Raw genomic sequence first — 121,992 nt, forward strand, 5'->3', positions numbered from 1 at the left:
TAGATATTTTACGTTGAGGGTTTGGGATTTGTGGAACAGGTCGACTTAATTGGTTAGACCTGGACAGAGAGGGAAAGTTAGAGAGAAAAGGACAGATTTATAGAATCCTACTGTTAGTAAACACTATTATAGATTATTCAAACGCCTATATATATCCATATCTAACATCATCAAACCTCCCCCCTTGATTATACCTTCCTATTACATAATTTTTTTTTACACAGTAGTCACCACTTATCAAGGCCCGGAAACCACTCAGGGATAAGTGTTATTGCAAGTACATTACGTTAGTGTGGAGATTTGATGAAGTGTTTACTTAAGGGGGCGGTTCATTAGGAATTAGGAATTGAACACATCCAAGTTGTAGTCAGGTGGGAAGCAGGCAGACGGAACAGAGTTCCACAATATGTTTCGTTTCGTCTCCTGTAATTAGGTTTCAACCTCTGGAAGGTTGGAACGTAGACTCCTGATGTTGGATAAGGATACCTGGTAGTAGGGGTCTACGTTGGAAGATGGGGTTCTAGGTTTATTCGAGTTTTTTTTTTTCTGGAGATATTTCATGTTGAGCTTTTGGTATTTGTGGAACAGGTCGGCATATTTGGTTAGAGCAGTACAGAGGGGGAAAATAAGAGAGAAAAAGACATGATTTTTTTGTAGCACATGAAAAGGTAAAGTCGTAACAATTACCCACTAGTATGGCATCGAGAGACCCTAACAGAAACTACTGCATGGTCCAGAATCCATTCACCAAATGGCAATACAGCAGCCCCAGTACTTTGCACCTGCTTATAGGACAGCCTCCTTAGTGGTTAATCCGAGGTTCGTGTCTCCGATTATCAGGCGAATAACATCAGCCCAGATTAAACGTTTACTTCCAGCACCCTTACTAGTGAAATGCCCACAAGGATAGACATAGAAACCGAAAATTCCCGACATCACAGGCTACTTTTCACGAAGTACTACCGACCTGGAAAGCAGTTTTTTCTTCACCCTTTGTCAGAAAAATCACTCATTGGAAATGAGAACTGAAGGACAAAAAAGATTACACGAGAGTTGCTAGAGCTGCTGATAACACATCCACAGTTCATTATCTACTCTCCATTAAAATAGTTAAGAGAGTTTTATTAATATCTACTTATATAAGTCCGTTGCTCCATTCCCAGTTTAGGACGATATTTAAAACTTGTCTCCCCTCCCATATTAATGCGTGGAAATCTACCTCAATAGAGAATTTTCGAGCATTCTAGCTTTACCTTTTAAGTAAAATACTATAATGGAGCTTTTATCAATTTCTTTTATCCAATTCTTTTCTGTCTGTGTTCTTGTTCCTCTTAAGTAACCATTAATCTATATATATAAAATTTAACATCTGATTTGTTCGGCTTAACTAAACTAGAAAACTATAGGCCCGTTTGCGGTTATATTTTGTAACAATGATTGTATCAAATCTAACTGTGTTTTTAAATATTAAAAAGTAAAAAAATATTACCATATAAAAAAACTTTTTTCGACATCGTTACTTTCCGTTCCGATTCAGGCCGATGTTACTTACTGGAAATACTTCCGGTTTAAATTGAATCCGCTTTCATTATTCCGATTATTCAGTGACTTTTCATATCAATGAGTATACCATTTTTCCTGTTTTGGTTTTTATATGAAAAAAAAAGCATTAATTTGTTTTTTTTCCTTCTCGCTTTTTCTTTTCTGGCATAACAAAATAATAATAAAAAACTACTCGCCGAGATTCGGCAATATATATACACCAGTTTTGTTTGTTTTTTTAAATATTTGCAAAAACAAAACAACAAAAAATACACAAAAAAGTTTGTTTCAATTTTTCTGTAAAAAACACTTTAACAAGAAAGTTGCTGGTTAATTTTTACGACTTGCCCCAGCTTATTATAAACATCATAATCTCCCCATGTTAAACACGACTTTCGGATTAAACACCCCACAAACCTCGAAAGTCGTTCTTTACATGGGGAGGTTGGGGGTATTCCGAAAAGTCGTTTTTAACATGGGAAGGTTGTATAATACGTTGGGGAAAGTCGTAAAAGTTTTCGTACAATTTATTTATTTGACAAACAAAATGGCATTTTCTACAAATATTTTATAAGAAATCCAAACGAACGGTAGGTTTTTTGGGGGGTTTCTGTTGATGTTTTGTTCCTACAATTAAAATTTTACTTTATAATTTCTTTCACATAGCTTTGTTATTATTACATCGGCAAAGCTCGGCTTTATCCGGCTTTATCCGGATGTCAACGTCATGTTTATTCAAACAATTCTTTTGGAAAATAAATATTCAAAATAAAGTGGCGCTTATGAACTATTGGTACCGTACTATTTTTAAAATAGTATTTTCATGTGAAATTCAAGTTTTACAGTATCTTTTTGTTTATTCAATTTTTAGGTGAAAGTAAAGATCACCCTGTCGGTTTCTAATGTGTGAAAAATCTAGCTTCTGAAAAAAGGGTACTCTGTATATTAACAAAAATAAAAATTGCCTCAGTCTCGAAAGATTTCTCCTCTACTGATCGAGGAAATAAACGGTTAAGTGTAGTTCACCCTCTGTTTCTTTCCCTCTCTCCATCCATCTCTCCCAATCTATCTTTCTCTCTATATCACCCTCTCCATCTCTCTTTGAACCCCTTTCCCGCTCTAACTCCCTCTCTCCCCTTCTCTTTTTCTCTGTCTCGCTCCCTCTTTGCTTATTACTCTCCCCTGTATCTGTCTATCTCTCAATCCCTCTATCTCTCTCTATCTCTTTCCCTCTCACTTTCTTTTTTCTATCTTTATATCTTTCTCTCTATCTGCCCATCTCTAATCCCTCATCCTATTTTAGTCTACTAAATTAATTACTGTGAATAAGGCATTGTCAAAACATGGATAAATCCTTATTAATTGTCTGTATTTTTTAGATGAGGTGTTTTCATTTATTGAGATTGTCGGACTGACTTCCTCATTTTGGTTGTTATAGTCACAACGTTTCGGCTGTTTTGCCCTCCGGCCTTCATTAGGTGTTTTTATCGAACTGGGGAACCGTTTGTTAGGAGTCTCGAACCCAACCTTTATTATTTTTTTACACGGTGGTAACCACTTATCAAGGCCCGGAAGCCACTCAGGGATAAGAGTTATTATTACGGGGGTACCGTGTTCGGACTCCAGCTAGGCTCTGGGACATAGTTGCTTATTCTCTGTTTTGAATGTTACTTTTCACTGCCTTCCTTCAGATTTGGGTAACTGCAAACTTTGATACAACGTCTAGGACCACTCGGCCATATGTCACTAGGACAATTCTTAGTTGGTTTTTGTTAATGTTAAACCTATGTTGTTATTCAAGGTTTTCTCTCTCTATTAGAGGTGTCCAAATTGCATTCAGCTCTACGCTTGGTTTATTCAGTAGGTTGTTATGTCCGAGCATGTTAGCTGTTTCTTTAAGTTTTCTCGCTTTCCAGTGGGTCTCTCTGTTTATTATTTTTACTTCATCCCATACGGGGCGATGGTCCCCCCTCTCCATCCAGATATGGTTGGCTATACCCGATTTTTCCGTCTCCCCTTTTGTTCATCCACCCTTACTTTGAGGGGGCGGCATGTTTCACCCTTGTAAACCTTTCTACAACTGCATGAGATGGAGTATATGCAGTTTTTGGTCATGTTCTCTTCCATGCGAGGCTTCACTCGTACCAGGTGTCGTCTGAGTGTTGACTCGCTCTTGAATACCGTCCTGATGTCGTAGGGGGCATATATTCTCGGAATCTTTTCGGAGATGCCTTGTATGCATGGTAGGCAGACCGTTGGTGGGTTTTTGGTTTTCATTCTCCTCTCTTATACTATTAACACGTCTGGTGGATAGTATGCTATCGGGATAGTTACGATAAATCCTATTTTCGTCACCTAATTTACTTATTGTGAGATTAGAAGATATTTGGAAATTACTGCTATCTTTAACAGCACCAGGAGTAACTGATAAAACCTGTCTAATTAAATTGGTTTTGGCAGCCATACGGTGAAAAAATGATATAGCCTTAAAACTTGCTGCATGTAGATTACCTGCGATTTTACTACCAAGTAGAAGAACTACTTATTCTTTTTTTTTTTTTACATAGGCATCACCACATTATCAAGGCCCAGAGGCCACTCAAGGATAAGGGTTAAAGAGTGTACAGTAGAAATTGGACAATATAGTAATCATTAGTAATGAAAATTTGGTAAATTTGATAACTTATATGGAACGGCTCATCAAGAACTTATTTACTTTAGACTTGAACACAACCATATTGTAGTCAGCCGGAAAGCAGGAAAACGGAAGACAATTCCACAGGCGTGCAGTTCTAAGAAAGAAGCTTTGTTCATGGAATCTACGTTTAGGTTTAGGCACAGATAAAGAGTGGGGGAAATTATTGATAGTGTTTACAGCTAGACGAGTGTTTCTTGTGAAAGTTTGGCGAGGGGGGACCATAGATTGAAGCTCAGTTGAACACTTTCCCTGAAAATAACGATACATCAGAGACAAACTCGCAACATCTCTTCTGTGAGATAGAGGTTGCAGGGAGGAGAAAATGACATCTCCTACGAGGTTACGAAGTCTATTTTGAACTCTATCAAGGCAGGCCAAGTCCTTTCTAGCAGCTCCTGCCCAGATGTGGCAACAGTATTCCATCCTTGGACGTACCTGGCTCTTATATAGATAGAGAATAGCATCAGCAGTGAGGTATCTACCGGATCGATAGAAAGATCCCACCATTTTTCCAGCGGCCTTGGCAACAGATTTGATGTACGTGTTCCATTTAAGATCAGGAGTAATGGTCAAGCCCAGAAGCTTGTCAAAACTTGAGGCCTCCTGAAGACGAGAGCCATTCATTTCAATTGATGACAAATGTGGATTAGAATGTTGATGATGTAAAGAGAGAAGCTTGGTTTTAGATGCATGAAAAGTAACCATTCTAATCCGAATTCCGTTTGACTGAGTGAACGAGCAATTCTTGCAGCTCAATACAAAGACATCCATGAACTTAATGCTATTATTCAATGTAAAAGTTCAAGTGAGGTAGTTGAATACAAATCGATCGATGATGTTGCGGAAGCAGATAAAGTGGTTAATTGTCTAACAGCTAGATTTGCCAGGGATGCCGCAGCATGTACTGACACTGAAAATTGGCATACTAATTATCATGTAAAATATAAATCAATCCAAACTTTGCAATTACACATGACTTGCAGTAAAAAATGAATAAACAATCTAATAGAAACAACATTCTTAACAGGACCTTTCACAGGGGAAGATATCTTTATTTCATGCATTCCTATGATTCCACCGGATACAGCATTACACTTTAGGAAATTTCACTTTCCAATTTTATTGTAATTTGCAATAACCATCAACAAAGCTCAGGGAACAATCTTTACAATTGTGTGGCTTACAGCTACACACATTGTTTTTCACATGGAAAATTTATGTTACGTGTTCAAGAGTCACCAAGCCCCAAAAATGTCTGTATCAGCTAAGAAAATGGAACAATAAAAACTGTGTAGTCATACGAAATAGGAAATTAAACCTATAAGAAACATGCATTTTCTCAGTTTAGAACATTTTCCATTGCGCCAATTTAAGCCACAGCAACTTGTGGCGGGGTCCAGCTCGTATATATATATATATATATATATATATATATATATATATATATATATATATATATATATATATATATATAAATGAGAAAGGTAACCAACAATTGATATGTATTTCTTAACATTATTTTATTATTCCGTGTTTTGAGTTTTCATTTAAAAAGTATCATATTTAGATCATTCTTATACTGTTTTTAAATCATTGAAATAGTTTTTTACGCGTTTCAGTTGTTCTGTGATCCGCCCTCTTCAGAAAGTATTCAAAATATAAAATATTTAAAATGTATTTAAAATGTATTCAGAATGTATAAAAGCATTTTCGCAGTCCATTTTGATTACATGTTCCCGAGCGGCGGCAATGTCTGTAAATGATTCTAAAGGTCTTCACGGGTGTGTTTCACCCTTACCCTTGCTTATTTGGGGTCAGACTATGCTCATTGCTGTCTTTTGCGTTTCCTTCTTTTTCTTGTTTCTCCTTTTACTATATTTTTATTAGTTTTTTTATTTATTTTTTATTACCTGGGTGGAAGTAAGGGCACGTTGGTACTAGGTCAAATGAGTTCGTAGGGGAGTGTGTGTGTGTGTGTGTGTGTGTTTCCTTTATTGGTTTGTAGTATGTGTGTTACATGTCTAATAGTTTTATTACATTATAAATGTATTCTAATTTTAATTTTTTAGAATTATTTCAGCCATGAAAGATTTCTCATCCTCCTATATATATATATATATATATATATATATATATATATATATATATATATATATATATATATATATATATATATAATTTGTAGTTGCTATTTTTCAAAAATAGGGTAACTAATAAAATATAATGAGGTTAATACAAGAGTGCTCAATACGGAAGTAGTGCAAGTTACATTTTCAATTTGTCTTTACATAAACAGTAATTTGTAGCTACACAGTCATGAGCATGTTCTGGTCTTCTAGTGTTTTGTAACTAGAGACCTCTTCAGGAAACAAATGCTTAATTACGAAAGCGGAATTCAAAATGAAAACCGAAAATAAACTTTCAGCTGAAATATATATATATATATATATATATATATATATCTATATATATATTGTTGTTGTTGTTACATACAGTCTTTAATGGTAGATCAGAATTGTGATATACTCACTCCCTTGCTCCTCGAATTATTGCGTAATTGAGGCTTAAAAGCACTTTTACTCTTGCCGAGGTCTTGTATATAACTTTTAGCTGATGAAGTGACACGTTATATTAATATATGCCCATTTTATCTCGGAAAGAATCGTCATAAATATGTTTATCTTAGATCTATAATATGAACTTTCTTCTTTTCGCTTTATCTATCTATCTATCTATCTATCTATCAAACTGTATATATATATATATATATATATATATATATAGATACGTTTTATTTTTTATTACCGTTTTTTTTTGTTCAGTTAAATTTTTGTTTCAGCTACACGACCGTTTTTTGGCCGTTATGTAGCCTCCTAAGACTTTACAGAATAGTTCGTTCATGGTGGAATGAAGGAATAAATGATGTCAGGGGAGGGTGCGAGAAAAGCGGAAAGAGAAAAAGGGGGAGGGAGATATGTAGGGATAAGGAGAGGGGATTACTTTAAATTTCGGGTTCTAAGGTTTAGGTTGTTGGGGTCTCGTTAGTGAGGTGATTTCTTGGTAAGTATGTCTTGACCTGTTGCGTGTTCGCTTAGGCTGGGAGGCGGGGCTGGGGCTACGATTCGGTTTATCTATTAGGTTTTTATTTTTTTATTTTTTATATTTTTTATTTATTTGTTGTTAAGTGCTTTGATAAGGTTAGCCTTGGGCTGCACGCGCGAGCACACACATGCGAGCATACCCACACACATACACATAAAGAAACGCGCACATGTACACATACATCTCCGCCTCAACATGTAAACTCATGCACATATGCATACATGCATGCATATACACCTGCATTGCTCCTGTTGACCTTAGTTGGCCTTAAAGTGTTAAGTTGAGTACGTGTGCGTTAGCATGGATGCGCACATATACACACATACACACACAGACACCTATACATCCATGCGAGCGTATACATGAGCCTACCTGCGTATATCGACTCAGACATACATGCATACCCGCGCATATATGCAAGCATACGCACACATACAGATACTTATACTCGTGAACGCATACATCGACCTACACACAGCTGCACGCTCATAATACATATGTGGACAGCAGGTAGCAGGCACATATACTCTCACATATACAAGAACATACCAACGACAAGCAAAAAAACTACCTGTTAAATCTCACCCTAAGAATGGAAGAATCAATCAGAAGGATGCGATGGAAAGCATATTTCTTTCTAAAGGGAAAAGATGAAAGGAACAACCACAAGGACTACCACGGATTCATCAATAAGGATACAGCTTCAATTGTTGACCTACTCAACAACTTCGAAACAGATCTCATGGAACTTACCAACAAAGTATCTTTTCACCACAGAAAAAAACCCATTGCAACACCACCTAGACAAACTAGTCAAAAACATTAACTCCTCCAAATTGCTGTACGTCAAAGCCGACAAGACACATAACTTCTACAAAATCCAAAAACAAAAATACCTAAAACTGCTTAAAGAAGACATCATCACCAACTATAAAAAATCTGATATAGATCTAATCAAATACATCAATCTAGATAGCAAATACCTAACTGACACACTCAACATCAGCAACAGAGTCTGAAAACTAGTGAACAAAGAAGTCTACATCATGCTTAACGACCACAAACCCAACTTCGAGGTAAAACCTCAAACTAGACTCACAAACCCCACTAAGCCCGAAATAGGAAAATTAGCAAAAGAATACTGAAAGAATTAACTTACAAATTCAAACCAAATACGAACTAAACCAATGGATTAATACTAAGGACACCATAGAATAGTTCAACAACATCCAAAATAAAAAGAAGGCCGCCTTCATCCAGTTCGATATTGAAAGCTATTATCCTTCCATATCAAAAGAACTGTTTGACGAAGCCTTTGAATTTGCCTCTCTACTCTCCGACCTACAACCATCTGAAATGGACATTATAAACAAGTCTAGAAAAAAATGGACTAAGAAGAACCAATCCGGATCATTTGACCTTTCAATGGGAGCGTCAGACTCAGCAGAAGCATTCTATACAATGTAACTAACACCATAAATAACAAAAACGTAGGACTATATAGAGATGATGGCCTTATAATAGTTGAAAACACAAATGGCCCCAAATGTCAAAAAATAAAGATAACGCTAACTTAAGAAATGAACAGAATAGGCCTAAAACTAGACATCAAATCCAACATAAAAACCGTCAACTTTCTCGATATAACTCTCAATCTCTCAAATAACACATACGAACCCTACACCAAAGACAATACTTAACCACTCTATATACACCCACTATCAAACAACCCAAAACACATTATTAAACACATCACCACGTCTATCGAAAAAAGACTGACCACCAATTCGCCCAAACTCGAAATTTTTAACACACACAAACCCTTCTACGAAAATGCACTTAAGGAAAGTGGTCACCCTGACACCACCTTTAATTACATTAAACCTAATCAACCCAATACCCCAAATAAGAGAAATAGAACTAGAAAAATAATTTGGTTCAACCTTCCCTTCTTCAATACAATGGTACAATGATCAAAACAAAACTTGGCACTAAATTCTTCCAACTAATAGACAACCACTTCCCGTCCAACCACGTACTACAAAAAATCTTCAACAAAAACACAATTAAACTCAGCTACAGTTGCACGGACAACCTAGAACAAATAATCAAGAAACACAACAGAAAAATACTTAACAAAGATGAAAATACAAACAACACCAACAAGAACAAGTGCAACTGCACCAACAAATCGGAATGCCCACTTAATCAACAATGCCTACAAACAGAAATAGTATATAAAGCTGCAATCGCACCTACAGAAAACCCAAACGACAAAAAATACTATATTGGCCCGGCCGGCACCACGTTTAAGGATAGATTTAGAGTGCATAAATGCTCCTTCACAAACCCTAGCCACCCTAACAAAACCTTATTAACTACCCACTAGTTACATCTAATCAAAAATAATCTTACTCCAACCATTAAATGGGAAATCTTTAGAAAATCCAGCACATATAAATCCCTAAACTTCCCATGTCTCCTCTTCCTTAACGAGAAACACTTATCTCCAATTTTAAAGACAAAGACAAATTACTAAACAAAAAACAGGAAACTACCATAAACTGTAGGCATTACAAATCCCACCTCCTTAGCAACTATACACCTTTTTAAAACATCCCTTAGACAACACCACCTTAAATCACCTAAACTATACACCTAATACACCTACCATATACACCAAATTGCCATAACATATACTCAACTAAACCCCTTAACGAATTCTCCCTACACCCTACATCACCTCATCCCTCACCCAAGAATCCCCCTAAATCCAACAAAATAACACATACCGTCAATCACCACAACCCTAAACACCCCATAACCTTATCCCACATAACCACCCAATAATCGGCGTCAATTCTCCTCCCCCTAGCCAAACTCACCCACCCAACCCAAGCACACCCTACATACAACCTCCACGATTATATCTGTAAGTGTGTATGTATATCATTGTGTCTGCATTTGTGCTCACGTGTGCACTCACATCAAATCATTAAAAACCTCCACTAATGAAAATATTGCGTCGATGCACCTAGAAATGAGTTTATGTTTACATCTATGTATACTCATGTCTACGTTCAACGAAGGTAGTACGTCTATATATTCACGAAGGAATTTAGATTGACATCTATGTAGACGAATATGTCTATACCAATAACTGTCTGTATATCTGGGTGTGTATGTGTATATATGCATGTATGGGTCTATGTGTGTGTCCGTGTGTACATGAGGGTATCGATATATGCACGTACCTATGTATATGTATGTGTATGTGAGAGTATATGTGCCCACTACCTGCTGTCCAAATATGTATGTATTAGCGTGCAGCTTTGTGTAGGTCGATGTATGTGTTCACGAGTATAAGTATCTGTATGTGTGCGTATGCTTGCATATATGCGCGGGAATGCATGTATGTCTGAGTCGATATACGCAGGTAGGCTCATGTGTACGCTCGCATGGATGTATTGGTGTGTGTGTGTATGTGTGTATATGTGCCTATCCATGCTTACGCACACGTACTCAACTTAACATTTTAAGGCCAACTGAGGTCAGCGGGAGCAATGCGGGTGTATATGCATGCATGTATGCATATGCGCATGAGTTTACATGTTGAGGCGGAGATGTATGTGTACATGTGCGCGTTTCTTTATGTGTATGTGTGTGGGTATGCTCGCATGTGTGTGCTCGCGCGTGCGGCCCAAGGCTAACCTTATCAAAGCACAACAACAAATAAATAAAAAATATAAAAAATAAAAAATAAAAAAAAAACAAATAGATAAACCGAATTGTAGCTCCCCCGCCTCCCAGCCTAAGCGAACACCCAACAGGTCAAGACATACTTACCAAGTAATCATCTCACTAACGAGACGCCAACAACCTAAACCTTAGAACCCGAAATTTAAAGTAAGCCCCTCTCCTTATCCCTACATATCTCCCTCCCCCTTCATATATCCCTATGTCCTTAGTCACACTAGAGAGGAACTTCCCAGACTCCCCACAACCACCTAATGTTCTTGAACTCCAAAACTAAAGCATTACCAACCGACCAAGCACCCCGCCTCTCACCTTCCCCCTTTTCACTTTCCGCTTTTCTAGCACCCTCCCCTGACATCATTTATTCCTTCATTCCACCATAAACGAACTTTTCTGTAAAGTCTGAGGAGGCTACATGACGGCCAAAAAACGGTCGTGTAGCTGAAACAAAAATATAACTAAACAGAAAAAAAACGGTAATAAAAATGAAATGCATATTTGCTCTACAACGGTATTGAGCATTTTTTTCAGGTTTTTATTAATTACCATTTCTACTATATATATATATATATATATATATATATTAAAATGGATGTTAGGGCACATGTACAGGCACTTTGTATATATATATATATGTGTATATATATATATATATATATACACGGTGTCTCTGTGTGTGCCCTTCCATCCATTTAAAATATATATATATATATATATATATATATATATATATAGAGAGAGAGAGAGAGAGAGAGAGAGAGAGAGAGGGAGAGGGAGAGATAGAGAGAGAGAGTATTTTTTCAGGTTTTTATTAATTACCATTTCTACTATATATATATTAAAATGGATGTTAGGGCACACATACAGGCACTTTATATATATATATATATATATATATATATATATATATATATATATATATATATATATATATATATATATATATATATATATATATATATATATATATACACGGTGCCTCTGTGTGTGCCCTAACATCCATTTAAATATATATATATATGTATATATATATATATATATATATATATATAGAGAGAGAGAGAGAGAGAGAGAGAGAGAGAGTTAGTTAGATAAACCTATTAAAAGTTTGATCCACTAGCAGAGTTAATGACATTTATAATCAACAAGTTACTCATAATGTTTTAGACATAATTTGGATATACTTTGGTTGTATTTTTATTATTCTAAACGTATATGTTCATATAATTATGAAGCCTATAATCAGTATGAGAAAATATTGATTAGTATGAAACTTGAACTGAACCAGTGAAGCATTTTTTAATACGTGAGAACTAGAAATATCAATTTTATTGTTTTCTCTATTCCTATTAAAATTATTCAAGCGAACTCAGAATTCGTGTTATTAATTTAATATATTCAATAGCACTTATACTTTCAGCTGTCGCCGATACTGAAGTAGAACTGTTGTGTAATGTAAATGCTGACTGCACTGCATCGAGAAATACGGCAAATTCGCACAGGAAGGATTTTTGGGGATTATAGTGAACATCTACAGTGCACATATATGAGATACAGTCGCAACTTTACTTGCTGCAGCTCTTGAAAAATAATGAATTTAATATACTTAAGAATGTATTAATTTTCATAAAGTACTTGCTATTTCTGCTCATTCAATGTATAAAAAATTTAGCAATAGTACATTTTTTTTTTATTTTTTTATTACATTTTCACCCCAAACAAGGCACATTGCCACTTTGGTGTAGGGGGCTACTATCAGGGGAAACATCTACTGGGGTACTATGTAGGGATTAGGGCAGCGAGATGTTGGTTCACGTTGCACTTGAACTTATGCATGTCAGTACAGTTGGGGAAGCAGTGACCCGGAATGGAATTCCAAAGTCTAGCAGTTCTGGGGAAGAAACTACTGGAGTAGAAGGATCTTTTACATCTAGGGATCTCTACAGTGTGGGGGTGGGATTTTGCAGCTTGTCGGGTCTGTCGAGGGTGTTCACGTCGTGGGGGCACAAGTGCTTGCAGTTCTTCAGAGCATTTACCATTATAATACTTGTAGAACAGGCAGAGGGATGCAACGTTTCAACGATGGGACAGAGGCTGAAGTTTTGATGCCAGTTTAGGGCCTATCAGATTTGCAACTCTCTTTTGAACCTTGTCAAAGAGCGAGAGACTAGTAGCCGATGCACCGGCCCAAATATGACAGCAATACTCCATACATGGGCGAATAGTGGCCTTATAGAGGTACAGGATACTTTCGGGTGTTAAAAGTTTTCTAGCACGGTAGAGAGAGCCCACCTTCCTTGCAGCGGCCCTGGCAATGCCCTCGATGTAACTGTTCCAACTCATGTTTCCAGTGAACGTTAGGCCAAGGAGCTTGAGAGACGTACTCTCAGATAAAGAGTCGTTGGCCATTGCTATAGGTGGTAGAGAAGGTTTCTTGTAATTATTGAATGAAACCAGTTTTGTCTTGGTGGCATTGAACGTGACCATCCATTTTTGTCCCCATTCCACTACTGATTGGAGGTCATCCTCTAGTGTTTCTGCCATTACTTTAGATATATGTTCGTTGGTTTTCCTGTCGTGCCTGCTATAGAGTGTGGTGTCATCAGCATATATCCCCATCTCAGAGGCAATCTTGTCGGGGAGGTCATTTATGAATATCAGGAACAGCAGAGGTCCCAGGATAGATCCCTGGGGCACTCCCGCATTTATATCATATTGTTTAGATGTACAACCGTCGAGGACAACCTGGATTTTTCTCTTATCTAAGAAGGATTTAATTACGTTAAGTATTCTACCAGTGATACCGTAAGATCTAATCTTCCTGAGGAGACCCTCATGCCATACCCTGTCAAAAGCCTTAGATATATCTAGGCTACCGCTCTTCCCTCTCCCGCTTTGTCCAGTGAATGGTATATGCGTTCAGAGATTACAGTGAGGATGTCTGCCGTGGAACGGGCTTGTCTAAATCCATATTGACGATCGGTCAGAAGTTTAGCATCTGTAAGGTGCTGGACTAGAGCATGGTTAATTAAGGTCTCAAATATTTTGGCAAAAAGTGGGAGGAGGCTAATAGGGCGATAATTTAATGGGTCAGTTCTTTCGCCAGAATTCTTGAATACTGGTACTACAGAAGCAGTTTTCCAACAGCTCGGAAAGCAAGATTCATTAAGGCATTTGTTGTAGAGTTTGGAGAGAACTGGAGCTACTTCGGCTGAGCACTTTTTTAATAGCACAGCTGGGATGAGGTCGGGTCCACATGCTTTGGAAGTGTCAAGGTTTTTTATGATAGCATGCACCTGAGAAGGGGTGATTTTCAGGTCGTCTAGCGTGGCATCTGTCCGCATAGGAAATTGAGGTAGGGGGTGGTTTAGAGGGTCCAGTGTGGAGTTTGAGGCAAACCGACTGGCAAGCATGTTAGCCTTCTCGGTTGCTGAGCAAAGAACCTCGTGATTGTTGGTTAGTGGGGGAATTGTTGATTGCCCATTATTTACTACCCTGTTGTAGATTTTCCAGAAGTCACGAGTTCCTAGTTTTTGTGCTTCGATGCGTTTTTTCGTGGTTTCCGTAAATTCCCTCTTAGCTGTCGCTATTTCTTTCTTAACGTTACTTCTAGCTTCTATGTACTTCTGTCTGTTTGAACTGGACTTATGTCGATTAAACCTGCGGAATGCATGCTGCCTTTGAGCAATGGCAGTTGCGCAAGTCGAAGTAAACCATTGGGGAGAGTGGGGCTTGCTATAGAATTTCCGCATGGGAACATGCGCTTCTATTGCAGTTTTGAACCATTCAGTGGTCTCGGTTGCACACTGTTCAGCAGGAAGAGAAAAAATATTTCCCCATGGGGCGTCTCTGATAAGATCTCTGATAGCTTCCCAGTCAGCCTTTTTATAATATCTTGTAGTTTTGAGCACTGGCTCTTCAGTTTTGGGTCTAGAGTTTAGGGCGATTTCAACCATTATCACCGCATGATCAGCGTTCCCAAGTGGGCTGTCGGCTTTCGTTACACAATCATCAGGAACTGTGGTCAAAAACAGATCTAATAGTGATGCGTGTTGTTCTTCCTGATCAGGGAAGCGGGTTGGAAAAGTAACAATTTGCGCTAGGGAGTGAGATACAGAGAAGCTATGAGTTGCGCTGCCTGCTGTAGCCACATAATATTTTATGAGATATTTTTTTATGTATCAATTTCCAATATTTACTTGAACAGTGCTAAATAAATTAGCATAGCTTATTAGTACGTTATGAAAATATATTTGTGACAGTTACGCACAGCAATCTGCATTTCATTGCTGTAAGGAATCCTCAGGTCAAAATGCATGGTATTTGTGCTACCAGATGCTTTAGATGTATATCCACATGGTGTTTAATTTAGTTAGGTAACCAAAAATATTATTTGTTATTTGCTTCCACGGGTTAATGTTTCAATGTACTAATATTATACTTCTCTGTTAGAGATTTGCGGCTGATTTTTATTTGTATTTGTTTTACCCCATCGTTTAGCAAAAATATCGAAACTAATATTTCCAAAAAATCTTTTAAATTATTGAAGCAAACATAAAAAATGTCAATCAAATATAGTAAGCTCTTTAATATAAACACGATTAGAATTACTTTCTTAATTTTACCTAACTCTAAACAACGTATAATAGGATCCAACTCAGGTAATACAATGTAACTCATAAAAATAATATTTTTGCTTCGACGGATATTGCTTACAATTGTTTTGGTGAGAAATATGCCCTATTTAGGGCTTTTGCAAACAAGAGCGTTGTTTACACATATACTGTAATATAAAGCCCTTACCATGACGTTACATTTAATGATAATTATAATTATATTGATGGAAATTGTACAAGAAATAATGGTAGCACAGATAGAAACAAACTTAATAACAATAATAGACCCAATATAATAAACTCTCCTGCTAAAGTAGGGATTTATATAGACTCAATGATAGGTAAAAAAATAAAATCCCAATATATTTTTATACTTTTAATATTAAAATCTGACTAAATATCAGGCTACTTATTTTTAGGATCAAAGATATAATAACATTTTATTTCCCTATGAAAAATAAAGGATTAAAAAGATAAGGTCTTATAAAATTTTAGACAGGCATTGTACATTATGAAAAGACGGGGTTATTTTCTTCATTAAAATACAAGGATCCGTTGTTAAATAAAAAGTAGGACACATTGTTTATTTGAGAGCATACGATTAAGTACACATATAATCACTTTAAAGTATCCTAATGTGCAGTTAGTCTCCTTTCTCGACAAACTTTTAGTTCTACACTATAGATAAGTTTAGTTCTTCGTATAATGTATCTATTACTTCTTACTGAATACATTTATCATTTCTCTGTAATGTCTACCTAGAGACACTTAACTTGCTCGCGTTGTATTTTCCTGACCTTTTTTTTAAACAGTGATCACTACTTATCAAGGCCCGGAAGCCACTCAGGGATAAGGGTTATTGCAAGTACATTACGTTAGTGTGGAGATTTGATGAAGTGTTTACTTAAGGGGGCGGTTCATTAGGAATTTGTTAACGTTGGACTTGAACACATCCAAGTTGTAGTCCGGAGGGAAGCAGGCAGTCGGAACAGAGTTCCACAGGCGTGCAGTTCTAAGAAAGAAGCTTTGTTCATGGAATCCGCGTTTTGATTTAGGCACAGATATAGAGTGGGGGAAATTTTTCACAGTGGATTCAGCTAGACGGGTGTTTTTCGTGAAAGATTGGCGAGGGGGGACCAGAGATTGGAGTTCAGACGAGCACCTGCCATGGAAATAACGATAAAACAAGGATAGGCTTGCAACGTCTCTTCTGTGGGAGAGAGGTTGCAGGGTAGAGAAAAGCCACGAAGTCTATTTTGTACTCTGTCAAGGCAGGATAGGCTGTTTTTAGCAGCTCCTGCCCAGATATGGCAACAGTATTCCATCCTTGGACGTACTTGGCTTTTATATAGATAGAGAATTGCATCAGTAGTGAGATATCTTCTGGAGCGGTAGAAGGATCCCACCATCTTTCCAGCGACCTTGGCAACAGACTTGATGTACGTGTTCCATTTCAGATCAGGAGTAAAGGTCAAACATGTAATCAGAGTTTTTTTTTCTGTCTGTTTCGATTTACTCAAAACCGCACACACCTCGTCTTCTCATGTATCGTTCTCTTCTTCCTCTTCTACTTCTTGCTCTTTTTCTTCTTTTTTCTTCTCAGTCGTCAGAAGCGTCGTCTTTTCTTGACTACGTTTTTCCTTGTCGCTTCTTGCTCATAGTGACCCGTTTTTATGCTAAGCTGAACTCTCGTGTGTGCGAGAGAACACGAGATTTTGCGTGATTACTTGGCAATATTAACCGGCCGCCGCCATCTTGCCATTTTTCTTTGGACGTGCCCGCTATGCAGAATGCACACCTCGAGCGTTTGTCAGGTAATCCCGTCTGTTCGCAATTTATTACACACTCCCCCCTGATCTCATTATCACAGAAAGAGCAGGGAGGCGGTGGCCTTTTTCTTCGAGTGCTTCTTCGGAGAGGGGGATTCGGGGCTTCATCATCGTCTGCGCTGTCTTCCGTGACACGAAGGTCGGCGAACCTAAAGCTGAGCATCGCAGTATCACTGTCCGGGTCTTCATCATCAGCAGGAGGGTCAGTACTTTGAAGGCTACCACTCTCAGTGTCGCTGTGCGTTGAAGCCGTCATGAACCAGAATGATGGGTCGCTGGCCACGGATTCAATTTCACTATCTTCGTCAAGCGGCAGCTGAGTTTGGAATACTGATCTTAAGTATTTAATATGACGAGGTACTCCATCAACTCGCACCGCCTGCGGGCTGATCACTTCAGTGACATGACCGGTTCCGTAGCGAGTCGTGCACTGGCCTCGGGTTTTTTTTTAACCCAGACGACATCTCCTTCTTTTATGTTCTTTTGTGGTGGCTCCGGTTCGGGTAGTGAGCTGCTCTCCAAACCTCTCACCCTGACACGGTATGTATGTAGCGCGTTGGCTGGCGCGGTGGAGGGTGAAACATCGTCCTTAGGGGTGACGTTGTACCAATAGACTGCTTCAGGTACCGTACACCCCTTCCGCGCTGCGATTGTCTTAACCGTTCTGTGATTGCGCTCAATAATCCCGTTTCCACTGGGAACATGGGCACACCGAAAACGCAGATGGACACCGCAGCCATCTGTAAACTGTTTAAACGGCTCACTAACAAAAGCGGGGCCATTGTCGGTGAGTATCTCAGAAGGAGGGCCACGCTCGAGGAACACACCTTCCAACTCATGGATAATGGCAGCCGCGTCCTGCCGGCGAAGGGGCCGCCACAATGAAAACCTAGATGGTCCACAGTCGATAAGCGTCAAAATATGCCTCCCGTTGTAGTGCGTTATGTCCATCGCAATCCTATCCCAATTACGCTTCACACTGAGTATTCCCTTCTTCCACCGGACAGGTGCTGGGTCGATCGATCGGCAGGTGTCGCAGCTTCCCACAACAGATTTCAGAGCCCTCCGAGACACAGAGGGGTCAACCAATCTGGCGAAGTAAAGCGTTCGGTTTACACCGGGGTGCCCGCTTTGGCAATGGACATCATTAATATGCTCCGGGCTGAGTCTATGTCCCACTGCAGCGCAATTTACAGGTGCTGACACGTTCACTTCTTTTGGCAGGTCTAGCCAACGGCGTGGCACTCTGGTCAGACGATCCGCCTGATTCAAACAGGACTGCACCAGTGTCACATCTATGACCAAGTCGTATTCCTTAGTGGTTTCGGTTAGGGTAGCAAGCCGCCTCCGGATCAACATTTCGGCCGACGCCTTCGTTGTCAGACGTGCTTTTCCGTTCAAGGCATTGGTCATCCACCGATGCACACGCGTGGAATCCGTAATGATGTGAAGGATTCTAGCCTGCCACTGAAGCGCTAGATTGACTCCTTTCAGTGTAGCATCGAGTTCAGCTAGGTTTATATGTTTGGCGTCATTCTCCGGCCGAAGCCAGCAGGCATCTTCTATTATCCTTCCGTCGACCGCCAGAGCAACGCCAAGGGCAAGTGAGCTGGCGTCTACCCAAACTGCAAATTCACTCCCATCGACGCACCAGCTCCCCCGTACAGGGTCATCATTGGTCACTCTGGCCACAACTTCCACCAGCATGCTTCGCAGGGCAGGATCATGCACCTCATCGTCCCATCCAGTTGACATAGAAATTGCCCGTCGCTTTATGACTGCGACAGCCACTCGGAGCCACCCACACACAGGGAAGTAACCAACCAATTTTCCGCAAATGGAAAACGTGCTCCGACGTGTGATGGTAGATGGGATTTCCGGGATTTCACCACTCCTTCCCCATTGAAGGTCATCTGCACTTCCGCTCACCTGCAGTCCGAGCACTTTCGCCCCGTCCTGTAGCCGCTCCGGCTCCTTGCACGACAATCCGAAGTGCTCGAAGTGTTCTTTGACCGCCTGGGCAGGCAGGAGGTTCTCATTGACAAAAATGTCGTCTATATACGACGATGTCGCATGTTGCACCGCTTCATCTTGACGCCGGATCGCCTGCATGATTGCTGTCATGATGTTAGGGGCTACATTCAGGCCGAATCCTAGCCTGGTCAAGCAATAGCGAGTTCCTTTGATCACCACCGTCTGGAACGGCCACAGCGATTTCTCAACACGTATTTGCAAGTATGCTCTTCGCAAGTCCAGTATGCCCCCGCAGTGTGTGGGTCAACGTATTCATTAAGTTCCCGGTAATCAAGAACAGGTCGAACTTTCTGCTTGTTCTCTTGTCTGACAGCCATCAGGGGAATTAGCCCCCGCGGGGGCCCGACTCATCCTCTGAGTATGGAACTAACCAGCCATTATCCATCCACACTTGAAGTTCTGCCTCGTACTGCCCCCTAAGCCACGCAGGAGGAGGATACTCTGTAAGTCAATTCCGCAATGACACTGTCCAATTTCCAGGACGCTGTCCAAGTGTTTGTGCCCTTATCGTATTCTGCATGGAAGTCGGGCTCATCGAGAGTGATTGCTGCACACATTTGTTTGTTTGGTCGAGAGAAGCTCACATCACCGGCGCCGTTCACAGTAATTCCGCCTAGCTGTGTGATAGCGTCCATTCCAAGGAGAAGGCCATATCCGAGCAGCTCCCCATCGACCACTAACACCGTCACAGCAACCGGAGAGCCATTGCCAATGCTGATATGAACAACGCTGACCCCACAACACACCAATGAGCCTTGGCCGACAGTAAGTACAGGGATCCTTCGTTTCTTCCATGTGGCGCAGTATTCCTTTCGAAGAAGGGTTTGGGTACAGCCGGTGTCAACCAGCGCTGAACGTTCACATCCATCAACTTGAACTGTTACTGCAGGCAGCGCTTTGTTCAATGCCGCGTTGGGGAGGGTGCTAGCGCTGCGGCGTCCTCCCCTTGCCCGTTTCCCGGACAATTCCGCGCTATGTGGCCTGGCTTATTGCATTGGTGACACCGTATTACTTGTCGTGCTCCATAATTAGGGGTGCGCCTTGTACCGCTTTTGCAGTCTCTGGAAAAGTGGCTGGGGCCACCACAGGTATAGCATCGTAGACCCTTCGTTGGCGAGTCCAGAGTGTCAACAGCTGCGGAGACTAGTTCTCGATCGTCTTTCAAGATGTTTTGTGCTCTCGCCAATAACTCCTCCAATCCAATCTCAGTGAGTCTTGACGATGCTCGCAGCAGTCGACTTGCCTCATCCGGAAGTCCCGACAAAAAGGCGCATGCCAATATGCGATCACTTGCACCGCCGAAGGGAGTGGCAAGCTTTTTCAAGTCGGCCATGTAAACATCCACTGTCTCCCCCGGCCCAAGTCGGCGTTCGGAAAACTGCCTCCAGACGACAAAAGGGTCTGAACCAAAAGCCCCGTATAGCGCTTGTGTAATCTGCTCCATGGTCGGATCTGCGAGAGAACACGAGATTTCGCGTGATTACTTGGCAATATTAACCGGCCGCCGCCATCTTGCCATTTTTCTTTGGACGTGCCCGCTGTGCAGAATGCACACCTCGAGCGTTTGTCAGGTAAGCCCGTCTGTTCGCAATTTATTACACAAAACCCAGAAGCTTGTCCAAACACGGGGCCTCACCCAGACGAGAGCCATCCATCACAATTGATGCCAGATGGGGATCAGAGCGTTGATGCTGTAAGGATAGGAGTTTGGTTTTGGATACATTAAAGGTAACTAGCCACATCTTCCCCCACTGAACCACGCGCTCGAGATCAGAGGAGAGAGAATCAGAGAGAGCTTTGTCATTTACAGCCTTTGATGTGTTGCCGTAGATGGTCGTGTCATCAGCATAGATGTCAACGAATGATTTAAGTATGTGTTTAGGGAGATCATTGATGTAGATCAGGAAGAGAGTTGGGCCCAGGATTGACCCCTGAGGGACTCCAGCATTTATATTGAAGGCCTCCGATTTTTGTCCATCTACCACTACTCTTATGAGCCTATCGGAGAGAAATGATTTAATGATTGAGAAAACATTTCCAGTTATACCGTAGCTGGAAATCTTGTGAAGTAGACCCTTATGCCATACCTTGTCGAAGGCCTTTGATATGTCAAGAGCACTTGCCCTAGAAAGGAAGCCTTTGTCAAGAGATTCACTAATCCTAGAAAGGAAGCCTTTGTCAAGAGATTCACTAATCACTTTTCTACAAAAAGATCATCCGATTATATCGCACAGGTAGGCATTTTACACCATAACTTTGTCCAAAGTGACTATCGACTCAAAATAATAAAACAAGCCATCAATAGAGCATTGAACATTAGCAGACGTAATTTACTAAAGTACAAAAAGAACAAGTCATCAACACGCATAGGAATGGTATTTGACTTTAACAATAACACTAAACATCTACACAACCCCATAAAACGGATGTTAAACAATTCCAACGGGACCCCACAGTCAACACACTAAATAATCAACCGCCAATTTGTGCCAAACAACAGCTCCCCAACTTACATTCTTTGCTAAAATCTATTCAGATTAACCGCACCCCCACATCTCAAGGAAACAAAACATGCAACAGGCCTAGATATCTAATATGTTAACAAATTAACACCAACAGCACATTCACACCCCCAGTCATCAACCTTCAATTCAAACACCCCTTCTAAACTGCAATAGCTCTAATGTATTATATTTATTATACCGCACCGAATGCACAAAAGGCAATTACGTGGAGAAACAGGCTTGGAGTTGCACCTACACTTTTACAACCACAAACATACCTTTACAGACAAATCCACACAGCACCCAGTAGCTATGCACTACAATTTACAAAACTACACAATAGACAACATGAGATACATCCTCATACCATGCAATTTTTATACACAACATCAGAGACGAAAATATGAAAAAAAAACTTATTCTAAAACTCAACACGCACACTACAGGCCTTAATAAAAACCTGGGACTACTCAATGACTACAATTTCTACATCACCAAAGGTTTACTATAAACATTTTCTTTAGGACGGATATGCACGGTGGTGTGGGGACAGCTTTTTGTTTTTCCTCTCCAGCTAACTCTTTCGTAAATCGCCACATTTTTCTTAGTTTTTACTTTTTCATATTGCCATATATGTGTGCGTATTATGTACGTATGTATGTATTTATGTGGGTGTATGTGCATGTGTACATGAAAGTGTATGCATCTATGTATATTTATAGATATATGCATATGTGTGTATGTATATGTGTGTATGTTTTTTTTTTCAAAACACATTTTCCTTCAAGTGTTAGAAACATAATATATATATATATACTTTACTTTACTTTATTTACTTGGTATAAATATATACATGCTTGTATATATATATATATGTATATATATATATACATATATATATATATATATATATATATATATATATATGCCCAAAGCACCATGTTAGAAGCCCAGCCATGTATATATAAACTTAGCGATGCGTCTACCTAACCTCGCTCTATTAATTACACTCATGTATTTACTTATTAATTATTATCTATTTATCCTAACTTTACTTTATTTACTTGATATAAATATATGCATGTCTGTGTATATGTATATATGTATATATATATGTCTATGTATGTCTGTATATTTATATTTTTATAAATATGTATATTTATGCAATTGTATATACGTGTATATGGTTACATGTGTATGTCTATGTATGTATATATATACGTCTACTTCTTACTGTAGATCTATATCTCCACCTATATGTGTATAGAGGAAAATATATATGTATCTATATGTGTCTATGTATATATGTATGTATATGTCTATAAGAGTTGTGTGTATGTGTGTGTATGTCTGCATATAGATCCATATATGTCTGCATATACCTTGTTTATATATAGGTGTGTGTGCGTATGTGTCTGTATATGGATGTGTAGAAATGTACATATGTGTGTATATGTATGTATGCGTACTTGTGCGTGCGTTGGCGTATGTATTAATTCTTTAAAAAAACACAACCTATTGTAAACTGAAATGAACAAGTCGACCTATAGCGACTACGAACATTTTAAATGGAACCCTGTACTTGTAAAAAACATGACATCTACACTAACCGTTTCCCTCTCTCTCCCTCTCTTTCCCTCTCTCCCTCTCTTTCTCTCTCTCTCCCATTCTCTCTCTCATCTACTTAATATACCAAGCAAAAAGCAGTCAAAATTTAAAACCTAAAAATTGAAACTCCTCCCCTCGTTCTTTCCTTAGCCCCTCTCTTTTTCGTTACCATCTTCTCTCCACCTCCACCTCCCTATATCCATATATCTCCACCACCGCCTACCTGAGTCTGCTACCCCCCACACACAATACAATCTAATGTATTTTAATCTTCAAAACTTAAATATTGCTAATACTCATCTCCCTCCCACTTATTATCGCCTACCCCCACCCCACCCCACCCCTTTTTTTCTCGTTTCTCTTCTAAAACACTTCGTAATACTAGCAACCATTTCTGTAAGGTCTGACGAGGCTGTTGGATCGTAAACATGGTCCAACATCCGATAAATATGTACCTATTTACTATGCCTCCCTACGGGACAGAGTTAGACACCAGGGTAACAGATGAAATGGTAATAAAAAATAAAACACACACACACAAACACACACACACGTATATATATATATATATATATATATATATATATATATATATATATATATATATATATATATATATATATTTCCCGTACACCTATATCTCTCTTTTCCTGTCCCCCTCCCTTTCCCTCTCTCTTTATATTTGCTTATGTATTTTTATAGGCTTGTGTATATACGTAAAGCTGTTTATACGTGTATGTATATGCGCACATGTATATGCATGTGCATATGTGTATCTGTTTGTATATGAATGTACACGTATGTATGTGGTTATGTGTACATTTATATATATGTATATATATATTATATATATATATATGTATGTAAATATGACCATTTGTTTGTTTACGCATGTGTATGTACATATTATTGTATAAAATAAATAACAATGAGCGTTTCGTATCTGTATTAAAATACAGTTGGATTTGGAAGCGACGTTTTTTTTGTTTTTTTTTCGGACGAAAAACGTCCGTTTACTTTTTATATCCTTTGAATTTAGGTTCTCTATTGAAATAAATACTATCGTTGGAATTCAAAATAATAGGCAGTAAATGCGCTTTTCTTCACATTTATTTACTGTTTATGTTTTTTTATTATTCTTTTATATGTGTTTATGTATTTTGTACATGTGTTTATGTTCGGTCTTATATGTATAGTTAAGATTGACGTTGAACCTTCCCATTGGCTATACTTTCTTCTCCTTTCTTTCTTTCTCCTCCTCCCTCGTGCATGCACTTCACTTTCACTACAAGACTGAAGCATCCGTCGAAAATATGTACATGCAATTCCTTTATTATAATATTTTGTATTTCTGCACGTCATCAATAAAAACGAATAAAGAAAAATTATAAACTTTATATTGTTCATATTCTTTTCTTATGCATCTTCATATGCATACTTATATATATATATATATATAGATATATGTGTGTGTGTGTGTGTGTATGTGTGTGTGTATATATATGTATATGTCAGATCATGTCATATGCTACTGGTACCATGTAACCCAGTACTACCTGCTTCATGGTCGGGTCACTAGCGACTAGACTGGTTCCCCCACCAGACTTGCTTGGCGAGAAGGGTGGCTAGTCTTCCTGAAGGATTAAAAACTAGGCCTCCCAAAGGGCGAATAAACACCTTTTCGGGATCAACTAGCACCGTGTGTGTTTGTGTGTATGTATGTGTGTGTTGGGGTGGAGAGGGCTCCCGTAAGCCGTAGTGAAGGCTACCTTTCTAGAAGAAGCACATCTCTTATTTAAAAAAAACATAATGCGGGAGACTAGTACCCGCATTAAGTTGGTCTGTAGTTTAACTTGTTGCTGGCTATCTTTCTCTTGCTTGTTGCTGGATCTCAAAATTTTGAACCGAGAGAGAGACTTAGCTGTCGTACAAAATTAAGACTCTGTAACATCATCTGTGTATAGATACTCCCTCATGCATTTGTCTATTAAAATGGTCCTGTGGCGATGGAAGTCATTTTTGGGCTCATGGACTTTTAAATGTCTGAGGGAGTGGCACTCGTCTGACAAGACGTTACAATCATCATATATGCATATATTTATATACACATAATCACCATTTAGACTAGTACACACGTAGACTGACACATAGATATATTGATCGAGAGAATGAGAGAGACAAGAGAGAGGGGATGAGGGGTGTGAGAGAGCAGGAGGTAAGAGAGCTTTGAATTAGTTGATGATAAGTGGGAGGTAAGCGGGAGCGTAAAGTTGACAGGTAAGATTCTCAAATATGAGCTCATCTTGTCACTTTTATTTTGCTTTACACATAACAGGATTTAAAACAAGGTAAGTATTAGATTTTATTAATGTTTTCTTATCTATCGAGTATACACCCACATCTTTGCTTTGAATTTTTATAATTTTTTAAACATCGAATGCCAGTGAAAATGTCAGGTTATATTATTTTAATCGCTTCATTTTGAGAGCGCACTTTATTAATTGTCTTCTCTACTAATCAAAGAAATATTTTGTTTCGTATTTATTTTTTATAGATGCATTCTGTAGATTCTGTTTTAGTCATGTAAAATAATTCACACTTCAAAACCAATGTAACTTGTATAATTTTAACAGTTTATGATTGAGATTTACCGCAAAAAGAACCCCTATCCGAGCTTTAAAAGAACCATAGAAGAGAAGTACAAGTAACTTGGACAGGATTATAATTTTGGGTAAATAAATGAAGTTGACTGAAGTGGCTGGGAGTAGAATGTTATATTCTATGATACCATTAATAAACAACACTACTAAGTCACTTCAATTCAATTTATTATACCAAAAAATAACTTGTACTTGAATGTAACGAACGGAAAGTGTAGTAAAAAATTACAGAGAAGAAAACTCCGTAGGCACCACCTGTTCAAACTTACTTTTAATTGTTGCATTATTCATGCATTTATTATTCCAATTTTCAGGGCTTCTGATTGAGAAATTAGCTCTTCTTCCGTTCAATAGAAATCGGCCATGAAAACAAGATCATGTAGTGTCTGTGTAGTTTATTTTCTGGTACAGGAGTGAATAATTGGTTCTGACATATATCATAATACCCATTGCAGGGATTGTAGGCCCAAACTAAGTCACCGCTTAATCGTCGGCGCTCAAGGGAGAAAAAAAGTTAAGTTTTTTAATTCGACTATCATAAGGCAGAACCGATAGATACCGCAACATTCGAGTAGTCAGGCTTTGAAACCTCTCTAAATGCTAGATATAACGTATTAGATATAGGGAAGATACCTGTATACCATGCTTTAATGAGGTTTGACGTGGAAGTCATAAAGAGGGAGACATATTTCATAGGTGAGATTGCAGAAAGAACCTCATGTGATAAATACGATACCCTTGACTTTGATAGCAGCTTAAATGTAATGTTTAGATGGCTTGAAGAAGGAACCGGCCAGACGGTAAAGATTTAATTTCTGTATCACTTCCTAGAGCAGAACAGTGTCATCACTGAAAGTAAAAACTGACTTAGAAGAAGAAACTACTATCATATGGCAGCATTTATCTACATTAAGGTTTGATTACTATTCAATCACGTTGAAGGCCAATCTTACATTTTTTTAATAACATGACTATAAAAATGTGTTTATATTTAAAATAATTCATTTGCTAAAATTTTGAATACTCTGCTGTTAATTAGTGGCGCGTTTTATCAAATATTGGTGGGATTCTGCTTCAGAAATGTTTTATTCATTATTTTAACATTGTGTAAAAGGTGAACAAGCATATAAAAATTAAACATAATTGATACATATGCCGATACAAGAAAAGTGCATAAACCCCATCATTCCTACTTTAATTTGAAAAAAAAAAGATTATTTTTCCCAGAACTCTTAATGATTAATCGAGAATGCACAATGACGATTGTCCTTTAAATAATAGATAAATGGTTATATTAAAACATCAAACTTAGCCATGGAGTCCGAATCGTACGTCAACTTTACAATGGCAACTGGAGATCGACATTATAAAAAAAATAGTCGAGCTAATTAATAACTCCAAAAAATTAAATAGTACCTGAAATAATTCATAACTCAAAAAAATTAATTAAAACAGAGTTTATTAAGTTAATTTAATTTCGAGAGGGACTTGCAAAGATTTTTGTAGCACGGTCGTATATAAACAATATTTTCTACAATATATTACATGTAATCCGGCATTCATATGAGGTGTAAATTTATTTAAAAAAATAAATAGTTGCTTGAAAATTTAAAGAAACAGTTCGTTAAATTATAAATCTGTTCTAGCAAACGCTACAAAAATTTGATTTTAACATTTAAAAAGTGCCAAAATCGAGAGTATTTATTGTTAAATTAAAAATTTCAATCTTAAAAATGACAAAAAATACTGTTTGTTGCATTTCAAATCTACTTATTAATTCCACTGAATTTATTTTTACAATAAAAATGAGAAAAATAACTGCCGTAATATAATATTTCAAAATAACTGAAAATCAATCGTTAATATATCTAATGTAATGTTTTATCTAATAACGTCCTAATATATTGACATGATATGCTGTGGCATGATAAATAAGTAAATATCATTGCTTGTAGTTTAAATTAACATCAAAATTAAATAGATATCATTAGTTTTTAATTGAAATTTAATTTTGCGATTTTTTATCGACTGAAGCGCTGCAAAAACGGTAACATTTGCGTTTGGATAATGTGTGAAGTTATTCGGAGTTTTTATTAAAAGTCAATTATATTTCATTTTCAAAATCCCAAGATGTAATTTATCAAATTATTTGAAGTAAATTAATTTAAACTTTTCTATTTCATTTTATGATCATCTTCTCACGGTTACGATCAATTCAGTTTTTAAATTTAAAAATTAGATTAATGAAGCAACCGTCAGATTAATGCTTTTTTCGAATTAGTTTAAAAAATGTCCATTATAAAATGTAATTTCAAACTGCAAATGGATATAAACGATGCTCACAATCAGAGGAATAACACAAATGTATGGGACAGGAAATTGTTTTAAACGCAATGTGACTCTTGCACGTGTTTCAAAATAACGAGCACATATCAGCCACATGTTACCATTGGCTATTCGGTCGTAAAAGCTGTATGTATTGCCCTAAATTTTCAGTATTGCAAAAAATAATAACGAATAACAAACAAACTTTATGTTTAAAAACATATTTATTAGATCTATTCTAAAAATAAAATAAAAACAAAAACTGTTCGGATTTAATAAACAAGATGGTGGATTAAAGAAATCTGTAATTCCTTGTTTTCGATTCTTGGATTTTATACTGATCCAGTGATTTAAAAACAACTTATCTTGCTGCCCTTCCATAGGACTTTTACTAACTTCAAAACACACTACACCAGTAAATTTCACTTACACCTCTGTTCACCCAGAGGACTTTGCAAAATCAGATTTCCGAAACTAATGTAATATTCGGTATGAATTCAGAGAATGAATACTTTACATCGAAATAACCCAATAACTTTCAAACCGAGAATCAACGCTAACAATAACATATTCAAATATTTGGGAAAATGAGATAACACGTCGCGAGATGAAAGAGTTCAGTACTCACTGTAAAATCAAATTGTGGATCATTGATAAACAAACACCGTATGGACCTTCTTTCAGGAATTGCCCACTATGCACTACAGAAAAATAAGCGTTTTAACCGACGGTGACAAACCCTTCAGTAAAATGTATGAAAATCTAAACTATCTCCACAAAGAAAATTTTTTTTTTGGACTCATAACATGATAAACAGCAGAGAGAAATGCCTCAAATCTAAAAAAAATTACCATCGTATGAAAAAATACAAAACCTATTTATCCTCCTAGGATCTTTCCAATTCTACCTCTGTTCTTATTTTGTACATTGTTATGAACTATGTGTTAGTCCATTCCTTTTTATCAGCTATATCAGAAATATGCGTTTGCATTTCTCTTACAACTTTTTAAATTACATTTTCACCCCAAACAAGGCACATTGCCACTTTGATGTAGGGGGCTACTATTAGGGACACAGGCTACAGTGGTACTAGGTGGGGAGTTGGGCAGCAAGATGTCGGTTCACATTACACTTGAACTTCTGCATGTCAGTACAATTGGGGAAGCAAAAACCTGGAAGGGAATTCCAAAGTCTAGCTGTTCTGGGGAAGAAACTACTGGAGTAGAAGGCTCTCTTACATCTAGGGATCTCTACTGTGAAGGGGGGATTTTACTGCTTGTCGGGTTTGTCGGGGGTATTTACGTAGACGGGGTACAAGTGCTTACAGTTCGTCGGAACATTCACCGTTAAAGTACTTGTAGAACATGCAGAGGGATGCTACATTTCGTCTATGCGACAGAAGCTGAAGCTTGGATGACAGTTCAGGACCTATAAGGTTGGGGACTCTCTTTTGAACCTTGTCTAGGAGTGAGAGACTAGTATCAGATGCACCGGTCCAAATATGACAACAATACTCCATACATGGACGAATGGTGGCCTTATAGAGGTAAGGATACTTTCGGGCGTTAGTAGCTTTCTAGCACGGTAGAGAGAACCTACCTTTTTCGCAGCGATCCTGGCAATGCTCTCAATGTAATTGTTCCAACTCTAAAATATACCAAACGGTAATGTAGGGAAAATAGTGACTTAATAATAAAGAAAGACAACTAAAATGACGTCACCGCTTTTGTATTTGACGATCACGTGTGAGTAAGCAAACTCTATGCAAATTAGATTATGCAAGATGTATAAAAGAAGTGGATAAAGGAACAACCACCGAGTTGAAAGACGGCGTATTATGCGAACGGACGTGTGTCTTAATAGGATTCTTGAAGCTGACTCAAAAGATTTTAGGCGGGAAAGGACACAACTTTAAAACTCCACTGAAATTAATTTTCAAATTAGAAGCTATTTCGGCTTCATAGTACCTTTCGAGGATGGAGGGCAAGGTTTTTGATGTCCGGTTGATTCCGGAGTTTTATGGTACTGCAGCTGATATACTCATTATCGAGTGGATCGAAAATGTGCTACTTGCGTGTGAGCTTTACTCTATGAAAAATGTCGAGCGCGTCCTGCCATTGAGATTGCGAGGTGGTGCTCTGGCCATATACAGACAACTTATTACGGAGCAGAAAGCAGACGAAGACCAGATCAAAGCGGCCCTTATAACCGCATATGCTACCGTTATATCTAATCCATATGGCTTTTTGTGATTCAATAACTTCGCCCTGATGAGACAGTGGACGAGTTTTTTTTTTGCTGAGCTGCGGCGCCTGGCCTGTTGGTTGGGGACCCGTTGCCCGAATGTTGGTTAATGTGCGCATTCATTTCTGGACTACCACAACATGATTCACATGCTTCATATAGGATGAAAACGATGAGTGCGGAACAACTGTTGACCCGAACCAGAACTATTATGACAGATAACGAAGGCACTGCAGAATAGGCTGCCGCCACCTTCTCAGACCAGCACCTTTAGAATCAAAAGTGCGCAATAAATTTACTTGCTAAAGGTATGGCGGTCTCAACCACTTCGCAAAGGACTGCGTACAGAATCGCTAAGAGAGTCCGGACAGTCGGATGCGCAAAGTCTATCGTGAGATATATTGCTTCGGATGCAAAGGCCTTGGACATATAGCATCGCAGTGCCAGGGAAACGTCGAAAGGGAGGAAGCATTAGCATTACTCACTGACCACTAAGAAGCTCCATTCCATGAAAGCGCGTGTATATAGGCAGGAGTGCACGACGCTGCTCGATTACGCGTGTTCGCAGACTATAGTGACTAAAGTCGTGTGTCGCTTTTGGAAGGGGAAGTCAGCAGGACTACTAAAAGCTGATGGAAGGACATTGAATTACTGAGAATACTGCAGGATAAATGTAAAGGTTGGTCAAGTTTCAGCTGTTGACATTGAGGCGTTGGTCGTGGATAAACAGCTGTTGAGCTTTTATTTACTGTTGGGAATTGATGCAATCAACAGACTAGGTGGAGTTTATTTCACAGAATTAGGCGAAGCATTTTTAGAAGGTTTAAATAGATGTACAACCATCTTGATCGACGAGCCGGTCTTTAGCGTGACTTATGATCACAGTAACAAAGAATGAACTGCATCGTGGAAATGAGCAAACGGTCACTCCTCCAGTGAACTGAGTAACAGTGTGCAAGAATACACAGTGCCTTGTCATGCCAGGGATGCCTATGAAAACAGACCCAACAGTGGCAGCGGTTATTTTCAGGGGCCAGCACTTCTGTTTTACCCTTTTGAAATTTAGGCGGAATGTGACGCTACTTATTATAAAATCTGTTAAAGATGATATCGTATCTCAAGACCATGCGATCAAAGCGCCACATCAGCATCGTTAACCACTAGACATCATCCCAACACAATGACGGTTGACAGAAATTTATTTATGCCTTACTTAAAATTTTCAAAGAAGTTTATGATCACATGTATAAAATCTCAAGTTCTTTTTCATTAGAATTAATGAATTTATAACTACGCTGTAGATCTTTATAGAAATTTATTAAACACTGTTGAGTATTTGACATAAATAACTTCTTTTCTTACAAAAAGTAACACTTATAATTTCATGTAACTATATATCGAGTAATTAAGACGAAAAGTAATACTTGACGCAGCTTACTGTTTCTGAGTACAATTTATCCTAAATTAACATTTATTTATTTACTAGTATTACAGGTCTTTGGTATTCACCTATGACCGGTTGACACTGCAGATAAAGAGATTTTCAAGCGCAGTCATTCGTGGGAAGAAATTTGTGAATTAATCACTGATAGACATCACTAATAATGAATAATGAATACATAAATCCTTACACATAGTAACACTTAAATCCAGAGTATCGTTTTATGTAAAAAAAGATTAGTAAATTAATAAAGACCCAAAATATCTATCTGTACATTCATGTGGCATAAAGTTTTCTAGCGTTTTATTACATTTTACCTTTTTTAAAGTAAATATCTATTTATAAAACTCTTTTCTCTAAATATAACTATTTTAATCAAGAAAAATCTACGAAGCAAATGTGCGTGTCGTTTTGTTTATAAGTCAAATTGAATTAAGAGAAACTTATGTTAAGTCACCATTGATTCATAGTTTATATTATGTACATTAGTCGGAATATGCTAAAACGTACAAATGATTCTGAAACATCATATCAAATCAGTATGAGATCGAAACAAAGCAACAGTGAAAACAAATTGAAAAACCATCAAAAAACAGGCAAACATAGAAAAGCACCTCCCATTTCTATGCATGTGTTGTGAAACTAGTTTCATTAAGTGTACCTTAAAACTATTAGTTAATTCCAAGAGAAAATAAATGGTCAAAAGATTAGAATCCGCACGACATCGAGACAGAATTTGCAAAAATAGATGGAAGAGAAATTAATCATAAACCAAAATCTAAATTACTCTCGGTTCTTTCTAGAATATATATCATTGATTAATTACAGCAGCAGTATGTAACACTATGAGCTGAATATCCCATGCCATGATGAGATAAGCAGTCCAAGTAATAAAAAATACACAATATTTCTTTAATATATTATTCTATTATATTGTGGAAAACATATTTAATAAAATTATATCATTTTTGCTTGATTCTAGAGTATTTCAAAGTAAAAATGAAATTTGATGTCCTCCTAGAAAAAATCGGAGACTTTGGTCTTTATCAAAAACGGGTAATTTTTTGCCTTTATTTGGATTCAATTCTGGATGCCTGTCATGCTGGTCTCACTGTCTTTATCTTTCCACATTTGGACTTTCGGTAAGTTGATCTACTTCAATTTTTTTTTATTCTTTAACGTTTTAAGGGTGATGTTAAGTAAATTTTAAGAAAATTCAAAAATATTACCTTCAGAAAAAAAAAATTAAAAAATACATTTCCCATGAGTAAAACTTGAGATAGAAAAGTGATCATTGGTATTCTTCAATTAGTTCCACTTCTAATTGTAACATAGGATGATATTTTCATGTTTCGACTGATGCAATTCTCAACCTTTTCTAGAAAGAAGTTAATACATAAAATCAAAATTTTAAAGAATTTATTCGAAATTCCGTTAAAATTTGCGAGTTTGTCAAAGATTTCGGAGTTTGATAATGTGCAACTGACAAAGTTTGAGTTTACATCGGATTAAATTTTCGAAAATAACACCCGAGCTGAGTATAGTAATCCGGCTAATCTCAAATCTATATATGTAAATGTATATATTGTAAAAGTATATATTTGTAAAAGTATATATTGTAAAAGTATATATATTATAAAAGTATATATTGTAAAAGTATATATTTTAAAGTATACATTGTAAAAGTATATGTTTGTAAAAGTATATATTTGTAAAAAATATATATTGCAAAAGCATATATTGTAAATTACATATTGTAAAAGTATATATTTAAAAGTTTATATTGTAAAAGTATATATTCGTACAAGTATATATTGTAAAAATTTATATTGTAAAAGTATATATTGTAAAAGTATATATTGTAAAAGTATATATAGTGTACAAGTATATATTGTAAAAGTATATATTGTAAAAGTATATATTTTTACAGAATATATTGTAAAAGTATATATTGTAAAAGTATATATTGTAAAAGTATATATAGTGTACAAGTATATATTGTAAAAGTATATATTCTAAACATATATATAATAAAAGTATACATTGTAAAAGTATATATTTGTAAAATTATATATTGTAAAAATTATATTTTAAAAGTATATATTATAAAAATATCTATTGTAAAAGTATATAGTGTAAAGGTATATATATTTTAAAAGTATATATTGAAAAGTATATATTGTAAAAGTATTTATTGTAAAAGTATACGTTGTAAAAATATATATTGTAAAAGTATGTTTTGAAAAAGTATATATTGTAAAAGTATATATTGTAAAGGTATATATTGTAAAAGAACATATTATAAAAGAATATATTGTACAAGTATATATATTGTAAAGGTGTATATTGTAATACTATATATATATATATTGTAAAAGTATATATATTATAAAAGTATATATTGTAAATGCATATATTGCAAAACTTTATATTGTAAAAGCATATATTGTAAAATAATTTTTATGAAACCTATCTTCTGTACATGTATATATTGTAAAAGTATATATTGTAAAAGAATATATTGTGAAAGTATATATTGTAAAAGTATATATTTGTAAAAGTATAGATTTGTAAAATTATATATTGTAAAAGTATATATTGTAAATGTATATATTGTCAAAATTATATTGTAAAAGAACATATTGTAAAAGTATATCTTGTAAATGTACATATTGTAGAAGTATATATTGAAAAGTATATATTGTAAGAATATATATTGTAACAGTATATATATTTTACAATAATAGATTGTTAAAGTATAGATTGTAAACGTATATATTGTAAAAGTATATATTGTAAAATATTTATTGTTAAAGTATATATTGTAAAAGTATATATTGTAAAAGTATATATTGTAAAAGTATATATTCTTAAAGTATACATTGTAAAAGTATATATTGTAAAAGTATATATTGTAAAAGTATATATTTCTAAAAGTATATATTGTAAAAGGTAATATTGTAAAAGTATATATTGTAAAATATATATTGTAAAAATATATATTGTAAAAGTATATATTGTAAAAGTATATATGGTAAAAATATTTATTGTAAAAGTATATGTTTTCAAAATATATATTGTAAAAATATTGTTTTAAAAAGTACATATTGTAAAAGTATATATTGTATAAGTATATATTTAAAAGTATATATATTTTTCAATTAAATATTGTAAAAGTATATATTGTAAACGTATATCTTGTAAAAGTATATATTGTAAAAGTATATATTGTAAAAGTATATTTTGTAAATGTATAAATTGTAAAAGTATATATTTGTAAAAGTATATATTCTTAGTATATCTTGTAAAATTATATATTGTCAAAGTATATATTGCAAAAGTATATATTTGTAAAAGTATATATTTGTAAAAGTATATATTGTAAAACATTATATTCTAAAAGTATATATTGTAAAAATATATATTGTTAAAATATATATTGGTTAATTATATAGTGTATATATATTTTGTAAGTGTATATTGTAAAAGGATATATTGTAAAAGTATTTATTGCAAAAGTATATGTTGTAAAAATATATATTGTGAAGGTTTATATTGTATAAGTATATATTGTAAAAGTGTATATATTGTAAAAGTATATATATATTATAAAAGTGTATATTGTAAAAGTATATATTGCACAAGTTTATACTGTAAAAGTATATATTATAAAAGAATAAATTGCAAAAGTATCTTCTATAAATGTATATATTGTAAAAGTATATAGTGTAAAAGTATATATTGTAAAATTATGTATAGTAAAAGTATATATTGTAAAAGAATATCTTGTGAAAAGATATATTGTAAAGGTATATATTTGTAAAGGTATATATTTTTAAAAATATATATTGTAAATGTATATATTGTAAATGTATATATTGTAAAAGAATATGTTGTAAAAGAATTTATTATAAAAGTATATATTGTAAAGGTACATATTGTAGAAGTATCTATTGTAAAAGTATATATTGTAAAAGTATATATTGTAAAATATTTATTCGTAAAGTATACATTGTAAAAGTATATATTTTAAAGGTACGTCTTGTAAAAGTATATATTTTAAAAGTTTATATTTAAAGGTATATATTGTAAAAGTATATATTGTACATGAATATATGGTAAAAGTATATATTGTATAAGTATATATTGTAAAATTATATATTGTAAACGTATATAGTGTAAAAGTATATATATATATTGTAGAATGTATATTGTAAAGTTATATATTGTAAAAGTATTTATTGTAAAAGTATATATTTTAATATTATATATTGTAAATATATATTCAAAGTATATATTGTAAAAGAATATATTGTAAAAGAATATATTGTAAAAGTATATATATTGTAAAAGTATATATTGTAAAAGCATATATATTTTAAAAGTATATATTTCAAAAGTATATATTGTAAAAGTATATATATTGCAAAAGTATCATTTGAAAAAGTATATATTGTAAAAGTATATACTGTAAGAGTATATAGTGTAAGAATATATATTGTAGAAGTATATATTGTAAAAGAATATATTATAAAATATATATTGTGAAAGTATATATTTCTAAAATATATATTCGTAAAAGTATATATTTTTAAAAGTATATATTGTAAAATTATATATTTTTAAAAGTATTTATTGCGACTATATATTGCTTACAAATGTATTAAAATCTTTTAAAATATATTTGTGAGATTTTTACAGAGAGAGGAAATATATACCCCGTTTCTCATTTTTAAAATTTCCCTTTTTATCACAAACAAGGCACAGTGCCACCTTGATGTAGAAGGCTTATATCTGGACTATAAGTTGCAGGTATAGTGTTACATAGTGTTCTCATTGAAGTTATCACTAGGGTTATCATAGAGGGGCGCAAAATTGACGTTTGGTGTATAACATAAAAGGGGTGGACCATAATTGTATTTGTTGTCATGGAATGATTATTATTAGAATGAAAGGAGATTATGCGTGTCATAAAAGAATTCCGTGTGCGTATGATCGTCTAGTTTCATATGCGGTTGTGTGTGTTCATATCTAATTGTTCATATGCTTTGTGTGTGTGTGTGTTACATGCATTTTCTTCGATATACCTTACTTCATGTGTCGTCGATGTTGATCCATCTGGAATTCATCTTCTCTTGGAGGGAGACTGGTACCTGTTAGACGAAGATTTATCACTCAAAGACGATGAATTGGTTTTATAGTTTTTTATTTACCTTCCAGATGTCGACACAGAATATGGAAGTGAATCTTGCTTGCTTTGAACACATCAGCGTCCCCCACCCCCAGTAAAGGGGAGGGAACAGCTATTAAGCCGTCCGTCTTCTTCAAAGCCCAAATCCAGTCTCACAGATCTAGCCAACCTGACCACGTCACTCATACGTAATCTGGTCAGCTGACCCTCGGTTCTGGTAAACGTGTCTACACTCCACGTTTACTCACCTCTCTCTCTCTCAATCCATTCTGTAACATTCCTTCCCCCCTTTTTATCAAAATGTATGGCGAAGGCATACATTTTCTACTTCCCACATTTACTAAGAATGGGATATATATGCTCACCAAACTGGCAAAGAAAATATCTTTATTCAATAATTAATAACATATACTAAGTAAAATAATATCAACAAATAATACCATGTGGCGCTAATCCTTGCGCCCTCGAAGGTCAACAACTCCCTGTGACCCCATGGTCTCTTCATAATTTAAATAAGAATTTCAGGAGCATCCTTTACTCCCGTCGACACTACGCGTGATCGATAAATTCTCGGCAATCAACCGAATAATAAAATCGAGGTCCATCTGCCTCTTCAAAACGGACTATCATCGTCCTTGGCTTTACAGATCAGCTTTTCTTCCCATAGGTAGCACATAAAAAAAAATTTCCCATCCCAAGCCTTGTCCTATTCATCATAAGCCTACTCTTATTACTAGTATTTTGTGGGAAACAAAAAACCTCTTAACATTCCTTATGTTGCGTAGCCTTCTATTTTCCCAAGTACCTGCATACATATTTCATTCATCTTCTCTTGAGCGATTCGTAACATAATGGCCACGTCAGCCATTGCACGCCCTCTGCCCCTTACGCCATGTCAGAGGGCATTTCATTTGCTCCCTGAAGTTGATTACAACTAGATCCGCTCACGCTGGACAGAATACATTCCGTTTACTGCTATGTCAGAAAAAACTTTTTTTTTTTTTTCCAAAGTCGGTAAGCGCAACCTGCCTTGAAGACACATAGCTTCACGGAAAACATCGGATTTCCACACATGAAGTACTCAAAGTTGTTCCATGTTGATTCTACTCGAAATCAATAGAAATCACGATAAAAAAATAAAATTCGAATCACTTCTCGAGAATAATGAAATTGATAACTACCCATGTAATTCAACACCTCTCCAAAATTCTAACATGCTTGCCACAGAAATTAAATTCCATTCACGCCCCACTTTTTTCTTTCATTTCTTCATCTAGTTTATTTAACCCTATATTTATCCTTTTTTGTACCTTACTTATGTGGTCAAAACGTCACTCATGTCGAATAGAACATTTATTCTACATTTCGAAAATTAAAATTAATACCGACTGAACCTTTGACTCTTCCGAAACTTAAGAACTAGTTGATCCCTTATACATAACCCAGTAGTGTTTTTTATTATTATTTATTACACTGTTTAAATCTTATTTCTTTCTCTTTTTCCCAATTTTATTATTACTATTATGATTATTAATTAATTAATTAACAACACGTTCTTTCTTTTATTAATCATTCTTTCAATAGACCCCACAAGCAAAGATTCCACCTCCCCATTCTGCGAAAAAAAATACATGTCAAAGAACAAGAAAATTCTGCACAATACCGTTTGACAACACATCAATTACATAAAAATAATAAATTTAAAAAAATACAAAAATATCCTATAAGCAACCACAAAGTCCCATCTAACTGATAACAAAATTCCAAATAACAAAACACAGATTCATGGAAACCCAAAATTGACCACGTCATCAACTCCTGAGGACGGCTGCATAGTGCATTACCTTTACCATTCCACAGAATTAAAAATTAAAGAAAAATCACAGTCGTTTACAAAAAAATACCTAGACATTTACAAAAAAATACCTAGACATTTACAATTAAAATACATAGTCGTTTCTAAAATAAAATAAAACGACTCACTTATAAAGTCTCAGACAATCCTAACACATCGATGGAACTAAAATTGTCCACGTCAGAAAAAAATTCCTAAGAAAAAAAAATCGTACAATTAGTGAAAAAGGGAAAAAAATCACCTTGGAAGAACCTATCCATTGTTTTTCATCAAAAGTACATATTGTTTTTCATTAAAAGTTACACTTAGTTTCACAGTTTAAAAATGCAACAAAAATATTCATAACACATATTTGTGATTGACGTGTTTATCTTTTGGTAAGTTGAAAGGCTCATTCCTGACCCACGCTGTTACTAAAGTCATATGTTCTATTTCTTTTTTTTTCTTTCTGGTTTACTCACTGGCTGTTCATTAAAAATTTACAATTTATTATCTGTATGTCTATCGTGTATGTTTTTTTTCAATTTCTTCTATTGTTTTTTCTACACAGAAACGTTCTTTTTTTCCTTTTTAACGTACCGTTCTACCCTTAATTCTTCTTATTAATTTATCATATAAATCTATCTATATATAATGTTAATGTGTCTTTTTTTTCTTCAGAACCATTTCTTTCTTTCTTTATAAGAGGTTCTTCATGTGTAAATGTGTATTTCTTTTCTTTTTTTCTTTATTATTTTTCTAATTCGCCTAGTGTTTTAATGGACCCTACGTTGTGTGTGTGTTGATTTGTATTTTTTCTACTGTTCTTTCTTTTTTTATTTTTTTTATTTTTTTTGCAGACATTTTATTGTGTTGTATTGTTGTTTTTCCGTGGTATTATTTCTGATAATTTCCCCAACTCCTGCAGCAGAAAAGGTCCCCCATACCATTATTCCTCCGTTTCCATGTTTTACTGTGGTTTTTATGCAATTCGGTGAAAATCTTTCTCCGGATCTTCGGATGCAACATTCAGGGGCATCACTGGCAAGGCAAAATCTTGATTCGTCCGACCAGAAACCATTTCTAAACCAATCTGCATCTTTTGTACCATAACATGATGCAAATGTCTTTCTGTCGCTGATGTTCTTTGTAGTTAACAAAGGTTTTTTTTGCACATCTTTTTGATGAAAATCCCATTTCCTTCATCCTTCTGGATATTGTCACTCTAGAAAAAGAATTTCCTTTTGCTGTTTCGAATTGTTTGCTATGGTCAACATAAGTTTTTTTTGCGATCCTTCAAAACGGTCCTTTTAAGCCTGTGATCGTCCTTCATTGTGGATGCTCTGGGGAGACCAGAACCAACTTTCCTGCTCACTGTGCGATCAATTTCGAACCTTTGCCCAATTCTCTTCACAGCTGAAAGAGATGTTGCCACCTTTTCTTCTTTCAAAATGTCGAAAATCTGCTTGTAAGTCAAATTTGCCTGTCGTAATCCTGCAATTCGGGTTTCAATTTTTTCTTGGACTCATATTTAATACTAATAATCTGAAAAGTACTAAATAACAGCTAATTATTAGCAAACAAGCGATAAAAAATTTTTAAATTGTTTTCTTTTCAATTTCAATCATTGCCCATTTTTTTTGTTCCAATTTTAATCATGGCCCATTTTTTTGTTCCCGTGTATATATATATATATATATATATATATATATATATATATATATATATATTGATACATATAAAAATTGTGAAACACAACAATATTCCACAGTGTAATTGTGTCTATTTTTTTTTGCAGTTTTTTTAAATAATCATTTAATTTTAAAAGCAAAAAAGATAATACATATTCTATCTGTATGACGAATACTTTTCAGTCTTGCTTTAATCATCCATAGGTCATAGAGCAATGAATAAAAAGCCAATACAATCATGAATGCTTAAGAGCTTTACAATGTATGTTTTTGGAGAGCGCGAGATATAATTTCCCGAAATAAATTGTATTAATGTTAGACATTTTGTAATCATTTAACTAGTTTTGTATGCAATGTTGTATCTTGCTGAGTTTTTATATAGATTATTTCAAGTATATTAATTTAAAAAATTGTTTCAGAATGTAATATTTTTTATATTTTAACCAAAATAAATGCTTTTAAATTAAACTAGAAATTTCGAGATGCCTAACAAATCTACATTAAAACATAGGAGTCGTAATAACAATCTAGCGAGTAGCGATTATTATTATTATTATTATTATTATTAGTAGTAGTAGTAGTAGTAGTATAAACTTATCATCTGCGAAAACATTAACTTCATATCTCTTATTTACGTAATCCAACTACATTAAAACAACTCTAACATCAAATGCAATACAAACACTTTCAACATCAATAGCAACTCTACCAGTAGAAATGTCAAAACACGTAACAATATAAATATTACAAACATAACATATCCACACCGCTAAAAACATCAACACTATACCAAGGATAAATGTAGTATCAACGAAAATATAATAGAATCAATAATATAAACGCCAGCTCCATTAACAATAACAGTAGCCCCAGCAATAATAACAATAATCATCAGCAACATAACACGAGCTCAACATCCAACACAACGTATCTACACAAATAATTACAACAGCGCAAACAACTACACTAATTTTATATAGTGGGTTGTCATTGATCTGTTATGTTTTTTTTTAAATTTCGAATTAACTCGTATTTGTTTATTTTATTATTTTGACCGCCTTTGATCATCTAGTCATGACATCACATTTTAAATAGATTTTTTTCGCTTTTAATAAAACGCATAAATGCAAAGGTTTTGCGGTTTAAGAGATGTTCTGTATTTATGTGTCACAATCTAAGTTAGGCTGCAAAAATATGAGTGAGAAGATTTTTTTGTAAATTTGTTGTCTATATGTTAAACAGATTTTGTTAATGCATCTGTTATGTGTCAAAAAGAATGGAAGCACCTTCCTTTGGGGCGTGGTCTCGAACCGAACTTGGAGTTAGTAAAGGATAATACACTTTACTAAAGAAAAGAACCAGTAAACCTTGTGCTGAAAAGAGAAGGTGCTTGTTAATTAAATTTCTCAGCATGCTTGTCGTCAGATTTGTGCAAATCACGCATGCTGTTGTCTGCCGAAGGATCAAAGCTTAAATCACTCCAAGCTGACTGGAAACGATAGTAGCAACATGTGTTAACGAGCATCTCCCACCTCTCTGGCTTTCTTACTCTTTCTATTTTCTCTCTCTGTGTCTCTATAAGAGAATAGAGAGGGAGAGAGGGAGAGAGGGGGAGAGAGAGGGAAAGAGAGAGAGGTGAGTAAACGTGGAGGTAGACACGTTTACCAGAACCAAAGGTCAGCTGACCAAATTACGTATGTGTGACGTGGTTGGCTAGATCTGTGAGATTTGATTTGAGCTTTGAAGAAGACGGACGTTCTTCCATGGTCTCCCCCTGGGGAGGGGGGAGACGAACGCTGACGTGTGTGAAGAAGAACTAACACAAGCCGATTTCACTTCCACTTCTGCAGAACCTCTGGGGAAAGTGAAATAAAAAACTATAAAACCATTTCATCGTCTTGGAGTGATAAATCTTCGTCAAACAGGTATCAAATCTCCCTCCAGGATGAGAAATTGCCAGATGGTTCAACAGCGAGAAGAAACAGAGGTAGGTTCAGAAATTACATGTCACACACACGATTCCCTTTATGATAAACAAACACACAACCATTTATATTAGAGACAATCACACGGAATCTTTCTTATGTTATATAGAAAACGTAAAATGTGCCCCTAAATGAAGAACTGTATATAACATATTCAAATGTAACGAAAGCTCAATTTGGTACCCCTCAGGATAACCTCCATGAAGAACGAATATATAACATATTCGTTTTGGTGCTCGTGACTAAGTCGCATCACCGATGCGATAATCGAACCTGTGTTTAAGAAAATACAACGTGGAAGCATGGAGATTTAGTGTCAAGAAAAAAGAAATAGACTAAAAAAAAAAGAAAAAAAAGGACAAGAAAAAACAATAAAATGTATGGAAAAAAAAAGAAAAAGAAAGAACAGTAAAAAAAAAAAATAGAAATCAACACACACATAACGTAGGGTCCATTAAAACACTAGGCGAATTAGAAAAATAATTAAGAAAAAAAAAAGAAAAAAAAAGAAAAGCAATACACACGTACAACCTTTTCACGAAGAAAGAAAAGGAAGACATACAGACACACAGATGTAAAACTTTATATATAGAAAATAGTTAAAAAAAATATTTATCGTATTGGGAATTAACTCGTTATGAACGAAGAAAAATATCACTTAATGTCAAAATTAGAAGGGAAAACGAAAAATGACCTTATTTTGTAAATTTTTAACAACGGCCAGTGAGAAAACCAAAAAGAAACGAGCCTTACCACAAAGATAAACATGTCAATCAAAAATATGTGTTATGAATATTTCGTGTCATTTTAAAATTGTGAACTAAATGTAACTTTTAATGAAAAACAATATGTACTTTTGATGAAAAACAATGGATAGGTTCTGAAATGTGATTTTTTTTCCTTTTTTCACTAATTGAACGATTTTATTTCTTAGGAATTTTTTTTTTTCTTACATGGACAATTTTAGTTCCATCGAGTTGTCTGAGACTTTATAAGTGAGTCGTTTTATTTTATTTTAGAAACGACTGTATTTTAATTGTAAATGTCTAGGTATTTTTTTGTAAACGACTGTGGTTTTTCTTTAATTTTGAATTCTGTGGAATGGTAAAAGATGATGCACTATGCAGCCGACCTACTTGCTGACGTGGACAAAATTTTGTTGTTTGGATTTTTGTTATTGCTAAGATGGGACTTTGTGATTGCTTATAGGATATTTTTGTATTTTTTTAATTTATTATTTTTATGTAATTGATGTGTTGTCAAACGGTATTGGCAGAATTTTCTTGTTCTTTGACATGTATTTTTTTTCGCAGAATGGTGAGGTGAAATCTTAGCTTGTGGGGTCTATTGAAAGAATGATTAATAAAAGAAAGAACGTGCTGTTAATTAATAATCATAACAGTAATAATAAAATAGGGAAAAAGAGAAAGAAATAAGATTTAAACAGTGTAATAAATAATAATAATAAAAAAAAAAGTTTCGGAAGAGTCAAAGGTTCAGTCGGTATTAATTTCAATTTTCGAAAAGTAGAATAAATGTTCTATTCGACATGAGTGACGTTTTGACCACATAAGTAAGGTAGAAAAAAAGGATAAATATAGGGTTAAATAAACTATATAAAGAAATGAAAGAAAAAAAGTGGGGCGTGAATGGAATTTAATTTCTGTGGCAAGCATGTTAGAATTTTGGAGAGGTGTTGAATTACATGGGTAGTTATTAATTTCATTATTCTCGAGAAATGATTCGAATTTTATTTTTTTTATCGTGATTTCTATTGATTTCGAGTAGAATCAACATGGAGCAAGTTTGAGTACTTCATGTGTGGAAATCCGATGTTTTCCGTGAAGCTATGTGTCTTCAAGGCAGGTTGCGCTTACCGACTTTGGAAAAAAAAAAGAAAGTTTTTTCTGACATAGCAGTAAACGGAATGTATTCTGTCCAGCGTGAGCGGATCTAGTTGTAATCAACTTCAGAGAGCAAATGAAATGCCCTCTGACATGGCGTAAGGGGCAGAGGGGGTGCAATGACTGACGTGGCCATTATGTTACGAATCGCTCAAGAGAAAATGAATGAAATATGTATGCAAGTACTTAGGAAAATAAAATGTTACCCTATTGTGAATTAAAGGTACCAAATTTAAAAAAAAAAACATGCTGGGTGAATTTAATTGGTATTATTAAATTAAATTATTTTGGAATAGATTTGGTTGGTTTAGTTATATTTTAGGGACGTTTAGCGCGTAGTTGCATTTTTTTTCATGAGAATTACAAGGCGATTAGGCTGTAGAAAGCAGTTTTTTCTGTTGTTTTATTTTTTTTATAAGCCACGGTATTGTCACAAATTAGAAAATTTGGCAGGGTATACTATTTTAGAGTAATGAGTACCCTGTTAAAACAATACTAGTGGTTTCAGTGAGTTGGAAGATGCCACGTAGGCCCAAGCAACGGCAATAAGTCTTGTCCAACAAAAGTCTGGCGTGCGAGGTCGCGATAATTCCTCAGGGTACGGAGCGACTGGACAGTCGGTACCAAGCCTAATCACGGGGAGATAGAAGAAAGGGAAAGATGCAGATTACGTAAGGGACAAGATAGAGCCTTATTATTTTTTTATTGTTTTAGAGGAATGTGTGAGGGATATCTGGGTTGGAATCTTGGGACTTGCTGGGAATGCGGAAAAATCACAAAGGGAAAGCTACTTAGTTAGAAATCGATGGCGCATTAGTTAGGGAGTGATGATTCCGTATCTTGTCGGGTTTCAGGAACTCAAACAGGCTCCGAGTGAATCAGTGTGAAGGCGTATCTTGGCTTAGACAAACCAAGGGAGTTAGTAGAAGAGCTTTGTGAAGTCCCGAAGAAGTAGATAGAATAGAACAAAGCTCCAGTAATAGGACCACTCAGAGAAAGACGTCAGGGCATTACAGTAAAGGAAAAAAACTGGGACTTAGGCCTATGCTGAAAGTCGAGAACGCGAGTGGGATGGTTGGGTCGGTAGAGCATCAGACTTTTAATCTGAGGGTCTGGGGTTCGAGTCCCCATGCGATAAAGCTACCGCCAACATGGAGCATCCGACGTTCTGGTCGTAATTGCGATATGTTGGCCCCATTTCGAAAAAGTGATCGAAAATGGAGTCTCCATTTGTTTGGCCAAGTGGTCCAAGTAAAGAGCAGAGTCAGTGGAAAATATCCAACAATGCGACCACCTAGACAAGATGTATATCTGCAAAGCTGTATCTTTGTCTAACTTGGAAGCAAGTTAATGTCGAGGAGAGACTTTCGAGAAGCAGCAGAAGGGTTGATAGTGTAGTAGAAGAGTACTGGTGCCTGATCTTTCTTGGAAAAGGGGTGAGTCCGGAAAGTGAAAAAATAAAGATGTACTTCGGACATAATTATTTTTTTTTAGTTAGTTAGTTATTAAAAATGTATGGCTTGCCATACATTTTGATAAAAAAGGGGTGGAGGAATGTTAACGAGCATCTCCCCCCCTCTCTGGCTTTCTTACTCTTTCTATTTTCTCTCTCTGTGTCTCTATAAGAGAATAGAGAGGGAGAGAGGGAGAGAGGGGGAGAGGGATGGAAAGAGAGAGAGGTGAGTAAACGTGGAGGTAGACACGTTTACCAGAACCAAAGGTCAGCTGACCAAATTACGTATGTGTGACGTGGTTGGCTAGATCTGTGAGATTTGATTTGAGCTTTGAAGAAGACGGACGTTCTTCCATGGTCTCCCCCTGGAGAGGGGGGAGACGAACGCTGACGTGTGTGAAGAAGAACTAACACAAGCCGATTTCACTTCCACTTCTGCAGAACCTCTGGGGAAAGTGAAATAAAAAACTATAAAACCATTTCATCGTCTTGGAGTGATAAATCTTCGTCAAACAGGTATCAAGTCTCCCTCCAGGATGAGAAATTTCCAGACGGTTCAACAGCGAGAAGAAACAGAGGTAGGTTCAGAAATTACATGTCACACACACGATTCCCTTTATGATAAACAAACACACAACCATTTATATTAGAGACAATCACACGGAATCTTTCTTATGTTATATAGAAAACGTAAAATGTGCCCCTAAATGAAGAACTGTATATAACATATTCAAATGTAACGAAAGCTCAATTTGGTACCCCTCAAGGATAACTCGATGATTGAATATATAACACATGCACATCCAACCAGTGATTTTTTTTCTTTTTGTGGCTTTTTTTATTTAAATCTTTTTTATCTGTTTATATTTGCTGAACTCCTTTTCTCTCTTTGGTTTCACTAGAGGGCAGTCTTTTAAAGCTATCGTACAGACAAGAGGCGTTTTTCACAGCGAATCAAGCTTTGAGCTTATTAAAAACCACTGATAAAATGAATGCTATTTTCATATAAAATGATTTGTCAATTTGTTTATCAAGTGTTCAGTTTCCAGCTAATATGATCTTTTTCTTTTTTCCAAAATCAAAATAATTTTCTGCGGAGAAGTAATAACTTTCCTTCAGCGACTCGTTCGGCCCCAACACTTTTGTTGATATAAAGACAATATTAGCTGAAGACAATGGTCAACCATGTATCTGAAAGATGGTCTGACTATAGAACAATCATTTCAACTCTGAATATCATTTCGACGCGTATATAACGAGATACGCTTCCCGAGCCACAATAGTTATATATGTTAATCTTGACATTGACAAAACATTAATCGATTATCAAAACCAGTTGCATTGCTTACATTACGTTACTTCACCATGAGCAACAATAACACCAGTTTACCTTTACCATCCTATAAAAATAGTGCCAGCAATAACATCATTATAGCTACATTTTTAATGTTGATGTTCGATTTTTTACATTAAAAACTCTTACTTGACTTAATGCTATGTCTTTACAAAACTCAAATTACTCTTTTGTGACGCGTCGATGTTGATATTCTGATCATCTTTAACTTAATCAAAAATCGAATCTAAACATGCATATTTTTCATTCTAGCTGTTCCCTGGAAGGAATGGAAAATGATACGTTTGCTATCCAAGGTCCACACCACCAACGCATGATAAACGAAACCATTCCATATCACATGAAAAATGGTAAAATAGTTTATAATTCTTGTGAGCGATTTCAGGATTGGAATGGAACAAGTTTTCATTTAGAAAAATGCAATTCTTGGGTGTTCGACAAATCAGTTTATGAAACAACGATTATTGAAGAGGTAAGGATATTATTTAATTTTATTCTTTTGGGGGTTTCATTCAATTGGATTTATAATTTTAAAAATGTATGGAATGAGAAATTAACATTACGGATGCAGTAAAATAGTACAGAAAACTTTAGAAAACGAAGCGAAAATAATAATGTAAAGTGGATATTTTCAGTGTGAATTAAGACATAATTGCGAAACATCCAAATGCTTATTTGTTCTGCTATGCAAGTAAGCTTAGCTCTAAAGCGAGCTGCCAGAAAGTATGTATTTATGTTTTTTATATTTATTGTATTGTTTACGGATTATCGGCCTTTACAAAATAAATCTTTGAAAAAGAAGATCCATTTTAACATGCTTCTCACTATCTACTCCTCCATTAACATGATATACCAAGCCCTTTCTCGATATTTTTAGTTTGAATATTGCTTGTGTTTCATCAGATTAGGCTTACAATCTTACAAACATATCCGAAGATAGATGACCGTGACAATGGAAACAATAGATACAGCAAACTTTTAAACTGCAGGACTTCCAAATAACATGCTGGCTGAAATATAGGAGAAAGAATTGTACTGTTTTGAAAATTACTGCTATCTGCTGAAATGATATCACAATTTATGATTTCGTCTAAATAGCTGTATTAAAGTTATTTGGTATTTTCCTAGCAAGGAAAATGTTTTCAAAGATCGCCATACTGTTGTATTCGCATCTGTACGGCTTCCCCCACATGTGTTGAATGTTTATTCATTGTAGTCGAATGCGCTGGAATGCTTATTTCTATATATGAATGCTAGAGTATGAGTTAATTTTTTTCAAACACACACAGGCTCTTTCTCCAATCTAGTTTTGCTAGTTGGTACATGATTGATGCTTTCCTGTCGCACCACAGCCATCGTTACAAATAAGGACTGCTTAAAGGGAGGTGACACTAAATATATTAACTTTATACTATAGAGCAAATTGCAATAATGACTGCCAATCATATACCACAACTTGCTTAATTCGGAATAAAACATTATAATTAAGACAGAATTTAAAAAAAAAGGTAAAAATATGCGAATTTACCAACTAAAAATGAATAAAAATCTTTTCCATTCCCTTTTCGATTTTGGGTCGATAAAATGTTTTAGATGGTAGTACGCATAAAATACAATATGAGAGTAGTGATTGCTTATCTTAGAGTCGAAATGTCAATACGAACGATATATTAGAGACAGTTGATTAAGAGAACGCATGAAATTCTCCGATGACTAAAAATTACAGAAGGATGACAACATTGTTAAAGCAGTGTGGGATGTGCAAAAAAGATATTTTGCGTAAGTATTTTTATGTATAATTTCTAAGGAAAGGGGAATGTATGATACTATCGTTTTCCGGGAAGAGTTACTTGGTTGAGGAACCTCGTGAGAACGCAACCAGCTCCCCCTGATGTTAGACACGATATCCAGCGATAAGCAGATGGAAACATGAACGGGTGAGTATTTCCTCGGCTATAACCGGCTGGCATGGGTTACTTGTTAAGTATTCATTGCGTGCAGGCAGCGTTTTCATCGTCTGCATTATATGGCAGGGGCCGCATGCTGAAATTAAACGCTTGTACAAAAAAAAAACGAACAAATGCATTTTTATTAAAATATATAATTAATTTTACGTTTAACTCTGTTGGAGCATATTTCAATTAAGATCCGTTGAAACCCGACGCGTGCAGCCAAACTGCTATGTCGGGTCCGTCATGTAGAAGATACAAGCTTCAACAGTTTAAAACGATACAATCATATTCAATTCTCTCTTTCAATGAGTAAAGAGAGAGAAAGGGAGTGAAACAGAGCAATAGAGAAAGGGAGTAAAAGATATAAATTTGAAAAATATTCATACATAATGTGTGAATATTTTTTTGTTTTTAAATTCACTGCCCGCATGCAAAGCTGACCTTTCTCGGGCGATTTTTACACCGAATTTTCATAAACATTGTCAATCAAACCAAGTTGATATATTCTAACATTTTCAAAATCACGAAGAACTTGCATAACACTTTTACCTTCATCACAAGTATAGTAAAAGTTAGGCACAAGTTCTATTAATGTAGAAGCCCTCAGCTCCCCCAAAATGGGACCCACGTCATTGTGCCACAAGTGTATTATATAATTATGGGATTGGTGCTAAAGAAAAAGAGTGTTCATTGAAGAAATATTGCAAGCTTTCTTTTGAAAGATATCGAATGAACGTGTATTCACCTCGGATGTTGGCGTGAAATAGCATTAAAGATCAAGTTACTTTAGTTGTGGTTATTGTATCAGCGAGAGAGATAAACGACTTGTGCGCCAATCTCGTTTGTTAATATCGTATATAGGCCTCATAAAAAAATGAATGGCATTATAACGAAACTATCCCGTTCAAATATTTTCCATCAAAAAAGCCGAATTCACATTTTTTATGCACATAATATATTCACTTCCGTTTACTCTCTGCGTTCACACTTGAATCATAATTAAAGAATAGTTCTGCACATCTAAATCATGGCTTTCGTTTTATGTACTATTATAATACAGGTGACAAAATAAACTTGGTTCTATTATTCACGTTTAATTCTTTTGTTGTTATTTACTTGTATCCTTGGTATAAGTATGCATCCACTGAGTGTTATGCTATTATTATTTAATTTGTTTAATGTTTTTCTGTAATTTTATATGTTTGTTTATAATATTTAGAATTGTGTTTTATTTCCTTAGCTTAGTCTTGTCTGCGATCAGAAGATAATGCTTTCACACAGTGTCACGGCATTATTTCTGGGTGTTTTCAGTGGAGCAGCTTTGGTAGGAGTTCTGTCAGATTGGTAAGAATCTTAATCCACTTTAATTAACCTATTTCGTCATTCAACGACATTTTAACAGAAATATAACGACTTACACCAAACACACAATCCACCCGTATGCATGCAGGACTAGTAAACTATTCAAATGTTTACAGAATTTTTCTCTCGCTGTCATTTTAAACATTTGCATGCAAACTGGTTAAATATAATAAAAGAAAGGAAAAGCGTCCCAAAATACATCAGATTATTTTTTGACTTAGTTTCAGGAAGAATGAAGTCCACACTGAACGTAAGCGAACAAATGTTTAGGTATTTCTTTTTTTTTTTTACATAGGCATCACCACATTATCAAGGCCCAAAGGCCACTCAAGGATAAGGGTTAAAGAGTGTACAGTAGAAATTGGACAATATAGTTATCATTAATAATGAAAATTTGGTAAATTTGATAACTTATATGGAACGGCTCATCAAGAACTTATTTACTTTAGACTTGAACACAACCATATTGTAGTCAGCCGGAAAGCAGGAAAACGGAAGACAATTCCACAGGCGTACAGTTCTAAGAAAGAAGCTTTGTTCATGGAATCTACGTTTAGGTTTAGGCACAGATAAAGAGTGGGGGAAATTATTGATAGTGTTTACAGCTAGACGAGTGTTTCTTGTGAAAGTTTGGCGAGGGGGGACCATAGATTGAAGCTCAGTCGAACACTTTCCATGAAAATAACGATACATCAGAGACAAACTCGCAACATCTCTTCTGTGAGATAGAGGTTGCAAGGAGGAGAAAAGGACATCTCCTACGAGGCTACGAAGTCTATTTTGAACTCTATCAAGGCAGGACAAGTCCTTTCTAGCAGCTCCTGCCCAGATGTGGCAACAGTATTCCATCCTTGGACGTACCTGGCTCATATATAGATAGAGAATAGCATCAGCAGTAAGATATCTACCGGATCGATAGAAAGATCCCACCATTTTTCCAGCGGCCTTGGCAACAGATTTGATGTACGTGTTCCATTTAAGATCAGGAGTAATGATCAAGCCTAGAAGCTTGTCAAAACTTGAGGCCTCCTGAAGACGAGAGCCATTCATTTCAATTGATGCCAAATGTGGATTAGAATGTTGATAATGTAAAGAGAGAAGCTTGGTTTTAGATGCATTAAAAGTAACCAGCCACTCCTTTCCCCATTGTACTACGTGCTCAAGATCAGAGGAGAGAGAATTGGAGAGAACTTGGTCGTTTACTGTCTTAGATGTGCTACCATAAATGGTAGTGTCGTCAGCATAAATGTCTACAAATGATGTAAGGATGTGATTTGGAAGATCATTAATGTAGATCAGGAAAAGAGTTGGGCCCAGGATGGATACCTGAGGGACACCGGCATTAATACTGTGAGCTTCTGATTTTTGCCCCTCAACTACTACTCTTATGAACCTATCAGAAAGAAATGATTTAATAATTGCGTGACTGTGTACAAATTGAAAACAAATTTCGAGTTGAATTCGAGTAAACCATCGAAATTCAGACAGAATTAGCATAGCTGTTACGTTTGTTGCTTTCGAGTGAATTTACTTTTTATTGTAAATTGATGATTATTAATTAGTTCTTTTTTTATTTTTTAAGTTTTTTTTGTATATCTGGATCCTCAAAACTGTGGTGTAAAATTAAAAAAAGAAGGTAGTTGAGATAAAATAAAAGGGCTGTATTTGATAGAGAATTTCGAAGAATTGAATATCTTGCATGCATGTGAGAATAAGCATAGCGAGAATTCAAATTATACCTCCATTAACTGTGAAATAATGTTAACCGTTAGAGGAGATTTATTTATATTTACAGGGCCTGGTGACACATTGTTTTCAGTTCAACAAGTCATCAATCAGTTGGAATGTTGTATCTGTCATGTCGAACCTCGGGGGAATTCTAAGCCACACGAGAACGAGCCCTAGTTGACAATTTAATTTAGTCTTAAAGATTGGCAGATAAACGCAAGAACCAACCGGATAACTTGTGATTGAGGCTAGCAGAATTCACCTAAACGTCGCTGAGTAATATTAATTACATATATAAAACGTAACGTATGTCGAATTTAAAACAGATAAAGTAAAAGTTATTTCGAGTTAAAGATATAGATTCAGACTGAGTTAGGAGAGTTGCCACGCTTGTTTCTTTCTTCTTCGACCGGCCGTGGTTTTCTTCGTCAAGAATTCAAAGTTTCACATTCTAAGTTTCAAAGGTGACCGTCTCGCTTCTAGACGTTCGACTCCCATCTCTCGACCCTAGACTGACGTCTCTCGTCCTCAGGCTCTCTCTCCCACTCCTCCTCAGTTTCTCTTCGCTTAACTCTAAAGTTTCCAACTATATCGAGAACTTCACATTTTCCATGACGTTATACACATGTGAAAACATGTGTCTTCTTTCACGTGTTCTGGAAATGCGTGCCCATAACTTTTTCCTTTGTTTACAAAAGGAATTTTAACCTATATTCCCAGTAACCTATATTTCTAATATGTTAAAAACATGTTTATTAAATTATCTTATAGTTGCATTCTTCAATTGAATTTTCATAATAGAATTGACAAATGCACATTCCTTTTCTTAAAACTATTTTATCTCTAAGCTAAACAATGGTTTGTTTTTTATATTCCATTTGCTAATTTTCTCCCGTAATCTATTTCTAAACCTAAATTATGAGGTTCGAATTTCGTCTATTCTATTTCATTTTCATTTTAACTAAATCTCTCTATTTTTATACTTACATAAAAAGGGGACAGCCCTTATCATGTAACATCCCTCCTTTCCATATTTCACAAAAAAAATGTATGCATTTTTAAATTTAGTACATTTTTTTTCTACATTTACACAATAACCCGGCTAGGAAAGATCAGACTAATAAAAAAAAAAATCTCTGTCAGTCAGTCCTCTTCGGCCGACTTCTCAATTATTTTATTTTTATAAGATCAGAAGCTATCTGATCTTCTTGGCATTTACTTTTTGGGAATAGGGTCTTTACCTATGATTCACATCAGCTACTTTCCAGCCACCCATATGCCGCAGACTAGAGGTTTCCACCTCCCTCGAAATGGACGACTCCCTTCGTCCCAAAAGTGTCCTGATCGTCTCTTTCCGCATGGTTAGTCTTATCTAGTATGGATTTGTTTTTTATTCTATAACTATCTTATACGGGACATACCAAAGCTCATAACCAATCTTCTTGGTTGGCTTTAACTATCAAGATAAACATTTTTTCTCTCATACGGATTCACTCGGATTTCCTTGCTTGGATTCTTGAAACTTCGACGGGGATTTAGAAATATCACCCCTAACCAACTAACACCTTTTGCGCCACAACACCTTAATTGCACACTAAATTCTATCTAATAGCCCGATTTTTTGTGATGTTTCTTTTCTTTCACCAGAGCTTCCAAGATCCAGCAGATATATCCCACATTTATGCCTCTCTAAAAAAATACAAGGTTATATCTTTCTTACGTAATCTACGGTATATTTTTGCCTGACTCACTTCATTAAGCTATATGTGATTGCCTCGGGACTACCTCTCATCGGTTTACTGGTCCCCTTAAGAATTTTCGTATTCTTTCCAACGCCTGTTTATTAATTAAGCCAAGTCTTACCACTTGCTTGGAGTCGTTACGTGCGACCAGCTTATTTTAAGCACTTAATTAACACAAGTTCCCAAATCTTTCATATAGGGGCACATCTTGTGCTTATCAGTCCCCACCAAGTCACATTTCTTGGAAAAAAATTATCAGATCTCTAAAAAAAACAAACAAAAACCAAATGCTAAAAAACCCATCTTTCTTACGGCTTATCACATCTAAAAACTCTCTTAATACCCGTTTACGTAATTTATTTTGTCCCATCTCTAAAATTCTAACTGATTTCTTAGCCAATCATTCGTCTTAGTCTTTTTTTCTCTCCTAGTCATTTTAATTCTAATGTATATTTACTGATGACTTTGAATTCCTGTTGTGAAAACAATAACATTTACATTAAGTAGAAATTTACAATATGGTTCAACATCAACACATTTTCAAAAGAAAATACGTTAATACATTTAAACATTTTGCAACAAAACAAAATAAAATAACATAAAAATTTGTTACATTATACATTTCAAAAGTCCGTTTACACAAAACAAAAAAGTGTCCCTTTTTCAAAGACCAGAACAATTAAAACACACTAAAAAGCCGAAAATATTCACAATGAGCAGAGTTTTGATTTTCATTTCTGCATCCTTCTTTTTTGCTATAGTGTATTTTATTTATTTATTTATTTATTTTTTTAATACTCGAGAATTTTAAAAGTACTTTCGACTTTTGACACTAAATTGTTATTTATTATGATTGACAGCCTTAACTCTAAACAATTCAGACATTAACACACATTCTTATGAATGACACACTGTCCTATTTTCTATTTGTGTGCAGCCGTATTCAACAATTTTTTTCTTGTTTTTATTTTATTTATGAATGAAATATTCGTGGGTTGTTTTTTTGAACTGGCCGTATCTCTTTTATCATTCATTACGGCATATCGGCCATTTTTTTCTTTTTTAATATTTTATTGTAAACTTTAGATTTCTGTGTGCGTGTGTGTTCAAATTTATTTTTCTTTTTGTTCGCATTTCTGTGATCGTGTAATTTTTTTTTTCCGTGGTATTATTTATTTAATTATTTTAATTATCTTGGACCCTTTTAAAACATGTGTCTTCTTTCACGTGTTCTGGAAATGCGTGTCCAAAACTTTTTCCTTTGTTTACAAAAGGAATTTTAACCTATATTGCCAGTAACCTATATTTCCAATATGTTAAAAACTTGTTTATTAAATTATCTTATAGTTGCATTCTTCAATTGAATTTTCATAGCAGAAAAAAGAGAAGACAAGCGCACTATCTGGCAACTTCAAAAGCACTTTTGCTGAACGAGCTTACTTCTTCAAAATCCAATTTCAAAATGAACGTCCTCTGAAAAATCAACCCTCTTTTATCTCCAACCAGGAGCACCTCATCTTCATAGCAGGTGGCAATATTGTAGGCATATAAAGGAATAAGACAGCCATTTTTGTTTCTTTTTTCTTCCTTCATTTCATTCCACGACCGACCCGTTGAATTATGCACACCTGCTAGTTATGCAAGTCACGCGTTTTCCTACACACGGTTAAAATGTAACGGTCACATTACACTACTATTTAAGATAATCGAGAATATTGTAATTTTTAAAAAAATCTGACTTCATGTATATGCGACTAGGTACCGTTTGTGAATTTCGTACACCCATGAAACTTTCTCTTTCAGGGGCAGGCAGTTCAAACCGCTTAGAGTGAGTGTCGCTTTCGTTCGGTTGGCCGGTATCTAGATTACTTTCTTTTTTTGTTGGTGAGTCGCTGTTGACGACAACGGACTATATTTCCCGATTCAACAAGCACCGCGTGGCGTGAGGTACTGTCTAATTAAGGAAAATGTTTTCTCAAGGTGCCAAGTTCATCAGCGCTGGTAAAGCCCACTCAGGGAAAATGTTTTATGAGTGTACGATGGTCACCAGGACAACGGCGTACTAATCTTTAGTGGTATAAATGGGGTACAATTTGGTCATTTAAGAAGGCGTCTCAACAAGAACTTGTTTACATTGGAACTAGACATTCAATAATGAAAATTTTCATAGAGCAAATATGTGTTTTGTAAAGAAAGTGAAAGAAGTAATCACATGGAAAAATGTTCATAAAAGGAATATGTGTGTGTAAGTAATATACATGTGTGAGTATTTGACAACGTGGCATTGCTCATTTATGTGTGTTGGTTCACTTTTTTCTTACTACTGCTGTATAACTGTAAGTAGACATTCGTTTCTGTTTGACTGATTCAGGTTAGTGTGTAGGAATGTGCCCGAGAAACGAAGATAGCTTGTGTGTGAGACATTGATCTCTTTGCTTCCCTGCTTTGACAGAATTAAATGCTATGCAGAGTTCTAGAGTTCTGTTTCAGATACGGTTTGGAAATTCTGAAGTAAACTAATTTTGTTTAACAGGTTTCATATGAATTTCTAAGTTCGTATTCGCTTACTATTTTATAAGGTTTGAAAAAATTTCATGAGTTGAAAATATTATAAGTTCAAACGTTTTTTCTGTAAACCGACTCGATGTAGAAGCCGAATACAAACAAAATGGAGACAGAAAAAGGGTAGCAATTTAAGCTATTTTCTTTTAAAGTTAGTAAGAATAATTTGGCGATTCAGCTACCACCATATTATGTAAATTCAGTATACAATAAGGGAAGGTAAGTTGTGGACTTGTTTATGATTTCCGGAGCAACTGTCGAATTTAGCTGACCTGTCTATTCAGCAACGTTTGTGTCTGTTCGACTGCGTTGAAAGCAAGAATACCACGTTTAACCGTTGTTTCCAAATGTCCGAAAAACACATCAAACCATTGGTTTGTTTAAAAAGTATAAAGCTTAAACAACTGAGAGAATTCGAATTTTTCCATTGTTTTGAAAATTTACAAAAATAGCTTCACTTAAATAACTATAATGTGGGCTTAAAATTTGATAGGTGCGATTTGAAGTTAGCATCATATCCTTTTTTATATTACTGGCGTCATTTATATGTTAGGCACAGAACGTATTAATTGATCTCTTGCATGCATATTTTATATACTAATAGGTAACTTTTCATCAAAGTCTAACAGCAACATGAGGATGAAAGCTTATGGAGTAAAAAATTATGGAGTATATTTTTCCCAACGATATTAGTTCGGTTTATTCTTTTCCTACGATCGAATTATTTTTAATGCAATGATAATTGGCGATTTCGGGTTTTCTGTCCCGCGTCAACTTATTTTCCAAAGGAAGATTGGCAGGTTTGCATTTCGGTTAAAAAAGGAGGTGGCTCCAGTAGCGCGCTCTACTGGAGATGATACAGGTTCATGGTTTCGTCATCCTAACGGTTGACTGGGAAGACTTTTCTATGTCTATGAAAACGTTAAAAAATCTCTTATATTTAAGAAACATTCCTTTAATATAAATGCGATGCTAAAGTCGGGGGAGATTCTGTTTCTTACTACTTTACATTTCCTGTTCGGTTTATCATATTTGAACTTATGTGTGCTCGAATTAACTTCGTTTGCGGTAAAATACGAACTCATAAAAAGATATTTATTTATTTGCGGATTGTTATCTTCATCTTCATAGCTGTCGTTGTTAGACCAGGTTTCGGCCACAAATTATTCATCTCAAATGATTCCAATAATATCATCTCCTCTTTCGACCCCTCTTCCTAATCTTGTTCTTATTGCAGTTCATTTCTTTCCTATTCTGTTTCCCTTCCTGACCTTCTCTACTTACTCATGGTTCATGTGCTTCTTTTTCCTACACCTCTCGCCATACTTATGCTATTTTCCCTTCTACTAATCTTACTACCCTTATTTTATCTCCACTTATACTCTGCACTCTTCCTTTTCTCTCTTTTTTCAGACTTTTTTCTTCGATCTTACTCTTTATTCTTCTGCCCTCTTACTGTTCTTCCTTCTTTATTTCTTATCCTTCCTTTTCTTTTCTTCTTACTCCATTTGCTTTCTTTCCTTTTCCTACTCACAATCTGCCCATCTCTTGTCCAATTTATTTCCCCTTTTTGCCTCTCAGTGTTTGTGTGTAGAACTTTTATTAATTTTGTGAAGTTTGTTATAACTATACTCAGTGTAATTTTCTATCTTTTTTTACTTCCTTTTAAATAAAGAAAAGAAAAAATAGCCGAAATACATTCTGGTGAATTAAATTTAATTGTTTACGCTATGTTATCGTTGATTTAAATAAATATTTTATTAATAGTAGTTCATAAAATAATAATGCAGTGTGCAATTATCAAACTTACGTAAATAGTTGAGGTTTCTTCATAATCATTATTTATAAAAACAAGATATATACTGATATATATATATATTTGTATACATATAAAACAATAATAATTTATATATATATATATATATATATATATATATATATATATGTTTGTTTGTATACATAGATATTCGTGTATGTAATTTTTATTTGGCATCGTTTAAAGTTCTTATCTGAATTAAAACCATGCCAAACGCTAGACATGGTAAAATATTTTCTCCTTTAAAATCCTAAAAAGTTCTTCAACTGTTTTAATTTTCAAATTTTTTCTTGCCTGATGAGATCAATAATAGTCGAAACGGTCTGCACATTGTAGCAAGATATGACTATATTTACAAGAAAATAAAAATCATAAATTTGCTCTTTTTGATAGAGGACTATCAATGAACTGAAGAGCCAGTGCTCAAAACAACGAGATATTATAAAAAGGCTGACTGGGAAGCCATCAGAGATCTTATCAGAGATGTCCCATGGGGAAATATTTTTTCTCTTCCTGCTGAAGAGTGCGCAAATGAGACCACTGAATCGTTCAAAACAGCAATTGAAGCACATGTTCCCATGCGGAAATTTTATAGCAAACCCCACTCTCCCCAATGGTTTACTTCGACTTGCGCAACTGCCATTGCTCAAAGGCAGCATGCATACCGCAGATTTAACCGACATAAGTCCAGTTCAAGCAGACAGAAGTATATAGAAGCTACAAGTAACGTTAAGAAGGGAATAGCGACAGCTAAGAGAGAATTTACTGAAACCACTAAAAAACGCACCGAAGCACAAAAATTAGGAACTCGTGACTTCTGGAAAATCTGCAACAGTGTAGTAAATAATATGCAATCAACAATTCGCCCACTAATCAACAATCATGAGGTTGTTTGCTCAACAACCGACAAGGCTAATATGCTTGCCAGCACGTTTGCCTCTAATTCCACACTGGACCTTTCCAACCACCCCCAGCCTGACTTTCCTTTGCGGACAGACGCCACGCTAGACGATCTAAAAATCATCACTGCTTAGGTGCATGCTATCATAAAACACCTTGACACCTCAAAAGCATGTGGACCTGATCTCATCCCAGCTGTGCTATTAAAAAAGTGCTCAGCCGAAGTAGCTCCAGTTCTCTCCAAACTCTACAACAAATACATTAATGAATCATGCTTTCCGGGCTGTTGGAAAACTGCTTCTGTGGCACCAGTATTCAAGAATTCTGGCGAAAGAACTGATCCATTACATTATCGCCCCATTAGCCTCCTCCCACTTTTTGCCAAAATATTTGAGACCTTAATTAACAATGCTCTAGTCCATCACCTTACAGATGCTAAACTTCTGACTGACAAACAATATGGATTTAGACAAGCCCGTTCCACTGCAGACATCCTCACTGTCATCTCTGAATGTATATACCATTCACTGGACAAAGCGGGGGAGGGCAGAGCGGTAGCTCTAGATATATCTAAGGCTTTTCACAGGGTGTGGCATGAGGGTCTCCTCAGGAAAATTAAATCATACGGTATCACTGGTAGAATACTTAACATAGTTAAATCCTTCTTAGATAAGAGAAAAATCCAGGTTGTCCTCGACGGTCGTACATCTAAACAATATGATATAAATGCGGGAGTGTCTCAGAGGTCTATTCTTGGACCTCTATTATTCCTAATATTTATTAATGACCTCCCCGACAAAACTGCCTCTGAGAGGGGTATATATTCTGATGACACCACACTCTATAACAGGCGTGACAGGAAAGCAAATGAACACATAACTAAAAAACGTCAAAAACGCTAGAGGATGACCTCCGATCTGTAGTAGAATGGGGATAAAAATGGATGGTCACATTCAATGCTGCCAAGACTAAAATGGTTTCCTTTAATAATTACAAGAAACCTTCTCTGCCACCAATAGCAATGGCCAGTGACTCCCTATCTGAGAGCACATCTTTCAAACTGCTTGCTTCACAGGAAACATGATTTGGAACAATTACATTGAAAACATTGCCAGGGCCGCTGCGAAGAAGGTAGGTTCTCTCTACCGTGCTAGAAAACTACTGACACCTGAAAGTATCCTGTACCTCTATAAGGCCACCATTCGCCCATGTTTGGAGTATTGCTGTCACATTTGGGCTGGTGCATCTGCTGCTAGTCTCTCGCTCCTAGACAAGGTTCAGAAGAGAGTCGCAAATCTGATAGGCCCTGAACTGCATCTAAGCTTCAATCTCTGTCCCATCGACAAAACGTTGCATCCCTCTGCCTGTTTTACAAGTATTTTAATGGTGAATGCTCTGATGAACTGCAGACACTTGTGCCCCCACGACGTAAATGCCCCCGACAGACCCGACAAGCAGCTAAATCCCACCCCTTCACAGTAGAGATCCCTAGATGCAAGATAGCCTTTTACTCCAGTAGTTTCTTCCCCAGAACCACTAGACTCTGGAATTCCATTCCAGGTCCCTGCTTCCCCAACTGTACTGACATGCAGAAGTTCAAGTGTAACGTGAACCGACATCTTGCTGCCCAAATCCCTACATAGTGCCCCAGTAGTTGCAGCCGCTGATAGTAGCCCCGTACACCAAAGTGACAATGTGCCTGGTTTGGGGTGAAAATGTAAAAAAAAGAAAAATCAATGATTCTAACCTTTTGAAGATTTGCAACCTGAAATATATATATATATATATATATATATATATATATATATATATATATATATATATAGTAATTTATAAAATTAATCTTAATCGCCATATATATTTTATAAATTACTAACTAGCTCTACCTACGTATTGAGCACTTTTGAAGTAAATACTTAAAATTTACGCATAAATCTATACTTTCGTATATTAAATTTATGTGAATAAATAAAGTATATATATATATATATATATATATATATATATATATATATATATATAGTCTTCCAAGTTTCTTTAAAATCTTTAAAACTATATAAAAATAACTGTCTGTCTTTCTAAAATTATTTCATCAGAAAGTCAATTAATTTCCTGCATCGATTAATAGTTTTAGTTATATAAACAAATAATTGTACCAATGTTTTGAAAGAGATAATCATTTGCTGAGCATGAAACTCTGTTTTCGGGATTAAAAAACAGTGTATTATATCATAGCTCCTCAACAGTGTTGATAACCCCCCCCTCAAAAGACACGATTAAAAATATTTTTTAAAACTGGATTTAGTTTTTTCCTTCAGATAAATTAAGCTAACCAATTCATGTCGTTTAAAAAGTGTTTCTTACATTTGTCATACGTCCCTTTCTCCCAAAGTTAATTTGCCTTTTATTGACAAATTTATATATATATATATATATATATATATATATATATATATATATATATATATATATATATATATATATAGTAATGTGATTAATAATTTAAGATTAAAATAAAAAATAAAAAATCTGTTTTATGAGAAGGAACACAACAAAGTCAATAATATGTACGATCGTTTCGGAAACGATGTTTTTATTGTGAAAGACATTAAGTCATGGACAATAATTTTGACATATAGTTTTTTTTTAAAACAAAGTCTCTTCACCAGCAAAAGTATTGGGTGTTTTTTTATATATATAAAAGACACCATAAATAAACCTAGCATTTTTAAGTAAGGCAGATGTATCTGGAAAAAATTAAAATAAAAAGGAAAATATTTACTTATTAATGTTGATAAGCAAAGTAATATGGATTGAGAATAAAAAATAGAATAAAATTATAAATCTGAATTTGTTATAAATATAAGGTTATAATAATATGTTTTTAATAAAATTTAAGAATTATATATATATATATATATATATATATATATTTACCTTTTAATTGTTCGCCTTTTGAATATCGTAATTATCGTCAAAACATTCATTTGAATGTTGATTGTAGCTTATAAATGCACGAAATGTTGAATTTTCAAAATGAACGCCAATGGAACATGTTTTAGCGATTAGAACATGCCAGTACGCCTAATTTAAAATTAAGCAAAGATTAAAGGGGGAGAATGCCTTATTTGTGTAATTAAATGATCAAAGGGAGATAATTAGTGTTTATTCTTTTTAGATTATAAAATATAATGGGAACTTATTGAATTTATTCATTTTAATAATTTATTTATTTATTTTTTGAAATTAATAAATATAGTATAGTTTAAACTTAAATAGATATTTAAATAATATATGATAATGGTAAATATATCCTGATAAACTAATATTAATAATAATATTGATGATCCAAATTTTATTAATAAGGGTATTAAGTTATAAATTAAAATTTCAAGATAGATTATTAATAAGCAACCTTTTCAATGACTTATGGTGGTTTATATTTGTTAAATTTAAACCAACATTTATGACTGCATGAGGATATAAGCTCCCCTCTTGAATTTAAAAGGTTGGTTCTATTTTTGATTTCGTCATATTTTAAAATATTTAGGGCTTCATGCATACAAAGTGCACAGTATCTATCTCCCGGCGTATATCCTTTATATGATCCTATTATTTACCATTTCAAATTGAATGAAATATTCTTATCTTTGAGTCGCCAAATATGTTTAGAGTGGTTTGGTTCAACAGGAAGAGATTTTTAAAAGAGTGCTTGTGGGTTGAAATCCTATGCTTGATAAGTCCAGATGTGGAACCGAAGTAGATTGCATTTTGTTTAATGTATTTATTTTCAGGTAGATTAGGGGTGGGATTGGTATGTGATGGGTTGGTCTGTATTCGATTGCTAGATTGGTTAAAGTTGATGTAGTTATTTAATCGCGTGGTTGAGTTATGGTTGTTATTAACCTCATTTAAATTTGGGGTGTGTAATACTGTGCAACTATAAACTACTTTGCATGTATCTTGTAGAGGGCATCTATTTTTTCTTCTACAGTAACAGCCTGCTATATTTTCTGTATTTTTATTTTGTATCTTATTAATTTTTTTATTGTTAGAACATATTATTTTTTTATGAAAGTTTGGCATAGTTGAGTAAGACACTTTGATCCTGTTCTTATTAAAGATTTTCCTGTATCTATGAGGGGCTTTAAAGTTTTTCTTCTAATATTTTAAAGAATTCTCTGGTTATGTTTGTCTCAAGATTTTTGGAATATGGAGGGTTGAATCATAGGGTATCCCTATGTATATTTTTATGATTACGGACTTTGGTTTGCTGTTTATTTGTGTTAGTATCTAATATTTGCGGTTTCATTTTGCTTTGTCTTGCTTTTTGGTCATTTTTTTGTAATTTGTATGCGGGATAACATGGCCATATTATAGGTTATTATGCTCTTAGTAGGTTTATTTTAAATGCAGTTTTTGTTTCTATCATTTTTATTTAGGAATTTGATTTGTGATTTGTATCCTGAATTTTTAAAGGCTCCATTGTAATATTTTTCAGTGTTATTAAATATAGATTTGTTAGAATATAGTCTAGAAATTCTTAAAGAGACATTGGGAACTATTGATTTCAATATTGATTTAGGGTGGTTTGATTCGTTATGGATATATAGTACATATTGGTTAAGTTTATGATAGGGTTCAAAGGTAGAGTTTTCAAGATTTAAGATTATGTCTAAGAAATTAACCATTTTTTTTTTATTAGGGTCGATTTTTATAGTAAGTCCATAATTTTTAAATAATTTATATAGGGATTTAATTGCTTTTTCGTAATTTTTATTTGTGGAGTTTGTTACGAACAGTGCATCATCTCTGTATAGGCCCCCTTCAAGTTTGAACTGTTCATGGAGTATAGAATGAATTTCATTTAAAAGGAAAAGTCCGACGAAATCGGTGACCTGAGCTGAGTCCGTCGAGTCCATTAAAACGTTGAAGTGGTTAGGGGTATTTTTGTCTGGTCCAATACATGTTATCAAAGGTTATTAAAGATTTTCTAGCTACGAGTATTACCTTAATTTCGTCTTGCGTTATATTAGTTAGTTTTCGCGCCATTGGTAGAGATTTATTTTGTAGAATCGGCGATATTGATTGGTAATATGAACAATGTCAAAAGAAAGAAATTTAATTTTTTTTTTATTTTGAATGTTAGAAAACCAGTCGATTACCTACCTGGGTGGAAGATTGGCATAGTGTGTATTCTATTGAAGATTGAATTTTGAGGATAATTCTACCTAATATGTTTAACTAACAAATCCTATATCTGATTTTGAGGGGCAGATGAGTCTAATAGTAGGGTTTATATTAAAGCCTTGTTTGTGGTCTTTTAAAGCAAATCTCGGGGTACCCAGTACTGTTATTGATGTGTATTTATCTATTTCAAGTTTAGTTAAAATATTTTTTGCCTCGTTATTTATTCCATTTAATGCTGACTTATTTATTGTTTTGTAATGTTTATTAAGTTCCTTATATATTAGATTTTTATACTGTATATAGTTCATTGTGTAAACATTTCTAGTTTTATCTGCCGGTACTATCAGTTTATTTTGGTGGCTTTTTGAAATAGATTTCGAAAATTTATTTATTTTTAAGGGTTGGAGTGAAATATTTTTTGTTTATATATATATATATAATTACAGGATTGGCCGAAAGTATGTTATTATCGTCTGTATTTTGATCCAAGGAATTGCCGGGATTAGTTCTGCTTTTAGTCAAACAATTACTATGTTTTTAATCCTGCGCTTCTTCATTGGATTTGGAAGTACTGGATCGTCCCTTACGTCATTTGTGCTCGGTAAGTAAAACATCTCTCAAACCTTATAATAATAAATGCAAATTTACTCGTTAAAATTGGCGAAGTTTTTTTTAAATGGAGAATGGTGTGCATAAACAACTAAATTAATTCGTTGTACCACCCGTGTCATGTGCTTGAAGAAAACTTACCAGAGTCGATGGCACTTCCTAGTACAGTCAGTTTCTATTTACATGGAAACAGCCAGTTTCAAGCAAAACTTACACTGCTCAGCTACCAGTGGATAAAAGGATAAAAAACAAAAAGGGACATAAACACATACACAGGTATATGACTTACAATAGGAGCTTATAGCTCTTAAAAACCGCTAAGGTAGCGGAGAAAAAATAACAACGTTCCGAAGTTGTTAATATCTCTAAAAATGCCAGCAACAAATCTTAATTTTTAAATATATACTAGCATGGGTGCCGGGCCTTGCCCGGGTATTTGAAGATGTATGTTGTGCAAAAAAAAAAAAAAAAAAAAAAAAAAGCGGTCAATTTTTTTAAACTTTGGCCCCTATTATGACCCCTAAAAATTTATTATTTAGGGCTTTAATCAAGTTGTTAAGTTAGATCCGTGTCAAAGGAACCTATATCTAAAATTTCACGTGTTTAGACCCCAAATTGTCGGAGGAGTTTGGTAGAATTCTCAAAAGTCAAATCACTGAACGTTGACCCCTTGGTTGTTAAACCATTTTTCTGGCCGAAAACCAATCACATCGATTTTTCCGAATCTCAGTACCCTGTATAAACAATTTCGAGTCTGTAGACTTAAAAGTGACAGAGTTATTGCGTAGGGAAATGTACACAGGCAGACAGATAAACAAACACAGAGACAGACAGATACACACACACAGACACGTTCACTTTTATATATATACTAGCATTTCAGCCCGGCATTGCCCGGGTATTTGGAGGTGTATGTTGAGCAAAAAAAAAAAAGCGTTCAATTTATTTTAACTTTGATACCTATTATAACCCCTTAAAATTTATTGTTTTGGGCTCAATCAATTTAGATCCATGTCCAAGGAACCTATATCTAAAATTTCAAGTGTGTGGACCCAAAATTGTCGGAGGAGTTTGGTAGAGTTCTCAAAGGTCAAATCATTGAACTTTGCCCCCTTAATCGCCAAACTTTTTGCTGAAAACCGATCACATAGATTTTCCCAAATCTCAGTATCTTGTATATAAAATTTCGAGTCTGTAGACTTTAAACTGACCGAGTTATTGCGTAAGGAAATGTACACAGACACACACACAGCGACAGACAGACAGACAGACATTTTCACTTTTATATATATACTAGCGGTGGTTACCCGGCGTTTCCCGGGTGTTTAGAGGTGTGTGTGTGTGCTCGGGCGTGGGGGGTGTAATCAAAACATAAGAATATGTGAAGTAAATATTTTTAATTATTAAATAAAAATAAAATATTATATAAATAATAGTTAAAACTTTAAAAAATCGAAAAAAAAACACAAAAAAACAAGCGTAACGTAAGGCAAACGAACGATGTTAAATGTAAAAATCGGAAAAATAAAAACAAAAAAGAAAGCAGAAAAACGAACGTTAAAACTTCTTTTAAAAAATCTGAGAAATACCTCCCCCCAAAAAACACATTTAGTAATAAATCATGCTTCGAAATGTGCTTAAGTTAGCTTACAGATGTTCTTTTGTGAAAATGAGTCAACTACATGGGTAATTGACGGTAGGTAAATATTTGCGCTGCCGCTAAAATTTCATAGTAGACCCCTTCCCTTCCCGAAGTTTCAGTTAGACCTTTCCAGCTGCTATTTCGTATAGACAGAAAGCATTCCGCTGTTTCAGCCGCCATAAGTCAAATACAAACAGATAAACGTTTGTGTAAGTCCCTTTCATCATTACTTTCACCACGAAATGAATTTCCCTTATGCTGTTGTTCAATTTCGCTAAAAATCCACGAACAATTAATTCACCACTAACAGTGTAAATCTCACAAGATAATCTTATCATCACTTCTTCCCATGTTCTGAATATCATAAAATTCTTTAACATCTTGACCAGAGTTGATCAGATCTTATCTTGCTATAGAGGAAATGCTATGGTGAGCGAACCCTGTCTAAAAACCTGCTTAAACTGACCCGCAAAGTTATCCTCCATCTCTTCACAAAAAAATCAATCATCAGTCTTACTGTAAATCTCCTCCAGTGGTCGCTATTTGGATCTTTATTATTCCCGATCTTTATATACGGACTCAATGATTCAATCATGTCCAAAATAGGTATATTTTCTGATGAAGCTCTGCTCTAGACATGTGGATAAATTGAAAATATGCATATCCAATGCAATGGCTGAATTTTTAGAAATAACATCCATTCTCTACAGGGATCTGGGAATAAACTGATAGTTACACTGAATGTAACAAATACAAACCACTACTCTTTAATAATTATAAAAACCTTTCTAACCACCAACTGACATGTTTAATACTATTATTGCGGAGAAGCCAGCGTTCAAACTCGTTGAGCATACATTCATCTGCAGCATGAATCGAAATAAATAAATAGAAGATACTGCCAAGTCTGCTGAAAATAATGTGGGCTCTTTTTAGATACCCGTTCGATGCACAGTAAGATATTAATAGGGATTTATAACGTTAGCCACCACAATGGCATATTTACTTTAGAAGTTCCCCGAGAACTACTGGGTCAATTCGGTTGAAATTTTTTATGGACCTTAGTAATGATAAGGTGCAGTGAACTAAGTGTTATGGTATCCTTCCGGTGCAAAGATTAAAATTAATAGGCATAGATATGGACTAGTCAACACAATACCACATTTACTCTAAACATTTTCTCAGAATGTATTAGTTTAAATTTTATATGGAATTTTGTTATAATATGTGGCAAACAAAATATTATGATATCTATTCGACTCAGAGTAAGGGATTAAATAGAATTAATATAGATTAGTGTTTAATGCAAAAAAAGGACAGATTTAACTATATGCAAACATAGATTTGACATGAAGTACTCTAATTAACGAGCTATAACTTTTGCCCGTTTTTATCAATCAATCACTGAATTAATAAGGGTTTTATTACTCACTTCCTGGACTTTAGCTATCTAACTCTGTCCCGAGCTATCTGTTGTCATATGGGGTCCATTAGTTATATCAGGTCGCCCCTCCATCTTGTTTTTGGTCTTCCTCTTGGCCTCTTATATTCACGAGGTGTCCATTCCTTTGTCCTGATGGACCATCTGTTGTCATGTTGTCTGGTTAAATACCCTACCTATCTGTGTTTGGGTGTTTTAATGGCAGTATTGATGTCAATAACTCTTATTTGTAAACAGATCTAAATGTTTGCCTTTCTGTCTTATAGCGTGATGCCTAACATTATCCTCTTCATCTTCCTTTATGCTACTGCCAAGATTTCACTTTGGCAAGTTGTCAGAGCCCATATTTCACTATCGGAGATCATCACAGATAGTACATATTCATTGAAGATCTTTTCTTTAGTTGACATATTTGCTTTTCGGCTTCTCATGATATTCTCCATTTTCCCAAAAGCTGCCCATCACAATACTATTATTCTCTTTATCTCAGGGAGAAGATCTCCATCTTTCATAATCTTCTTTCCAAATAGATATAGCTTTCAACTTCCTCAACGGTCTTTCCATTAACAATTATTGGCAGCTTGGCAACGTGCTGGTTTAACATCACCTTAGTCTTCCCAAGATGCATGTTAAGAATGTCATTTAGTTCCTGAGGAGAGTATGCCACCAGTACTATATCATCAGCGAAGATCGGATATGATAGGTGTTCGCCATCGATATTGACACCTCTACCCTCTCACTTAATCCGACTGATTATTGCATCCTGGAAACAGACTGTGAAGAGTTTTGGCAACAGGTTTTCACCTTATCTTGCTCCCCTCTCCAGCTTGTCTTGTTGCTGTCACAATGGAGCTTTAAAATAGAAGTGGCCCCACTGTACAGGTATTTTGGCAAGGTGATGTATACAGAGTCAACTCCTTGGTTCTCAAGAGCAGTGAACAGTAGATCAAACTCTATGGAGTCGAAAGCCTTTTTGTAATCCACAAAGGCAAAACACAGCGGGATCTTTTATTCATTGGCTTTATCTTGCAATTGACTGCATATGGTCCATGGTGGTGTAACCAGCTCTGAAACCTGATTGTTCTCGCGGTGGCTGACTGTCTGGTGTCACTAGCATACGCCTTAGCAACCCATTTTTAATGGACTAAAAAATTAAGTAAAAACACTGCTTTTTGAAGTTATAAGGCAAGTTGTTGTTTGTCTTTAGATATCCGTTTTTAATTGTCGAGTTGTAGTTTTAGAAGAAATTTGTATTCTACACAGGCTCGCTTTTAAACGAACGATAATCATTTACACTGTTTGGAGAATTCGCATCTTTATATGAAATGTTTATTTCTGGGAGAACGAATGTAGTACGAATATATTGATTTGGCTGTCTCCCTTTTCTATTCAATAAAGTAAGGAAAAAAATGAAAAGGAAAAAGCTTGCTAAAGCAGTGAAGAAAGAAAGAAGTTAGTAACTTTTATGTTCGTTAGCATCATGGGAAATTGAATTGACATCCGAAATCAAGAAACTTATAAAAGTAAAGCTGTGAATCTGGTTTAGCTATTTGTTTATATTACATTAGAATCCTGCATGTTATTACGCTAGGGAAAATGGGATAAGGGAAGAAATCCCAAACTCGACCTGAGAAAAAAGGAAATGTTCCAGTATCTAAAGATCACGAGAGTGATTTTGCTGCTAGTGGAGTTTTTCAAGGTACTGACGTTAAGGTAGGAACTCTATTTCTTTTTACCAAGCAAATGATGGTTTAGAATATATATATATATCGTCTGTTTATTACACAAACATTATTGATTACGTATGTACATACAGGATTCAGTGGAATCCCAATTCAAAGAGACCACGTCATCAGACCAGAAAAAGGGGCGACATTGAAACGAAAGTCCAAATTATATTCGTTTTTTATAAAAAATATTCGGGTGTGATTTACGCTTTAAAAAAAAGTTGGGTGTATACTTTGTGAATGTAAGCAGAATAGGTTTTGGAGGAAGATGTGGAAAGAACGGAGTAATTGTGGGGTGTTTAGGAAAAAGGGGAAGTATAAACCCATGTGTTCAAGCTTTTGCAGTAGGGAACTTATTGGTATTAATTTAACTTGGCAGTTGTTTACCAGCGCTGTCCTCCATCGATGACTCTTTAATATTAACGCGGGTTTCATTGAATTTAAATCTAGGAAACCAATCTATACAGACATTACACACACACAAACACACTCTCACAGACACACAAACACACAGATATATATATACGCTCCAGATCAACGCTCTGATCCCCCGCTGGCATCAATTGTGATGGATGGCTCTCGTCTGGGTGAGGCCCCGTGTTTTGACAAGCTTCTGGGTTTGACCTTTACTCCTGATCTGAAATGGAACACGTACATCAAGTCTGTTGCCAAGGTCGCTGGAAAGATGGTGGGATCCTTCTACCGCTCCAGAAGATATCTCACTACTGATGCAATTCTCTATCTATATAAAAGCCAAGTACGGCCAAGGATGGAATACTGTTGCCATATCTGGGCAGGAGCTGCCCAAAACAGCCTATCATGCCTTGACAGAGTACAAAATAGACTTCGTGGTTTAGTGGGGGATGCCCTTTTCTCTACCCTGCAACCCCTCTCCCACAGAAGAGACGTTGCGAGCCTATCCTTGTTTTATCGTTATTTTCATGGCAGGTGCTCGTCTGAACTCCAATCCCTGGCCCCCCCTCGCCAAACTTTCACGAAAAACACCCGTCTAGCTGAATCCACTGTGAAAAATTTCCCCCACTCTATATCTGTGCCTAAATCAAAACGTGGATTTCATGAACAAAGCTTCTTTCTTAGAACTGCACGCCTGTGGAACTCTGTTCCGTCTGCCTGCTTCCCTCCGGACTACAACTTGGATGTCTTCAAGTCTAATGTTAACAAATTCCTAATGAACCGCCCACTTAAGTAAACACTTCATCAAATCTCCTCACTAGCGTAATGTACTTGCAATAACCCTTATCCCTGAGTGGCTTCCGGGCCTTGATAAGTGGTGATCTCTGTGTAATATATATATATATATATATATATATATATATATATATATATATATATATACAAATATTACATTTATTCATACAAACATTGATGGCTGCATATGTGCATACATGTTTCTGTAATCACCCATGCTGGGGAGATTACGTGTTCAAGCCAAGAATTACCCTCGAAAACTGACATTTCAAGACACAAAAACATTTTTCTTATTTATTTTCCAAAATTAGAATCTTGTCACCTAATATCGAACGAGATTATGTGCGGGGGGGGGATAAGTAAGGTATATGAACGATGCATTCCTCACAGGCTTTTATCTTTCCATATTTTAACCTCTTATATTTTTTATTCCCTTTTATATTTTTTTATATATCTCATCTTTTGGTTTTGCGTTAAAAATACTTGAGAAATCCGACATTCTGTCTCCTCTGGCCGGTGGTAAAAGACTATACATATTTCGGGTGGCCACCCAGTGCGGAGAAACCGGCATTCTCAATTTACATACACACTTATTTAAGAAGTAAACACACACACACACACACACACACACACACACACATATATATATATACATATATATATATATATATATATATATATATACTCAGGAGTGGATACACACCGTTTGGTATATTGCACTTACACATACGCACAGAAATATGAATAAGAAATATAAAAATAAAATAAATATAAAATCAAGAAAGCTACCGACTTCTGCATGCATAAATATACATAAATATATGTATAAATATCTATAATCGTATACATCCGCGTATATATATATATATATATATATATATATATATATATATATATATATAAACATACACACATATACATAATGTACATATACAGTCATATATATTTACACTAAACGTAAATGCACATCCATATAATATACATAAACACCCATACACGCAGTTATATCTACATACATATATTTACATAAATAGCCACATACACACCCGCATATTATATACTACGTCTTTTATTATACCAATACTAATAAAACTGTGAATTGGGAATCTTAAAACCTGTAGATCCTAATCGGATTTACCTTTCGATAAACATACCCCCCCACATATATATATGTATATATATATATATATATATATATATATATATATATATATATATATATATATTTATATATATATATATATATATATATATATATATATATATATATACATGCACATATATGTAGATAAAATACCCATAGGCATAGATATATCCCCATCCTCACGTGTCACTATATAAGATACAGTCATATGACAGACGTTTCCTAGGGGTCGGCAGGGGGAGTTTACTATTTCTGTTCTTGTTTTACAATTCAGTGCAAACACGAAAATAAAAACGTTCACGATTTTGTTTTATATATGCTACGAAACAATAACTCTCTCTCTCTCTCTCTCTCTTTATATATATATATATATATATATATATATATATATATATATATATATATATATATATAAAGAAGAGAATATGTGTCTGTGAGGGCACTTCTCAACCTATTTACTCAACGAACTTTTGATCTACAGACTTGAAATTTGGTATATAGGGTATCCAGACACGTAGAAAACTTCTTAATGGTTATAGTACTTGAATCACAATCCTTGGGTGTTTGTTTCGATCTGAGCTTTATTGTTCTTATTTACAAGAAGTGAACTGTGGTTTAGAAAAAAATATAATCATCGTCATGTTTCAATTTCTTTCCGTTTTTTTTTACTTAATTTTTCTTAACTCAATTGAAGGTTCGTTTAATACCTACGGTATTTCGTTTCATAATAAATAAGAATCTGCATTAATTAAAATATATATTTATGCGTATTTTTTCAACTCTTGCTTATAGCACACAAAATTTTTAAAATTATTATTATATATTGAGTACAATATAATAATCATCAGATAATTGGCTCTATAATAATAAATACAAAATGTGCATCAATTATAATATTATATTTAAGCGTATTTTATCACCTGTCAACGCTGGGTGGCGTGCTTTTAATTCATAAAAGATTTAAATAAAACGATTCAATGCCTAACATTTTTTCCGGAAATGTAAATATGTTTTCATTTTTTTTTTTTTAAAGCTTCTGAAATTGTTGGAACCAAAAAAAGGCCGATAACTTCTAACGTATCTATGATGTTCTACACTTTCGGCCTGTGTGTACTCACAGCAGCAGGTTATTTTGTGAGAAAATGGCGGACCCTTATAATTATAATAGCCGTGCCTTCCATCGTTCTGAGTTTTAGCTTTATCTGGTAAGTAAACAGAAAGTTTTACTTGAATTACAATCATTACCTCCGCTACGTAGGCTATGTTTTTGGTCTAGATTTTTGCGAGTTGACTTGATTACAATCTATTGCCCACATCGCTTGACTAATTTCTACATTAAGTCAAAGTCTCAGTTATAATGTAAATATGAACTGGAGAGGGATATATGTTAATCAAAGTGCAAGCTCACAGAAAATTGAAAGTTTCAAATTTGATAATAATTTCGATTCTGATCCTCCTATTAACTCACTACTTGGTCCATATTGTAGCAAATTAAAAGGCTCTAATACTCAGCAGATTGTACCATATTTTGTATGACGTCTCTTTTAGATAATGCGGTTATCATTGGCATATACTCTAAACTACTAGCATTACTACTAAAACGCATATAGCTCCCAATATATAATTTATATCAAATCCTACAGAAAATGTGCTGGTATACTTAATATAATATTTTGGTGAACATTATATTACTACTACTCATTTTTACAAAAATTATAATAATAATAATAATAATAATAATAATAATAATAATAATAATAATAATAATAATAATAAATAGCAGCAAACGAAAGGAGATTATACCGATACCGATATAAATCTGAACAGTGCACGCGAAACATGGCCTTGTAAAACAATGAAAGCCAATTCTATCACAATATGAACGGATGAATAACACAAGGAGAAAAAACCCTACCCTACCAAAACAAAACGAAAGATGTAGGAAGGGCGACAGGCGCTGCGAGGAAGGTGAGATCTCTCTACCGTGCTAGAAAGCTATTACTTAAAGTATCCTGTACTTCTATCAAGGTCACCATTTGCCAATGTATGGAGTATTTTTGCTACATGTTAAGGCTGGGTTCCCAACAGTTTTGGAAAATAGCAAACAGAATCATAGACAGAACTTATTCACCAGCCAAAACCAAACACTACGTCCTCTTCACAGCCAGTGGTATATGTTGATTGTAAAGCTTTGAAAACAGTATCTTCTTTTACATACCTCGGCTCTATTTTGTCTGATGATGCTAAATTTGAAAAGGACATCCAATGTAGAATAAATAAAGCTAGTGAGGCATTTGGTAGGTTGCGACACAGACTCTGGAACAGCCACGATGTGTCTCTAAAAGTAAAGGTGGCAGTCTACAAGTCTGTTGCTCTGCCTACTCTTCTGTATGGTGCCGAAACGTGGACCTTGTACCACAAGCATATAAATCAGCTTGACACCTTCCATATGAGATGTCTGCGTTTTATCTGCAATGTTGGATGGCAGGATTGTGTTCCGAATAGTGAATTACTGGAGAGATGTGAAATTACTGGCATTGAATCATTTTTGATCAGGATACAAATGCGGTGGTCCGGTCATCTTGTAAGAATGGATGACTCAAGAGTTCCTAAGCAACTTTTTTATGGGCAACTGAACAATTCTTGCCGTCCAATAGGGCGTCCCATGCTTCGTTACAAAGATAAACTAAAAGACAACCTGAAACGTTGTGGAATTTCTCTGAGTTCCTAGGAGAGTGCAGCAGGGGATCGCAGAAAATGGAGGAAGATGTATTTCCTGGGGACCAAAGAATTTGAACATAACCGCCTTTGTCATAGGGACGCCCTTCGTGCAAATATGAAGGCAAAACACAAGAAACATCCACCTAAAAATGAATATGTATGCCATTGTGGTTTCAGAGCACGCAGCAAAGCAGGGTTAGCTGTTCATTCGAGAAGGCATCTTTGACCTACGAGCATATGAAAGTTCACCATCTGCGGAGGAGTGTGCCGGACGTATACAGGATTGCAATTACGCATGTGGTGTCACAGAGCTTGGGAGCTGCTGAAGATTGCATACTGAACCCTCATTCATCGTCTTCAATGAGAGAATCCACCATATATATATATATATATATATATACATATATATATATATATATATATATATATATATATATATATATATATATATATATATATACCTGTATGATTTTCTTGTAAATATTCACAGAGTTATGTTTTTCTAGTTATAGTATTATAGGCAATTATTTAATATACATAGTAAAATACATAGATACAATATTTGTCTAATGCTCAACAATATTCACAGCATATATATATATATATATATATATATATATATATATATATGTATACATTTTTACGGTTCAATTAACACTTTTTTGAAAACACATGTTCTTTTATTTTCTCATAAGAATTAATGTTACAGATCTGCTTCATTAACAATCTTCAAGAAACGAAAAAAATTGTTATCACTGATTTTTTAATGTAGCAAATTCTTCAGATGGAGAATAAATCTAATTCAAACACAATCTTTATATGTCACAAACATCTCTGATGTCGAGGGTGTAATTCTCGTCAGATCTTTATTTATTTATTTTCCTCTTTTAGTGATACTTCTATATGTATAATTATTCGTTTAATTCATTTTAGTTAATATAATTTACCTCCTCATATTTATTTTCTCCATTTATTAATCATTATCTATTATTTTTAATTTAAATTATTGTTTTTTTATACTACAATACTATTAGAATTTGTTTACCACTTGTTTGTCTGTTAACACTGAAACAGCTGTACTTTCCTGATTATAATAATTCCTGTTATTCATCTTATTTAATTTGCCTCCTAAAATTTATTTCTCCATTTATATCTTATTGTATATTATTATCAATTTACATTGCTCTGTATTTAAACTACAATATTATTGGAATGTATTTGATTATCTGTCTACGATTATATATTTCGTTTTTTTACATTTTTTGTCCATACGCTAGTTTTTTTTTTAACTAAGGGGAGATCACTCTTATTTCCTTTTCTTATATTATCTTTTTCTTAGTTATTTCCCTTTACTTATTTCTCGTGAATTTGCATTTGCTGGCTAATTTGTGAATTGTTATTATTTTACAATATTTATATGTTTTTGCCATTATATTTCCATAATATCTAGCTAGCTCTTTATATGATATATCCTTGTTATATATAGTACTTCTTAGTTATCTCTTGTTATATTTATGCTTCATTTTTAAGCTATATAGATTTAATAAATCTATAGTTATCAGTGCTAAACTGTCTCTATTTATGAGTTCATCACCAATCCTTTAACTGTTACTAATGTTATTTAATCTAACCTAATATGTTTGGTATGTCTCATTATTTGCTTCGGTTTTAATTTGTTGATATTTTAACAGTAGGTTTCCGCATAATTTACTTTTCATTTATACTTTCTATAGGAAGCATAAGTTATACTGTAATCTTCATTTTTATCCTTTTTATCCCCCCTAGCATTATGTATATTTATTTACTTATTCGTTTATATATCTTCAATTTTTGTTATTCATTTCATTAAGTCTCGTCTAATGGGGAATAACAGGTACTTATCCTTATGCAGTCGTCCCTGCATTACATCCAGGTGCTTATTTAATAAATCATCCTAAGATTTTTATATGTGATATGATTCAAGGATACAAAGGTTAAATCTTTTCGATTTATTTGGTTTATACTTACTAGCCCTCTCTTCTACGGACCATTTTATTTTATATTCCGTTTTATTTCTACGGAAATCTGTTATCAATGCATCTAGTGCTGCGTTATTTATCTTCCCACCTTTTCTGATTCTAATATTCATTCCGTTATTACTACTTTTATTATTATTGTAATTCTCAGTGTTATTTGTGTTTGTTTCATTACCTATCTTTAAAGGATTACCTATCTTTGAAGTATTTAAGGTGAATACAGAATCTATCTCCGAATTGGCCTCTATCGATCCCAAGTATACTTTACTATTGTTTTCAGTATGATCCTACATTTATCGGCAGCATATGAAGTTGGGGATTTCCCTTCTAGTGAACATTCATCTTGGTTTCTGAAATTACACCTATTTTCACTATATTTATTCTGGGTTTCCTTATCCTTTCTGATTTTGCATTGTTGAAGCTTATTATAATTTTGGTTGAGTAAGATGATGTGTAAAAAGATTGCTTAGCTGTATTTTATTAACTATTTTGCTTCTGCGGAATGTGTTTATCAATACTTTCGTAGAATTCCTTCGGAATGTTATTTTTTATGTGGTGACTGTACGGTGGATTAAACCAGACCTGGTTCCTTCGTCTGTTCCCCCCCCCCTTATTTTATCTATTGTGCTAGATACCCCTCTCTCGTTATTACTTTTTGTAGTTTTTTACCATTTTATTTTTCTTCAATAGTTCCTTTCATTGCCAAATCATATTATATTACATTTGACGGTCTATTAATTTTTCTAATTTTTGTTTCTATTTTGAGCTTCGCTCAAATAACGAAATTGTCCGGTGTATCTGGATATTACTAATTCTTGGCTAGTGTCTTCTTTATTTCTATTAAAACTTGCTTGATTTACGATAGTCTTAATATATATATAATGGAGAAATAGTTTGCTTAAAGCCTTTCTAGTAAATATGGTGACGTATTAGAAGGTTATTGCAAGGCAGAAAACCGGGTGTTGAAGTAATGTGACGTATATAAATAAGATAAATGAAAGTTATCGAAAGTATTTTCTAATTCTCGTAAATCCATTTTGTTTCCAAAATAATCACAAGTACAAAGAGTAAACATAAATTTACTATTTGGAATAACCGAGATGGTGATAGCTTTACTATCTAAAGAATGTTATCATTTGAGATAACCGAGATGGGGATAGCTTTACTATCTAAAGAATATTATCATTTGGAATAACCGAGATGGTGATAGCTTTACTATCTAAAGAATATTATCATTTGGAATAACCGAGATGGTGATAGCTTTACTATCTAAAGAATATTATCATTTGGAATAACCGAGATGGTGATAGCTTTACTATCTAAAGAATATTATCATTTGGAATAACCGAGATGGTGATAGCTTTACTATCTAAAGAATATTATCATTTGGAATAACCGAGATGGTGATAGCTTTACTATCTAAAGAATATTATCATTTGGAATAACCGAGATGGTGATAGCTTTACTATCTAAAGAATATTATCATTTGGAATAACCGAGATGGTGATAGCTTTACTATCTAAAGAATATTATCATTTGGAATAACCGAGATGGTGATAGCTTTACTATCTAAAGAATATCACTTCTGTTTCAAAAGTAAAGGGCCAGAAAAGGCAACAAAAAAGATGAAAAATATCTTAAAAAACGGAAGCAGAAATACGATTAGTAGAGCGTTTAATCAGAAATAGGACTTAGTTTGTAATTATTTATGCATTTGAATCGTTGTATTTTCTTACCGATTGTCATAATTATTATTATCGTCGTTTTTACTCTTATTTTTATTTATTTAGTTTTTCTTTATTTGTTAATTTATTTTTTTACTTAATTTTAGCGAATTCGAAATCAGTCAGTGTTTTAATTCAGCCGAAAGCATCAGCAGTAACTGTGCTGATTAACTCCGCCATGTGTTATCATGGAAACATAGCACAAGATTAAATTTATTTGTATCTTCCTATCACGAATTTGTGTGTTGTATTAAACTTGTAGTTCTTATATTTTATATAAATATATTAATACAAAATGTTTTCTCATTAAATTAATTTCCATTTATTTTTATTTATTTTATTTTTATATTTGTTGAAAATATTTAAAAATCTACGAAAACATCGACTGGCTTCGACGTTGAATTATTAAAGTAAAAAATCAAATCCACTAGCGAATCAGTTGAAATGGCACGTGGTAAACAGCGCTCTTCATTGTCGGTTGAAATTGAAAAAAAAATATTTTAAAATCAACGTAAATGGCGTACTTACGAAAATGACTTACTTCCTTGCTGTATTATAGAATTTTTTTTAGGTGTCAGCAAAAATTTTAAAAATAATTTTAAAAATCTAGGAAAATACAAACCGTCGCTGTATTATGAAAGTCAAAAGCAAGAGCACCAGTGTACCCGTTAAAATACACGTGGGAAACAAACGCGTTTAGTTATCGGACATAATTATAACATTTTAATATATAATTACATTTATAATATAGAATCAATGAATCTTCAAGTCTTCTATAACTAATGTTATTTTATGTGTTGCCATTGAATGAAATGCTGAGTAAATGGTTTTCAAGAGTAGTCATTGTCGTATTTGTCGTAACAATAGCAATGTGTCTCTTCATATCTCTTATTTCTTCTTTAAATTATGTTAATCATCATTAAAAATTCTGTCTCTTCATATCTCTTATTTCTTCTTTAGATTATGTTAATCATCATTAAAAATTCTCGCCATCGTAACAAATGTACTCTCCAAATGAACTGACACCAAAACATTTTGGTATTAAAACGAAAGACAAAATCATTAAGCAGAAATATATATCGATGCATGAGTTGCAATGCAATTTGGGTGTAAGTTTTAAAATTAGTAAAGACGAGTTTATATATTAATTACGAACAGATGTATTTTTACTTGATATTAATGTATTTCTATGTAAAATTATTTGTTTGTATGCTCATGTATTTTCAAACCATCTTTTCAGGCTTATACAAGAATCGCCACGTTTGCTTTTCACAAAGAATAAGAATCAACAAGCTTTTAAAATTGTTAAGTTGATGGCAAAGACAAACAAGCGATTATTGCCAGCAAATATTGAAGAAGAGAACATCTCTGTAGAGAAAGTTGAGTCTCTTGGCACTTGCAAGGTATGGACGTCGAAAACATTATGTCTGCAAAACGTCATTATGGCTATAAATTGGTGAGTGATCCCAAAATCCGATAGCGTGTTCGATATTTTTATATTTATTTATTAATTCTATATGCGTCTAAACGTCTGTAACGTTCATATATACATATAATTATGGTAATAATTAGTTAAATAGTATCTACGTATATCTACACTTTAACAATGTGAAATCAGCAGTGTAGTGCTAAGCCTTTACAGAAGTCGCACGATTCGAACCCCGGAACAAGAGTTAGAAGTAACATATTCGAGCGAGTTAACAGATGAGACTACCATAAATTATGACGTTTTCACAACAGAGTCGGTCCTAGGTCACGGAACTAGTTATTATGTTTTATTATGACGTCACAAGACGAGAGAGAAAGACAAAGAAAAAAAAACCCTACGACTTGTTATAAATAATAAGTCTAAGTGTATTACAAAACCACTAATTCCTTGTTACATCAAATCGTTTGAGTGTGAACACTGTAAAATTCCGTGTTTGTGATCGGGGTGGTGGTGGTAGATGCGGTGTGTAGATGCGGGGCGTAGGTGCGGGGCGGTAGGTGCGGTCGGCGCGTCTCCTGCTTTTCTCTCTAACTGCCTGCTCGCAAAGAAACCCCGTGTTTTATATATTTTGGCTAGCCCGTTGCACATCGCCTTTGTACCTAAGACTGCTGATACGCAAGATATTAATCTCCCATTCATACGTATCAAGTGTTTCAACCGGTCAATTAGTCGGGTCGCTCGATCGACATTCAATACCGTATTTATACCTATCAAATGTCGATCCGTTCAACTTTTCTATTGTTTTCTCCGATCTATTTTTAGCGGTAGTTTTCTGTTTATAAAAGTTTGGCTTTCCGCTTGTTTCTGTTCAACTCTGTTATTTATCTACCGACTTGTATCAGTAATTCTAAAACCCATGAGCCAGATTCGATTTCTCGTCCCGCACTTTCCATATCTTTTAACTTAAACGCTTTACAGTGTTACATCACTCCCCTCCCACACAATGTTTTCCTTTACTTGTAAATGACACCGCCCCTGCCCTCGTTCTTGTGGTGGTGAGGGTAAAACTGAAACGGACAGTCCTGACCGCGTCAATTCATGCAAAAAGTTCACTTCTTCATGGTCAAAAGAACATTAAAAAATATATATATAAATGTCTCTTCTCGTCATTTATTTTTTTTCAAATAATTGGAGCTCTAATCACTCCTTACTTAAATAGAGCATTTAAAAAGAAATCTCTCCTCTTTTTTTCAAATTGGAGTCCTAATCACTCCCTCAGTTCATGTCTTTCGTTGTCATTTTTTCTTTCGGGACAGCGCTTGGTTTCTCCTTACAAACACTTGGTTCTCCCTCTGAGCTCGCCTCCTCTTCCAGAGGTACAGTGGCCTGCTCGGTGGCAGTCTCGTCGGACCTGTCGGGAAGACAACACCCCTTGGCTTCTTGTCTCACTCTCAGCCCTTGCTACCAGTCTCCCGTTCCTAGCCGGTAATTTCCCATACTTCTTCAGCACACATCCTACCGAGATAATCAATAATACGAGGGCGAGAATGCCAAGCGTTGCCGATCAAGTGATAACATGTCTCGTGGTACCATTTCCTGGTTCCACAACCCCCATTGCGTCTAGCCTATCCTTTAATCGATCTATGTTGATACTCTTAACCGGTCTCAACTACTCCATTCCGATCTAACAACGATAAGGATGTAACTACCTGCAACTTGCTACCTTCCATCAACGTGTCACGCCCCAATGAGCTGTAATACTTCCATAGGCCCTCCGTAGATCAACCGGCAGTCTCAGATGATGAGGTAATTCTGCTTGTATTCTTAGTAATACTTTCCTACGTCCGAAAGACGATACCGAAGGCAGTTTCTACCACAAGTGTCAGCATACACGTGAGCAGCCTTATCAAAAAGCTGAAAAATATGAGTGTCTGTCAGACAAAACCTCCTCACTTCTATCCTTCTTATCGGGATAACTACGGTTGCTTTGACTCTTTTCACATCAGGGTGGTCCCTGTTCCAGCCAGCCACACCTACACGACCGAGGGCGTCCACCCTATTGCGCGATGGCGTAACCATCCGGAGCCAAGCATTCACCCTCAATGCTACACCCTCTCATTCTTAATACTAATCACATACTAATTCCTTATTCCCTCGATTCTTCCCCTGTCCTCCTTTTCCTCCGGAGCTCTGCAAGGAGTATATTGTCTTCTCTTTGTTAGGGCCCAACCGGCCATAGGTGCCGGCAAGAGTAGCTCCTCGTAAACCTCCTTGCGTCCATCCGGTCTGTACAGAGCTGGAAGTCGCTGACTACTAAGGGAATAATCACCACGATACCCCTTAGTCCAAAATCTCTCCGTGCAGGTTGCGTTTTTCATGTCCCTTCTGATTCGGGGGACACCTCGCCTCCTGGCTGGGCAATCCTTCTTTGGGTGCCCTACCTGTTGACAGTGCCAACACTGCCATTCTGGCTGTTCTTTTAATAGGCCCACCCTGTTAATTTGCGAGGGTGGCCCGGTGGCGTTTCCCGACGGCCTTTGGGCAGGTTGTATCTGGGATACTTGATTGGTCTTCCGTTTATCCCGTTCCCGTTCACCAAACTTCATACAGGGACGTTCCCTGAGATGCCCCCCCATTTAGTGGGACACTCCACTGCTTTGTGACCTTCATGGCTACAGGTCCAGCATGCCAGCCCGCGTCTACCATAGGTTGGCTTAGACCACCCATTTCCAAGCCTCCATTCCTTCCGGCTGGGGTCTGCCTACTCTTCCCAGTTTTCGGGAGCGTCTGTAACGTCGTCTTGGTGCACCACCCGTGCTCTACACGGCTCTTTCCTCCCCTCTGATGATCTATTATTGGACCTTGCCTGATTTCGGGTGTACTTTGCCCTTACCCTCTCCCACTACCTAACTGCTCCTACCGCCATCACTACCGCCTGAGTAAGATTGTCTGGGGAACCCCGGAGTACGTCCCTTCTGACGTCCCCATCCCCAAGAGCATCGATGAACAGGTTTACTAATTGGGTCTGAATCACCGCTTCCTGTCTAATTATCTCGTCGGAATATGCGATCTTGGCTAATTCCTCCATGCGATCACCCAACTCCGATGTCAATTCCCCCTCCTTCTGTTTAATCTTCATGAGGCTTCTCATCGCCTCTATGGCAGTACCTCCGTAGCATATTGCCTTTGTAATGCCTCATTCAGCAGCGCCCAACTTATCCCCGGGTCCCCCTCGTATATCTTCCCGATGAATTTTGATACAGTCCCCACTGCACAGTCATTTGCTAGGAGTACCGTTTCTATGTCCTTCAGCCTATAAATGATCCTTTTCTTGTCCATAGCCCTAAGCCATTCCTGCAATTCCAAGGGATCCCCCAATAACTAGGGTTCCTCACTTTCCCCCAATACTTTCTGGAGTTGTTGAGTGCTCGGTGAGTACTCTTCACCTAAATCCCTTAGTTAAACGGAAAAATCCCGTTCAACAAGGTATATCTGAAAAAGGTGGGAAATTATATCGTGTGAAACGTTGGGGAAATTACATAAAAGGTGAGAACATTAGTCCGAAGAATTCAATATATATATATATATATATATATATATATATATATATATATATATATATATATATATATAATTCTGACTCTTAAAATTCAGAAACGCCGTATCAATTCGGGACGGACGCGAAATAATACAAAAATGGAAACATTGAAAAACTCTACCAAAAACAGGCAAGAATGACTAACCATTTTACATTCCTATGCAGATGCCATGCCCTTAAGCTAGTTCCATCAGGCTTTACGTTGAAACTACCAGTCAGCTCCAGACGGACACAGAAGATCGCAAAACGAGTAAAGCATGAGCTCGTCCGAGACAGAATCCTCAATAGTCGGTGGAATAACAATCAATTACAGACCGAAATTTCAAATGTCATTACCTCGAGCCTGGAGAGTATATATCGAACTGATGACAAAACCCGCATCAAAGATAACCGGGACATATCCAATAAGAAATAATTTAAGGAGGTTAAGTCTCGCTTAATGAAGAAATTGAAAAATCTAAAAGCTAAGGACGTAAAACTTCAGGTCCACCATTCACCAACAAGAGCCATTCTCAATCAAAGTAAACGTTAGCTAACTTCCACTGAGGAATCAGTGCTAAACAAAGGTCTCATCTATCAAGCGAATTCCATACTAAGATCTCATAGCTCCAATAAAGGAGATAGCCTTGAATAAGCCCAAGGCACAGGGAGATGAACTAAGGAGGAAAGTGAGACAAGCACTCGAGAATTCAAAGCCTCCAAAACCGAACATCTCAAAGGAAGAAGTATTAGCTATCAAGTCCCTGCGCGGAGACAATGATATCATAATACTACCAGCAGACAAAGTGTAGACATTTTATTTTCGACCTTTTGTCTTTCCTTCTCTCTCCATCCCCTTTTACCCCCTCTTTTCTTGGTTTATTTTGTGCTGCTACTACTTGCTATATCCCGTGTTGAATGCCTGTCTTTCGATTCATAAAAGGAGATGTGTACACCATATTGTTGGAAGTTCTGAACACGAGAAAAAAGTCGGCTCGCTATCCTGCATCAAGAGAAAAGACGTTAAAAACCACAAGTTTAAACGAAAGAAACCAGTGGTTTGGTTTCTATTTCTTCAATCGAGATTCCTCAAGAAAGATGACACAGAATTAGTCAGAAAAGACTGTTTAAAAAATCAGTTTTGTAAACGAAATTACTACGACGTCTTAACCAAGGAAGAAATAACTATTTAAAGGCTTTATTCCTAAAGCCGTTCTGGGGAGATTGGAGATGTTTATACTGGAATTATTCATTTTCCTTTCTTGGCACAAGACTTGTTGCTTGAAAAAGCGCAATGATACTCGGTATAAACCGTTTTATACCCCCTCCCAAATAGTTCCAGCAAAAACCTAGCAGTCAGCCATGGTTCTCTCCAGAATGTGCCGCTGCCATTGCGTACAGGAATCACTTTTCCATTGCTTCCAACGTAATAGATGTATGGAGACTAAAGACGCTTTCAGGATTACCAGCAACCATTGTAAGAAAGTAATAAAGAACGCAAGAGAGTTGTATACTCAATCCGTCAAGTCTAAAGTAGCTGAGAAGCGGCTTGATTCACACCAGTTTGGCAAATAGCAAACAGAATCCTGAACAGTAGCGTGTGCTCTATCCCAACTATGATCAATGGACCTGAGGTAATCTCGTCAGTATCAGACAAAGCCAAACTCTTTGCCAAAGAACTTTGAGGCTAATTCTATCCTTTGCAAATGAAGGCCGCCAACCCCCAATATTTCCTCCTGTATCAGAAAACACGCTATGTATATACAAATATCTGTACGTGATGTTGCAAAGCTAATCAAAAACCCTGATTCCGGTTAAGCAACCGGCTCTGACGGTATTCCAATTATAATATTCAAAAGACTTTAACCAGAACTAGCACCCATACTTACAAAACTGTTTAAACGTTGTCTTAAGGAGAATTGCTTCCTACCAACCTGGAAAATCTCATCAGTATGCCCTGTATTTAAAAAGTCAGGTGATCGCTCATCTCCCTCTCAGTACATGCCAATAAGTCTCCTGTGCGCCATGAGTAAGTTGCTGGAATCTGTGTTAAATACAGAAGTAATCAACCATCACAACAAAAATAACCTTAATGACACTCAATATGGTTTCCATTCTGCTAGATCTACAGCAGATCTGCTTACAGTTATATCTCATAGGATTAGCGAATCTCTCGACGGAGGCAACCTTTCTAGGGCAATTGCTCTTGACATATCAAAGGCCTTTGATAGGGTATAGCATAAAAGTTTACTTCACAAGATCTCTAGCAATGGTATAGCTGGAAATGTCTTCCCAATTATTAAATCATTTCTCTCTGATAGGTTCATAAGAGTAGTAGTTGATGGGCAAAAATTAGAAGCCCACAGTATTAATTATGGAGTCCCTCAGGGGTCCATCATGGGCCCAACTCTTTTCCTAACTTACATTAATTATCTTCCAAATCACATCCTTACATCATTCGTAGACATTTATGCTGATGACACTACCATCTCTCATAGCACATCTAAGACAGTAAACGACCAAGTTCTCTTCGATTCTCTCTCCTCTGATCTTGAGTACGTGGTACAATGGAGAAAGGAGTGGCTAGTTACTTTTAATGCATCTAAAACCAAGCTTCTATCTTTACATCATACACGTTCTGATCCCGATCTGGCATAAATTAAAGTGAATTGATCTCGTCTTGGAAAGGCCTCATATTTTGACAAGCTTCTGGGCTTGACCTTTACTCCGGATCTATAATGGAACACGTACATCAAATCTGTTTCCAAAGCCGCTGGAAAAATGGTGGGATCCTTCTATTGATCCAGTAGATATCTCACTGATGATGAAATTCTCTATCTATATAAGAGCCAAGTACGTCAAGGATAGAGTACTGTTGCCACATCTGGACAGGAGCTGCTAGAAAGGACTTGTCCTGCCTTGATAGAGTTCAAAATATACATCGTAGCCTCGTAGGAGATGTCCTTTTCTCTTCCCTTCAACCTCTGTCTCACAGAAGAGATGTTTATCGTTATTTTTTTATAAGTTCTCGACTGAGCTTAAATCTATGCCCCCCCTCGCAAAACTGTTACAAGAAACACTTGTCTAGGTGAAAACACTGTCAATAATTCCCTCTACTCTTTATCTGGGCCTAAACATTAACGTAGATTCCATTAACAAAGCTTCTTTCTTAGAACTGCACGCTTGTAGAATTGTCTTCCGTTTTCCTGCTTTCCAGCTGACTACAATATGGTTGTCTTCAAGTCCAACATAAACAAGTTCTTGATGAGCCGTTCCATTTAAGTTCACAAATTTACCGAATTTCCATTTCTAACGATTACTATACTGTTCAATTCACTACTGTAACTCTTACCCCTCATCCTCAATTGGTCTCTGGTCCTTGATAATTGGTTATGCCTATGTAAAAAAAGGTCTTGAATTGGTCTTGTAAAAAAGAATACTATCTCCAATAAGGCATTAGAATTCACGTCAAAAGGAACTAAGAAATCTTCTATAGAAATACATTACTCCACAGAAGATTGTGATTATTTTCTTGGATTACAGGACCAAGAGGCTTGAAATTTTATCGAATGAGAACATTTAAGTTAATGGCGCAAGGGAGGTAATTTACATAACCCTCTTTTAAAAAGATTATGTGTTGACGTGTTTTATTTAAGTTCTTTGACACGCAGTAAGCCCTGACTACACCCACATTCTTACCCCTACTACCCCTTACACTATTGTTAATGGAGTTCTTTGAGAACCGCCAGAGGGACTAATTTGGCAGATACTGTTATTGGTGAACATAAAACTGACTATACCTTTATTTCCCTATTTACCTTCCCATGTATTAAAAAATGTTTATCGTTGTATTCTTTCGTGTTTTTTCCCTTCTTGTTGGGCAATGGGATAACGTTCACTGGATGTCATGATAAATTCCCGTTAAAAGTCAATGCTACAGTGTTAATGGAAAGAGCAGAATATTCCAAGAAATTAGCAGATTTAATAGAATATAGTGGCTATTGTAAAGTGGAAAAGAACACAACCTTGAAAACGGAGAGGAAGCTGTCACAGATAATCAGAAATAATAAGGACTGAATACCACCTACAAAATACAGACAGCTAGTACAACATTACAGCAAGCTACCACACCTATACGGCCTTCCTAAGATCCACAAAGAAGGTATTCCATTAAGGCTCATTGTCAGTGCCCGAGCTTAAGCATGCCATCCATTGAACCGATTTCTGGTAGATATAATCAACCCAGTACTCGGCAAATCCCCATCATATGCCAAGAATTCATCTCACTTCATGGAAATAATAAACAATGCTCTCATTTATTCCAAGCAAATGGTGCGACTAGATGTAGTGAATCTGTTCACGAAAGACCCCACTGATAAGACTCTAACAGTGGTACGGGATAAGCTGACTTTTGATGCCTCACTAAAGGAAGGTACTTGCATCCCAATTGACAATATAATGGAGATGTTGAGCTTCTGTTTAGAAACTACATACTTCGTGATGTGATCTGATATATATATAGGCTGGAAGAAGGTCTAGCGATGGGATCACCATCGTCCCCGGTACTGGCCAATTCATACATGAAATACTTTGAGGAAATGGCATTTGAATCAATACTACTAAAGCGAACAATGCGGTTACGAAATGTGGATGACACATTTATACTCTGGTCCTATAAGAAGATGTTCAAACATTACTAGACCATGTAAACCCTATGCGTCCAACTATACAGTTCACAATGGAAAAAGAACGTAAAGTATCATTCCTAAATGTGCTGATAACCCGCAATGGTCAGGAGTTTATGTCATCTTTATACCGAAAGCAAACTTTCACTGGACAGTACCTAAACTTCAACTCCCATTATCCATATAATGTAAAGAAATGAATCGTCCGTTACCTACAACAACGAGCAAAAGTGATATGTAGTAATAGCAGTGCATATCAATAGGAGATGGGCAGTTTAAGAGAAAACCTCCACTGAAACATCTATTTAGCGAGCATGACATCAGATCCAAGAAATCTGGACCAGACATAAAAGGACAAACCTCAGAAACTCCCACGGTTTGTAAACCATATGTGAAAAGTTTGTCCGATACCTGTCAACAAATATGTTATCAATATGACATCAGGATAATATTTAGGAGTGATTCAACTCCCCAGAAACAGTTTGTGAGAGTCAAGTCTCTTACAGAAAAAATCACGACTAAGAACTGTATATATTAAATCCCATGTAAATATGGAAAATTATACAAAAATGAGACGTATCCATAAAAAGTATGGTTAGAAGAACATCGAAAAGCCGTAGTACGTGGAGAGATTGGAATATCAGTTATATCACCATATCTAGAAGAAAAATGGAAACCATCTACCATTATGGGACGAGATTAAAATTATAGACAAAGAAAACCGTTGAAGAATAAGATGATTCAAAGAAGCAGCGCATATGCTGGGGAATAACCAATTACTAAGTAGACCTATATAGGATTTAATACGATATGGGAACTATTAATTAAACAATATATATATATATATATATATATATATATATATATATATATATATATATATGTATATTTTAAGCCCCCCTCTTTGGGTAGAGCACTGTGGTAAATAATCTCACCCGCTACTTAATTGGCTGAAAATGCGAAGCTCGTTGTTTGTTTACGAACAGGGAATTTGAGCACTATAAAAGTGGTGGCGGGTGTCTATTTAAATAGACATTCCGACGAGTTATTTACGGGCGTCGATTCAATTGTCGAGTAGGAGAACTGCCGACTGTCAACAGGACGGTTCTAGGTTCAATCCTTGGCTTGAGAGAGATGCTAGTCTAGCAGCACTGATGAGTTGTGATACAATGAAAGAGGACTGTATGTCAATGACTACACACATATATATATATATTATATTATATTATATCATATATATATATATATATATATATATATATATATATATATATATATATAGTAAAAATTCGTAATAAATAGTGACACTTACAACTAAAAATACAAATAGGTTTAAGGCTCCTAAAATTCGTACTAGAATTGTCTCCAAAGACCCGTGGCACATGGCGTAGAGTTCTTGGAAAAATCAATTGTAAAAAGTGATATTCTCCTGAAGTTTGAAGGTTTAATCCTCAGAGTGGGCGATCGAAAAATTAAATTACGAATTAATTAGGACTTCTATCCAACTCGAAATTTTTGTCCAAATTCCCAAGTTTGACAGAAACATCCCAAAGTTCAAAAGGATACATCTGAAGAAGGTCGGAAGTTTCATCGAACAAAACTTTGTGAAAATCACACTCAAGATGAGAACAGTAGTCCGATTAATCCAAATAATACGAAGATAAAATTGGTTTAATTTTCTGTTTGTTAATCTAGTTAAACTGCTGCATACAGTTCACGAAGATGTTGTCTTAAGCTTATTTTTTATTTACATAAAATCCTGTTTGTTGGTCGAAACTATTCCTTAATAATTTTGCAGATGTTCACCCTCGAAACCGAAACCAGCTAGTGAAATCGAGGCTTATTTAGCCAAGAACAACACACAAAAGAATAACGCAGAAGCAATATTGCTAAAATATCTGTATGTGATTTACTGTTCAACGCTTTTCACACGCAGAGGGAGAGCTGACAAGAGGATGTCGAATCTTGATATCGAATCTTCCTTAATTTAAACCAGAGCCCTTTTAGACGGTTGGCACTGCCACTAGAAAATTGTCAACGGTCCTACAACAGCGAGGAATGGTTGAAATATTCAGATAAGTTACTGAAAACTATTATTTCTCAACTTATAAATACAATTAAAGTTGGACAAGATTTGCGTTTCTTACATCTTTATTAATGACACGCGTTTTTATCTTATGTTCTTTGCTTTTACTGTCCTTTCAGGTTTTCCGTAAGTTTGTCTTACTATGCACTGACTGTAAACAGCAGAGATTTGTACCCTAACGTTCACCTGAATTTCTTCCTTGGCGCCCTAGTGGAATTCCCAGCGTATTTAATTGCTATATATTTACTAAAATACCACATGGGCAGACGGACTCTGTTGACATTGTCCATGGTTGCATCTGGAGTTGCTTGTTTTAGTAGCACATTCCCTTATATCTATGGAGGACCTGGTGAGATATTGCTGTTTTATTATTATTTTTATGTTTGGATTTTCTTTCATTATGTTTTACAAAAGCAATACAGACAAACAACACATGCATATATATGGTTATATATATGCATATATATATGTATATATATACATATCTATATCTATATCTATATATATTCCTATATATATAAAATGAACGTATTTTTCCCCTCTGATTTTGACCTTAATAGGATTAAATATCAAGACATTTCATGCAAATGTAATATGTACAAACTGCAGCACAATACCTGAGGTATGTTATAGGCATATTAACTCTCCACTTCCTCGATAATCGTGGATTGCTATATTTTTTTGCTGAGAGTTCACTGCCAAAATCGGTTAAAATCAATGGAAGTAGCAAAATCTTTTCTCTCTAATTTATTCCTCCTACCCAGTCACCATTTACACTGTTGCGGGATCGTTATAAACAAGGGACAGTTACGGTTTCAGTTTCTGTACTTCATAGTTTCCTAAAAAACTTGGAATTAAATTATACCGTGCCTTTCCGTTCTATGCTTCCTATTGGCTGAAACGCACCATGGCGTTAACCGATAGCGACATTCCTACAAACATTAATTCTTAGCCTCGTTTACTTTTACATTGCTTAATTACCATTTTTACACTAAAAAAAAGATTCTTTAATTTCTTTTTTTTTTCTCTAAAATTAATATTTAAAACATCATTCTCGTTTTATTTCTTTTTGTAGTTGCTTAAAAAACTGGAATGGGATTTTAACGTTCTTTTCTTTCTATGCTTTCTACTGGGTGAAAGGCACCATGGACAACCGAAACGAAGGGTTATTTATTCCATTTTCTTCTTTTTATCGCTGTGTTTTTTTTTGTTTTTGTTTTTCCGAAGACGTTCATCATTTTTTTACCCTTATTTTTGCTTTTTGTTTTTCCGATTTCTTTTTAACGTTTGACATTTGTTCGCTGTTTTTTTTCTTTTGGTTTTCCTGATTTTTTAAAGAAGTTTAACATCGTTTTTATTGAATATTTAAACAGGGTTATTACTTCGTTTATTCTTTAATTTACCTCCCCCTGCCTTACACACACACACCTCCAGAACCCCAGGCAACATCGGGTACCCTCGCTAGTATATATATATATATATATATATATATATATATATATATGAGAATAATGACTACATGATGTTCAAAAATCATACTTTCTTCCCAACGCTATAACTTTTTTTTCAAATTTTTAACAATTGTTTGCGTTCTGTTCTCTATATAGGAACCATCCAGAGTTATGCATTTCTCCCATCGTTTGATGCAGATCTGGAGACCGGTTTGTAGAACACTCCAGGACGTGACTTCAGAAATCAAGGCTGCATCATCTGGGAAACGCTTTCCTTTCAAAAACAACTTCATAGCTTGGAAGAGGTGAAAGTCAGAGGGTGCAAGGTCGGGAGAGTAGGGAGGATGGGAAAGGATTTCATAACTATACGCCTGTGCTTCTGATCTGCCGGTATGCGAGTTGTGGACCGGAACGTTGTCCTGCAAGAGAAGGGTACCTTTGCTGATATTGCCCTGCCTCTTGATTTTGATAGCTTCCCTTAATTTCCTCAAAAGTGAAGCATAATAGGCTCCTGTAATTGTGGTACCCTTTGCCAGGAAATCTGTCATCACTACTCACTGGTCTCAGAAGACCCTGAGCATGACCTTGCCAGCGGAGGGCTGCACCCTTGTCTTCTTTGGAGGTGGTTGGTCTAAGTGCTTCCACTGCATTGACTGGGCTTTGGTCTCTGGATCATAGTGATGGACTCAGATTTCATCCTGTGTAATCAAACTTTTGAAAAACTTTGACTCATCTTCTTGGCACATCTCCAAATTCATCCTCGAGCACTCGACGCGTACTCGCTTCTGGAATGGTGTGAGCAACATCGGAATCCATCTGGCAGACACCTGGCAGAGGAATAGTTATCCAACACGTCGTGAAACAACAACTTATAAAGATGAGAATAATAGTCCGCATAAATAAACAATAAAAAATAATATAAATAATACTCATCTCAATAATGAATTCCAATTAAAATAATAAAAATAAGTTTGTTTTTCATATTGAGACTCCAACCGCTCAACGTCATCTTTCCTTGATTGTGGAGTAAATTTCTTGAAACTTTTTGTCCGCTTATATCTTATTCACAGTAAGACTGTCCTGAGACATGGGACAAATCGGCTTCTCACTGCACTTGGTAAAGAAGTAATTTAATGTCCAAGTATCATTGAAAATTCTGCATTCAGCATCCACTTTCCAAATACAAAATGAAAATACAGTTGAATAAGTGTGATAAACTTTTTTCATAAATAAACTGTAAATTTTGTCAATGTTTTCAGAAAATAAATATAAATATCTGTTTAGTTAAAGTCTTCAAGGTAAAATGAGTAATATTTACAGAGAACGTCAGCGGGACGCATGATTAATGTTTATGAAAAAAAAAACGAAACTGGAAATGAAATGAAATAAAATAAAGCAGTATTTTAATTATGCACAGCTTCTTAATTTTTATTTTAATTTTATAAAAATAAATAGCAAATTAAAGAGTTGGGGATTTATTTTGAGAAATAATTTATTCAAAAGGAAATTGCGTTATTAGTATGGTACGCCCCGAAGTCATTTTTTCTCGCATCGTCAGGATTTCATAAAGAAGAAGGGATAAAGAAAGAGTTGGACAAATTTGTCGGGATGTAACACTGCATAGGATTCAGTTTTTCTTAATTTTGATGAAAATATTTTATTGCTGCAAGTTTTGAAAAATGTCACAATAATTTCACAGGGAAAAAGGTTTTTTAATTAAGGTATGAAAATATTTAAAAGAAACTACGGTACACCACGAACTATTTTTCTTCGTATCTGCAGCAATTCATGTGAGAGAGAAAGTTGTGGAAAGTAAATTTGGTGAGATGTTACGTTGTATAGCATGTAGTTTCACTTTTGAATGAATTGCTTATACTTGAAATAAATCTAAATAATTTCTCAGGAAAGTACGATTAAAGTGTTGCGTAATTATATCGAACATATCTTGTTTCATTTCATTTCATCTTCAGTTTCAATTTTTCCGTTCTTATACTTGTTTGATAAGCTACACAGTTTTAATATATTAGGCGGAAGATTCCTTTCTCCTGGCATTGTCAACACTTTTCAGAAATGTAAAAGTGACTGTACTACTAAGAATCACTCATTACTTTGTTCGAAAAGGGTCTAATCTAAATAACCGTGGCGCCAACATGCCCCAACATAGGAATCTACACCGAATTTTTATTATTTGCCGCAGATATATAGTAATTTTGTGATTTTTTTAAAAACACCGCATTCTCTTCTCTCATCAATAATAGAGAGTATACGCTTGGACACTTATACTTAATTTATTTCTTTTTGAATAATTAAATACGAAGAGCAGTAATTACATACACTTGTATTTTATTTCCGTATTTAAATCGTCTTATTTGATTCAGGTTATTTGCAAAGTATAATAACTTTTAAAATACGGAATTTATGATTTGTATCTAGCCAGACAACATTAAAAAAACTAGTGGAAAAGGCTTATTTAAGAAGAGGAGAATGATGATAAGATAAATTATGGCAAATTGAAAGATTCTAGTAATTTGCATCAGATAGGTGGCAGATGAAAGTAATGGGGGGGGTCGCTGTTGGACGAATGAAATAGAAAGCCGACTTAGACAACATTGCCCCTTTGAAACTGCCCCCGCTAATGTCTGCCATCAGTCGGTCGGTCATATCGACTCTCATTTTTTACGCTTATTTTTTTAATATTTTTATGCAGAAATGGAAGTGATTATGTTTTGATCGCTTTTTGCGGTTATAATATTTAAATTGAGATGGGTAGATTAGATAAAGATTACAGCCGGCATTTTGTTGAATTCAAAAGCCTGGTCTATCATTTTAAAAATATAATCATTGGTAATGAGTCTAGCGGGTTAGTCAAAATGTTTCGCGGGCGGGATTTGGTCTGAAGGTTACCGACCTTCGTAGAGAATCGTCACGCTAAAAAAATATTTTTTAATTATATGTTCACCCCAAAAAAGGGACATTGCCACTTTGATGTAAAGGGGCTACTATCATGGACCTAAGTTAAAGGGGTACTATATAGGAAGTTGGGAAGCCGAATGTCTGTTTACGTTACACTTGAATTTCTGTATGTCAGTACAGTTGGGGAAGCAGGGATCCGGAAGAGAATTCCAAAGTCTAGCAGTTCTGGAGAAGAAACTTGTTGAGTAGAAAGCTCTCTTACATATAGGGATCTTTACTGTATATGGGTGGAATTTAGCTGCTTGTCGAGTTTGTCGGGGGGTATTTACGTCGAGGGGGTACAAGTGCTTGCCGTTCGTCGGAGCATTCACCGTTAAAATACTTGTAGAACAGGCAGAGGAATGCAACATTTCATCGATGGGATAGAGTCTGGAGCTTGCATGACAGTTCAGGACAAATATATACACAGAATATTCCACGTTTAATTTCAGCTTACGATTACCTACGAGAATATAATGCGGAAGATTCTGTGTAGCTTATTTACTATATATTTGCATAATTTAGTACTTAACTCCACTCACATAATTTTCATTATTGAAGTAAATACTGAAAATCGATACATAAACTATTATATCTCATATTATAATTGTGGATACATGTGCACCTCGTACCCGGAAGCTTTTGTGTCAACCTCGACAACTTATAGGATATTTCGAATGGAGTTGGCTATTTAATCCATGAGACTAGATTAGTTGTAACCTTAATAACATGGTCATTTAGAACAAATTGTTATTCGTTGTTGATTTAATTTATTTGTTGCCTCACGTGTCCACTCAGAATAATTCAAATAATTAACATTATTCCATATTGTTTATATTCTTTTTCAGATTTACAATGGATTACACTGATGTTTTGCATCGTCGGAAGATTTTGTATTACAGCTGCATTTGGTATTATCTATCTGTATACGTGCGAACTCTATCCAACCGTAGCGAGAAATGGCGCCCTTGGAATTTGTATGACTTTCAACCGGGTAGGATCTATGTCATCACCATACATCATGATTCTGGTTATTATGTTCTCTTTTTATTATTTCATCACTTATTTTAATCGCAAATTATTCGTTTTATTTCTTCCGTTACATCTGATTAATGGTTATTTCATCCAATTTTGTTTGAAGTTACCAGGCACGGAGAAAACCATCCAAGTTAAACGTTATAAAAGCATTCTAGTTTCTCTTTCAGGATGAGATGAAGAAGATAAAATGATCCAAGATGACCATAAATGGCAATTGTTTACAAATATGTGAAGTTTACTTCTGGACTTTTTCTTATAAACAACAGTTACTTAAGACTAAGGATTATTTACGTAGATTAAATATCTAAAATTACACAAGGAAACTAAATACAGTGAGTTAGTTCCCTTCGTGAACGTTAAAAGAATTAGAGAAAAAAGTTCTCATTAAATATTCTTTTTTTTTAAAGTAAAAATAGCCAAAGAGTAAAATTCACAGTTGATTATTTTTAATAGCAAATATAGCCAATGATAAAAGTTCATAGAAAATGTTCCTTTTTAAGCCAAAAATAGACAAAGATGAAAATTCACAGAAAATTTTTTGTTACATTTTTTGATTCGCAATATTTATATATAAGGAGGAGACAACTCAGTTCGAACTATCGAAATCAAAATGAGCATTATAATGGGCACAATTCATTAGTAAAATCGTTAAAATCGTAAAAAAATGATGTTTTATATAAAGTAATTACTTGATAAATTTACGTCATTTTTTTAATATTACATCTCTATGTTGTGATAAGTACGTACATTATAAAGATTTTTTCTGAATTCCTTAAAAATTATGTTGAATTTTAAAGAGGAACCGAATTTATTTAATTCCGTGTGTTAGAAATTTATGAATTTATAACAACACTATCGGAGTCTTTCTTACAAATATATCTCCGAGTATTTTGCCCTTGCGTTTTAAGTTGATTTTTCTTTTGTATCTCTCTCTCCAACGATTAACTCCTGATGAGTTTATTGGTGAAAGGAGCCCCTCAAAGTTTTTTCTTACATTATTTTCAAAGCGATATATATATATATATATATATATATATATATATATATATATATATATATATATCTATATCTACATTCGTGTATCGTCTAGTGGTATAAAATGTTCTTCTAATGAATGTGTTTATACAGAGTGTATATACGTGTCACAGTTATCTATATAACGTGTGTACATACGTTTGTGTATCTATAACCGTTTAACGTTTATCTAGTGTTGTTTGTGTGTGTATGTGCATTTAATTGCAGTTTATGACGAGACAAAAAATATACGCAAATAATGTTACCACATAAAGGAGGAATAAAAACTTTTTGAGGTTTCAACATCTGGCCAATCAGGAACATATCTGGTCCATCTTTAGTTTTGTTTGACAGAAAGCTGCAGTGGAAATTGTTTTCAAGAAATGGCAGATTTATTTTCGGCAACTTTTTTATTCCAGAGTCTTTTTTCGCCTTTTGGAAAGATGCAACGCTGATTCTGACTATCGCAACTTCTGATCCCCCCAAATTTGCAGCCATCACGATCTGAAGACTGTCTCTGTTCCTGTCTGTCGACTCCGACTAACTACACTAATTTTCACATATCTCAAAAAGACCCCTCTTTCTAAATGACGTTCTTAGTATACGTTACTAACATAATGACCTGATCTTTTTACATGTCATTATTCTAAGTTGTCAACTAAATTGTTATGATACTATTTTATAGTTACATTTCTTAAATTAATGTAAATAAATATTTATTCTGAATATTTTGGATTGTTCAAAAACATATTTTAGATGACTAAACTTATTAGCTTGAATAATTATAATAATAATAATCGACCAGCACACCTTTCAGCATTGACCAGCCAATATCTAACACTTGTAAAACATGAACTAAGATGTAATGTTACGTTGATGAGGCAGGAGTTAGAGAACGGTTGATAGTCTGTTAATCGTATATGAAATGTTGAACTGATATTGATAAAATAAGGGTTTAATTGTTCTGTCATTTTTTATATAGGGCGATTATATTCCAGGAAAGTTTGGCAAAGGTCTTCCTTTTATTATTCTTTCAATCACGGTCTTAGTTGCTGGTCCGCTCGTCATATTATTGCCAGAAACAAAAGGACAATCAATTCCTGACACAATCAAAGAAACAATGTTGATGCAGAGGTAAGTAAACTAGAATAAATCTCTTTCTTGCAATACCTCATTCTCAGGGCTAGATTAAATTCCGCAGTGGCCTTACACATTTACTAGATTGTACGACGCACTATACGTTACTGCTTCACAAACTTGTAGACTTTCTTTTATATAAAGGCTTTACCTACATCGGAGAATCTGATGAATCCTGTTATAAAAAGGGTTAATCACATGTAAGTTATACTTATAACACTCACACACATAAAGTCTCGCTCAATTCTGAAAATATAACTTAATATATATGAAAAATGCATCACGGTCTGACAAGGCCAATATAAATAAAATGTTTATCGGGAGTACAGAAAGTCTCACGTGTAGCACGTATATGCTTGTGCAATTAAGATATCTGGCACGATAATGAGATAACCGTCCAGAGAATGATTTCACATCTTCTCAGGTAAATTCGTTGAAGTCTTGCACAAAGATGTGTCCATCTATTGTAGAGAAGAAAATATTCTGACCGTTGCAAATAACAAATTCTGCAACTGACATATTTAAAATACCCAACGATGGCTGGGCTACAGTCATTAACGACTTGCTTGTACTTTCTGGCTAAACTAACAATTTCTTGAGTAAATTCAACACAATGCTACCAAAACTTCCAACTCCAAAACCTGACATTCTGTTGCCAAAACTTCCAACTGTTGTCAACATTTCCAACTTCACAACTCGACACTCTATTGTCAAATCTTCCAACTCCAAAACTTTACCCGTTTTTTAATTTGACAGAATGCGTCGCTCACGTGATCGTCAAACATAAAACCATACGGGTGTCACCATTGTAGCATTTGTCTTTCTCTTTCCTTTTGTTACATAACCAACTCTTTGAAGCACGTACAGAAACTAGCCAAGTAAGTTACAATTTGCCTTCCATACTTGAAACAACATTCATCCGAAGTGATTGAGCCGACTCAATCCACGCTTGTCACTGCATCGTTCAAGAAGCTTATCAAGTTTAAGGATTTGAAGTTAACGATTGGGTGAGTTCTAGTCACAGGCTGTTCTAACGACTAAACATACTTAGTTTCCACTATATTTGATTTTTTTTACATAGGCATCACCACATTATCAAGGCCAAGGGGCCACTCAAGGATAAGGGTTAAAGAGTGTACTGTAGAAATTGGACAATATAGTAATCATTAGTAATGAAAATTTGGTAAATTTGATAACTTATATGGAACGGCTCATCAAGAACTTATTTACGTTAGACTTGAAGACAACCATATTGTAGTCAGCCGGAAAGCAGGAAAACGGAAGACAATTCCACAGGCGTACAGTTCTAAGAAAGAAGCTTTGTTCATGGAATCTACGTTTAGGTTTAGGCACAGATAAAGAGTGGGGGAATTATTGATAGTGTTTACAGCTAGACGAGTGTTTCTTGTGAAAGTTTGGCGAGGGGGACCATAGATTGAAGCTCAGTCATGAAAATAACGATACATCAGAGACAAACTCGCAACATCTCTTCTGTGAGGTAGAGGTTGCAAGGAACTCTATCAAGGCAGGACAAGTCCTTTCTAGCAGCTCCTGTCCAGATGTGGCAACAGTATTCCATCCTTGGACGTACCTGGCTCTTATATAGATAGAAAATAGCATCAGCAGTGAGATATCTACCGGATCTATAGAAAGATCCCACTATTTTTCCAGCGGACTTGGCAACAGTTTTGATGTACGTGTTCCATTTAAGATCAGGAGTAATGGTCAAGCCCAGAGGCTAGTCAAAACTTGAGGCCTCCTGAAGACGAGAGCCATTCATTTCAATTGATGACAGATGTGGATCAGAATGTTGATGATGTAAAGAGAGAAGCTTGGTTTTAGATGCATTAAAAGTAACCAGCCACTCCTTACCCCATTGTACTACGTGCTCAAGATCAGAGGAGAGAGAATCGGAGAGAACTTGATCGTTTACTGTCTTAGATGTACTACCATAAATGGCAGTGTCGTCAGCATAAATGTCTACAAATGATGTAAGGATGTGATTTGGAATATCATTAATGTAGATCAGGAAAAGAGTTGGGCCCAGGATGGACCCCTGAGGGACACCGGCATTAATACTGTGAGCTTCTGATTTTTGCCCCTCAACTACTACTCTTATGAACCTATCAGAAAGAAATGATTTAATAATTGAGAAGACATTTCCAACTATACCATAGTTAGAGATCTTATGAAGTAAACCTTTATGCCATACCCTATCAAAGGCCTTTGATATGTCAAGAGCAATTGCCCTAGAAAGGTTGCCTCAGTCGAGAGATTCGCTAATCCTATGAGATATATACAGAATTGTTATCGGCCAGAGTTTTCTTATTCATCTCTGTATTGAATGTGAATCAATTGCTTCGTAGCTGAATTCTCCTGGTTGATGGATAAAATTATGACTAAGTAAGCGTTGACGTCTCGTGAGGACAACTTATCGGAGTATATTATTCTTTCAGGGCAAAAATACTGTGTTGCTTTAGAGGAAGTGCTTCCATTGGACACGGGGATACGAGCATGCATTATGATAAAACGTTTCCAATCACCTAGCGTCTTCAACTCTGATTGGTCTGACATTACTGCCACTAGGTATGATCATTCGCACAAGCACTTGGTTCATCATTACTTTTGTGCTGCGCTTGATTTCAAATCTAAGTGCAGCGAGTATCTCTGCTTTCGATGTACTTATTTTAATCCCAATCTGCGATACAGCAAAGTGATATTCATTCATAAGTGACTAAGCATCAGCTAAATTTTTAAAGGGAGTAAAGCGATACCAACTGGATAATCTATGATATTAACGACAAAACTGTATCTAACAGTGGCACTGGGAATCTCTTTTTAGACATTCAAAGTAACGCAGACGAGGGCGCATTAAAAAAGAATTCTTTTAGAACTGCCCGCCTGTCGAACACTGTTTTGCTGAATTGTCATGTTGAGTAGTAGTGTTCTTTAAGTAGATGTAGAAGCTGAGGCGGAATAATATCTGCTTAAATAATGTTCCAGATGGATAAAGTAACGAAATCCATGAAGCTGGAAGCACCAACGATATTCGAGGATTCCTTTGAAAGTGCAGTTTTGATCGCTTTATTCACTACGGTGACGAATCCCACATTGGTTTAGCCTCGTTATGGAGTCGCGCTCTGATTGGGATAATTTTAAAAGAGTCAAAGTCACGTGTCAATCAGGCTGAGACCGCAGTAGTTGCTCCATCAGCGCTTATTACCTTTTTCAAGAAATAATACTAGTGTTGTATTGCCCTAATCTTGGTGTCATATTTAAGTTGTAATGAGGGGTAGAGTTTTTATTTTGCGTGTCAATGTTCACTTTTACGACATATCAGCCCTTTTGTGGGGTTTATAAAAACGAACCAGTACGTACTTTTTATATCCTTTTTCATACCTTGAGTGGTTTGTGTCCTGACATTCAGCGCACCTGAAACAAAAGTGCTCTCATGCATAGCAGCAGACATAAGTTTCATTTATTTGGGCAATAAGATCTTCATTCAGTTTCCACAGTCGAAGTCGCGTCAATGTTTCTACATTAAGCTTATAAGGGGTTGGGAATTTTGCTTTCAGTTTAATACACCCTGACTGATTGCGATTCCCTGACTAACCGACTAACGGTATAGAAACACATTTGCGCTCTAATTTATTTTAAGGTGTATGTGTGGAGTTGGTAAAACCCCGTTAATCGGTTCACACTCAAAATGCGCTGACCTTCCTCGTGACTCCTTATAGCACGCAGCTGTAATGCGTCGTCAATGAAGGTCACGACGTTTGAAGTTAACTGCATTATTGATACACAAGACAGTCACCCAAACCCGGTTGATAATGCGATAGATAACATGCCTATATGTATTTGCGTTTTATGTATTTTTACTCATTTGATAAAAAAATTTTTTCCAGCTTAGAGGGTGGAAGTTATAACAAATTGGATAAGCGTTAATCATAAGAATAATTGATGGCGGTGTTCGTTGTTGTTTAGTAGATTTAAAGAATAAGATGTTCACTGAGATAAGTGATTGGCTCGCTCTTCTGGTTCAAGATGGTTTCGTTACAACTCAGCTGTCTTTGTGTTAGAACGGAGGAGTCTGTGCCCCCAACAACTGATGCTCGTTTAATGTCTTTTGCCATTTTCGACCGAAATTTATTTCAGTTAATGCAGGTAGAAGGGGTAGCATCTTAGCGAAGTTGTCTGAAGTTGTCGGATTTGTTGCAACGAGTTTATTTATTTCCAACAATTTTAATTGTTTGGCTTCAGATCCTATCTTTATCTTTTCGCTTAGTGTTTCTGAGCATCTCAAACATCACATATTGGAGATGACACTTGACAGTTCGTCAAAGCTCGTATGAGATAGCAATTACACCGAGCCATTTCAAGAGGTTTGAAGGCAACATTCGTTTGTTTAATTTTTCGTTGAGAAATGTACTTTAGAATTGTAGCACGCGACCTGCCGGTCTTGAGATAAACATGTATTTTCGCCTGGCCCAATAATTAATCGGAACCAAATTCGCTAATCGAATTACTCGATAAGTAAAGGCGCTTTATGATCAGCAGTGTTTAACAATAAAGTTGTCGATTTAGTGAAATGTGACACCGTAATGATTAAATAATTAAATGTTTCTGAGGATATTGGACACGCGTGCTGTATACTGTCATTTGATTTGTTGCGGCAAAGTAAACAGGTCTTGTCATAAGCATATTAGTCTCCATTGAGAACCGAACCTCTCAAGAGTATGCCGGTCAAACAGGTCGAAATTGATAATCAGGTAATGGCCGATTCATTGAGATAATCATCCAGAGCGAAAAAAAATCCATGATAACCAGAGTTATCAGTCAAACTATTAACTTACTGGTGATTTTATTTCATTTTACAACCGCCTGTAACAGAAAGTATGATTTCTAAAAAAACAGGCTATGTCTATATAGTACTTGAATAGGGAGTCCATTGTTAATGATTGAGTTTCTACTTACATCAAGGTTTCGGCGCTCAACTAATCAATGATACAGTACTTTCTATGCTTCATGGACATTAGTTAATTTGAAACCTGCATCACTTAGAGATCTTTTTTTTTTTTGCGGACGCCATACCAGAATTCTTCATGTGTTGTAAGAGGAGAATGGAGGAATGTATGGAGTATCTTGGGTATAGTAAACTAAGTAACGTCCTAGGCCGCAATTTTATCACTGTTGGGAAAATAATTTGCTTGCCACAGATTTTCCAGAGGACCAAAGACGGGTAAGTATGAAGCGACTCGTTACCGGATTAAACATCTTCTTAGTTTTAACCAGCGGTCAAATTTGCTGGGTTGCGGGTGTCATGATTTTTTTTTTTTGGGGGGGGGGAGTCGTCCCGACAGCATAGTCTTGGCACTAGTTTTTAATCCTAAGCAACATCACCAGGTAAGAAAGAATTGTATTTTAGAGAATGTACATGCATGTTATAGCAGTCTGACGATTTAAATATAGAAATATAATAGCGCCCATGATTTTTAAACTATGTATTCTACACTTTTATTTCTATTTTCACAATCGTCAAGAAATTAACGTCTTTTTTTGCTAGTACAACAACCATGGATATTTTAATCATTTTGTTTTTAAAAGTTACATAAACAACACCTTCATCGTTGTTTTTATTGTTGTTTCAAACTAGTCCAAAAATTATCATCTGCGATGGGAATTTAACATTCAGTAATAGTGTTGTGGGGTACAAATCACCTCTATTTGAAAATTAAGTGGAATCAACCAGTCCTATAAATACCACTGGTTTCAGAGACTAGATGGAGACATTCATACCATGTTTAACCTCATGCTAGGAACACGTACCTCTGATGCCACTTTAGTGGCTCCAGTATTCTTTATGATAAATACATATTATATTTATACACTTTACACTACTTGTGGTGTCTTTCATTTGTGACCCATAGCACGGGTTTACAACAATTGACTGAGGAGGAGGATTCAAGAACTTCTCGGATCAATATACAACAATTGTTTACAACAACTGGATTGCGAATATTCAGACAAGGAGTCACTCTAAAAAAGCAGTCATTGGAAAACAACACTTAACGACCAAAAGGATTCAAGAAAAAAAAACACGCGGCAATTCGAAATAATGTTCTCCTATACCCGTGAGAAATTCGAAACTTGAAAATAATTCATTTTGCAAAAGTTCGTTGAAGAACGGGAAAACACTACTTGTCATCGTTTGGGGGGGGGAAACAACATTCGATCGTAAAAATACACAAACACGGGATACAAAAGACTTCGAAAAAGGACAACACTTTTGCTGAAAAAGAATTTTACAAAGACGTCGTCAAAAGCTATATCTTGCTGTTGAAAAAGCTTCAACAAGCGTAACTACGAGTAAAAACAGAACTCATAAACAATTGCATTGAGAATTGCTACTAATAAATCAACGATGCAAAGATTTTAGTAAATAAAAACAACGTTCATCTCTATAAGTACAAGTAATGTGTAAAAAAAATTGGCGTTCTAAAAAGCATGTCTCGCTAATACTTCTTATGGTTAAAATGCATTAACATTGGGGAAAAAACTCACGCAAATACAGCAAGTAAATGACAGCATATTTTATTTTATTGGCTAAAGCGAGTATTAGCGCAATTAAAAATACGTCGGATTTGAATCCGGTTAAAACAAACCGTCGAAGAAGAAGAAAAAACACGATTTCGCTAAGCACGACAAATAAAGTGTTTGCGAGAAAATATGATATTCTCTTCGTACAGAAATCGAAAAGTATAGCGAATATTAAACAAATACTGTAAACTCTCTTTCACAGATAAATAACTAATTATTTTTAAGGAAAAAAGATAAAAAAAAATGTGTAGGATCAACAAGGAATTGAACCCAGTACCTACACGTTACGAAAATTAAAAAAGCAAGGCAAACTCAATCCACTACTTTCTGTATAAAACGCAAAAGTTGAAATTTTCCCAGGAAAATTTCTACTATTAGAAAAAAATAAATGAATGGAATATTCGTTAAATAACCAGGTACGAATTTTGTAAAGGTTTTTAATCTGTAGTGTTGGCAATATAGGAAAAGTAAATCAATGAATTGTGCTGTTTCTGAAAAAAAATGATTTTGTCATAGTAAGTAATTCTAAATCTTCCCCCAAAAAAGAAAATGGATGATTTTTCAAAGCAGATGTTGGAAATGGCTAAATTCTAACAAAGTCAACAATTAGAACTTAAGAGAAAGTTTCGAGATGAACAATTGACAATACAGAAACAAAACGACGAGAAGCAATTGACAATAAAAAAACAGATGGCTGAGAAGCAGTTAAATTTAATGAACTACTTCGAGGAAAAACAGGAAAGAGAAAGGAAAGAAATGAAAGAACAGATATTGGAATTGAAAAAATCACATTTAAACAACTAAACTAGTCAGATAAAAATGGATTTGATAACGTAAGTTTTAATGAATAAGGACAGTTGAGAGGAAACCAGCACGACTTTTTTTCTAAAATGCGATCTGATCAGCTATTTTTACATTTCACTATACTCCTCAGGCATATTTCTGAAGATTTGAATACCTTTTCAAGATTAATTGCGGGTCATGGACGGATCAAAAGAAAGTTCATTTATTGCTACGGAAGTTGGGTGCATCCGAACATAACAAATTCGTGGACTTTATTTTACCAAGAAAAAAACAACAAATTTTCGTTTGACGAGGCTATCAAACTGTAAACAAGAGTTATACTGTTGAAAGACAAGGCTTTTCCATAAAAAGATTAAAGTGTATTAATCTTAAACATAGCAGAGTAAAGACTATACGACTTTTGCGTCTATAGTTAATAAGTATTGTGACGGTTTCAAGTTATTGTCATTGACTGTGGACAATTTCAAATGCCTAACATTCACACAAGGTTTGATAGCCACAAAAGACGCTGATATAAGACGTCGTGCTCTAAATAAATTAATAGTAGAACCTGATTTGACGCTTCAGAAACTAACTGAAGATTGTCAACGGTTCGTTGGAGTGAAGAAATATTTCCGAAACATAGAGGAAGTAGGCATCGCTCACGTTAAAAAGATACGCTCCAAAAATAAAGAACACCCGCCCGCCAACAATTACCAACCAAAAAGATAAAAGAACACTTAACACAATTATCAGGATAGACAGAATCCTAGGAACCCTTGTAGCAAATGTGGAGGACCTCATGAGTACAATGCATGTCAGTACCAAAGGAAAATAACGTGTGTCCTATGCTAGCGAGCAGAGCACAAGGCCTCATATTGCAGAGCACAAGTAGCAAAAAAGAGCTACCTAAAAACTGGAAAAATAAACCCTTCACCAACAAAGAACATACGGAAATATGTTACGGTGAGAATCAGAAATAGAGGAGTGAAACTGCAACTCGATTCAGCATCGGATTTATCGACTAAAGATTTTCACACATGGAAGAGAATATGAAAGTGTAACCTAATTGACCTAAAGGAGCGTTTTGCTCCCCATTCGGGAGGTTCAGAATTGGCAGGGAACTGAAGGAGAGCGCATAACTATACTAAGATTACTTTCATAGATCCTGGGCGACAGCGGATATCTCAAGACTTTAAATTGATATATATTTTAATTCATTGTCAATATATATATATATATATATATATACATATATATATACATATATATATATATATATATATATATTTACATGGAGGTCACCACTTATAAAAGTCCGGAGGCCACTCAGGGATAAGGGTTATTGCGTGTACAGTAATCAATGAGATAGTATTGCAGTAATCATTAGTATTGGGGATTTTATAGAGTGTCTTACTTAAGGGGGCGGTTTGTTAGGAATTCGTTTATGTTGGACTTGAAGACATTCAAGTTGTAGTCAGGTGGGAAACAGGCAAACGGAAGAGAGTTCCACAGTCGTGAACTTTTGAGAAAGAAGCTCTGCCCATGGAATCTACGTTTGGATTTAGGCATAGATAAAGAGTGGGGAAAATTATTGACAGTAGTTTCAGCCAGGTGGGTATTTCTCGTGAAAGATTGGCGAGGGGGACCAAAGATTGGAGCAGAGACGAACACTTGCCATGGAAATAACGATAAAACAAAGACAGGCTCGCAACGTCTCTTCTGCTGGAGAGGGGCGGCATGGAAGAGAAAAGGGCATCCCCCATTAAGCTGCGAAGTCTATTTTGTACTCTGTCAAGGCAGGATAGGCTGTTTTTAGCAGCTCCTGCCCAGATGTGGCAGCAATACCCCATCCTTGGACTTACTTGGCTTTTATACAGATAGAGAATTGCATCAGTAGTGAGATATCTTCTGGAGCGATAGAAGGATCCCACTATTTTCCCAGCGTCTTGGCAACAGACCTTATGTACATGTTCCATTTCAGATCAGGAGTAAATATCAAACCCAGAAGCTTGTCAAAACATGGAGCCTACCCAAGACGAGAGCCATCCATTTCAATTGATGTCAGATGGGGATCAGAGTATTGATGATGTAAAGATAGAAGCTTGGGTTTAGATGCATTAAAAGTGACAAGCCACCTCTTCTCCCACTTTACCACGCGCTCAAGACGATCAGATGTCTTTGCTTGACGTCCCAAGAGAGGTGGGCCACAAAAGTCCACGATGACAAAGACGAATAAAGTCGCGAGATCGGTAGCTGGTGAAAAAATACATTTTAAGGAGAGGTAGTTGTTAATGGCTCACTAAAAGGAACGACAAAAAGTTAAATGAGTTCGTTCTAAGGAAGGCAACAAATTTATTCGGGACTGATTTGATTAAAAAATTTGAATTATGGGACTCACCAATGAGTGACTTTTGTCACAAAGTGGAAAACCTAACAGCCGAAGCCGACAAACTAAAAAAAACATCTCAAAAAATCTTTCCCAAGTGTTTTTTTTTCTGAAAAGCTTGGATGCTGCACAAAAATAAAAGCGAGATTCGAATTGTTGGATGAATCAAACCCAATATTCAAAAAAGCCACGGAACGTACCGTTCGCTTCGAGGAAAGAAAAAGAAGAATTGGAAAGACCATTTAACATTGTGATTTTGACGTCTATTAACAATAGGAGAGGGCAGTCCCCACCGTATACGTTAAAAGAAATCTAAAGCGATTAGAGTATGCGCGGATTTCTCTACCGTATTGAATGTAGCGCTTAAGGACCGTCACTATCCGTTACCAAACCCAGACGAAGTATTCGCTAAGTTAAATGGCAGAAAAATATTTTTTCAGATTAGACTTAAGCGAGACATACCTACAAATATCATTAGGGAAGATAGCTCCAAACTTCTGTACATCGCAACGCACAAAGGTCTTTTTAAAATTCAATACATTAGCATTTGGTATAAAAGTATCCCCTGCCATTTTCCAACAGGTAATCGGTACTTTTCTAAGCGGTCTGGATTTCTCAATAAGCTATCTGGACAATATTCTTATGCATAGTTAAAATGTTGAACAACATAGAGATCATGTATTTCAAGTGTTTGTCAGAATAAATGAATACGGCTTCACATTGAAGGAGGCAAAATGCGAAATTCTTTTGGAACCAATTAAATACCTGGGTCATAATAATAGATAAGGACGGGAGGAAAATCGATCCGGATAGGGTCACAGACAATAAAAAACATGCCAGAGCCTCATAATGTAACTACATTTCAGAGTTGTTTTTAGGGCTCTCGACTTATTATCAAAAGTTCATTGAGAACATTCATGAAGTGCGCCCGCCATTAGATGTACTATTAAAAAAAAAAAGGACAAAAATGGAACTAGACGCTTGAGTGCCAATCAGCGTTTAAGAAGTTAAAAAATGTACTAATACCAGATTTATCCCTAAATCATTTCAATCCGTAACAAGAGATTATTGTCACAACCGACGCAAGTTCTTATGGGATCGGGGCATGCATTCTACACAAGATGCCGGATGGGCCCACTAAGCCGATCGCCCATGCGTCGAGAACTTTACTGCCTGCTTAGAAGAATTACCCCCAAATCGAAAAGGAAGCACTAAGGATCATATTCGAATCACAAAAATTCCACCGATTTTTACACGAAATTACAAACTGACTATAAGCCACTTATAAACATCTTTGGCTCTAAAAAAAAGTCTGCTAACTTACACAGCCAACAGACTACAAAGATGTGGGACCGTTCTACTGAATTACGACTTCAGTATGTAATTTCTTACATGTGCAAAGTTAGGTCACGCAGATGGATTGTCGCGACTAATCCCGAAATCGGGTAACTGCTGGAAGACGCAGTAATAACAAAGTGAAAATGACTATACACAAATACTATGCAAAAAGATCAAAGAACTACCAGTGAATTTGGAAGATACGAAAAGGGAAGCTGAAGAAGACAGTTTCATCAAAGAAACGAAACAAAAAAATTCAATCAGATGAATCGGCGACAGAAGTTTATTCTATGTGGAATGGGGTACTGTTGTATCGAGAAAGGGTAATAATCCCATCTACACTACAAAAGAAAATTCTAAAGGATTTCCATACGGGTCACCCTAGGGTAACGCGAATGAAGACATTCATACCATATATAACCGCATGCTACGAACACGTCGGTCTATTACCACTTAAGTGGCTCCTGTATTCTTTATGATAGATACATATTATATTCATACACTTTACACTACTTGTGGTTTCTTTCATTTTTTTTTACCTACACCACGAGTCTACAACACATGAAACGATGTAAAATAAATTCTCAGCGCGAGCGATACTAAGAATACAATTACTTGAAAATTTTATGCATTCATGGCTGACACAACAAAATATCATCTTAATACTGATTTTACAATTATTTCATCGAATTCCATCAAAAATGTATCAATCGTATTGCTCGTAATCACAGCTGGCGACTTGAGAAAAACATGTTTTACTTTAACAAAAATTCATTTACTTAACCGATGAAGTCTTCTTTTAATCTCGAGAAAATTTTTTTTTTATAAACTGTTCAACTTAAATCATCAAATTATTTAGAATGTTTCAAATAAGTCTGTTGTATTCTTTTATCAGGTTTGCAACCGAGAAGAAATTTGGAAAACTTACTATAAAAACGGAACCGGAAATGCAGAGTAACCAGTCGGTAGAAAGTTAAACAAGAAAATGAACTTTGCTGCTATTTGATTGAAAGAATACATACCTTGTTTGGAAATAAAGTTTCATCACCATGCAAGACTAATACACACACATATCTATCTATCTATCTATCTATCTATCTATCTATCTATCTATCTATCTATCTATCTATATAATATATATATATATATGTATATATATATATGGCAATTAAGCTACACAGAATATTCAGCGTTTCATCCACGCTAGTATTCGTCAGGCTTATGCGAAGTATTGTGGTTGTCTCGCGTTTTTATGCACACACATTTTATTGAGCTATTAATCAGCTTCCTAGTTTCCTAATCAGCTTACAGGACAAATGCGCAGTTGACCTTAGTTTCTACTCTTCCTTGGTGTGTGCTTTTTAGGCGAGAAGCGTAGATATCTAGTTATCTAACTTATTTTAAACCTAGAACTTCAGAAACCATTTAAAGATTTTGAAGTCTGTCCCTATTGCGGTGCGTAAACCTTCTTTGTGCCGGCAAAAAGAAACAGCGAACGCATTGTTTCTCTTTGGGGAACTTTGAATCTTATCTCCCGCTTTTTTTTCTCCCCTCATTGTGCCAATATTTTAATCGGTTTTAAACAACAATAAATTTAATTTTAGTTTGCCCCCGTACCTTTGGCACATTCAATAATTCCCCATTCGAACTCTTTAAACTTTCGAGGTAATATTATTTTGTTACACTATATATATAAATAACAATTGTCTGATAGCGTGTTCTGTGTTTGCATGTCCAACTCATAATAAAAAATAGAAAAGAGTCCACCATGTATATAGTACTGTTCTAACCGTCAATCCTTTAAAAAATACTTATTTTAATAAGATAATTTTTCTACCATAATGACTTCAAAATTTGATGGGTGATCATACAAAGTCCTCTCTTTCTAAACGATTTTAACATCTGCCCATGCATGAATACAATTCGCTTTTGTTTTTTCTTATGCATTAAAAAAAGTATTAAAAGATTTTTATATATTTTGTTTTGTGCTTTGTATTATTTACTTGGCATTTATTTTATCGGCGGTTAATTAAATTTAAACAAAGAACATGTTTTTCTTATTTCAGATTTCGTTATATTTTTCCTCTCAGCCCTGTTTAACAGAGCATCAATGGAGACACAAAATTCTACAATTGTTTCTTCTTTATCTTTCTTTTCCTATGGCAGGTTAAATAGCTCCGTGTTCAAAGTACATAGCTGTAGGAACTGCATAGTCATAGTGGATGGTGTATGATTTATTTTCAACTGTCTTTGGAGTATATGTGCCCTGGACATCCTGGTGCAATTCCATATCTAACTTTTTACAAATCGTCCAATAGGGATAGTTACACACTCCCTTGTATCGCATTGTGTAGTAGCCATTCCCAACAGAATATGACAGCTGGATGTCCTGTTGCTCACATTCTCTATTTCTATGTGGCAGAACCTGCTCTTGTTGTCGTTGCTGAAATAACTCATCTTTTAATAGCATTAGCCATAAAGCCCTGGGAGCTCATTAGATATTGACCTGTACTAACAAGAGTTTCACGATGCTAATATTCAATTTCTGAAGAAATCATTTATCCTACACCTCAGAGAAGATGCAATCTTGTCAGACATTGATTTCTGCATGTTTTTCTGTACAGTAGTAACACTTTTCGTGTTTTAGTGTTTAGTTTGTTTATGTTTCTTTATGGCTAGTCAACAATATCAAAGCTGTATGTTATCAGAGGCTTTACTTTTAGGTTGGTGCAAAAATAATGTCGTATTTTCGACGTTCTAATATATAAAAAAAAATTATTTTCATAATCTAATCATATCTAATAGTTGGTTAATGGCGGTTCCTTGCTTTTGTAAACTAATTTTCAGTAAATCACCACCGATTTTTGTCTCATCTTGATTTAATGAACGGCATCGTTTCCTTCTATGAAAAGACACTTTTATTTCTCCTACTCCCCAATGTCCCTGATGTCAATATATTTATCAAGCTGTATGTTTTCCGTTTGGATCTTCTTCCTACATCTGATTAAGCATATGACACATTTCTCCAGACCAAACTTCTTTCCAATATTTTTAAGAGTGCATGTACGACCTGCAAGAGTCAACTTTAATCAGCAATTGGATTGACATATAGCTTTAAGTCTTCCATGAAGAGCACTTAGTTCGCTGCTTTGCCTGGGTATTGTTGGCGGTCATGGTTTAGATTTTAGGCACTTAGGCAGTATTTCATTTAGTGAATCTATCAGGCAAAACATAATGTCAGGAATTGTAATTGTTCTATTGGTGTTGCTTGATTACATTGTGGCTAACCACATCTTTATTTGTAAAATCATAATTTCCGTGATTACCGAAGGAATCAAGGTACCGCAGTAGCAGCATGCAAGACACACTATCATATAATTTTTGGTAACCAACCAATTCAAGCTATTCGAAGGTTTCTGTACCTATTCTTATTCAAGAATTAAACTCGATTCTTAGACTTCCGGTTCGTTGGCTGGCGTGGCTCTTGTGGGCCGCGGCGTTCTATGGGCTGTGGAAATAATTATATATAATCTCTCACATTCTGAAAATTTTATAACAAAAATGGCTCGTTAGGTTAGCTCTTCTGTGGGACATCGTCTTGGGGTCAGCTGGTTCGATGACCACGCCCCTTGTCGAGATGAAGTAGGTCTATTCCACAGCTTGGTTTCGTCGCGGTCTGCTTGAGATGTGTTACTTAATAGAATTTCTTGTGTGCAGGGCATTTGCTCAGTTAATAGAGTGTTTGCCTCGGATGCAGGATACTAACGATTCAAATCGCGGGCACGGATATGTCTGAATGAGGGCGGAACTCGAGTCTTACACTTCCGGTTCGTTAGCTGGCGTGGCTCTTGTGGGTTGCGGCGTTCTTTGGCCTGTGGAAATAATTATATATATATATATATATATATATATATATATATATATATATATATATATATAATGCCCTAGATAAGGCATAGGAAACCAGGGTAGTTGTTTTTAAGATATTAAGAGCCTTTGATAAAATCTGGAATAAATCACTTCTCATGAAAATTTAATCATAAGATATTTCTGGATGAATACTTCATCAGATCCTTTCTAAACAAGACGCAATCCAGGTTGTCCACGATAAACATATAATATAACAACATGATACTAATTCGTGTGTTCCACAGTGGTCAATCTTTAAACCATTATGATGTGGATATTCATAAATTACATCCATGATAGAATTTTGTCCGTGATGAGTACAGTTGCTGATGACACCACGTTTTGAACTAAACATGACAGACAAGCGAATGTACATAAATAGCAGGCAATGGCTAAATCTTAGAACACAGCGTTCAGTCTGTCGTAGAATGGGGACTTAAATAGGTGGTAAAATTTAATGCTACTACTATTACGCTTCTGTCCTTTATCAACTATAAAAGAAACACTCTCAAACGTTCGATCGCCATGTGAAAAAAAAAACCCGCATCATCGTTGAAACTCCACGGCTTTACTAATAATACTAATAATAACAGGTAATAAATTAGAACACATTTACAGGTAATAAAATAGAACACATATATTAAGGATATTGCCAAGACTCCTGCTATACTAACAAACGCGTCAATGGTAGCTGTGTAGAGGTATACGTTATACGTATACCTCTACACAGCTACCATTCGCCGATGCCTGGAGGATTGTTGCCACATCTGGGCCAGTGCATTTATCAATAGTCTCTAACTTTTAGATAAAGCCCCAAATAAAAGTCTCGAATTTAATAGGTCCCGCACTATCAGCCAAACGTCTGTCCAATCGAAGCAGTGTTGCATTTCTATGCGTGTTTTACAAGTACTTTACTGGAATGTGTTCTGATGAGCTCATAGCAATTGTGCCCATCGATGCACACCCTTCCGTCTAACTCGACAAACAGCAACATCCCGCCACTTTACTGCTGAGGTTCCTGGATGTGGGAAAGTAGGTACCAGAAAAATGGACGAAAAGCACACAAATATGTTTCTTAAAAAGGCTTGTCATAATTATTATTTTTTTAGTTTATGTTTAAATTGTTATTGTGTTGTAAAGATTAAAGGCCAAAGCTGATTTCTAAAAATAAAAATTATATATTTACGTGTAAAAAAGTACAGTGGTAAATGTTGCAAAACAAACATTTATTTCGAATTTCAAGTTCAAATTAATAAACTTTAAACATCTTATAGAAAAATAATCACATTATTTCAGAAACTATTTCAACGATATATACTAAATTAAAATCTACATACTTATGTCTAATAAAGATTTCGTAATTATCCAAATTATTATTCGTATCAGTTAATACGTGCAATCATTTGTCAACACACAATGCCACTGATTTTTAAGTAATACTCGAATATTATTGATGACGTATGTTTAATCACATATTTCGTTAGAATCAGAACTAAACCATTTGTAAAATGACGTCGTTAAACGTTGACGTTGTAAAATGACGTCGGTAAATATTTTTATACGAAATACATACTGTCTCTAGTTTAAGCAATTATATTACTTGATATATTCTTACATTTTATTATTCGTTAAAAAACCTAAGGCAAATCTTTATTAATCTATACTATTTATAAAATTCTAAATATTTATTTATTTATGTGCGTGTGCCTATATAACTATAAAACTTTCGAACGGATGCACTGAAATTAAAAAATTCTTTTTTCCCTGAAAGGTGTGAGTCTCTAGATTGTCCTTATTTATATATGGTTCGTAACGAACAATGCCGAGCCACACAAAGAATCCCGAAATAAGCGTTTTTGGTCTGTTTCGTAAACTTGTCGAAAAAGTTATCTGCCGATGTCAATAGAATTAAACACTGTCTATATATAGTCGCGGTAACATCTTTCGGCATACGGACAGAACTTGTGACACAATGGATAATGCGTTTGATTACAGATCTGAAGATTTTAGGTTTGAATCCTGGCAAGTTCGCAATAATTTTAACCATCATTTTATCTAACGCTGACTCATTATCTAGTTAGGGTATTTTTGTTTTTTGTTCAGCGATTTTCTGTTGTGCATATGGAAATTTCCCATGCTCCAAGTTTACAGGATGAGCGTTGATAGTAAGACGATGTTAGGTGTACTTGATGTTGAGTGTACTCGGCGTTGTGTGTGTCAACGCGGCGCAGCCGCTAGTGATTAAATAGAATTCAAACTTGAAAGAAAATTATTATTTACTTATGAAAGCTATGAACTTAAATGTTATTTTTTCGCTGTTCTGTCAAACATTCATATTAATCTTTAGTAAAAAAAAAAAAAATCCATTATATTGAATTATATTTTCTGAATTACCCGGGACTACAACTCTTAAAATGTTTTTGTTCACGATAATATATATATATATATATATATATATATATATATATATATATATATATATATATATATATATATATATATATATATATATATATATATATATATATATATATATATATATATATATATATATATATAAATACTCTGATGTTTGCACGTTTATGTGTACAAGGGAAATATTAGTATATTGTATTATAAGTTTTCTCGAAAACTGCTATCGTTAAAATGATAGTAAATAAGTTTTGCAATTAGGGGGAAATATTGATTAAACCATGCTTAATTCAATGATAATATCATTAGTTCGAGAATTTTTATTTTTTAATTTTTAATATGAATTTCATTAATACGGAGGTACTATTATTTTGTAATATTCCAGAATAAATTTCTTACTTTTTGTTGATTTTTAACATCCATGATGATTTATTTTCATTAAAACATCTAAAAGTAAATGTACAGTTTTAATACTATAAAACAATAGCTTTAGTAAAATAATTTTCTTTACGCACAATAATATATTTTAACTAAGATTAAACGCAAAATGTTTAGTTCATAATATATTGCCATCGTTACTTAATAAATACTGAAATTTTAACAAAAAGTTGTTTATTTCCTGGTTTTTGGTAAATTTTTAAGTGAAGGGAAGAGTCAAAATGTTTATCCATTTTCGAGATTGGCCATTCGTTTTGCAATACGGAAACGAAAGGCGTTTACTCATATAGTTTCTTTCCTCTACGTTTCCTGATTACCTAAATATACTGATATGCAAATGCTTAAACATAATATGAACAGATATCCCGCCACTAAACATTTCACAATCCACTGACAGGTACGGACCCAAACAGTAACCTCTAGTGTTAGTATACCATGCTTATAGTTAAAAAGTAAAAAAATGTGAACACGCGCCATGAATGTGGAATACTTATTTAAAGCTAAGTCCATTTTTATTTTTTTAATTTTTTTTTTATTATTATTATTATTATTATTATTATTTTTTTTTTTTTTTTTTTTTTTGCTGATTGAAAAGAATAGATTACATATATCTGGAAAAAATATAACATAGCAAGTAATTTCCTCCTAAAGTTACAAAAAGAAATTTAAGAAAGTTCAATACTTTAAACATGCATTCATTTTAGAGAGACACAGAGATACATAGATATATAGACTGATAGAGAGAAAGAGGAGAGGAGGAGAGAGAAATACATAGAAGGAGAGAGAATTATGAATGTGTGCGTTACAACACTTCTGAAAAATAAAGAAGTGTAAATATGTATAGGAAAAAAAGCGATTACATTATTAAACTATGGCAAGTTAAAGGCAAGGGAAGTAACTCTGAATATTTGTCTCTGAGTTGCTCCCCATTAAACACACACGGGCGTAAATCATTATTGTTATATCGCAAATAAGAGCAATAATTTCAAAGAAATAATATGCATAGAAATGTGATCATTTCCACACACACACACACACACACACACACACACACACACACACACACACACACACACACACACACACACACACACACACACACACACACACACACACATATAATAGTAAGCACAGAGCTGTAAAGTAGAAAGGAATAAATAAATAGATTTAGATAAATAGATAAATAAATAGGATTATAAAAAAAGGAAAAATGCAAAAGAAAACGATCACAGACAATACGCGAGTGAAAAAGAAACAATATTAAAATCCTTCCCATTCTGGACAGAAACTATAAATGTGCGTGTGGAAAGGTGATGTAGCCTATTATTCGGGCAATCAAAGAGAAAGTATTCAGTGAAATGAATAAATAAATTTACACTATGGCTTGAATAATGAAAGAGAAGTTTATTTACGTATTTACATAGAGACAAATAGAGCGTGTTACCGTTCTGGAGAAAGTCTCTGTTTTACAAGGGTCCGGTGAAAACCGGTGACTCGGTTCCTTTTGTAGAATGTTCCGGGTTGGTTACCTCTCTCCACATACCAGAAGGATTATCCAATGCATATATATATATATATATATATATATATATATATATATATATATATATATATATATATATATATATATATATATATATATATATATATATATAAACCTCATTTACTCACATAAATTTAATATACTTAATCGCCATATATATTTTATAAATTACTATATATATATATATATATATATATATATATATATATATATATATATATATATATACATACATACACACCTTTAAAAACGTTATTTAAATACATATGTACAAACACCTTTTCTTCCCTAATCTTATTCATTTTGTTATAATTATTTAAGGAGGGACGGTTTAGGACAATAAACTGAATTACCCAGGATCAGTATTCATATTTTGTATTTTGATTATTATATTTCCTATAACAGGGGCTAAATTGTATATACCTTTTCTTTGCGTGATGGTACTAGTATTTGAAATAAGTGCTGATTCTAGAAGTCTTCTTTTGGCTCTATCTACAAGGAATTTTCGTGGGATCAAAATAAAACGAGTGATCGTGTTCAGAACAATGGCAAAAAAGTTCATTTAGGGAGTTACCATTCCTTATGCCTCTTCTATGTTCATAACGTCTGCATTCTTACGCTGTGTTTCGCCTATGTATGCTTGATTGCAAACGTTACAAAGAATAAAATATATGCCGGCGTTGGATGTGAAGGTTTTGGGAGAGTGTTTGGTGGTTTTTAATGTCTGTTTTATTGTTGAAGTTGTTTGTATCGAATATATACCAAGTCTATTGAGAATGTCGCAGATTTTTGTATTATTAGTGTGGGTAGGAATAAAAAGATATCTGTTTAGTAGGGAGATATCTGTTTAATTTTTCTGTTTGTTTATATTAAAATATTAGAATATATTTTCGTAGCGTTTTTCTTCGCGTTAGAAATGAAATAAGACCGATATTGTAATGTTTTTAAAACGTTCGTAATATGTTGAAATTCTTCATCAAGGTATTGGGCTGCATAATCTAAAAGCACGCAAGAAAAAAATAATGATCATGCCAGTTTTTATTTTATTATTGTGGTGTGAGTAATACTGAATGTAATCATTTTTGTCTGTGGGTTATCTATGTACTTTGAAACTAAGATCGTTTTCTGATCTGATGATAAGAATATCTAGAAAAGCTACAGAGTTGTCTTGTTCGGATTCGTGTGTAAATTTTATGGATGGCTCTACTGAATTTAATTTATTATTGAGTTGTTCTATTTGTGCGTTTATGGGGAGAAAAATAAGGATATCGCCTATGTTTCTGAAAAATGTAGAGTTTTTAGGTAATCTGAATTTGAAAGAGTTGGTCTCTAGAAATTCTAGAAATAAGCACGCTAAGGAGGTTTCCCATAGGGAGTACGAATTTTGTTTGTAATAGAAATTATTCAATTGGAAATAGGTTGTATCAGTGATAAGTTTTATTATTTGTATTAATGTGTCCGAGGAAAAAGGTATGTATATATATATATATATACATATATATATATGGCACCAAAAGATGGAGGAAGTGAGGGAGCATAGTATGGAAATCTTTTTACCCGAATACGAGGTCCAGCATGTTAAAAATATATCATTTGTTGTAAAAATCTAATGGATAAACATCTGGAGAAGTTGGTGTGGACAGGATATTTTTACGGAAACATAAATCGTAAAATTGCCAACTCATTAATGAAATGGCTGTAATGGAAAAATCCAGGAAATAAACGAAGGTTATAAAAAAGAAAAAGTGAGTCTTTGAATTTTCAACAAAATTTTGCACTATATATGCTCTGTCCCTATTAAATAGACACATTGAGCTTAACTAAAAATTAACAGTGAATGGTTTTAAAATAAAAATCTAGACTATACGAAAACGGTATACATTGAAAGTAACGACATTTCAAAAACAAACTTAAAAAAATTATATATATATATATATATATATATATATATATATATATATATATATATATATATAACATATTAACTTTCTTATCAGTTTGTTCAAGCTGAGGATGGAACGTCCTACCGAATGTCAGACATCTCATATATTCTAATAGAGAAGTCTTTTTTTCAGATTCTACCCCCCCCGTTTAAGTGTAATAGTTTGGATCTCTCTTGCACTTGGTCCACTGGGTATATTTACCAGATAGGTTTGGAAATTTTTTTTCATGGGTCTAGTTGCTCTTATAATTACTTAAATTATAGAGATTTTTTTTAAAGATTCCAAATTCTTTTCATGTCATAAAGAAACTTGGTATTAGGTTATCGTTTACTCCTTGTCTCTGTTTAACTCAACACCATTGGGGACACTAACTTCTACTAAGGTTGCTCCTTTCCCCTTTATTCCTCATGTCAGTATGTCAGGTTAAATAGCTCCGTCTCCAAAAACCAGAGTATACAGTGTATGGCTTATTTCCACCTGTTCGATCTGCTATATGTTCACAGGACTTGCTGTGCATTCGATATTCAACTTTTTACAGATCGTCCAGTGGAAATATTTGCACACTCTCTTGTATAATAGCCGCAACTCAGCAAAATCTTACAGCTGAAAGCGTGGTTGAACCTGCGATTATTTCCATTGCTAAAACCATTCATCTTTTAAAAGCATTGCTCATCAAACCTTGATTTTAGGCAGTCATCATAATTCTTTCCTAATAATCGTGGGATGCCCCCCCCCCTTTTTAGCCATTCTATTGAACTTTCCTTGTCTATATACTCGTGAGTGAATTCGATCAGAACATACTAAAAACGCACATTCTTCCATTTTTTTTATAATAGAAGTTTTTTTCTGTATATTTGGCGACTTTTAAGAAATATTTCAGTAGCAGACTTGTTTTTTGATTCTGTCTCATTTGTAAGACCAATTTGTTTGGCCAATTTCATATTAAAGATTGTTCTGTTTGATCTTGTCTCGTGATGGTCATATACGATAGTGAGGTTTAGATTTTAGGAGGTTATCAGGTACTGCCCTATGCTCACAAAAGTGTCACGAGGCTAAGGGATAATTAATGAAAGACCCATACCTCCTGCGCTTCTAGGCTGATAAAGTCTAAGCCGACACTGATTTTTGTATGTTATTCTGTACAATGTTAATATTATCGGCGTTTTAGTATATAAGTTTTTTTTGTTTTATTTTACAATTTTCTTAGTTTATTCAAGCTAGAAATGGGATATCCTACCAACATTTACCCACTATTTTATATATTCCAAGCGAGAGACCTTTTTAACATTCTGACCGTCACTTTCAGAGCAATTGTTTTAATCTAGTCTGTTTATGTCCCTTTGTGGACAGGCAACTATTCCAAAGCCTTATGTTATCGCAGGCATTGCTGGTTGGTTAGTGTCAGTTATATTGTTTTTTTTGCTTGTGTTTGCTTGTAAGCTCTGTTTTACAGATTTTCCTTAGAAAGCGTACATATTTATTGCAAATTTTTTTCTCTCATCCTATCATGCTGAATTGAATTGTTCTATTTTGTATTAAGGTATTTGTATTTTCCTGCTCTTTTATGTCTTTGATATCAGTGTCTTAATCAATTTCTATGTTTTCCGTTTGAATATTTCCCTCATCTCTGATTGAGCACTTGTCACATTTATCTAAACCAAACTCTAGAGAAATTATGTACGACATGCAAGAGTTGAATGAAGTCAGCGTCTTGCCTGGCATACAGCTTGAGCTCATCCATGAAGAGCAAGTTGTTGACTCCTTTGTTTGGCTCGTGTTAGTGGCTCTGGCTCAGATTGTCTCCCGCATATTATGCAATATATATGCTATCCTTATAAAATTAGAACCACAATCTTCACAAAAAAAATCATCAATTTGTTCAGCTGGGAATCGGGGGTCCTACCGCGCGCCAAACATTCACTTGCTATCTCATATATTTCAACCGATATATAATTTCAAGATTCTATCATTTTCATTAAGTGCAAATGTTTACATCTCTCTTGCACTTGGTTCACC

At 35.0% G+C, this 121,992-nt stretch overlaps 1 protein-coding gene across 1 annotated transcript; it reads left to right on the forward strand.

Annotated features, from left to right (window-relative positions):
* The first annotated feature begins 25,903 nt into the window (after positions 1–25,903).
* Positions 25,904–110,843, forward strand: LOC145247273 (organic cation/carnitine transporter 2-like). The gene is made up of 11 exons (XM_080108878.1): positions 25,904–26,037; positions 33,342–33,501; positions 48,024–48,243; positions 50,964–51,067; positions 65,470–65,624; positions 73,829–74,000; positions 80,496–80,711; positions 91,152–91,381; positions 96,284–96,465; positions 98,470–98,621; positions 110,627–110,843. The coding sequence occupies exons 2-11, from the start codon at positions 33,359–33,361 to the stop codon at positions 110,706–110,708; spliced, it is 1,656 nt and encodes a 551-aa protein (XP_079965004.1). The 5' UTR covers positions 25,904–26,037; positions 33,342–33,358; the 3' UTR covers positions 110,709–110,843.
* Positions 110,844–121,992: the final 11,149 nt, after the last annotated feature.

This window comes from Euprymna scolopes, chromosome 25, assembly GCF_053919585.1.
Source record: "Euprymna scolopes isolate OS-2025 chromosome 25, ASM5391958v1, whole genome shotgun sequence".
Taxonomy (NCBI): domain Eukaryota; kingdom Metazoa; phylum Mollusca; class Cephalopoda; order Sepiida; family Sepiolidae; genus Euprymna; species Euprymna scolopes.

What these genes read in the sequence shown, in the direction of transcription:
- LOC145247273 (XM_080108878.1), top strand. Translation starts at nt 33,359, where the DNA reads ATGAAATTTGATGTCCTCCTAGAAAAAATCGGAGACTTTGGTCTTTAT. An exon ending in CCTTACGTCATTTGTGCTCG is followed by an intron (nt 65,625 to 73,828) that starts GTAAGTAAAACA and finishes TTTTTTTTAAAG; the next exon opens with CTTCTGAAATTGTTGGAACC. An exon ending in GTCATTATGGCTATAAATTG is followed by an intron (nt 80,712 to 91,151) that starts GTGAGTGATCCC and finishes CTGTCCTTTCAG; the next exon opens with GTTTTCCGTAAGTTTGTCTT.